The 144179-nt window shown below is 36.1% G+C and overlaps 5 protein-coding genes across 10 annotated transcripts; 3 read left to right on the forward strand and 2 right to left on the reverse strand.

Annotated features, from left to right (window-relative positions):
- Positions 1 to 5020: 5020 nt before the first annotated feature.
- LRRC72 (leucine rich repeat containing 72) lies at positions 5021 to 18587 on the forward strand. The gene is made up of 9 exons (XM_014076070.2): positions 5021 to 5214; positions 6479 to 6552; positions 9130 to 9199; positions 10256 to 10337; positions 11071 to 11184; positions 13298 to 13387; positions 15162 to 15320; positions 16282 to 16309; positions 17775 to 18587. The coding sequence occupies exons 1-9, from the start codon at positions 5107 to 5109 to the stop codon at positions 17938 to 17940; spliced, it is 891 nt and encodes a 296-aa protein (XP_013931545.1). The 5' UTR covers positions 5021 to 5106; the 3' UTR covers positions 17941 to 18587.
- Positions 18588 to 23058: 4471 nt separating this feature from the next.
- On the reverse strand, positions 23059 to 47397 carry ANKMY2 (ankyrin repeat and MYND domain containing 2). 2 transcript variants are annotated; one of them, XM_014076247.2, is made up of 10 exons: positions 47165 to 47397; positions 39156 to 39220; positions 37797 to 37935; positions 36920 to 37018; positions 36187 to 36347; positions 32454 to 32665; positions 31900 to 32035; positions 27030 to 27158; positions 25500 to 25620; positions 23059 to 23519 (listed from the first exon to the last, which is right to left on the reverse strand). In XM_014076247.2, the coding sequence occupies exons 1-10, from the start codon at positions 47229 to 47231 to the stop codon at positions 23302 to 23304; spliced, it is 1347 nt and encodes a 448-aa protein (XP_013931722.2). In that variant the 5' UTR covers positions 47232 to 47397; the 3' UTR covers positions 23059 to 23301. The 2 variants fall into 2 exon arrangements, with proteins under 2 accessions (XP_013931722.2, XP_013931732.1); XM_014076257.2 differs by lacking the exon at positions 23059 to 23519 and adding an exon at positions 23531 to 24646.
- A 243-nt stretch (positions 47398 to 47640) lies between these two features.
- Positions 47641 to 93965, forward strand: BZW2 (basic leucine zipper and W2 domains 2). 4 transcript variants are annotated; one of them, XR_001314090.2, is made up of 13 exons: positions 47641 to 47754; positions 63493 to 63557; positions 64448 to 64624; positions 65215 to 65318; positions 67068 to 67133; positions 68829 to 68964; positions 70740 to 70849; positions 74757 to 74927; positions 75988 to 76134; positions 77470 to 77608; positions 81833 to 81955; positions 85019 to 85122; positions 92931 to 93965. XR_001314090.2 is itself a non-coding variant. In XM_014076278.2 (13 exons), exons 3-13 carry the CDS (start codon positions 63500 to 63502, stop codon positions 85054 to 85056), a joined length of 1269 nt encoding a protein of 422 aa, XP_013931753.1. In that variant the 5' UTR covers positions 47675 to 47754; positions 47945 to 48075; positions 63493 to 63499; the 3' UTR covers positions 85057 to 85449. The 4 variants fall into 4 exon arrangements, 3 of the variants coding, with proteins under 3 accessions (XP_087568883.1, XP_013931753.1, XP_087568884.1); XM_014076278.2 differs by lacking the exon at positions 92931 to 93965 and adding an exon at positions 47945 to 48075 and having other exon boundaries at positions 47675 to 47754; positions 85019 to 85449; XM_087712757.1 differs by lacking the exon at positions 92931 to 93965 and having other exon boundaries at positions 85019 to 85449.
- Positions 93966 to 103216: 9251 nt separating this feature from the next.
- Positions 103217 to 123412, forward strand: TSPAN13 (tetraspanin 13). Of its 2 annotated transcripts, XM_014076318.2 has the most exons (6): positions 103220 to 103471; positions 108569 to 108736; positions 113807 to 113887; positions 116398 to 116511; positions 118581 to 118691; positions 119312 to 123412. In XM_014076318.2, the coding sequence occupies exons 1-6, from the start codon at positions 103409 to 103411 to the stop codon at positions 119384 to 119386; spliced, it is 612 nt and encodes a 203-aa protein (XP_013931793.1). In that variant the 5' UTR covers positions 103220 to 103408; the 3' UTR covers positions 119387 to 123412. The 2 variants fall into 2 exon arrangements, with proteins under 2 accessions (XP_087568886.1, XP_013931793.1); XM_087712760.1 differs by lacking the exon at positions 118581 to 118691 and having other exon boundaries at positions 103217 to 103471.
- Positions 123413 to 124083: 671 nt separating this feature from the next.
- Positions 124084 to 131452, reverse strand: AGR2 (anterior gradient 2, protein disulphide isomerase family member). The gene is made up of 8 exons (XM_014076307.2): positions 131330 to 131452; positions 129472 to 129624; positions 128469 to 128532; positions 127624 to 127676; positions 126855 to 126928; positions 125778 to 125841; positions 125366 to 125449; positions 124084 to 124395 (listed from the first exon to the last, which is right to left on the reverse strand). The coding sequence occupies exons 2-8, from the start codon at positions 129614 to 129616 to the stop codon at positions 124346 to 124348; spliced, it is 534 nt and encodes a 177-aa protein (XP_013931782.1). The 5' UTR covers positions 129617 to 129624; positions 131330 to 131452; the 3' UTR covers positions 124084 to 124345.
- Between the last annotated feature and the right edge of the window lie 12727 nt (positions 131453 to 144179).

Genomic DNA, 144179 nt, shown 5'->3' on the forward strand with positions numbered 1-144179 from the left:
TTTCTGTAGAATTTTTGTTTCAAACAATATTCATCAAGAGTCACATGGGCTAAGAACTAAATACTAAAGATGGATGCGTTTAACCAAGCTTTGTGACTTTCCCATAAAGTTATTCAGAGAAAATATAAATTATATTTGGTTCAAATGAATGGAATGTGTAATAACTCTTTAAACTGAGCTGCTGACAGAGAAGCAATGCTTCATGCCATTTTGCAATCATTAAGAAACAGAGTACCATTATTACTATTATTTTGGGTGGAGGAAGCAAAATTACTACATAGCCTTGGGGTACTGAGTTTCATGTAAAAAATGTGAAAATGGAAAATATCAATAACTTCTTTCTAAATCTACAGTGCCACCCATTTATTAGAGGCCAAATCTCATTGTGTCTAAGTTCACACATGCTAAGGCAGAATCAAACAAACTATATCGTGATCTTATACATTCAAATTAAATTATACAAATCCTCATGTATATAACAGAATCTAAACCATGTTTGAATATTATTTAATAAAAAGACAGGAAACTAATTTCCCCTTAGATTGGAGTATACTAAAAATAATATTTAATTTCTTCCACTTATGCAAACCTGATGAAAATTGAACTTTCTCAAATGCTTTGATTTATTATCTATCATAAAATTGGTGCTGATTACGATCTCATAAATACATTTTCCCCCAGAACAATCTGTTCCCAACCTGGCTCTCCCAGGTTTTTCCAAGATAGAACCTGTAAACTTTTTTTAATACACTAACAAATTTGAGGACTTTCAGTAAAAATGAAACAATTTCAATAATTTTATTCATTTTTATTTATTTATTTATTTATTTATTTTCATTTCACTTTGTTTCGATAGAGAAATTCATTTATAATCCACCATGTTTTACAACCTCCCAATTTTTACATTCATTCATTTATCAATGATCTCCTAAGAACAAAATCTCATCTGCACACCTGAACTGGAATAAACCTGACTTTCCAAATTCTGTCAATGTTACCTCTTGAATTTTCCAATCAGAAGTTTGCTAAATACATTCTCAGGCACACCTAATATCCAAATCACCCCTAGTATTCACTTTAAGAAAAAATAATCAAGGAACAATAATGATATTCTTCCAATTCTCAAACTGAGATTCAATTGACAAATGTACATACACATTAAACAAGTGAAAAACGTTTCTATAAGGAAACAGCATGCATGTTTTTATATTCACTTATCTTATTTTAGTCTTGCTATTTTTCAATATTCTTGCAGCATTCATTACTTTTTATCAGTTTTTTTTCCTTCTGGGACACTGAATTAATAATTTCAATTCTATTCTTTGATATATCACTATCATTTCCAAGCAAAATTTCCAGAATGATCTATCCAACATTCTCTCACTTTAGTTTCACCCCAATCATCTCTTTACTTTCATTTTGAAAACCATTTATGCTACTGGAGGCCCATTTATATTTTCACTTCCTTAAAATTTCAATCAATACTGCTTTGCATTTTTTCTCCATCTTTAATCTGAATTGTTCCTTGTTCTCTCTTTTTTTAACTATCACTTTTTCTCTATAAACAGTATAGCATATTGTCATTGTCATTTCATGTTGAAATCAGTGTCTTACATTTTTTCTCATCCCCGCATGCTATTTTATCTTTTCATGTTGAAATCATTGTCTTATGTACATTTTTTCTCATCCCCACAGGGCTTTTCACTAATATTATACTAGACATTGTATTTAATATTTAACATTAATGATATTTTATATACAGCCTACAAACAAATATACCTGGTGAAAAAATGCTATGAAAATGCATTTCTTTAATTTTTACCATTTACTCCTCTTTACATCTCAGTCACAGTCTTCCTTAGGCCATGTTCATCACTAGACAGTCACATGGATATTGATCTACATCAATTATGGGATGATATAAGGCTTTTTCATAAGATAAAGAAAGCATAGAACACTTTACCAGTTTTAGACACATCTGTTCTACATGCAGCATTCCCTTTTAACAATAAGGACAAATGCAGTCAGTGCAGAACCTTTTGGCCAGTATCTCACAAGAGAAATTAAACTGCTTACCATATTCTATGCAAGCTAGGATCAGTAACCTAAACTATAACTATAAACCTAAACTATAAAGCTTTGGCCAATATCCCATCAACTTGGAGATACATAAATATATTGACAACAATCAGCCAAATCCAGATAGCAAAAGTTGTGGTTAATAATTTGAGATGCTTGAATCCGATGGTGATTGGACAAGTAATTTCCCCTTTGGTAGGAATTCCTACCCTCTCTGTCAGTCCTAGAGTTCAGAAAAAAAACCTCAATGGAATCCTTATATACATTTCTTTAGATTAACCAAGTAACATAATCTTAAAAATATGGCTAATAAACCCTTCCCTTTTTAATATTAATGTAAATCAGAGGAGTGACTATTTAAGATACAGTGTCTGGATTTTAGCAGTTTTTCTCTTTTGCTTGCTTTAGTAATCAAATGTCCCTGTGTGCACCAAGGACATCCTATATATTTTCTACAACGTCTATGGTTATCTCTCATCCTCTCATGTTCCATTGTATTATTGCAGGACTTAATTGCTGTATTTTCTTTGTGTCTTAATAGAGCTTTCCTCACACTCAGTCTTCAAAAATTTTTTTTTTCCTGGCAATGTTTTATTTCTGTGATATAGATTTCATTTTGTCTCCAAGAAATGAGCTCCTTAACTATTCCAGTGTTGCAGCCCTTTAGCCTTACTCTAACTCCCATGTAAGATGAACTTTAAAAGCTGTATAAGATATTAGACTTTTTCATCCTTAACCTTAAAGGAAAATCAGATCTACATTAAAACCAGTTTAATAATTAATACTGCAGTTGCAAACATTATTGATGACATAAGGCCATGCCAAGATGTAAAATATGCCTCTAGAGTTGTATTGCCACAGCTTTAAACAAACTATAACCTTTAACATATAAAAGGTAATGCTTATATTACTGAATCGGTATTTGTTTTTTATTATAAATAGCCAGACAGCCCAAAGATAAACAAACAAGTTGACAATAATGTAATACGATATTAAAATTAAGTAATGATAGCAAAAACAATATAACTATAAATGACACTACTTTCCAACTCCTTCATTAAGATCGTAAATTATTTGCCATTATGCATCAATTATATATTCATATAATTTTTTTCAAGAGAAAAGAACCTTTTCTCAAGAACCTTTAATATGAATTCTTGCACTGAGCAGAGGATTGAACTGAATGCATGGAAGGCCCTTTCTCATACTATGATTTCATAAATGCATTGCTGGGATTGAATCTACTTTTCACAGTAGGATAAAATTAATTTTGCTGATTTATGGTTCAATGTATTATGCAAACACAGTTATGTTCTATGCATAAAGTAGGAAATTAATGAAGTAAAGGTTCCAGTTGCTATCTTTTGGGAATATTTTTTTATAACCTGTTATAATTACTCTTTTTTCTTACCAGGAAAAATCTTCTGAGAGGCCAGAAATATCTGGCCTCTCAGCTAATGTCACAAGGATCATGGAAACACTAATGTGGGAGCAGTATTTCAAAAGCAAACTTGCCACGCCATTTGGAGCTAAACAAATTGTTGTCCCTACTCAAATTATCCTCAAGATTGTCCCTACAGTGTCCCAAATTACCTGCATGGTATTTTGTCCCAGTAGAAGCAAAGCACCACTTTCAAACTGGAACAACTAGATTAGGGATTGGGTGGAGGACATTTATGTAAAGTATAGTGAATTATCTTTTGCCATGGCAATCAGGATATGAGAATGAGTCCAAGATGTATAGTCATTTGTGTTCAGTGGGGCTACTCTGTAATAACTCTTTGGGACTGTTGCAGTCATAAGCATGCTTATGAGAAACTGAATCTTCCAACAGAAAATAACAAACATGAATCCTGATAGTGCCTAGTAATAAATGTTATTAAAAGTATATGCTTTTATGTACAACACTTTATCAGATTAACAGTGAATGTTCATTTGAACATGTATCAATTGTGTGCCATAGGACTGCAATAACTTTATGCACACTGTATATTACAAAAATCTCAGTCATACTCATAGCAACATCATTTTACCAGGATTGTATTCATAATGAATAATAGAATTTCCACTTTCAAATAACAAAATTCTCTACTAGTTTACAGACAGACTTTTACTAACCCACAATCCAAAAGACATTCTTTCCTCCCAGAAGATTTTTCCTGGTAAGAAAAAAGAGTATAACAGGTTATAAAGAAATATTCTCAAAAGATAGCAACTGGGACTTTTTACTTCATTAATTTCTTACTTTATGCATAGAACATAACTGTGTTTGCATAATACATTGAACCATAAATCAGCAAAATTAATTTTATCCTACTGTGAAAAGTAGATTCAATCCCAGCAATGCATTTATGAAATCATAGTATGAGAAAGGGCCTTCCATGCATTCAGTTCAATCCTCTGCTCAGTGCAAGAATTCATATTAAAGGTTCCAGATGGATGACCATAAGGAGATCAATGGTCGTTTGAGTACTTGTTAACTATTTATACTATTAGGAAATCTAGTGCAATATGACTATTTTGAACACTGGTAAAACACCAGAGAATATGTAAGGTGAACCCATCCCAGTTCTTGCATTTTGATTTGTTTTTTATTCTACATGGGCCATGGGCTTTGTAAAAACCAGTGGTTTTATAAGCCAGACAGAAGCTATGTCTGTTATGAAAGATGCTCAAAAGACATTCCTGCATTGCTGCTCAGTAGGAGGAGCCGCCTACCTCTCCCTGATTTTCGATTAGACCATCGATTAGAGACGGTGACGTTTGGGTTCTCGGAATTTGTCCTTCCGCGGCTGCACCATCTGATCTAAGTGCTGAGTTCAGGGCGCCTCAGAATGACCGTCTTCAGCGCAGGCCGCTTGTCCGTCGCCATAGCGACCGTTCCAGGCACGCGGCGCGTTGGCCACTTTGTAGGACCTGCCAGCTCAGGACAGGTAGAGACCAGAGCAGCGTGACGCTGCCCGGCACGTCTGGCCTAGCCCTCTTTCACCGGGCTGGGAAGCGACGCGCCCCCTCTCCCAAATAAAAATGCCGAAAAGGTCCGTTAATGCCCGACAGACTTCAAAAGCTTTTCAGTGTGGTCCAGGAGGGGGTAAAGAAAGTATCAGTTTGGATGAACACCAAATTGCTAATGAGGTGAGTCTCTTCACCATCCTGCTTCTTCTCGGGCAGTTTGGCAAGGGGCCATTTCTCCTATAAACCCCCCCCCCCTTTCTTTAAAAAAAATAAGAAACCTGTGTTGGAGTTGGAGACAGACTTCTAAGTCAACATATATGCCTTGGAGGTTTTGAGGAAGGGGGTGTGCCTATCTTTTAGCCTATTCCTGTATTGGCGATTGGCACATAATGTGATACATTTGGTTTCAGTTTACATTATTATAGGAATTATGGTTTGTAAATCAAGGGTGATGAAATCCTGCAAGGTGTACACCAAGCCAATTGCAGTTTATTCAACAGTTATTAGAAAAGATGCCTTTGAGTTCATTCAAAATCCTTTGTGAAAGTGTGCTATCCATGTTCAGCCAACTGTGATGTAGGCAACAAATCAGGTAAAATAGAATTAAGGTGATACATGAACACCAAGAGGTTCTATTTCTTTATCAAGGGGCCAATGTAGGAAACAGTGTTTGCTGCGTGGCTTTGCTTCTTAAAGCAGAACTTTAACTTGGGGAGGGTGTGTGTTCTTTCCATTGTCCCACAGGAGAAAGTATATTAAAAACAATAGCAGCTGCAGAGCTTAAATTTGTCCTTGGAAAAGCATATTTGCCCCCCTCAAGATATCTATGGATATTCTCAGTCATCTAGATCAGTGTTTTTCAACTTTTTTTGTGCAAAGGCACACTTTTTTCATGAAAAAAATCATGAGGCACACCACCATTAGAAAATGTTAAAAAAATTTTAACTCTGTGCCTATATTGACTATAGGCGGGTGTTTTCCCACGGCACACCTTACACTATGTCACGGCACACTAGTGTGCCGCGGCACAGTGGTTGAAAAACACTGATCTAGATCATGACTGTCTCAAAGGTACTTTTTGCAAGAGACAACTGGACTTTCCTTGGTTTTCCTTGAAGATGTTTCGCTTCTTATAAGTGTAATCTTTATTGTCATTGTATTTAAATACAACGAAATTGTATACGAAACATCCAAGAAGCTTCCTCAGCTCTGAAGAAGCATTTTTTTGGATAGAGAAGTGCAATGTCTTCAAGGAAAAACTAATACAGTCCTATTCACTCAGGCTGTTTCAGCTCTGTTTCAGTACCTGCATGCTTTAACTATCTAGCTTGGAACAAAAGACAATGGATTCTCAAAAATGATTGTTCTGAACAGCATGGCCATTTAACTATCTCTTGTATAATTAGATTCTCATATTCTATTATTTTTCATAATTTATTTTCAGATTTTAGAAAAGCAACTAAAAATTTGTGGCTACAAGAATGATAAAGAAGTCATATATCTATACCTTGGTGAAAAGTAAGTTGTTTGTAGCTGTTACTGTAATTAAATTTTACCTTGTAAGATCAGTAACTATTTCAGCAGCAAATAGAATTTGTTGAAATCAAAGTATGGTATCAAATGGATTGTTTAGTCTTTATTTTATTGGAGTAGTATTTATTTTAGCATTGTCTAAATACCAGAATTTAGAAAATGTCCAAAATTGATGTGATATAAAGAATCATAAATAAGAAATCATTCTGCTTCCTCACCTCCTTCCCCTGTTCTGTCTATGACAGTGATGGCGAACCTATGGCATGCGTGCCATAGGTGGCATGCGGAGCCATTTGTTAAGGCACAAGAGGCATTGCCTTGGCAGGGGCGAGGACTATACAAGCATGGCTACCCCACCAAGAGGAGCAGTTACCTCCATTGCCTCCAAAGGTGGCAGGAAGTGGCATACACTGCTGTTGTGGGTGCAAATGGAAGGCGCTGGATCCATAGCCTCCAAACGGCTGTTATCCTCCTCCGTGGACTCCATCTCCCAGGCAGAAGGAGCGAGAGCCCAGAGCCAAGCCCATCAGCCACAGCCATCACTGTGAAGTGAAGTGGACAGTGAATAGCCTCTAGACTGCTTCGGGGGGGTAGGGGAGGCCATTTTCGCCCTCCCCAGGCTCCTAGAAAGCCTCTGGAGCCTGGGGAGGGTGAAAAATGGATCCATCGTGGCCCCAAAGTGGGGGAGGGTGGGGGTCGTGCATGCATGCGCACGGGGGTCATACGCATAGCATTATGACTGTAGGCATGCCCATGCACAACCCTCTGCGCTCCCCCTGCTTTTGGCACACGATGGTAAAAAGATTAGTCATCACTACTCTATGAGATGATCAGTTGTTTTTAAGATTTTATAAGATTCTTTTTATAAGTACTATAAAATTTAACCACAAGGAAACTGATAACCTTATCTCTACATCTGGATGCCCAAGGCTCAAGAAACTTAGTTGTATTAAAGCAAAGAATAGATTTGAACATGTGTGAAAATGAACATTAAAAAAACAAAGACTAAAATGAAATTCTACTAGAAAAAAAATAGATTCCTTTAGGGTCAGCTTCAGATGTGTTTCTTCAGATTTTTGCCACTGATTTGAGTGAAATGTCTCAAGAATAAATAGTTTTGAGATTTGCAACCTGATTACTTAAGGGATAAGAACAGCCTGGAAGATAAATAAATGAAAACATTTAGAAGTAAATTCATGGTTTTAGAGAACAAATAAAATGAAGAAATATTTGTATACTTCAGTGTATACTTCTGCATTCTGTAAATAAAATGACAACATGACATTTAAACTAAAGTGGTATTATCAATACAAAATTAGATATATTATAACCAAAATGCAGTATAAAAATTGTATCTCTTTTTGATTGGTTTGTCCAGAATTAAATCAAGCCCATAAAGCTTGTGAGCTGTGGTGGCACAGTGGTTAGAATGCAGTATTGCAGGTTGCTTCTGGTGGCTGACTGCTGTTCAGCAATTCAAGGTTGACTCAGCCTTCTGTACCTTCGAGGTCAGTAAAATGGGACCCAGATTGTTGGACACAATACGCTGACTCTGTACACTGCTTAGAGAGGGCTCTAGAGAGGGCTATAAGCTGTATTTAAATTTAAGTGTTACTGCTATTATTTGTCACTTTTATGGACAAAGTCTCATAATAATCTTAAGATTTAAGATTACATACCTTGCAAAATCATAACCTGTAGGCTAAACCATAATTGGTTAATCTTGCAATGCTCCAACCTATGGCTAGATTCATGAAAGCCAAAAATAAAGAAAACATTATTATTTGGGCCATTGTGATATCAATCTGTATGAAAGATGTACTTGTTATCATCTATTCTAGATACTATGTCAACTTGAGAAAGTTGTTTCCTTTTTTATCACAGAGTTGTTTTAGATTATGACAAAACAGTAGCAATATTTGAAACTGCAGTTTTTAGTTTCGGTTTCAACTGGTTTCATTTTAGAAAAATAAATCCAAAGTCATGTTTTTGTCTCTATTAAAAGAAATTAAAGGGAATCAAGGATGGAAGTGGAAAAGCTGGTACGAATCCAACTCATGCTGGTGATGAATTTTTTAGTGTCTTCTCTGTATTCTTTGCATCATATCTACTGTCTGCAATTGTTAATACAAGTGGTTCTCAGTTAACAAACATTCAAACATATGATAGAGTTGAATGACCAGTACTTACAAACGGTCCTCGAAGTTCTGGCTGCTGCAGCACTCCTACAATCACATGGTCATGGTTTGTGATCTACCCTGTTGACAAGCAAAGTTAAGAGGGATGCCAGCAGGAAGTTGTAGTTATGTGTTCAATGACACATAACTACAATAATTTAGGACTGTTGGAAATGCTGTGGTTAAATGGCAAAATCAGAAGATTTTGTGCTTTATGACCTCATTACTCAGCAGTGAAAATTCTAGTCCCAATTACTGTAATTAAGCTGTAATATGAAAAGGTATATTTCTGTATGTTTAATAATATTAAATCATGAGTATTATGTAACTGTAGAACAATATTTAACTGGTCATTTCATACTAAAGTTATGAATTTCTCTTTCAGTGGATTAAAAGATGTTCCTCATTTATCACGGTTCCGGAAATTAAGAAATTTGTGGCTAAACAACAATAAGGTATCAAATATAAGAATTTTCATAACCAGAGTTATTACTTATCTCCGATAAACCTTTTCAGATTATTCTTTCAAGGGGAGTGTCAAAGTTCCAAGTACCCCAATGAAAGAATGTAAAAAATGGCTTCCAGGTCTGACTATTGGCTGAATTTTAAAATAAGCCAAAATTTCAGAATCATAATGAAAATTATAAAAGATATAGTGATCTCCCTAAAACATAACTTTATGCATAGTGGACTATTAGTTTATCTTATTAAGTTAAATAAATATGTATATTTAAGAGTCTTCATAAAACTATAATATTTCATAGAATCTAGCTGTGTATAAATTTCATGTGCTATTTTCTGGGAATTCGCAACAATTTTCTGGGCTATCACAAAATATTTCCAGTTTGAAGATTACATTTTGGAAATGACCAGACTCTGCCAGAACAGCAACAGAAAACACCAATAGAATGTTCTGGATTTTTCCGAAAGGGTCCAATTCCAGAAATATAATTGTGAACATCTCTAATATCTTCTAATTTAGCACACTGATTAGAATAAATTTCCTAAAGTATCATAATATCATAGCTAATATTATGTAATAGAATAATTCATACATATATATATGTGTGTGTGTGTGTGTGTGTTTTATTGTTTGTGCTGATAAATAAATAAAGGGAGACTAGTATAGATCTATTTCAAGCTATTTAGCTCTCATCAGCTAGCCATACCCTTACTGGGATTCGAACCTGGGCTATATTACATATTAGTCTTAGCCATTAAGCCACAGGCTCTGATCTGTTATCAGCTGAGCCAGGGAGAAAGGTATATATTTAAAGTCACAACCCCTGGTATGCCCCAATTATGGGAGGAAGCTAACTGCTTCCATTCTCTCTCAATCGGCTCGTCACAAGAGTCCATCACGACAGAAACCCAATAACAAAGGCAACAGTAATAATATTGGATTTCTGTCGTGATGGACTATTGTGACGATAAATTATATATATATAATTTATATATGTTGGTGTGTGTACCAATAAAATAACAGTGTTATTCAAATTTTTATTTTTTAGATTCAGTATATAACTTTCGTGAAATATAACTGTTACTTGACAGAATTATATCTTCATAATAACGATATCAGAAATATAACAGGTACTGTATAAACATTTCATTTGATTTGATTTGTCTGAGTAAGAAATAAGTTCCAAACATATCCAAAAGATGTAAGTTATAATGTTCTCTTATGGACAGAGTGAGTCTGCAATATTGTGCTCTAACCACTGTGCCACATGGCTCTCAAAATAACTCAAAATAATAGTAGGCCAGCTGTTTTCCCAATTTCATTTGATGGTCAGTGAGAACAGGGTCTAGGCCAGAGTTCCCCAAGTGGTTAATAATGACCCCCAAATGTTGATGGGATTATACCAGAGGTAGATAAATGACTGGGAATAAAAAGTGGTTCAGTAAATGGCTGGAAATCAGTAGGTGGTAGACAAATGATAGAAAGTCATTTGGATCAATTAATTTTTTTTAGGTTTTTGTAGAGTGCTAGTTCTTCATCCTGAAGGTTAGGTGGCTAGCAGCTAGAATGTTACCCAGAATCTCATAGTCAGTCCCAGATGATTACACTATTTTCATGTAATAAATTTTTGAAAGTGAATGAGCAATCTGAAACTTCATAAAAAGGGTGATGAATTGAAGAGTTTGGATATCCCTTACTTAGTTAATGGGTCCATAAAGCTTTTACCATCCAGCCAAATGCCTTCAAGAATCTTGTAAAGTAAGCATGCATATTTTAACTGTTTTATTGCCTTTCCTGCAATAAAATAGGTATTAAAGTACAAGTTGTTTCTATAGTGCCTTATATTTTGGTTATCATTTTTAGGTGCTCTGAAAAATTTACATTCACTACAGATCTTACTGCTTCACAACAATCAGCTAAAAAATTTGAATTTGACTGTGAAAGAACTACAAGGACTGCGAACCTTACATACCTTAAGTAATAATGTGTGTGTGTGTGTGTGTGAGAAAGAGAGAGAGAGAGAGAGAGAGAGAGCGGGGGGGGGGGAGAATTTCTTATATAGAATAACAGTACCAACATAAATACATTCGTTTCGTAGAAGCAGCTTTGAGGAAGGAATGGGATACTATACTTCAATTTTTTAAAATAGATTCTTTTGTTGAGAAACGTTTTTTGTAATTCAGCACACCTGTGTATTTTTTAATTGATGTGTGTGTGTGTGTTCTTTTACTATATTGGGCAGAGCAAGGGACATATGAAAATGCCTGAGTCTGAAACTTCATTTTAAGATAAACAAGACAGTACTGGCGCCACTAAATTCTGCTGTATGAAATTGCCTGCAGGGAAGTAGGATTATAAACTGTTAACCTTGAAAGTGAGTGTGTAGGCAATCTTTCTCTCTCCCCCCCTCCACCCCAAGGAATGCACTCATGCATCCTGCTAGGCTTTCAGAATTCTAAAAACTAAGAACTTATTGCTTGGTAAAGTAATTATTCAAGGTGTTTAATTACTTCCAAATCACTAGCATACTGAACATTTCATAGAAACAAATACGAAGCATTCTAAAGTTGAAAAGATGATTAATGATTATTAGATTACCCCAGCTACTATGGAAGATATAGCCACCATATTTTGAAAATACCAGCTATTGAAAAGGGAAAAGGTTTAGGATGGGTATGGGCATTTCCAAAATAATTATCTTTAGATTGGTTTAGAAGAACAAACACTTTTCTTAGATAAGAATACCTATTTAAGATAATTTATGTTGATCAGTAAGAGCCAGCTCATTATAGTTGTAAAAGGCATCAGGCTAGAAACCAGAGAACTAAACATTTCTACTTCTGCAGGACACTAACTGAATAACTTTGGGCCATTTGCTCTCCTAGCCGTAAAAATGTGACAATGGCAACTTGCTTCTGAAAATCATATCAAGAAAGCTGTATAAAGTCAGGCAATAGCCATGAGTCAAGATTGACTTGAAGAAATCAGTATATAAAAAGTCATTATGCCATCTATTTTCTAAAAAAACACACCCCAGAATACTCCACAATATTAAAGACATTATTTATAATCTTCCAAATTGACAGTCCAGTAAACCAATGTAATTTCTCTAATGATTATAGACAAAGAATTATTTTTATTTTGCCAAAAAGTATTAATTAGTTCAGCAAAACTACTTATTTATTACATTAAATCTTGATATATTTGTGTATAATGTTTTTTAAACTTTCTTCCTATTAAAAGGCATAAACGATTACATACAACAGTAGCATACTGTACAATAATTAAAACGAAAATACATAGTATGATAGCAAAAATGATTTGGTTAAAATTGACATCATTTTTAAGTAAATTACAAAAATAGTATAAATAGGTGTTCTTTCCACTGCTGCCATCTAGTGGTTCTTTAAGTGCACTTAATTAAGTTTCCTTTTTATGAAAGAGAACACTGATAGAAATAGGCAAAAACAAATATAAACAAAGAGGTCTGAACCATGACTTAATTCTTGTGAAATAAGATTGTATTTACAAGACACACGTTTAGCTCCTGCCCAATACCCTAAAATATAAAAGGGAGGGTGGCAATACATAATTAGGATATAAAAATTCTGTTATTATAGCTTATTTCAATATGCAGTACATCAGTTTCTTGAGCTTGTGTACATCAACCTTTCAAGCCTGGATGTAATATTGAATACATATTATTTTACTGAAATCCCATGATGATCTTAGTAAGTTACATAGGAGTCAGTTCTATTGCAGTTGTAGTTTTGAAATGCATTAGCAAGTCTGTTTGCAAGGGTAAAAAAAAGAATGACATTATGCGAAACTTGTGGCTTACTTCCTTGCTTAAAGTAGAAATTTTTCTAGTTAATCATAAGATACAAAAGCATTTAAAAGATAATAATACAAAATATGCCAAAAAGCAAAGGTCATTTTTTTCACAATTCATTTCATAATGGGTCAGAAGGTCCAGGAAAGATACACTTTCTGAATTCTTGAATAGCATATTATGTTTGCACAGTGGAAATTAACATTAGATTGTCACATTTGTGCTCAATAATTTTCTTCTCTGTTTCAACTTCTGCAGACCTATTTAACAATCCTCTGTCGCAAGAGTGCAGATACCGCCTATATGTAATATATCACATTCCTTCAGTAACTTTGCTCGACAGAAAAGGTAGAATTCTCTTTTTTCAAGAGAAATGTTTTGCAAAGATAAGAATTATTTTTTATGGTTAAAGTAATTGTATAAGGTTCAATATGCAGGGATCTTGTAGTTGTATGTTTTGTTGATGGATCTAGTATTGGATGGTTGACGGATTAGTATGAGTTTTATTGGGGCGTCAGTACTGTTTGTTTATATCTTTTTGGTGTATTGTGTTTTAATCTTTTGCTTCCTGCAGTTCTTTTCTAATAGAGGGTTGTTTATATAGATTTGATAAAGAAATAACAATATAATCTGTACCCTGTTGCATCAACCTTTTGAGCGATCTGGTTTAGCAGTCTTTTCTCACAGTGCCCAGCCAACCACAGCAGGATGTCCACTACTCTCCCAGCAGATGGTCTTCGGATTACATGTAGTCCTTGATTTACAATAGTTGGGATCAGAATTTTCATTGCTAAATGATTCAGTTGTAACTACCATATTGCATAGCAACAGCAATCCCCACAGTCCTGGTTGCTGTTGTTAACCAAATCCCATGGTTTCTAGTTGAAGTGTATTCTTGCCAGGTTTCCAGAACCAAAATCACAAGCAGGTAAGTTGCTGCTTTTGGTTGAGGTTGTAGCAAGAAGTACCTGAGAAAGCATGAAGCGGTTGAGACAGGATCTGTGCTAGTGGTACACTGCAGATCAAGGAGCAGCAGTGAGGAGGTTCATGAGAGGAGCAAGCCTGGAAAGGTGCAAGGATATGCATGAGAGGTGTGGCATGCAAGAGGAGAGTGGAAAGTGCTGTGGAAGAGAGATCTGAAAATACGGATTGGGTATACTGTGCAAATGGGGAGGGTATATGCAAATGTATGTGAGAAGTGCATCCAGGCTTGGAGAGGGAGAGCATGCAAGGGTTTCATTTCATCGAAGGTGCTAGGAGGTGCATGAGAATTATAGCACAGGTTCTCAAGAGACATGGATCATGGAGGTTGTAAGACTGTTTAACGATCACATGAGTGTCAGGAAGAGTGCACTAGGGAAACTAGTGACCATTCCTGATGGATTCCCATTTTAATTTCTGAGGAGACCAGTAGAGAAGATTACCAATAGCAATCAAATTATTGCAGGATTCTGCAACTGGTCATAACTGAAAATCAATTGCCAAGCAACCAGATTGCAAACAAATACTAAGCATCTTAATGTTTAAGATTTTTGTAACTTTGAACAGTCACTGAACAAATGGTTCTAGGTTGCAAACTACATGTAGTCACTCTGTCATCAAGGCTAATAGCCATTCGTCCCCATGATTTCTATGAATTAGTCCAACCCTTTTTTGCAGCCAGTCAAGCTGACAGCCATCATCACATCACATCACAGCAAATTCTGAAGTTTAATTATGTGTTGTCTAAAAATTATTCTTTTTGTTTGTCCTGATTTTTCCAAGTTTCAATTTCATTGTTTTACATCTGACTATAATATTTTGAAAAGGAAAATAGTTACTACTCTTATTCACTTTATTCATACCATCAATTTTAAAACTTCTCAATTTTATGGATCAACCACTCCATTTAATAAAAATGCACTCTGGAAACAAGACTTCATAATGTCTCTGAAAGGGCAATAGGCACTGAAATTTTCAGGGAATATTCTAAAGAAGAATAGAAAGACATAAAGGAATCTCTGGAATATTTTATGGAATGTGATAAGTTTCTTAAAAATAAATAAAAAGCCAAAGAAACTTGAGCATTTAAGGAAAAGTACTAACATATTTTAATGCTCTAACAAAACTTTATATTTCCCAGAAATAACTAGAAAAGAAAGAGAATCAGCGTTGCATATCTACAATCATGAGAAGACTCTTGTCCTTCAGTCCATAGGATTTGGGAAAAGAGTCGATATACCTTTGTTGCCAAAGGCAGCATTAAGACTGTCACCCACAAAAGTGTTGCACTTGCCTCCAGGTATTTCAATAATAATTTACTAAAGTAACATATATTTTGACTCTTGTTGGATAGGTTGAAAGGATTTGCTGGTGACATCACTGTTGCCTGGGGTACACCGAGTTCGGGGTCCTTTAATATCTTCAGCAGGAGCAAAAAAAAAAGGAGCTGACCCAGCCCCATGGCAGCACTTGTGCCTCAAAAATGACTTTCCTGCTTATCAAGCCAGTGTCATAACCATGCTTCTTAATAATATAGATTACCAATCAACCTTCCTTCCCTAACATCCTTAATAATTTTTAACATTATCTAAACTTTTATAATTACCTCTCAACCTCAAAAGATCTTTACCTGAAATTATATTGTACATATGGTGCATATCAATAAAAATCTTTGTAAAAACAGTTGTATTGAATCATTTGATCTATTTTTAGCTTTTCTGGTTCAACTATTGGAGGTTTTGAACTTTGATAAATTAAAAAATTTATTTTACAACTTTTAATTTGTTCATTGTATGCATATTGCATGCATATTGCATGAATATGAAGCAGTTATTACAATTAATTGTTTTGCTTCTGGAAGTTAAGGAAAAAGATTGTTGAACAGAATAATGATTAAGTGATGAAAACTTTGGACTATATAAGTAGTTCTCCAAATGATATAAAAACTAGACCTTTAAATATGTATAATTAATATATTTTGAAAGGCATAGCATATAGAAGTTAATCTGAAGAAGAAAAATCAATCTTTCTAATTCAAGATGTACACATTGTAAATTTCTAAAGATTTACAAATTATAAGGGCCTATCCTTAATCATTCAAAATTAAAATTCAATGCATTTTATTAAATAAATATTTTAGAACTAATTGATAATTTTATGCATTTACTTTTTTAAATGAATGTAATTTTAATTGATTGTTTAATATATATTAATTGACAAAAGGAATATACAACATTCAATGTTTTTAATAATTATTTTAGGTTTCGAGTTTGGAAATCACTTAGTTAAGTAAGTAGCTCAAACAATTTCTCCATATTTTAAGATTATACTGTAAATAAAAAAGTTCTATACAAGTAAAAGGACAAGTAAAGCCATAGCTCTTTAAATTGAATAGATAATTGTGCTTGTATAAATATTAATATGCATTTTATAAACTTCATGAAGTTATGCTGCACTAGAGATTTAAATATCAATATCACTAGATATAAATATCACTAGATTCACCATCTTGAATTTTAAATGATTTGCAAAAGAACATTTCAATGGAAGATATACAGTAATTGGTAGGAATATATTGACTATACTATTTGACTTGTATATCATCGACACTTCCCTCTTTAATTTACATACCATTTGCACGAATGGCAAGAAAAACAAAATGCACAGGTACAGTATAGGTGGTACCTTGTTCAATAGTAGTAATTGTGAGCGGGATCTTGGAATCCTAGCGGACAACCATTTAAATATGAGCCAGCAGTGTGCAGCAGCTGCCAAAAAGCCAACACATTTCTAGGCTACATAAACAGAGGGATAGAATCAAAATCATGTTAAGTGTTAATACCACTTTATAATGCCTTGGTAAGGCCACACTTGGAATACTGCATTTAGTTTTGGTTGCCATGATGTAGAAAAGATGTGGACACTCTAGAAAGGGTGCAGAGAAGAGCAACAAAGATGATTAGGGGACTGGAGACTAAAACATGAAGAAGTGTTCCAATATCTCAGGGGTTGCCACAAAGAAGAGGGAGTCAAACTATTCTCCAGGGCACCTGAGGGCAGAACAAGAAGCAAAGGGTGGAAACTAATCAAGGAGAGAAGCAACTTAGAACTGAGGAAAAATTTCCTGACAGTTAGAACAATCAATCAGTGGAACAGCTTGCCTCCAGAAGTTGTGAATGCCCCAACACTGGAAGTCTTAAAGATGTTGGATAGCTATTTGTCTGAAACGGTATAGGGTCTCCTACCTAGGCAGAGGATTAGACTAGAAAACCTCCAAGGTCCCTTCCAACTCTGCTATTGTATTTATTGCACAATTACTGAGAACCAGTTTGGTCTAGTGGTTAACGCAATAACTGGAAATGGGGAAACCTGAGTTCTCATTCTCCCTAGATGAAGGACAAAAGCAATGGAAAACCACTTCTAAAAATATTGCCAAGAAAACTTCCTGGACAGTGGTTAGGGTTGGGTCAAAGTCAAAAAGAAACAAAATACATTGTTGGAAATTTTTTGGGGGGAAGAACAGAATTCAGTTTTGGGTTTGGAGTTGAGCAGAATTTGGTTGTGAGTTTGGAGCAGCAGTTTTTGAGATTACAGCAGAAAAACTTAAGGGGAGCCTTATTTTAGAAATGGTAGTATGTTTTTGTGGTTATTTTAAGAATATGTTTAAATTATAGTGCAAATGCCTATTTAATCATTGGTTGTATAAGAATATTGTCATTTACTAACTGTCTTGGGATGGGGGTTACTCTTAAAGAATCCCATTTGCAAATCCAGAAGATGCTGTCTTTTTGCGGGCAATGAAGCGTGGCATGATTGAATTTTCAACTATGGATTGGGGGAAAATGCCTACCTGTGAAGAAAAACGCCTTGGCAGCAGTCCAGAGAAAAGGCCAGAAAAACTGACCATTAGATTCAGATAAGAGCCTGTTTCTTACAGAAAACCTTCTCTCTTAACAGCTTTTTTGTATTGCATTCCTATTAAATGTTCCAAGTGTCAATTGAAGATATTTTAAAAGGGAAAATATTATTTAGTTGTTTTAGCATTGAATGTAGAACACTTTTTAAAATAAGTGATTCAAGAATTCAGAAATAAGTGATTCAATAATGTTACATACCTGATATAGATCAGTCTTGAGGTTTCAAAGTATTTTTGAAAAGAATTAGAATATTTTGAAGTAAGAGAGGTTTAAATATAGATTTTTGTCTCTCAACAATAGGACATAAGGGCTATATTACAATTGCTTGAAATATCTTCAAAGATATGAGATCCCTATTGAAGTCTCAGTCCTTAATTGCCTTCGATGTTAAAAAATACTGTGAACTGGTAGGAGAAATGGGAGGTATGAGATTAGTTATTTCATCCCATAAGCTTCATCATAGTATTTAAAATAAGTGTTAATATCTTTATTTAAAGGACCATTGAAATGAGTCTAAATATATATTCAAATTTCATTTGCATTCGGAAGTTGTAAATAATAATACAGTCAGCTAAAAAATTATCTGGAATTAATTTTTGAAAAGTCTTGTATGTATGGCTCTCATCATTACTGAACTTTAGGACCAGCTGTTCCAGCTAATATATCCACCAATGAGACAACTTAGCAACTTCTGGATGGCTCTAAATATCTGCCATAAATTAATCACATCCAGCCTAACCAATATCATATTGTTTTCTTTGTAGCGAACACTAAGTAAATTTTATGTTACATATTAGTTGAAGGCTGAACTATGATTTTCTGTTACAAAGATTTTAGATGCAATCTTTACCAGATACTTTTAATTTGCTAATTTAGAATGACATCTATTGGGCATTCTAATTGGGTAGCATGTAAGCAGTCTGACAAATTCTAACTGACTGAACTGTCTCCTGTTATGATATTAATTTTTGGAGGCAAATACTCAATCTGACAATGTTGTGCATGGAATAAAAAAATGGAAACCAGTCATAATATTGAACTGTCTAAGGGATTGCTCTACTTATTCCCTAAAAATAGCTAGTCCAGAACAATTCAGCTTGTCTTGTTTTTGGATTTGTTATAAAATATTCCTGTTTTGTGTACATTCCTAGTAGAGACTTCCTACGTTCAATATTTTGCATTTCATATAAGAAATGAGGGGAAAGTATTATATGCTAGTTTGGAAATTAACTGTAAATTAATATAATAAAAGTAGATGCAACAATGCTCTGAGTTTTCTAAAAAAAATTCCCCATAAGAAACTTTAAAGTTGTCTTACTATTTATTCTTTAAAATGTTTAGATGGGGAGGAAATAATTATTTTATACAGACAAATTTATAACACCCAAAGCCCCCTAAAATATTTTTTAGCAAAACTGAGATTTAATCTATCAGATTTTCAGCTTTATTACCTGGTTTTCATTTCAACATATATTCTTGTGAAATGATATTTTTTTCTGAGTATTGCCCTCTTTCAATTCAATTACATAGTTTGCCCCTTTTAAATCTCAGCAAATTTTAGAATGAAGATATAACAAGGATTTTCATTTTTAGCCTTAAAGATTGTTAAACATATTTTGTTACTAATAGGTAAAGGGTGAAAATTTGACCCAGAGCTATAAAGAAACTGACTTGAACAATCCAAATTTGAAGACAATAGGCAATATGTCTATATGGACCAGATGCCTTAGCAGCTTCAGATATGATCTTTAAAAGAAACTGTGTTTAAAGAAATTAATAATTTTATATGAAATTTTCAAAAATAAAATGAAGTAGAAATTAAATGATAACAAGTATTATATACTTGAAATGTGGAATAAAGAATTTAAATATATAATCTTGAAAATCATTAGCCAGATCCAAGAAATGTAAACACAGATATTGATTTAAGAAAAAAGCTAGTATATCAGAAAATATGTTTCATGTTTATGGAACCATCAATCTTTTTAAAAGACTGGATATCAAATTATTTTGTGTGTGTAATGTCACTATGAAAAATTTGAGTTGTTTAATTCATATGGTTTGTTCATGTCTTACCACAGCTCTTCTGAGGTTTTGACTTACAGTTTACATTAATAATTTTGGAAGAAAATATAAATTTAAAGATATGGACATAAATATTATATTCCTAATGCAAGGTCATTGACATTTTATGAAAAGCTTTGGTTTTATTAAAGAATAAAATTACAGAAATATAAAGATGTCTAAAAATAATAAGGGGCAGATTCAAGATATGTTTGTTATTTAGAGGTGTTTTTGTATTCCATAATTGAAAAGCTGGAACAATGTTTCTCTATGCCTCAATTTAGTGATAAACCAATCTCACCTTGATATTAAAATATCATGTGAATTTTAAAAAAATATTAGTTATAATGTTTTATAATCTATGTTGCTTTTAAAAAAAAGAACAGTGCAGTTAGCCCAGCACAAGCTTATTGTTCAAATAGAGAAAAATAATCTATCTATATATAAGCGAAATATCACTCACGCAGCATCACGAAATCTCCAGAACTGTAAAGCCTACAAACTTGAAATTTGGCATGTATGTTCTTCTTGATTTCTAGGTGCTCGTTAACAAAGGATTTTTCTAAATGACCATCAGATCATTAGTATTTCTTATATTATTATTAACATGCTCTGATGTTAAGGAGTTAGATGTTCTACTCCCTCTCCCCACCTGAAAAGAACTCTATTCCAAGTGCCACTTGGGTGTGGGCATGGCCAGCGCATGACTCATCTGGCCTGTGGGCTGGGAGTTTAGACATTCTACTCCCCATCTGAAAAACATTCTGATGCTACGGAGAAGATCAATGGGGCCAGCTTGAGGGAGAGAAGAGGATAAGATAGGAGAGATCTGTGGGGTAAGCCTGAAGGAGAGGAGGGGATAGGAGAGGCTTCTGTGGGGCAAGCCTGAGGGAGAGGAGAGGCTACTGAGGTAACTACTCAATAATTTTAAAGCTGTATGTGTCTATTTATCAAGCCTGATCACATAGTTTCGTAGCAGAGCTCAACTATCCTTGATTAATATGCAGATATGGATTTTCAGAAACTGTATACAGGTAGTCTTTGTTTAATCCACTTAACTTGGAGTGGAATTCATATTGCTAAACAATGCAGTCATTAGGTAAAATTTCACATGACTGTACTGTTTTATCAACAGCAGTTTCAGTAGCCCCAGTGGTGGCTGATCGGCAGATTCATATTTATCTTATCTTGCTATGCTTGCCTCCTGTTCAGCAATCCAAACCCATCTATCTACTCCCATTTCTGCCCTTTGATTTCCCTGCATTTTGCCTTGACCTCCGATGTCCCTGCTGACTTTTACTGTCTTTGTCCTACTGCTGCCAAGTTTGCATGGTCCAGCCCTTCCTGACGCCTTTTTCCTGAAACTGTATGCAGTCTTTCTGAAGCCTCAAAAAGCCTTCCCAAGGCTTTGGGAAGAAGGCTTCACTGGCCTATAGCCATCTTATGAAAGGTTGGGGTGGGCATGCCTTGCCAACAGCATCAGTAGGAAAAGACCAGTGAAGGTCAGTTGAGGACAGTGAAATGCAGGTGGCAGGGGCCATGGGGGTACAGGGTGACTAAAAGGGCAAAGATGGTAGGAGATAGGCAGGTGGAGTTAAAGGGCAATTACTCGAATTTTGCTAAAGTGTCTATGAGGGCATTGCAATGGCTACAAATATCATTTGTTCAGCATCATTGAAACTTTGAACGGTCATTAAGTGAGGATTACCTGTAGTTTATTGCACAGGTAAAAAAAACACCCTGGTGTTTTTTTGAGCCACAGTTATAATAAATGAATGATTCTTACCCACCATAAAGCCTGAATCTTATTGGAAGCATAAGCACTGCACAAACAGGTAAACTTTAGATAGCTAGTAGTATATTTAAATTTGCTTCTTTCTAAATAAAAAGCTGTCCTGCATAATTTGTACTTCCATTCCAATCGCAAAGAGAGAAATAGACAACACATTGACATTCTGAATACTTTTAGCACTACTGTCTGTGCTTCTACTTTTCCTAAAAGTACAATCTGAGTATTTGGAATATAATGAAAGTCAAGTATAATTCAAGAAAATTTGTGGAATTCAGCTCATTTACTTTTATCTCTCTCCCATTCTTCTCCCCCAGAAAATCTAGCTTCAAGGTGTTACATGCCTCTCTATTCCAGATTACGTATAACATATTGTTCAAATATTAATTTGATTATATTATTGAAGCATCACTAATACTTAAAATATAGTCAATTTGTAATTTTTCAGCGAACATTATGTTTTGAAAAAAGCTCTATAACTGAAAATGTATAATTAAAGTTAATTAAACCAATATTGATTAGCAATATTGTTTAACAGAAACAGGCAACTAGGAATTTTAATGTACAGGTAATCCTCGACATGACCATAATAGAAATTATCCATTATGGTTAGAGATGTTTTTTGTATATATTATATTTTGTTTAAGATAGTTAAAATAAAGGGGGGGGGGGTGTCAAAAAAAAGATAAAGTGCTTGAAGCCCTTGGGCTTGTTTCCATCCCAACAGAACCTATACCCTCCTCATCCATTGTGCATTTATTTTTCAAACTCTGGAGTTAGGATTAGGAAATGACAGGGGTCCTCGTTCCTGGACTATATATTGAAAGTGGATGCTGTTTTCTGAGTGGCCACAATTCAATAGGTTACATCCTCAAAATGGTGGCCAGTTATGGGATTGCAGCTATAACTGACCATGAGGTCCAGGAACAGAGTGACCTATCCTCCTTCCCTAATCAAACATCTTTTAAAGGTGAGGTTGTTGGGCCCTGTGGGTAGAAAGCGGGCCCAAGGCATGTGGAGCCTAGGTGCAGGGGAGATAGGCAGAAGTGTTGGTGCAGTGTCCCTATGATTGGTCATAAGAACAAATGACTGTGTAGGTCTTGCAGCAGGTGCAACTTTGAAACAGAAGTTTTAATAACTGGGGAAGGGTCCACCATAATTTCAAATAATCACTAAGCAACAAGTCATAAGTCGATGACTACCTGTTTATATTTCAGATATCACTATGGTAGTAACTTAATTAAAGAGGCTTGAATTAAGTAGAAAGCTTTTTTGTACTGCAACATGAATTTATTTTAAACTTTTGTAAAAAACATACCTAAGGAATACAGGAACAAAAACAGATGGGTTTCTGATTTTAACCAGCTATTTAAGTTCTTTATTACAATTTACAATTCTGTGAGTTATGCTCGATATAAAAATTAAAATGCAGTATATCATTGAGCACTTAGCATATTGTGAAAACCAATCTACAGACTGTGATCCAGATGACATTCTTTAAAAAGTTCTGTTTATTCTTCAGATTCTTGAGCCTTTTCACTAACAATGGTTTCTGAAGTAGTTTCCTCTTCAAGAAAGTTACAAACTGCTGGAGATGACACAGTCATTTTTATGCTGGGAATCATTTCACGTTGGTCTCCAATACTTTTTGTTTCCATGTCTTTATGAGTTTCAGGTTCAGATAACTGTTCTTCACTTGTTAAAATAGATTCTGCAGTTTGTGCTGCTTCTAAAGTGAAAACAACCATGTGTCAAGTAAAAACATAGAACCATGTACATTTTGGTAAGTAATATAGAAAACTGACACCCTCTTGCTTGAATTCCAACTAATACAGGAAACTACTTTTTCTGTTAATTTGAAAATAAATTAAAAGTAGAAACTTAACCAAAATGTGACACCATATGTGTAAATATTTTTAATAGTAAAAGTATCATTTCTGCACAAAATATCTAGCTTGTTCAGTCTAAGGAGCTTGTTTAAGGGAACCCCATATATGCCCTCCAAGGTTGTTTCATTTTTTTTCTAATGTGAATAGACTAACTAGCTTGGTCAGACTGAAGAAGCTACCTGATTAGTAGCAAAACATTTCAAACAAACAAAAAAGTCCTGTTGTCATGACTCAATTTCTCAACATTTTGATGGAAGAGGATCCACAAGAGAAAAAGGTTTTCCTGCTATCTGGGTGAGCATCACTAACCCAATATGGGTACCGAAAGGGGGAAGTGCTAAGAGATAGGGTGTCAACAAGGTTCCTTTTGCCTGAGTTGCCTGTGTGGAGAGCTGAGACAGTTCCCTTGTTCTCTGTTCCTGTTTGTTTTACCATATATGTGACTGGGTGTCTACCGTGGAAAGATCCATGATATCTCTTGTGTATCTACCACCCATTGTTCTTTGACTTGAAGCAACCCAAAGGAAAGCCTTCTTGGCTCCATTTGACATTCTGAGCTGTGCACTATGAAGTCTCTGCCCTGGAGTGCTTGCAAAGAAAAGGTGTCCATAGGCAGTTTGACTTGCTGGCTTAGATCACATCAACTTGGGACTTCAGCTGGCTTTTTCTGTTTTATTGGGGAAGGATCTGTGGGGGGAAATTAATTGGTCGTGGCAAAAAAAATGGTGCCTTGTGATGGCAGCTGCTTTGTTGTGAAGAAAAGTTTGATCAAGAGAAGAGGTCAGGACTTGGTGAGCAGACATGGAGCTGCTTCTCTGCCTGATTTGGCAGAACATGGGAAACGGCCAACAATCCCTCAACAGAGCACTGAGTTGCAAGGAAGCTTGGACAGCTGGCACAGGAAGGGGATCCCTGGCTGGAAGGCATTGCCTTACTTTTGTATCATCTCTCTAGAGAGTTTTCTGCTCTGTGAAATGGAGAGAAAAGAAGAAAACAGATTTTGGCAATGTTTCCTGTACCTGATATACCCCAATCACAAGAGAGGAAAAACTGGAGAACTTGGATATAACTTGATTACAAGGGAGTAAAAAGTCACACAGTCTGTTCATCATGCACCATTGCAATGCCAATGCTAGGGCGTTGCTTCAGATGTTTATCCTCCACTGTGTGTCTGCTTAGTCTCTTCTTGTAATCCCTTTAGCAAAAACATGAATCCTAGTCATATGATCGTGGGATACAGCAAATGGCCAAAAATGCAGGCTGGTTGTCAAGCACCCAAAATCTAATCATGTGAACATTGGGGGGGGGGGGGAGGAGAGCTATCAGGTCATAAGAATCTTTTGGTCTGCTATAATTTTGATCCATAATTTTGAATTGTATCTTAGTTATAAGTTTATTTTTCCAGTACTATTGAAACTGCATGGACACTAAACAAATTTGTTGTAACCTGAAGACTATTTGTACCAACAAATATTTACACTTGCCAAAAATCAAATTTTCAGGTGAAAATTAAATGCCAAGAAAAAGATTTTAAAATTGAGAAAGATTAGGTCTATCTGAAAACATTTCATCAAAAAACTGCTATCGCATAACCACAGTATAAAATGCTGTCTCAAAATAATCTGTTTGAATATAGTAGGGAAATGGATGAATTTTGACAAAGATAAAATATAATAGTAGTTCACTAGTGCAAAGATTGTCATGTCCTGTTATTTTGAAACATAACCAGCATCTGTTTTAGTTACTAATTTGTTTTGAAGATATTTCCCATTATAAAGGACATATTCCTAAATCCTCTTGAAATAACAAGGCATCTCAACCTTTATTTTTTTCTTTAGCTGCTTCTACCGTCTGCTTCTCATAAATCTTCTTTAGCATGCTGCATGATTTCTTGTGTGTAAACCAGTGCATTTTCTGGCAAGCCTGATCACAGTAAATAACCTGAAAATCAATAAAAATATATTAGCATTTTGATTTGATGTGGGTGTGTGTGGGATGTGAAAATGGGCCCGTTTTTCACAAAAATGGGGCATGCAGAAGGTTTTAGAGACCCTGCAGAGTGCTCTTGGGAAGTTTGAGAAGCCAAAAGGGACCCGTTTTTCAAAAAAACAGGATGTGCAAATGGTTTGGGAGGCCTACAGAGTGCTCCAGGGGGCTGGGGACAGCAAAAATGGCACTCCTGTGGGGTTTGGTAGACCAAAAATGGGATACACAGAGGGTTTGGGAGGCCTGCGCTCCTGAGGGCTGGGAAGGGCAAAAACGCCATTTTTGCGAAAAATGGGCCCATTTTTTGCTTTCCCCCCCCACGCATCACGTTTTTGCCCTCCCGAACCCCTAGAAGCACACTGCAGGCCTTCCAAACCCTCTACGCACCCCATTTTTGCAAAAAACAAACCTGTTTTTGGCAAAAACGGGATGCAGAGTGGGGTTTCTCAAGGCCAAAAATGGCTGTATTCGATGTATAAGATGCACCAATGTTTCCACTTCTTTCAGATTCCAGATTCCAGATTCTAAGAAGAGAATCTTATACTCAAAAAAGTACAGTACCTAAGTTCCAGAAGTATGCTTTTACAATAACACAAAAATGGAACTGAGATTTGCCTTTTGTTTGCACACACACTTGGAAATTCTAATATTGAGAAGATGTTTTGTTGTTTTCATTTTAAAAGTTAAAAATTAGTTTTGAAGATTGAGATACAGTACCATAAATGTATACAAATAGTTGTCACTCAGTTGTAATTAATTTTATTTGGTAAATAATTACAAAGGATGGGAAAATAAAAAAGAATGAACATACACGTGATGGTAGGAAGATAATGGGAAAAACCTTAGCTGAAAGAAGCAAAAATAATAATTTGTGAGAATAGGTTTTTGTCCATTGATATATGGAAGTGGGAACTGGATATGTCAAGAAAAACAAAAGCTGAATGCAATGTGGAAGATTATAAAGTGTGTGTGATAAATGAAAGAGGGCAAGAATGACCTGATGAGCTACCAGTATGAAATGTGTTAACATCGCACACAGATTGAATGATGCCTGAATTATAAAACATACATTAAGGAGAAGTGAACAGGTCAAGAAGAAAACTAAGTAATACAGTTGTGAAAATCTTGAAGAGAAATAGAAAGTGTGAAGGAAAAGTAGTATGAATTAGTGTATAGATATGGCAGAAACATGAATTGCTTCTAAGGATCACAAAGTACGGAGTGGTGAGCTCTTTTTATCATGTGATGTATGCTGTACATTTGTGATAGGCATGATGCTTAACCTAAGGGGGAATGGTGTGCCAGTTATTTATATACCGTAAGAAATGGAGGATAAGTTTATTAGTTTATCTGAATCCTCTTACCATTTTGCACGTGGAACATCTTTTGTTTGCTCCTTTTTCCCCACACGTTGTACAAAATTCAGCATCTATAAAGCCTATTTGGCCAGTAATAGCTTGTGTAAGTACAGAAAATGCTGTGGGATCAGAACCCTGGAAAGGCAAAGGGAGTGAAATAGCAGTTTTTCTTAACAACAATCTCAAGTCCAACTCCAAAGGGCTCTATGCTCTAATTTTTTTTAATATAAATTTTATTTTCTTTCTACAAACTTCACATCTTTGCAACACATTACATTTTTTACCTATCTGTTGTGTCTGTTTTATCTATAAATCTTTTTTAACTATGACTTCAAATATTTGTACATTTACATTTTTTCATACATTTTTTTCATTCTCTATAATATTCTATATGTTCTATGTATAGCAGTTTTTATTACATTTATATCATTTTGTAAAGTATATATTAAATCTTTTATAACTATGACTATATATTTGTGCATTTACATTATTTCATACATTTTTTTCATTCTATATGTAATATTCTATATATTTTATGTGTAGCAGTTTTTATTACATTTACATCATTTTGTGTAATATTTATTTGCTATAGTCTATCTCATATTTCAATCTTTTAATCCTTTTCCAGTTTTGTAGTTGTCTATTGTTTTGTTGATCTTTCTTCCTTTCTTTTTTGCTTTCCTGCTTTTCCCCACCTTTCCTCTAGCCAATTGTACAATAAATCCCATACGGAGCAGTATTCAGATTCGTCTTTCTCTTTTAGTTCTTTTGTGAGCCTATTCATCTTTGCACATTCCAATATTTTTTTAATTACATTTTCTTCTGTTGGTATATAATTATTTTTCCAGTTTGTCTGAATATAATTCTCGCTGCTGTAATGATATGTAAAATTAAGTATTTAATATTTTTTTCATTACTTCCTTTTATAATCCCTAACAAAAATAATTCGGGTTTTAGTGCAATTTGATGTGTAGTAATCTCCTCTAGCCAATCTTTTATTTTTTTCCAATACTTTTTTACAGCTGTGCACGTCCACCACATATGGTAGTATGTTCCATGTTGTTTGTTGCATTTCCAGCAGATAGGTGAACACTCCAGGAACATTTTTGCAATTCTCACTGGTGGAAGGTGCCGTCTGTAAAACATCTTGTACATGTTCTCTCTATAAGCCATTGCCATCGTTAATTTGTAGTTTATTTCCCATTTTTCCCCATTCCGCCAATTCTATACTATACCCAAAATTTATCGCCCATGTTATCATCATTTCTTTCAGTTTCTTCTTCCATTTTAATTTTAATAAGTAGTGATATTTTTTTAAATCAATTTTACTTTGGTTCCCTGTAAAATTTTATCCAGCTCTTGCGGCTCCTTATCGAATCCGTCTCTTTTCCTATAAAATTTTTTTATTGCCTGTATTTGTAAATAGGGCCACCAGCCTATATTATATATTCTCTCGTATTTCAGTTCTTGCCTTATTTTTAGCCTTTCTTGGTTGTCTAATATGTCTTTATATCTTATTATCTTGTTTATGTCCAATACATTCGGGTATATCAGAGCTTCCATGGTGGATAGCCAGACTGGGATTTTATTATAATGTTTTGTTTTGATTTTTAACCATGTTTGTAGTAGAGCTTTTCTAATTAAATATTTTTGGAAATAGCTATGAATCTTGTCTTTCCCATCCCAGATAAAGGCGTGCCAACCCAATTCCAAATTATAACCTTCTATTGTTAATAATCTTCTGTTTTTTAAATTGATCCAGTCCTTTATCCAGGTGACAGCTGCTGCTTGGTAATAAATCTCTCTCAATCGGGAAGTCCAAATCCTCCTCTTTCTCTACTGTCTTGTAACAATGTTAATTTAATTCGTGGTTTTTTCCCTGACCAAATAAACTGCAATTAATTTATTTAAATCTATGAAAAAAAAATTCCTAGGCTAATCAGCATCACTTGAAATAAAAATAAAATTGTTGGTAGTATATTCATTTTAATGATGGCAATTCTTCCCATTAAGGATATTTGTAGTTTCCTCCAATTTTCCAGATCTTTCTTAATTTTCTGAATCGTTTTAACATAATTATATTCTTTAATTGTTGAGCATTTCCCTGTCAGCCAAATTCTTAGATACTTTACTTTTTTTGCTATTTGCATTCCCATGTTTTCCTCTAATTCTTGACTTGTTTTTTAGTAAAATTCTTCATAATAATCTTTGTTTTGTTCTTATTAATTTTAAGTCCCACTATCTTACCAAATTCCTCTTTTTTTTAGATTAATTTAATTCCTGATTTTAATGGAGCCTCTAATATGAATACCATATTGTCCGCAAATGCCTGTGTTTTATATTCCTCTTTTTAAATTTTTTATTTATTTCTTGATTGTTTCTAATTTCTGTTAGTAGAACTTCCAGTGATAGTATAAATAAAGGTGATAATGGACAACCCTGCCTCACTCCTTTCCATATCTTAACTTCTTCTGTAGTGTCACTATTTATTATTATTTTTGCTGTCTGGGCTGAATAAATTGATTCTATCATTTTTATAAATTTTTCTCCAAATCTCATCATTTTTAACTGTGTGATTATGTTATCAAAGGCCTCTTGGGCATCTAAGAAGACCAGTGCAACTTGTTTTCCCGGATTCTCTTCATAATATTCTAGTGTATTTATAATTATCCTCATAGTTTTTTAATTGATGTTTTGGTAAGAAGCCATTTTGATCTGTGTGGATAATTTCATTTAATTTTTTTAAAATTCGCTCTGCCATTATTGATGTAAAGATTTTATAATTTACATCTAGTAAAGAAATTGGTCTGTAATTTTTTATTTGTTCATGGTCCGAATCGTCTTTGGGTATCAATGCTATATATGCTTCCCTCCATGATTTTGGTAACTTTGCTTCTATAAGTGCTTCATTAAATAAGTCTAAAATCACTGTTTCTGTCTGCTCTTGCATGGCTTTATAAAATTCTACAGGTATACCGCCCGGTGTTTTATTATTTTTTTGTCTCTTCAATGCTTCCTTTAATTCTATCACTGTGATTTTTTTTGTTTAGTATTTCTCTTCTCTCTATTTCAATTTCATGTAGATTCCTTGTATTTAAGTATTGTTTGATACTGTCTTGTAATATATTTTCTTTGCTGTACAAATTCTCGAAAAATTTCTGTACTATTTTTTTCCTCTTGTTTTTTTTTAAGTACCTGACCCGCATCAACGTTAACACCAGGTATCCTGAAGATATTGATATTATTTAGGGCAAAATTTATAAAATCTGATCTCACTGAAAGGACTAACACAGTTTTCATTTAAGAAATCTATACAATCTAACTAGATTGGGTAATTTTACTCTTGAGAAACTATTTAAAAAGAGAATGGAAAAGAAAAATTATATTTTCCCTACAGATCTTCAAATGTTATTTAAAATGGATGTCTGTTGCTTAATGGTATGCACTGATTCTCAGGCCTCTAATCCAACTAGCCAAAACAAAAGGCAGGAAAGTGAAGAATTTGTCTGATGAATTTTGATTTTCGTTGGCACATCAAGCCAAAACCTCTTTCAACTAATGTTATACGTAAATTAACAGAAGTGATTAATGGAAGATTTCTAAGACAAGGTTGTTCAGGAAAGCAGACCCACTGATGAATAACTTGCATTCTACTGTGAAGGTTTGGCTGAGACCATATAACCTGTCTATGAATCAGTACTCTTTCCTGTGTAGTGTTTGCCAAATCCATACTGCTTAATCTGGACAAACTGGAAACCAAGGGCAATCAGGTATCACCAGAATAACTATGAATTCTGATAGTCAGAATGTCTATCTTATTTGGAAATTATTTTAAGAAAAAGGTACACAGAAGACTCATCAGCCAATCAGTCCTAAAAGCATCCAGATGTATGTTTCTGGCAGTGAATATTGACATGATTTGGAACATTATGTGTTATCCTGCAGATGTCTAAATCAGGAAACAATCTGTTGGAAGGATTGAGGGTTTGGTATCCATGCTAATTCCTAGATTATGTCACTGCTGAACCAATCAGCTAAACTGCCAGAAATTTCCAAAAGGTGTTTGCCTTGTAAACATTTAGAGCAACTATATCTTTGATTAATTACTTGAAATTGGCTTCTTCCTGAATTGGGCTACCAACCAGCAAGTCAGTGCTCATCTTTTTTCTATTATGTTTTATTAAGAAAATATATTGTGCTAAGCCTGTTGTTCTTTCTGTAGAGTGCTGCTGCCATTCTTTTCTAGACTGCTGCTAGTCACTGCCTTATATCAGACCTGTAAGAATTTGTAAAACATGATTCCATATTTCCTCCCTATGTTAATTGGAAAGGAAAGAGAAGGACAAAGCAGAATAAGCTTGGAAGCACAGTTGCTGCTTCTGTCTTGTTGCCTGATTGTGTTCAAATCAGTTATCCTGGATTAGATAACTTTTAACTGATGCACTGAAGCATCTGCTTAGATAGCTTCCCCACCCCCCTGCAGTCAGTGTCAGATTGATTCATGTTTGTGCTAAGTGCTAGTTGTTTTGCCTCCAAATGTTTAGCTAATGACACTAAAAGAATCCATAATACCTGGTACCTTAGGTTTTCATGACTGCTATGCGAGTCTTAGAAACTTAAAAAATCAGCAAGAGCTGAGCTAAGGCAAAAGATAATTTCTGAAAAAAACATGAGGAAGCATGTACAGAACACTTTGAGATAACCACCCAAAGAACCAAATTTGCAGAAAGAAAGTTGTGTCCCCCCAGTTCCTCACATTAATTAAAATTTGGTTACAGTGAACATGTGTAAATAACGCACACTAAAATAGTATCTTATAGATTCTAAATGTTCAGTCTATACAGAACAGACATACTGTTCATCAAGATACACTCACAATTTCAACAGGAGAAATGTTTCTCACAAGCTGCTGCAGCAAGGTAGTTTCACAGTAAGGAAATTTTCGAATAGATTCCCTGATGATCTTCTCTTGATAAACTGGAAATCCATCTCTCTCTCTGCCTTTTAATAGGCTGAAATTAAAGGTGAATACAGCTGAAGTTACATATGTTGCCCATGTTTTTTTCTTCCTACGCATGCAAATGTTATGTGTGTAGCATAAGATCACAACATAAAGAAAACCTGCAATGCAAATATTTAATGTACAAGTTTTGTGAGAGCAGTATATTCTTTTACTTCAAAGATGATAGGATTGGATTTTAATTTCTAAAGAATATACTATGTATACCCATGTAATTTTTCCTTCAGCTGTAGCTAACATACAAAACTGAAACATAAGGCATGTTTACCTTATGTCTCAAATATGCATCCATCCCAATGACTTAATAAGAAGCTCCAGTTTCATAGTTTAACATTAAAACTACAAGAATCTGAACTTGTGCAGATAATACATTGTATTGAAAAGAACCATCTACTGAAAAAATAGCATACCTTTTGATTAATCCATCCAATTTGTCTTCCCGCTCGAGGAAAAGAATACATTTTTTGAAAATGCAGCTAATGTAGTGCATTTTAATTGCAAGGACTTCATTCATTTCTCTCTGCTTCATGCACTTCTCACAGATCAGATCCAATATTTTGTAACATTTCTGCATTGCTTCAACTTCTGTCAAAAGAGGATTTTCTTTCACCAGCAACACAACCTATAGAAAATATTTATATACCCCTTAAGTACTAATTCCCAAGACAGATCCAATACACAATTGGCGTTCTTCTGCACTAATGACTGTTCTTTGTGTGCTGTTCCTGGAACAGGAGGCTCTACATGCAGGTCACTCATGCCCTAGTCATCTTTCATATATAAATTATGCATTGATATGGGACTATCTTGAAGATTATTTGGAACTAATGTTGGTGCAAAATGCAATAGCATGATGCAGTTGTCCGTGAATCTACACATATAAGTTATCTTTCTGCTCCATGAGTTGTACTGATTACCAATTTGCTTCTAGGACCAATTGAAATTGCTGGTGATACCCTTTAAAGCCCTATTTGGTATGGGGTTAGCTTATTTGAGAGACACCCTCCCCTCCAGTGCCATGTACTCACATCATCAGATCTGGCAGAAGAGACTTGTTGCAGTCTGTCCACTTCAAAGTGTCACCTGCTAATACCCAGGAGGAGATTTTTTTTTTTTTTTTTTGCTGCTGCTGTTTGAGAAAGAGCCTTTCTCCAATATCAGTCTGATCCCAATTTTGATGGCCTGGAGATCAGGGTGATGTGGAGCCCATAAAATGGCTGTGCTGTTCATAAATTACTGTGTTTTCCAAGTGACCGTTATCTACAATTTGTAATTGTTTTTATTTGTGTGTGATATTGCTTTATCTTACATTTATGAATATTACAGGCTGCTGAATACATTGAATAAAAAGGAAAAATGAAATAAAGTTCTTTTCTGAATTAAGTGTTTATAGCAAGCATTCACAAATGCAGGTTAATAGAACTGCACATACACACACTGTGTGTATATGCATTGATATGTACATAAAAGGGTTAAATCTGAATTACCAAAAACTACTCTTTAAGACTATTCATACTAGTTTCTATTCATGTTGTACCTTTTAAGTCATAGATAAAAATAATATAAAATGTTGCCTTTATTAATCTCTTACTCACTGTTTCGCCCTGACTTTAGTCTGTTTTTGCCAGTGAAATGTTTTCTTTACTTATGTTTAGCCAATAAGCACAAAGCTATATTTTTTCCAGTTCAACTGAGGGGTACATGGAGGCCATGGCCAGAGGGGTCTATGCTCATGTATGGCGGTGCAAAATTGTGGCCATACCTGGGGCAAAATGACTTAGTTTCAGCAATGCCCGCATTATCACACATATTAAGTATTTCAATACATTTCAATTTCAAAACATTTGGGGCTGTTCTTACAGTCTACCTGGAAACTAGCACTTATTCTGGAAGATACAACATCAACCTTTCAGGCTGCAATGGCTACTAGTAAGTTTCCGAGTAGAATTTAAGATGCTAATGTTGACCTATATAAGGTTGGACATTTTTCAGAATGCCTGCTCTAACCAGTATCAATCCAATCAGAACTGTTATAGAGAAGTGTCATGTCTCACTTCTCAAAAATTTGACATGCTAAGGCTACTTGGCATTGTTTCTCTGAAAATTCCAGTAACAATAGCATTTATATACTGCTTCATAGTGCTTTATAGCACTTTCTGAATGGTTTATAATGTCAGCATATTGCCCCCAACAATCTGGGTCCTAATTTTACCAACTTCAGAAGGGTGGAGAACTGAGTCAACCTTCAGTTCTGTCAAGATCAAATTCCAGGCTCTGGGAATACTGCAGTTTAACTACTGTGCCACTAGGGCTCCTTTGTATTTTGGAGATCACACTGGCCTTGTCCATGTTGATTTTCTGGAATCTTTTAAAAATTGTGTTATTGTCACTGTGTCAATGGACAAACTGCTTTCCAGGTCTTGTTTATTTTCTGGTTATCATCATTTTTTATATCCTTAGTGTCGTGTGCCAGGGCTGATGTCCTAATCATTGTTGTAACTAGTTGGAAACTTACCCTGGGTCTTAACTTAAAGTGTATCATGTAATTCATCCTGATTGAAGCAAAGTAGAAATATAATAAACAATCCTATTAAAAGAATCATCTGGTACCTGTAAGCAATGTTCTAAAAAGTAAGCAGATGCCTCTTGCTGAAAATAAAGAATTTCAAAAGAACTGTTTCATGACTAAAATAAACTTTACCTTGACACGTATTTTCTTTTAATGTGATTTTTTTTAGCAGATGAACGCGAGTCTACCTAATCTAGAAACTTCCATATGCGTTCTGACCACAACTGTAAAAATTCCAAAACCATGTGGTTTTGAGAATTGCACCACTGAACTCCAACACAAAACTCAATACATCATAAAGCTGCGAAATTGAAAAACACTGGGCTATAAAATTTTAGGACACTATAGCAGAGAAAATGTGAGTTTCAAATGGAACATACTTTATATACATATAGTATCATGTGAAAATTAAGACACCAAAGACACTACAAAAAGGACTGGACCAGTGGTGGGTTTCAAAAATGTTTGGAACCTACTCTGTGGGTATGGCCTCCTTTATGGAAGTGGCTTGCTGGCCATGTGACTGGGTGGGAGTGGCTTGTCGGCCATGTGACCGGGTGGGAGTAGCCAACTTGGAAAATGTGATGAAACTCACTTAACAACACTCTTGCTTAGCAACCAAAATTTTGGGCTCAATTGTGGTCATAAGTTCTCTTTCTTTCTTCTCTCCCACTTTCTTTTTTTTCTTCCTTTCTTTTTCTCTCTGTCTTTCTTTGTCTCTCTGTGTGTGTGTGTGTGTCTGTCTGTCTCCCTCCCTCTGTGTGGATCTGTCTCTCTCCCCCTCCTTCTCTCTGTCTCTGTCATTTTCTCTCTGTGTCTGTCTGTCTCTATCTCGCTGTCTCTCTCTCCTCCCTCTCCCATCTGTCACTTGGTGTGTGTGTCTGTCTGTCTGTCTGTCTCTCCCTCACTCTGTGTGTGTCCCTCCCTCCCTCCCTCCCTATCTATCTTTCCCCTCCCTTCTTCTCTCTCTTTCTGTCACTGTGTGTGTGTGTGTGTTTTTCCCAAACAACCTCTTCGGAAAGAGTTCTCCAGCAGCCTCTGGCAAGGTGTCTTCCCCGCTCGGGCCGAAAGCAAAGCAAATAAAATATAAATGCTGGTTTACCTTTCTCTGCTGCTTCTCTCCCAGGCTGGATCCGAGAGGAGATCCCTGTCCTAGTCTTCCTCCTGCCCTCGTGGCACGGGGAAAACAGACGTTATTTTGTCTATTCTGTCTCCCCGTTGCTCAGAAACTCCAGGAAGGTCCTTTGGTGGCGGCAGGCGTCCTAGAACCTGCCTGCTAGCAAAGGACCTTCCCGAAGTTGCTTTTCTGAGCAACGGGGAGACAGAAGGGACAAAATACTGTCAGGCCGGGACGGGTGTACAGGACCAGGGGCGGGGCAGCTTACTTCCGGGTCCGGTCACCAACCAGTTCGCAAGAACCGCTGGGGACCGGCAGCAACCTACCCTTGGACTGGAGTATATAATAATAAAAATGCTTATATATGAAATCAGTCTTAAGATACAAATTAGGTAAGTCACATTTCATTTTTGCAGGTCCAATTAGCAGGCAACTAACAAATAAGAGCATATTGTACCTTAACAGGATGCAAATTAGTAGTTGTAATGATCTTATGTAGAGGTCCAGCTAGCTTAATTGGAAGCTTGGGTTCTTTATCCAGTCCTTGTGGTTTTGTGTAGTAGTTTAGCTTTTCACGTGGAAAGAAATTGTTGATAACTGTTACACAATCATGCTGACCTAGAGAGAGAAAATGATTTCCCTTTATGAAGTGAAAGTAAATGATTAATTCACAATTAAAACTGATGATTTGGTGATGAAGCATAGATTGCTGAAAAAAATACCAAGGAATACATTGAAAATAATTTTACTAATAACTATAGATTCTAATCAACTCTTCTGTACAGAAAATCTAGGATCTAAAATAGATTCATTTTTGAGATATAATTTTAAATCATTCCCATTTTTCAGGCCAGTGTATTTTTTTAGTAAAATGTGCTGTATCAATCCAATCTAAACAGTATAATCATACAAAGATTTAATATTTCTAGAAATATCTCATAACTATATATCAAAGTACCACAGATTCAGAAATAAAATGATGTATGGACATGTTAGGCTAAAACGAAGAATGCTTTTCCTACCAAAATATTTGATACTTTTTCAATGATTTAATTTAACACATGATGCAAACCAAGCTCCATTCTTTAACAGAAAATGCAGAAGATATCTTAAATATTTAGACAAGCAGAAGAGTAGATTATAAATCTAATAAATAAATGAAAAATAGATAAGACATTGTTTGTCCTTACCCACAAAAGCAGCCATCTGAGCTGCAGTTCTCCCCACAGAATTGACGACATCAATCTCTGCTCCAGCCTCTAACACCATCCGGGTTATTTCTTTGTTGCCTAAATGAAGAAACTTTATTTAGACTTTTTAAATATGTTTTCACAAACTGTCGATGAAATAGGTTTCCTCTGATAGATATTAAAACTAACCATTCTACTAACAAGGAAGAAATCAAACACTTGGTTTTCTAACATAATCAATTACACAGGTTCAAATTCTTTTATTTTCAAACTGTACCTTCAGTTGGAAGTATCTGCAGGGATAGAACATAGCCATTTTCTTTTCAAAGATGAAAAAAGTATCAACAAACAAGTATCTTCAACTCTTGCTTTCTAGAACTTTAATTGGCTGCTATTCACTCTCCCATCCACCATTATTTTTATTATGACGCCAAAGACTTGATTTTGCATGTTCTCCAATTAGGAGAAAAAGAAAAGGACGCTGCACCAAATAGCATCCTAATATATCGGTGAGAAAGCAGTCAGTTCTGTGGACATGATTAAGACCCATCACTCAGTTATTTATATTAAATCAAGCTACAAAGTCTTATACCAAATTAAAATGCCCCATCCCGTTGATTTCTTCAAATTCTGTTACCACCTAGTTTTTTCTATCACGACAACACAAATAAAAAGAAAATATAACTTTAAAAGTATATGCCTCATTAAGAGATTATGTCATCAGATAGAATTGAAGATGACCATTTTTACACATTTATGGAGAATAAAATCTTCCTAACAAAATCTTTTCTAAGGGACTCCTTTGTAGTCCCTCAGTAAAGAACAAGTTTTTTCTTCTTTACATAAATAAGAAATTTAAAAAGAAAACACTATTTACCTGAGAGCCCAGCAAACATTAAGGCAGTATATCCATATTCATGATTGTTGCAGTTTACATCAGCTCCATGTTGCATCAATAGTCTGCATATATCAGTTTTACCTTTATATGCTGCGTGCATTAGAGGAGTCATTCCATGCTAATGAGAGAAGGTATAATATAAGTTCCATTTGTTTTCTAGTTAATACGGTAGTACCATAGCAAGATTTATGTTAGGTGAACTAGCAAAAAAGTATTAATTGTTAGAATCCTAAAGGTAAAAATGTGGTGAAGCTCTGACCCAGTAAAAATGCAGGTGAACGGTATAACAATATAATATTTATCTTGCTATAGCTTAACAAAAATATTTTAGCTCCATTGCCTTAATATAACCAAGTTGTTAAAGAAAAGATTTTTTTCTTCTATTTTTAAAGTCATGATTGCTATTTTTATTCCCTTTTAGAAATTTATGTAACACTTAGTGTCTGTTTATGTCCACTTGATTTAGCATATAGTCTCATTATTTTAAATTTTATTGCAAATGTCTGAGATTTTTAATGGGAAGCACTAGTATGAATAAATAAATAGAACATAAGCTTAAGAGTGCCAACAAAGTTGACCCATCATCCCAGGAAAGAATGTGTAACTACGGGGTGGTAATACTTTCCTCAAACTTCAATAAATACTGATAATAAATGTGTACCTAAAATCAGATCCAAATTTGAATAAAAGGCAGGTGTGGTCTACTAGAATGACTTGCCTTTAGTAGAATATGGCTGCTGGATGAATTAAATCAAATTCTCTGGGCTCTGATGAGCACAGAAGCATTAAATATGGAAGAATATGATAATTTCATTTTCAAGTCATCTGAAAATATGAATTGAAAATAAATATACTTAGCTTTATTTAAGTATACATATTTGGAATTAAAACCAGGTTGAAGAGCCATTTGGACTTTATAGCTTGGAAAGATAGAAGCTTTAAAAATGGTTTCAGAAGATGATTAACATTAATAAAAGAAAAAATATCTTTAAAAGAATGAATGCATTTGGAAATTACATTGTAATCTTTTTATGGCTACAAATTGAGAGCTTATTTTGAATAAACATGTATAGGATCACATTTGAAAGATGATATGTTTTCAATAAAATATTAAAATATTAAAACCACACATTTCCACTTCATCTAACTACTTTACTATCATTGGAATTGCTTAATGCTGCTACTCATCTTAAAGTAATCATTCTTACTCAAGTTTAAATGCAATTCAGAGTTTGCTAATTCCTGGATCTTAAATTTGTGGCGAAAATTCTTGTTAGGTTTTATTTGGCTTAAGGAAACCTATCAGTTTCAGATCAAAAATGTAATTCTGCCAGTTACCTCATCTAAACAATTCACACGGACAGTCTTGCTGCCAAGGAGTCTTGAAGCTTCTTCGTTGTTTCCTAGAGGGAAAAAGTTTATGAGAAGGAATTATAAAAAAATGGGTATTATATTTGTATCCTGCATTCTTTCCAAATAGTTTAATGTATTTATATATATTTTTCCAAGTCCCCATAAATGTTATAAAGTATTTACATTCACAATTCATATATAATTCTTTGATCCATTTGGTATGCAAACAACTTATTAAGTGCTAGGTTTCTGTGCACAAAAGTATAAAGTGGCATTTGCTTATAAGAACCAGTTTGTCTGAAAATAATGATGCAAAAGAATCTAATAATGCTTACTAAGAAGAATCCCCTAGTGAAGGGAATTCTAATTCTGAATAAGAATTTAATTTCCATTCTGTTCCTATAGACAGAAAAATTAAAGCATATAATCTAAATATTGATAGTATTTAAAAATTTGTATCAGGCAATTTCACAGTACCATGAAAAGGGACGAAGGGGATTTTTTAATTTCACCAATATTTCTTAATTCTATATATTATACAAATAAAAATAATTGGCGAATTAGTACCACTTCTCAATTTTATGTATTACCGTTAATTTTATTTAGCCGAGCTATACCAAGAAAAACAGAATAGTTAAATACAGGTAGTCCTCGACTTACAATAGTTTATTTAGTGACCATCTGAAGTTACGACACTGGAAAAAGTGATTTATGACCATTTTCACACTTACATCTTTGCAGCATTCCCATGGTCATGTGATCAAAATTCAAATGCTTGGCAACTGATTCATATTTATGACAGTTGCAGTGTTCTAGGGTTATGTGATCACCTTTTGCGGCTTTCCGACAAGCAAAGGTAATGGGTAATCTAGATTCACTTCGCAGCCATGTTACTCACTTAACAACTGTAGTGATTCACTTAACAAATGTGACAAGAAAGTTCGTAAAATGTAGCAAAATGCACTTAACAACATATAGCAACAGAAACTTTGGGCTCAATTGTGGTTTATAAGTCAAAGACTTCCTGTAGTTGATAACTGAAATAGTTGAAAGCAAAGATATGAAGTCAAACATCTAACATGAATTCCCAAAGTTCACATTTGGAGCTAAAAATACCATAATTCTGGCAGCAAGCATTTTTTTCTTGGAAAGATATTCTATTTTTCATCATTGCTTAAAAAATCCTCCATTATATCAACTCCATTGCCATATTTGGAAAGGCCAATAAAAGAAGATCCTCAGATTATATTTTTTCAGTGTGAAGATGGCACAATATAATCATGCTTCCTAATATAAGAGAATGTTATGGCTGAAGATTCTGAACCATTTTTGAAGGGAGGCCCCTGCAGATTTCAATATTTCAAATGGGATGTTTCTATTTGAGAGCATAATTATTATAAGACTACTACCCCAGTAGAGTCATTGTTGGAAGCATCAATCTAACCTGATGGATGATACACCATTTTAAATTCTAAGATTAACAATGAATTTAGATAAAATATGAATCTAAACCTTAGGAGCATTAAGGAAAATACAGTTTTGTTTGTTTGTTTATTAGTATTTATAGGCCGCCCTTTTCCCTAAGGGGACTCAGGGCGGTTTACATAAAATAAGGAAGGGAGGGTACAGACAATAGACACAAACAATACATAGAAGTAAAATAGTAAGCAACATTCATTCATCATTCGGGTGGGGACAAATTATCTTTATCCCCAGGCCTGACGGGCTAGCCAGGTCTTAAGGGCTGTGCGGAAGGTCTGGACGGTGGTGAGGGTATGAATCTCCATGGGGAGATCGTTCCAAAGGGTCGGAGCTACTACTGAAAAGGCTCTCCTCCGTGTAGTTGCCAGTCGGCACTGACTGGCAGATGGAACTCGGAGGAGGCTTAATCTATGCGATCTAATTGGTCGCAGGGAGGTAATTGGCAGGAGGCGGTCTCTCAAGTATGCAGATCCACTACCATGGAGGACTTTATGAGTGACAAGTAGCACCTTGAAGCGCACCCGGAGATCAACAGGTAGCCAGTGCAGCTCACGGAGGATAGGTGTTATGTGGGCGAACCGAGGTGCACCCACAATCACTCGCGCGGCCGCGTTCTGGACTAGCTGAAGTCGCCGGATGCTCTTCAAGGGCAGCCCCATGTAGAGCACATTGCAGTATTCCAGCCTAGAGGTCACAAGGGCCCGAGTGACTGTTGTGAGGGCCTCCCGGTTCAGGTAGGGTCGCAACTGGTGCACCAGGCGAACCTGGGCAAATGCCCCCCTGGTCACAGCCGTCAAATGGTGGTCGAAAGCCAGCTGTGGATCCAGGAGGACTCCCAAGTTGCGAACCCTCTCTGAGGGGTATAAAATTTGACCCCCCAGCCTGAGCGATGGAACACTGATCGAATCATTGGGAGGAAAACACAACAGCCACTCGGTCTTCTCCGGGTTGAGTACAAGCTTGTTAGCCCTCATCCAGTCCATAACGGCCTCAAGACCCCGGCTCATCACGTCCACCGCTTCATTGAGTTGGCACGGGGCGGACAGATACAACTGAGTATCGTCCGCGTATTGATGGTATCTTATCCCGTGCCTCCGAATGATCTCGCCCAGCGGTTTTATGTAGATGTTGAATAGTAGGGGGGATAAGACCGAACCCTGCGGCACCCCATATGTTAGGGGCCTAGGGGTCGATCTCTGCCCCCCCCCACTAACACCGACTGCGACCTGTCCGAGAGGTAGGAGGAGAACCACTGTAAGACAGTGCCTCCCACCCCCACCTCCCACAGGCGTCGCAGAAGGATACCATGGTCGATGGTATCGAAAGCCGCCGAGAGGTCGAGGAGAACCAGGATGGAGGCATGGCCTCCGTCTCTGGCTCTCCAGAGATCATCGGTCAATGCGACCAAAGCGGTTTCTGTGCTGTAGCCGGGCCTGAAGCCCGACTGGAAGGGGTCGAGATAACTTGCTTCCTCCAAGGACCGTTGAAGCTGGAAGGCCACCACCTTCTCGACAACCTTCCCAACAAAAGGGAGGTTGGAGACTGGACGATAGTTGTTAAGGACAGCTGGATCCAAAGATGGCTTCTTCAGGAGGGGTCTCACCACCGCCGCTTTAAGTGCGGCGGGGAAGTGCCCCTCCCGAAGAGAGGCGGTAACAACCGCTTGGATCCAGCCTCGTGTCACCTCGCTGCTGTTGGCAACCAGCCATGAGGGACACGGGTCCAGTACACAGGTGGAGGCACTCACAGCTCTCATGGCCTTGTCCACATCCCCAGGGGCAACATCCTGAAACTCAACCCAGAGGTGGTCTACCAATTCATCCTCTTGTGCCTCGGCTGGAACTGCAGGGATGGAGTCCAAATCCAACCGAAACCGGGCAATTTTGTCCGCTAAGAATTGGGCATAATCCTCAGCTCTACCCTGCAAGGGTTCCCCCGTATCCCTCCTATTTAGGAGGGTGCGGGTTATCCTAAACAGGGCGGCTGGGCGGGACTCTGGACGCAACCAAGGTGGCAATATGAGATCTTTTTGCTGCCCTAAGTGCCCTGATGTACTCCTTGGTGCTAGTTGTTAGGATTGCTTGGTTCGGTTCGGATTTATCGGACCTCCATAGGTGCTCTAGGCGTCTCCTCCGGCGCTTCTTCTCCCGGAGCTCCTCGGTGAACCAAGGAGGCCTCCGGGATCCGCCGCCTCGGAGGGGCCGTAGTGGCGCAATCCGGTCAAGGGTCTCCGATGCTGCCGAGTGCCAGGCAGCAACCAGAGTCTCCACCGGACTGTGGGCGAGAGTATCAGGAATAACCCCATGTACTTGCAGTAAACCTGATTAGAAAGACTGAAGTAGACATACCATATTCTACAAAGCAGCCACCTGTTCAGCTTAATGCAATTTTGAGCATGCAGTTAGCAAGCACATTGTTTGAAACTCATCATGTGAATGAACTAAAGGTAGCATGAACTGGCTGTCACATAGTAATTATAAAAACAGAATATATTATTATAAAAAATATAGACGAAACACAATCTGTCACCACCAGTCCATCTGTTAATTGCAAGTGAGAATAATAAAGAGGGAAATTATGTTTTTCAGTCCTTTATCTGCCAATATCTTTTTTGTAGTGAGATTTTTGTGGTGACATTAACAAGACAACCAACTGGAGTTATAGGATGTGAGATGTGAAGACTGATTGTTGGGGAAGGCAAGCAATAAGGTGGGACATAGAAAGCCACTCTTAGGGAAAGCAGTCTTCATGTTTTATACCAATTTGGCCCTGGGGCAGACCTTCAATGATGGCAAATTCCTGTTGCCACTAGATAGATCAGCTTGGAATAAAGCTTGTTTCATCCAGGACTGAATAACAAGTAAGAATGATAGCTTGGGATGTATCACTGAAACCTGGATAGGTGTTGGGACCTGAGTAGTGAACATGGCCCTTAGGTTTAAAATGTGGTTGCTACTTTTGTACCAGCATGACTCCATTGTACAGTAGTTTCACCGTCTGAGCTGCTTAATGTTTTGGCCAAACTGCTAATGGACTTCTCAGATTTATTCTACACTCTGCTTTCCCTGGGTGAAGAATTGCAGACAGTTCAAGAATTCATGGCCCCGATCAGAATCCTGAAGGAACAATTTACTGCAAAAGTCACGTGTTACAACGAATCTGGATTTTTGTCTCAAGATAGTGGCAGTGACATCTGGAGGTAGGGAAGATAACTTTTTAACAGTTATTTGTAATAATTCCCATTGTATAAAGGAAAGATCAATTTGACTGGTCTGTTCCAGACACATGCTGGATTTTGATGAATTTCAGAGGGAATTTGAGATGTTCCTGAAATCTGTTGTCTAGTTTGACTAAGGTTTTACCCATACTTTGAATAGAGGAATGCCAGGAGATGAAATAGCAAAAGAGACACTTGGAAGCCACAAGGAGCTAATTCAACTAAGCATGATTAAAGGTAATTTATTTTTTCTCATAAGAGTGGCAATAACTATTTTTCTGTTCTTATTATACCTGCAAATAGGAAGCCAGTTGCCCTATTCAACGTATCCGACTCCTTCCTAGATAAAAATGGCCAGTGAAACAAATGTAAGGACTATTTAAGGTATCTTCTGGATACAACTGCTTGGATGCCCTTGAAAACCTATGGAGTTAACTGAGGCATATCTGGCTTAATTTTCTGAAAATTGTTTGAATCTTTTGGTCTTCAAGAATTGGAGAGTCCTAGAAGCTATGGATGTGGCTTCTTGTGTATTATACCTATATTTCTTCCAGTAGATCAAAGCTTTGTAAGAGACCAATACGAGATTGGGTCTAGGCAATGGTAATCCTATTGGCTTTAAAAAAGGCAGTGGTGCATCTCCATCTTAAGAAATATGTTGGATCCAATGGTGTGTTACAATTTTTGTTATATCTCTAAACTTTTCCTTTTTTAGGGAAGGCTATTGAGAAGGTGATCAAATGGTAGATTCAGAGGGCTCTGGAAGAAACAGACTACCTGGAACTTTTTCATTTGGGTTTCAGACAAGGATATAATACCAAAACAACACTGATCATACTTGATCATCTCTGGCAGAACTGGAATAAGTATAAGTATAATCTTTATTGTCATTGCGCTTAAATACAACGAAATTGGTTTTAACCTCACTGGGGCAAAATTATAACAGAAACGAAAAAAGAAAGAAAAAGAAAAAAAAAACTAGCATGTGCGTGGAGTGATTTTGTTTTGTCTCACAGTCCAAGGATAGAAACTATCTTTAAACCTGTTTGTTCGGCTGGCTATACTTTGATGTCTTCTGCCTGATGGAAGAAGTGCAAAGAGACACTGACCAGGGTGTGAATAATCTCTGAGTATCTTCCTTACTCTGCTAAAGCAACAAGATCTGGTGATGTCATCCAGTGGTGTCAGAGGGCAACCAATGGTTTCTTCTATTCAATGGAATAGAGTTGATGCAGTCATTCTGCATCAACTCTATCAATGGCCTTCAATGAAATCAATCATATATTTTTTTCAATCAACATAAGAGGATTGAGACTAGAGCAGTGTTTTTCAACCACTGTGCTGTGGCACACTAGTGTGCCGTGACATAGTGTAAGGTGTGCCGTGGGAAAAACACCTTATATATAGTCAATATAGGCACAGAGTTAATTCTTTTTAACATTTTCTAATGGTGGTGTGCCTCGTGATTTTTTTCATGAAAAAAGTGTGCCTTTGCACAAAAAAGGTTGAAAAACAATGGACTAGAGAATAAGATCTCATTGTAGTTCTCTTTATTTATTAGACTAATATACTTGCCTATCTCAGAAAGATGACTGAGGAGTGTTCACTGTTCAATAAAGACTCAAAATTAACCTTAAGGTAAGATGGGCAGCCTATAAATTTTGTATATAAATAAAATAAATAAATTAAAACAGTTAAAAACAGATACAAATAAATATTGTTATAAATAAATACAAAATAAAAACTTATGGGAGAACACACTAACAGCCCTACATAAAGTGTAATTGTCCTATGTGTTCCCAGAGATTTCCAAAATGTCAGTAGAATCGTGACTAATCTTACCTCAGTGGAATAATGTTCTAAGAGTGTGTGGCATGAAAGAAAAGGCCCAACTTCTGTGATCCATCAGATGAAACTGTTTAGCAGATGAAACTAACAACATACATGATGGAGAAATTTACATCTAGCCGTAGTTCCCAGAATTCCTCATGTCTCAATTCTCCCCCTGCTCATATATAATATCTACATGAAGCTATTAGGCAAGGTCATTTGTCGGTAGGCAGTTTGTCTATCTTTTTCTATGTTGTTAAGTTCCTTTCTCAGTTTCTGAAGCTGGGTGGAGAATAGGTTTTGACTTAATCCTAGAATGACTGAGTGGCTTTAGTTTTAGGACAGCCCACCATGTCATGGAATTTTCCATCAATAGTTCAGGATGGATTGGCACTTCCTGACATAGATCTTGCTTGCATCTTAGAAGTTCTCCTGGACTCTCTTGGACTTTCTCAAAAAAGCAGGTGGCAACTGTGGCTAGCAATATATTTGCACAAATCTATCTTGTGTGCTTACCATGTTTATACCTGGATTGCTCACAGTCCTTCATTCCTGGTTCACTTTCTGTTTGGACTATTGCAATGCATTGCACATGGACTCTCTTTGATGATGACTCAGAATCTACAACTGCTCCTTAATAAGATTTGACAAAGCAGACATTTCCAGACTTCTACTATGATATCAAATGGGATCCAGAAGGTGTACCTTCTCTTTTACAAGTCCAGCACTATGGAACAACATTATCCTCAAATTTAGGTGGCTCTGATGGCTTTTTGTAAAATGAAAAATCTGGAATTTATTTCCATTTAATATTGGGCAGTTCTGTAATGGTTAAGAGGGACTAGCTTTGAATGTATTGTTTTTTATTTATTTATTGTTCTTAGCTCAATGCTAACCCAATTTAATAATTTAAAAGTATATGTTATACTTTTATTTAGATCTCTATATTAATCAGATTGCTGTTTCTTTGCTTTGACCACAGCAGTTCAGCTTTCTTCTTCATAAATTACAGCAAAATATTCCCCTGAAAGCAAGCATTAGCTAGCCTGATTTAAAAAGTTTAGGAAAATTAAAATAAGAATGGACTCTCTTATTATAAGTAAATGTCCTTTAACACCAGGGAGACCACTAAAGGTCATACATGACCAGGCCTAGATTTAATGGCACCCGAGTAGCGAGCAAGCACTGCTCAATACACAGTACACAGACAGATCTGAACTAGAACCTCTCCATTCATCTGCTGTATTATTCTCATCATCTCGCATTTGAACAAACTGCACCTTGTGAAATCCTACGCTCACGATCGGAAAACAACAAGAGACACCGGGCCTAATCACGAGATTTGCCTATCGATTTTTCCCAGCCACCAAAAATAGCTGCCTCCAGCTATTTGCCGTCTGGGCCTGAACAAGGAAGCAACCCAGCGAATGCAAACTGAGATAGCAGAGTCTTGCAAACCACTCACCGCTGCTGATGACTTCAAGCAATGCTCTCTCCTCCTCATTCAAGTCACCTCTCTTTGGAAGCGCCATCGCCTATTTTATGTGTATTCTTCCTTTTCCTCCCCTCTTTCTCCTCCCTGCCAACAGTCATAAAATGGAGCACGTTCGCACTGGAAACCGCGGCCGATCAGCTGGGGCAACTCCGAAGCTTCCTCCGAGCGCTTTACGAGAGCCTTTCCGCGCGCGCTCCAACCTCATGGCTTGTACCACCTTGTCGCCGAGGAGAGGGGGAGGTTTAAACGCAGGCTGACATGCAGAGGGTAATAATGCATCTCTTTACATTACAACTGAGAGGCTTGCTCGGCAACGCATAGGTATGCGAGGAACGAAGTAAAAGTAGCGATTTAGAATATACTAAAATGACCAACCCGTCCTGACTGTGATCAATCACCCCCTCTATGGTTAAAATGGTGCTGCCTAGCCGTGAAGTAGGCGGTGCTCAGACTGCTTTTAGGTGTCAACGTGCTCGCCCTTCACTTCTCCATTGTGTGCGGGCGCGCTTGTCTTGTGTCTTGCTGCTTCTCCATAGACCAGAGCCTCTTCCCCGGCAGAGGTAAGCGAATGTTGGGTTGTGGGGAACCGACGCCTTGAGCAAGAAAAGGGCAGAAGGCGAAGAGGAGGGGAAACTGAACAAAAGGAGTTTGTGGCTGCTGCAAAGCACAAAGAGAGAGAGGGGGCAGGAGGCATAATTACTCTGGCTTTAAAGGGCATAGAAATAGAAAGACTCTTGTCTTTTCCGACAGGTTTGACTCCTTAGCTAATCAGTCAGCCAGGCTTTGGGCTGAAGGCTTTCGAGCAACAGCAGCGGCGGGAAATCTTCGGAGGCGAAAGCAACTTTGTGTTGGAAGAGGTGTACGTGCGTGACTTTAGCAAGGTGACACGGGACAAGAACATCACGCTGGGTTGGAAGCAGCAATGGGAGTTTTTAAGCGTTCATTTGTGCAGCTGCTTTTTGCAGGAGGGCGGGCCAGTAACTGTCTTTGCGTGGGGATTTAAAGGCCTCGTAATAGGGATTTGGAGGGAAGGGGGAAGCACAATTCGCGGTCCCAAGACTGCTTCCAGCTGCTTGCTAAAATACAACACGAAAAAACGTGTTGGGCACCGGAGTAGCACTGGAGGGAAATCAAAGACGTGCCATCTTTTTCTTATCTCTTTTGGGAGGACACCCTGCACTTAGTGAAACGCTTATAAACGAAGGAGGCGTTTTGATATTTTGTAATATCCCAAAAGCAGGTACGGGTTGCTTGAGGAAGTGACAGCTTTCTGATCTGCAGTGCTACGGATCCGATGGTTGGGAGTATTTAAAATCAATCCGTGTCTCTCAGCGGGGTATGCTGTTTTATTACAGAAGCACCTTTGGCATCCAAGAAACCTCAACCAGACAAGTATAAATTTCATTTGTGTGGCATTTTATGATAACCTCAAATATTAGATTATTTATCTGACAATGCATTCCATTTGGGCTCAATTCTAAGTTGTCATGAGGGTTACATACTCCTTCCAGAAAGAGCTCCTATGAAATTTGGAATGTAATTCATTAATGTACAGGTGTTTTTAACTATACGTCAAAATGATTGATTTGTGGTAAAGGGGTAAGTTGAGGGGGAATAACATGTCTTGAAAATTCCTTGTACCAAATAAACTTTTTATCTCTAACTTTGAATGCTTTTAAAAATAAATAAAGTTGCATCCTCTGTTTAGATTTCTGTAGGTTTGTTTGAGGGCATTCAAGTTTATTATGTGTTCTTATATCTTAACTGAGTAGGAGAACACATATGGCTTAAAAGTAACATTAAAATTATTCACAAGGTTTACTATTCCATTGAATGATACTGTAGCAATCAACCAGTAATGTAAAGTCAGGTATTTCAGATTTGAGGAGATTGAATAGACCCAGGGTGAATCCAGATAAATTAAGATTGATTTATAAAATTTGAGTTTCTTTTATTTTTTCTAAGAGTTAGCAGAAATTCCATTCTCCAGTTATGATTTATTTAGTTGAATACCTTCTGAATATGACTTTGAACTCTTTTTTAAAATTTAAAATGTCACAAATGCAATGTTAAAACTATATAATTTAACATTTGGTTTTATTAATATGGTAAAACATAGCTACTTTTTAATACATTTGTAATTGTAATATTCTTGCTTGGCTTTTAGAGATTTTTCTATACCTTGCAAATCTGAACAGCATTTTATACTATTGATTGTGTTAGGCTAATTACACAAGGTTAATAGTATTTTCAAGTAAATACACTTCTGCATCCAATATCCAGCATCATGTTTCAAGAATTCTCAGGGAGAGTTGCAAAAGTGGGTAGAGATGAGGGAAAGAACCATCACCCTTGCAAATAGATATGATTGGATGTAATTCTCTCCAAGAAAATCTGTGTAAAGCTTTCTGGATCAGGTAACATCCAGTTTGTGTAGTGGTTTAGTCACTAGGCTAGAGACCAGGAAACTTAATTCTGCTTTCAGAAATTAACACTAATTTAAATGGACACACATAGATGCAAGGATCTTCTACTTTGCTCTTTTTTATTCTTTGTTCATACTAGCAACCAGTTTTTAGCAATTATTATCAAAAGTGATTATCAGATCCAAAGGAAAAGAGCTAGAGCATCTTGCTGTTCTCATCTGAAAGTTACCAATCCCCTTTAATAAGGGATTATAGTCTTTTCCACTTTGTGGCTATGTTTATCTGCAAACTATAATTTAAGATCTGTAATCCACTATAACTAAGATTTATATTATTACAGATGAATTTGTCAGGTGATAATTTACTACATTTTGTACAGTATTTGGTACTTTATAATTCTTAGACCATTATTTAATAAAAAAAATACATCATAGTTGCATGAATACGTATAAACTAGGTTGCAGTGAAGTTAATATTATTCATAGGCCGATTGATAAACATGTTTGATTTGGAACAAATGGAAAGTTTAAAGTTGTCAACTATTGTTCCCCCCCCCCCTAATATTATGAAAAGGCAATCCATCATCCTGTCCTTAAATTCTATATTAAACTACACAATATAGTGTCTGCAGATAAATGCAATTTCTGCTATTGTTTTAATCTTTCTCCATTGTGTAACATTTGACAAACATAAGAGTATCTTTTTCAGTACTGCTTCCTTTTCATTGTCGTTCTTTTCAAAAGATACAAAATATTATGCCACTGAAGATTAAGGGATAAAATTGTACAAAGCAGTATAGGTATCTATTTTTGGCAAGCACTATTTAGTAAATACAGTAATTATAGCAAATATTGATTCAGCTATAATGAATTATATGTCTAGATTCAAATTAAATCATATTTGGAATAGGCCTACTGCAATAAATAGGACTTAAGCTACTCAGGACCTATTTAAAGTATATTAAATGTAAGTACAGTTTGCTTCTTAAGTCAAAAGTATAGATTTAATGCCTCTTTTTCCCTTTACAAAGTGTGCATGTTTTACATTAAAAAAGCACAAAATTAGTGGACTTGAAATAGACACATTAAAATAGCTATTCCTGTTCAGAATAAAGCCATAGAGAAATAACTGGTAAATGAAGAAATCTGTCAGTTAATTCCCCTCCTCAAATAATAGTCTTTTACACCAATAAAATATATTTGAAGTTAATGTACCATAAAATGCATTTAATTTATTGATTATCTTTCCTTGTAAAAAGATGTTTCAGTTGAGTGCCCATAGCATAAAAAATAAGTTAAATACTGGATAAAAATGTCAGTCCTGTTGCAAAAAAAAGGAATCAAAAGCTGTATTTTGTACAATAATGACTTTTTACCCTTCTGTATAAGATCTTTGTTTTCAGCTCTAGTTATTATATCATGTATATATTACATATACCCATATATAATAAATATTATATGTATGTTGAAGAAATGAAACAGATGCAGAAAAAAGTTTACAACTATTCTAATAAAATATAGAATTTTGGGTTTTGTTTTGTTTTTGAATTGAAGAAAGGAAATGATAATCTCTTACATCCTGAATAATCAGTGAAACTTAATTATGAGTTCGGCACAGATCAAAATGTTTTGAAATAATTATTCATGCCATGCCTAATGAGGCTGTGGAATATACTTTCACAGACTTTTTTGATAACTTTGAATTGGCATTGTGTAGAGCAGGAAAAGCAAATTCATGTAGAATGAGGTTATTGTTATTTTTAAGAGCAATATCCTGGGTGAAGAAGTAGACAATTTGTTTTACATAGTGATACTTCCTTTCTTTGGAATATACTTCCAAGCAAGGTTTTCAGTTCTGGAATGCTACATAGTAAAATAAAATGTCCCTATAAACTTCTTTCCTTTGCTTAAAATTTAGGCTTAGGCTTATGTTTACAGCTGAATTAGATAGAGCAAAATTAAAATTTGTGTATTGCTTTTAAAAAATAAATTGCAGGGACTGGTCCCCTCTATAATTATCAGGAGCCCTGGATTTTAAATTTATGGTATATTGTTTATATTGGGGAAATTGTTGTAAGAGATACTACTCTAAACATTTCAAAAAGGCAAAAATCAAGATCCAAGAAGACTAAGCAGTTATTTTCATTATGCAATTTTATTAATTTAAGGATTTTAAGCATGTTATTACTATAATTTTTTTCAGAACACAAGAAATCCAGCTTAAAATCTAAAATTTAACTCAGATCTGCCCATGTTGAAATAAATAATGGTTGTATCCTTAAATATATTTAAATAGTAATTCTGTAGCACTTGAGGATTATTAAAATTGTATAATGAAAAATAAAATCCAAACATGCAACTAGTATTAGAATGTAGAAAGTCTATTGTGCCATCAAATGTTATGAATTGAAATAATTCCAATAATTTACATGGATGGAAGGTTTCCAGTCATACTTTGTCTTCTTCAGGACCTCCCAGAATTATTGAAAACTTTATGAGCCATGTGGAAACTGGACAAAGAAGCAGATATAAATTTCATGACTATTGTTATGTTAATTTGTCTTTGAATAGAATCCAGACGATTTTGAATAGCTAAAAATCCATGCCACTTAAGTGCTGTTCCCTAGAAAGTTTCATGGTTCTATATATATAGTCATAGATCTCTTGTAGAACTACATATAGTTCTCTTAATAAAAATTCAATAAAATATATATGCATTGTAATTATTATGGATCCAAAATTGTTATTAAGTAAGAATCCAGTTCAATTCCTTGTTTTGTCAATATCAGTTTAATAAGGAATGTATCCTAGTAGGCTTCTTCAAATTCATCATGAATGTTTGCCTCTAGGTTTTTCATAGACTTTCATCCTTCAGATGTTTGCATTAAGCATGCAAATCCAACAAGGAAGCCAAGTATCTTCTGAGAGATTCCAGTAGTGAAATGGGGTATATCAAGAGAACTTTGATATCAAAAGCATTTTGAGAGAATATTTAGATATTCTCTAACCAGAGCTTATTGTCCCAAAAATAGTACTTAAGGAAAAAGTTTTTTCAGACTGAAGGACAGGGGTGGGTTCCTGCCAGTTCTAACCTCTTCTATAGAAGAGGTTCCACAAATCAACAGTGCCATTTAGAACTGGTTCCAGCTCCATCCCCGCCTGTCTGCACATCATCAAGATGAAGAGTGAGAGGAGGAATTCTGGGAATTGAAGTCCACAAGTCTTAAAGCTGTAAAGTTTGATCACCCCCGGGTTTTTTTTTCTAAAGGGTTAGGGGTGCAAGGGTCTTGTAACTTGACAGCTTTAAGACTTGCACACTTCAGTGCCAGAGTTCCTGAGCCAACATGACTGGAGGAGGAATTCTGGGATTTGAAGTCCACAAGTCTTAAAGCTGTCAAGTTTGAACACCCCTGGGGGTTTTTTCCCCTAAAGTGTTAGGGGTGCAAGGGTCTTGTAACTTCACAGCTTTAAGACTTGTGTGGTTCAAATGCCAGAGTTTCTGAGTTTCTTTAGTTGCTAAGCAAGAGCGTTGTTAAGTGAGTTTCACCACATTTTACAAATTGGCCATGCCCACCCAGTTCCATGGCTGGCAAGCCACTTCCATCCGGTCACATGGCCAGCAAGCCACTCCCACAAAGCAGGCCACACCTACAGAAGAGGTTCTAAACATTTTTGAAACCCACCACTGCTGAAGGAGATCTCTTTTTCCTAATAAAGAAGACATAGAGCATTCAACATCTTCTAACCCAATTTATTACTGTAATTTGGAGAGTGGACTTTGGCTAAAACTGAAAATAGACATGCATATGAAGTTTGCTGAATGCATAGACATCAGGAATCCAGTATATTAGGACATATATCTCAATGTCATAGAATTTCTGAGGTGAAATTTGTGTATTTGAGCCTTGGTGGTTCAGTGGTTAGAGTACTGTACTACAGGCTACTTCTGCTGATTGCCAGCTGCCTGCAATTTGGCAGTTCAAATCCTACCAGGCTCAAGGATGACTCAGCCTTCCATCCTTCCAAGGTGGGTAAAATGAGGACCCAGATTGTTGGGGCCAATATGCTGACTCTGTAAACTGCTTTAAGAAGGCTGGAAAGCACTGGAAAACGGTATATACCAGTGATGGCAACCTTTTTGGCGTGGTGTGTCAAAAATCGGCAAAAAATCGAGCATAACTCGCGTTGTGTGTCACTTCGACACTGGAGTAGACTCTCTGTGCCGGCCTGACTGGAGAGAGGCGCGCACTGTTCTAATCACTGTTCCCGCGCTCCTCTCCTGCGGGTCCTCCCTCGCCGCGCTGATGACGTGTGTGCGCACGGCACGCACGCCTTACCAGCAGCCCCTGCGCTCAGAAAGGGGCGGCGGCGATACAGTAAGTGAGTGTGGGTGGGGGAGATCCATTCCTCCAGCACAGATTCTTTCATCCTCGGCGGCCGTGCAGGAGCCGAGGATGAATCGCATGAAATCCTGTGCGTGTCACCCCAAATGGCTACGCGTGTCAGCACTGACACGCGTGTCATAGGTTCGCCATCACTGGTATATACCATATTTTTCAGAGTATAAGACTTTCCCTCAAAAAGAGGCTGAAAATCTGGGTAAAACTTATACACTGAATACAGCAGTTTTGTCTCATGAAACCCCAACCCCTTCACCAAAATGGTCATGCATAGCCTTTAGGAGGCTTTCAGAGTGCTCCTGGGGGCTGGGGAGGGCAGAAATGAGTGAAAAATGAGCCCTTTTTTTATTCCTTTTTGGCCCCACCCTCCAGAAGCACTCTATTCATGCCCTTTTTTTGGAAAAAACAGGCTGTTTTTAGGAAGTCTGCAGACTGCAAAACTTTTTTTTTTTAATTTGCCTCTTCAAAATCTTGGTGTGTCTTATACTCTGAAAATACAGCAAGTTTTAAATGCTAAATTCTATTGCTATTAAATTGGTGCTCAAACAAACTACTTAGTGTAGGGCATTTTATATATATAACATTTAAAATGTTGAAACAAGATTTACCTTTGGAAATAGTTTTTTAATAGTAAATGGTGCATTTCCTCTACCAAAGTGACCCAACTTTGTCTGTTTAGACAAATGCATTTACTGTTACAATTTGTACAATTATTATGAATTTCAGATTGAAATGTAAAAAGCATTCAACTTCAAAAGACTAAGGAAATGTCAACCTGATTTCATCCTATCAGATTTCAGTACTTTTTCTTAAACCATGTGATGTGCCTCTTAGTTTTTTCACATTCTTTAGTTATTGGAAATTTATTTTTATGTGCAGGCAGACAAAAATCTTTTATATTCCATCCTTTTCCCTCAATACCTTGCAAATAAAGTTCCTGCTTTGGGTTCCTTCCTCCCTTAGGTTGTGCCTTATAAAAGCTAAACTTTTAAGAAAGTAAGTGCTGCATGTCAAAAATAGAGAAGAAACTAAATGAGGCTTTTCCTTTTCTTGTTTCCATCTTTTTTCTCCTTCCTTTTTATGAAAAAAGTACTTTTCCCATCCCTTTTCAATAAAATTAATTCACTGTGGTTAGCAGTGACTGAGTATGCTTATCTTTGCCAAATGTCTGACATACCAAGTCAGCTATAGTTATTGCATTTGATCACTGTTATGTTAATTTGTGATCTAAGCTGGTAAGCATTGTTGCTTTGGGGTCATCTCCTTAGCTTCTTGGGTTGCAAAGCAGAAGTCAGCTTTTCTGTCCTCATGTTGTCCAGGCTTAGTCATCTCTCATTCATATGTAATTTTTGTCATGTTTGTCAACTTTCCAATTTCTTACTGCTTTTTCTACAGTCTGGTGGTTGTCATGGAATAGTATGTGTGAGCTTTGCTACTTTGGCACAATCAAATATCCTGTTCTTTCATGACCTCTATGCAACTCTATTGTGTGATTGTAACTGGTCTTTAGTGCAGTGTATTAACAGCTTCCTTTGTCCTGAGAATTTAAATTGTCCCTTTAAGAATTACACATGCTGCTGATTTTAAAGTTTCTATAAAAAGACCAGATGATTAGCATGTTTGGAAGCAAAGAATAGCAGAACTAGGGACTAGCTAATTTGTCTTTATAAATAGAAAATACTGCAGTTGTGCCCAATATTAGTTGTAAGCTAGGTGCAATATTTTATCTGAATGCATTGACATGGATTTTTTGTTCTGTTCTATTTTTTTACTTTCTATTCAAGTTAGTCTTAACTTCTGACAATTGCCTGACTGAGTCCCTGCAGTTTTCTTGGCAAGAATTTCAGAACTGATTTGCCACTGCCTTTTTCGTAGGACTGACAGAAAGTGATAGTCAAAGTCACCTAGCTGGCTTTCATACCTAGAACAAGACTACAAGTAGGCCTTGACTTAGGACTATAATTGAGCCCAAAATTTCTATTGCTAAGTGAGTTTTTGCCCTATTTTACGAACTTTCTGGCCACAGTTGTTAAGTTAGTAACATTAAATAATGTTAACTGAATCTGTGGCTTGCCCATTGACATTGCTTGTCGAAAGGTTTCAAAATACATTCCCATGACTGGTGAAACTCTAACCATCATAAATTTGAATCTGTGACTACACATTCAGATTTTGATCACATAACAATGGGAATGCTACACTGGTCATAGGTGTGAAAAACATAAGTCACTTTTTTCACTGTTATCCTAACTTCAAAGAGTTGCTAAATGAACTTTGTAAGTCAAGGATTACCTGTACTCAGAAAGCTGGTTTTGTGTAATAGTTCAGCTGCTAGACTACAAACTGGGAGAACATGAGTTCTAATCTTTTCGTAGGCATAAAAGCTAGCTTGGTGATTCTGGGCTAGTCATTTTTTTCTCAGCACAACCCAAAGGGTTATTATGGGGAAACTACAAGACAGGATCATCATGTACAACATTTGGAGTTATATAATAATAGAGCATGGATGATATAAACAGATATACAAGCAAACAAACAAATAAGGGATGTTATATTCTGGATACAATGAACTACAGACCAATGAAGTACTGTGTGCTGTGAAAATAAGTGAAAATATTATTTACAAAACCAGTATTTTTATGAATATACAGAATAGGATAAGTAAAATACCATGTTTGAACCTGCTTAATTTTCTTACCTCTCTTCTCCTTATTTTCTGCTTTCAATTCATCAAATATTCTTTTCCTCCTCATTTTCTAATACAATCTTTAATTCACAATATTCCACTGTTCAGTATCTGAATCTCTATGCCCATACTTTATCTCCTAGTCTTTCTACTCTCAGACACGCCAATCCAGGTTTTTTGTGCCACTACTGGAAACTCTGGGCAAGGCAATCTGGCTCATTTTTCTATTCCATTTTATGTTAACCATGTGATATCCTGTCCACCAGCGTATGCAGTATCTGAAATATATACAACCTCTATATTTCATTTCTCTCTTTATATATCCTACATCCAAAACATGTTTCTTTGTCTTCCCCTAAAATAAATAAATGACCTTGATATGAAACTAATAACTTTCTCTAGCTGGGTACTGTACTTTGTCATGTACAAAATAAAAACAATGTTTTATAAGTTACAAAACAGGTTGGGTGATAATAAATATATAAATGTAATAAATATAAATAGTCTTCAACTTATAATAGTGTCAACATCTAAAGCGTTTCCATGACTACTATCAACTTGAGGGGGGGGGAATGCCATGCATACTTTTGGCCAGAGTAAAAGTCTCATATTTCTGTACTGGGATGTGAATGCGCATGTCCAGAACCCTGCCATAACATCCTGTTGGAGAATGTGATTAATGACCTCAATCAGAGGGGAGGGGTAAAGTTCAGACGCCATTAAGTGGGATTTAGTTTTGGCTCCATAGAAGTCCGTGCCAAGATGTTAGTCCTAATAAATGAATGGTTTTTTTTTAACCTTGTCTCAAGGCTCATAAATTAATTAGGCCAACTCTTGGAAACTTCACAAACAAACAAACTTCCAGTTTGTTTAGTGACTGATGTTACAAAGGCACTGAAAAAAGTGAGTTATGATCATTTTTCACACATGACTATTGCCACATCTCTTTGGTCATGTGATTTACATTTGGATCTTTGACAACTGGTTCATATTTATGATGGTTGCAATGTCCCGTGGTTATGCCGTCCTCTTTTGCAATCTTGTGACAAATAAAGTCAATGGAAAGCCAGGTTTACTTAAACAACTGTGCTATTAACTTAACAGCTGAAGTTATTAACTTAAGAAATGTGACAAGAAAACTTATAAAATGGGCAAAAGTCACAACGAATTTCTCACTTAGCAACATAAATTTTGGGCTCAATTGTCATAAGTTGAGGACTACCTATCAAGATTAAAACTCAGGTTTCCCACTCCTGTACCATCATTATAACTACTTACTAACTGGATCAAATTATTTTGAAAATGAGTATGAAGGAACAAGGGAGCCTTGACTGTAAAATGGGGAAAATAAATTATGCATTGTCATTTTTAAAAATGAAGGTACACTAAATGTAAATACATTTAATCCCTTCACCAGTGATGCTCCCTTTAATTCTTACAAGCTGAGCTATAGTTTGTTTGTTTGGTTTGCTGCCCATCTCACTGATAATAGCAACCCTGGGCAGCATATAATGTAACAAAAAAATAAAAAGGTACTACAAAATGATTTAAATAGGAAACTTAAATAGCTAAAAACCAAGAGGATGGGTGTGGATGTTCTCTACCCCATCTGCCACTCACAATGTATCACAGCTCTATCAGGGACCCAAGCCAACTTGCAGGGCCAAATAGAATGCAAGAAGGCTTTGAAAGTCTGGTTAGACAGAGAATGTTGCCAAAATATGATATTTCATTTATTTATCATAAGAACAAACTTTAAATTACGATATAAGCCAGTGTTTCTTAACCTTGGCGACTTTAAATACTGTGGACTTCAATTCCCAGAATTCCCCAGTCAGCTGGCGGGGGGATTCTGGGAGTTGAAGTCCACAGGACTTAAAGTTGCCAAGGTTGAGAAATACTGATATAAGTGATCATATTGTGTTAAATTTAAATTTACCGACAAAGCAGAAGCAGTATGCTCCATCCTATATTTGGGTAGACCAGGTTGCCCTGATAGACCAGAGTTAAGTGATCAAATAGTATTGAACATGTTTATATTAAAATACTGCTCCCATAATTCTTCATGACATTGTTTACCATTTTGAGACATTTAAAAATGCAATTCAGAATCATTCAGCTTAGTTCTTCCTATTGCCTTTGCTTTAATCACTTCTCATTCAGGTGTCTCTGATTAAATCACATTTCAACATATGAATAGAAACATTTTTCTGTTTCTTTTCTTCCACATGCACTGTTTTTCTGTTCAACTTTGAACATTTATTGCCATTTCTGCAATATATTGGGTGCTTTACTTTGAACTTTTTACATTTTTCATATCAACCGGACTGCTGCTGTTATTTGTTATTTCACATTTTCAGCAGTGTGCTAACAAAGTTTGTATTATGCATTGTAATAAAAATTAAATTATTAAATGCCAGCGTCTGTTCATTCTGAATTCACAGGGTAATCCTAAACGTGTTTTCTAAAAACTCTCAGCCCTAATGTGCTTTTGTTTGATTTGGTTTGGCTTAGCATATTATATGAAGCCAGACATATAACGTGTTTTATTCAATAAACTACTGTATGGTTAAATCATATCTTAGGCAAAGTACAAATCCAATCTATGAGACTATGTATTTAAGGTAACAATCAAAGTGTATAATTCCATACTTCATTCTTTCCAAGTTTTATATCAGTGGCTTTTAAATGTGAGTTCCAGAAGATTTTGTATATTTCACCAATTAAAAGATTTACAAATGAAGATAACCTTTTTGAAAAATTTACCTCTTCTGTGTAAATTAAAGACACCATCCATTCACCTGAAGTAAGAACCAGGTACTCAGTTCCTCATCTGAAGTACTGTTGTACCTTCAAATGATGAGTGTGATGATATGCAATGTGTTGACAACTCTCAGCAGATATTTAAAATGTTATGACTAATCAATTGTAGAGAGTAATCCCAGAAAAAAGAAAATCAAGCTAAATTTTCTAAAGTCTAAAGGCAATTCTGCCTTCTACAGGAGACCTGAACATTGCATGTGACAGAAGGCGGGGGGGCTTGAGAAGATATCTGCAGACCACACACATCCTGGACATAAACTGCTTCAATTGCTTGCCTAGGGATGGTACTATATGCCATGCAGGTCAAAACAACTAGATACAGGGACAGGTTTTTTTCCCTGGACCACCACTCCACTGAAGACCTAATTCTCATGTGTTGTCTAATGTATATTTGTGTGTATATGTAAATGTGTATTTACACATGTAGTATGGCTATAGTATTATGTATTTATTATATTTCTTATTCCGCCCTCTTATTGGTCTCATGATTATGATTATCATCATTCTGTTGCTTTGCATGTACACGAAGAGCCTCCTACTGAGGCTCGACTTTCGGAGACCAATTCCCCGCTGTAGGGAGGAGGAACCGATTAGGTGGTTCCACCCCAGGCGTCTTATGGATCCCCAGGGTTTCCAGACGGCGCTTGGAGTTATGCCTGATACTCTCGCCCGCAGCTCGGTGGAGACCTTAGTTGCTACTTGGAATTCGGTGGTGGCTGAGGCTCTCCACCGGATTGCGCCTTTACAGCCGATCTGCGGCAGTGGATCCAGGAGGGCCCCTTGGTTTACTGAGGGACCTCCGGGAAATGAAGCGCCAAAAGAGACGCCTAGAGCGCTGCTGGAGGTCCAGTAAATCCGAGTCAGACTGAGCACTATTAAAAGCTTGCATCGGAGCATACCTCTCGGCAATATGGACAACCAAGAACAACTGTATTGCCGCTCTGATAGCGTCCGCCGAGTCCCGCCCTGCCCCCTTGTTTAGGGTGACCTGCTCCTAAACACGAGGGTTGCGGATAACCCCTTACAGGGTAGAGCAGAGGAATATGTCCAGTTCCTCGCGGACAAAGTTGCTTGGCTTCAGATGGACCGGGACTCCAATTGCGCAGAGCCAGCCGGGGTACCGGGGGAAGGCCTTGAACGACATCTCTGGACTGACTTTCAACCTGTTGCCCCTGATGAAGTGGACAAGGTCATGGGAGTGGTGAGTGCTGCCACATGTATACTGGACCCGTGCCCCTCCTGGCTGGTCGCGAACAGCAAAGAGGTGACACAGAGCTGGATCCAGGCGATGGTGAATGCCTCTCTTCGGGAGGGCTTCTTCCCACCGGCATTGAAGATAGCAGTGGTGAGACCCCTCCTGAAAAAGCCATCGCTGGATCCAGCCATTTTGAACAACTACCGTCCAGTCTCCAACCTCCCCTTTATTGGGAAGGTTGTTGAGAAAGTGGTGGCCTCTCAACTCCAATGGTCCTTGGATGAAGCCGATTATCTGGACTCCTTTCAGTCCGGATTCAGGCCTGGCTGCAGCACGGAAACCGCTTTGGTCGCCCTGACCGATGATCTCTGGAGAGCCAGGGATGGAGGTCATCCCTCCATCCTAGTGCTTCTTGACCTCTCAGCGGCCTTCGATACCATCGACCATGGTATCCTTCTGCGACGGTTGCGAGAGGTGGGGGTGGGAGGCACTGTTTTTCGGTGGTTCTCCTCCTACCTCTCGGACAGGTCGCAGTCGGTGTTGGTCGGGGGGCAGAGGTTGACCCCTAGGCCCCTGAAATATGGGGTTCCTCAGGGTTCGGTCCTGTCCCCCCTCCTGTTTAACATCTACATGAAGCCACTGGGTGAGATCATTCAACGGCACAGGATAAAATACCATCAATACGCGGACGATACTCAGTTGTATCTGTCCGCCCCGTGCCAACTCAGTGAAGCGGTCGACGTGATGTGCCAGTGCCTGGAGGCTGTCAGGGTCTGGATGGGGGTTAACAAGCTTGTACTCAACCCGGACAAGACCGAGTGGCTGTTGTGTTTCCCTCCCAAAAATTTGGTTAGTATTCCATCGCTCAGGCTGGGGGGTGAAATTCTACGCCCCTCAGACAGGGCTCGCAACTTGGGAGCAACTTGGACCCACAGCTGACTTTAGAACATCATTTGTCGGCTGTGACCAGGGGGGCATTTGCCCAGGTTCGCCTGGTGCACCAGTTGCGTCCCTACCTGGACCGGGAGGCACAATCACTCACACCCTCGTGACCTTAAGACTGGACTACTGCAATGCGCTCTACATGGGGCAGCCTTTGTAGAACATTCGGAGACTTCAACTTGTCCAGAATGCAGCCGCACGAGCGATTGTGGGTGTACCTCGATACACCCACGTTACACCTATCCTCCGCGAGCTGCACTGGCTTCCAGTCGGTCTCCGGATACGCTTCAAGGTGCTAGTTATCACTTATAAAGCCCTTCATGGTATTGGACCTGGGTACTTGAGAGACCGCCTACTGCCAATTACCTCCCAAAGACCCATTAGATCGCACAGGGTCGGCCTCCTCCGGGTTCCGTCTACTAGCCAATGCCATCTGGCTACGACCCGCGGGAGGGCCTTCTCTGTTGCAGCTCCGGCCCTTTGGAACGAACTCCCCGCAGAGATTCTCTCCAGGCTTTCCGAAAAGCCATTAAAACCTGGCTGTGTCGGCAGGCCTGGGGTTGATGAGCTCCCTTCCCCTCTCGACAGGGGTGGTTGTTGGCTATCTTAACTGCTTGTCTTGTATTTATGTGTTCCCTTTCCCGTTTGAGTTGTTCGCCGTCCTGAGTCCCTGTAAGGAATAGGGCGGCATATAAATAAAACAAATCTCAAGCTCAATCTCGCTTGTGCACCAGAGTCAAAATTCCATTTGTGTCTAATCACACTTGGACAAATAAAGTATTCAATTCAGTTCAGTTTTGAGTCCCTTTTCTTTTTCCTATTTGTCTGGGAACTGCTTTAGTACACCAATAATGGTTACAAAATGCACATACCTTCATCCTGTTTTGACTTTCCAAACCCTTCAGATTGACAAATGTGACTTATTAATACTCTTCATTTTATCCCTGCAATGAAGTGAATGTGTCTTTTTTATAATGTGATCTTCACAGCTAAGTGAGACTCTGTCAGTTCAGCAATGCCTTCCCCACTAGTGTTGTACAATTCCTTTGATCTCTAGCTATAATCAAATGCATTTGGCTGTTCTGGCTGCTCTCTCAGCGGGATTGGTGACTAGCGTTTAGTGACTACCTTATAAAGCCTGGTTTAAAGCAGATTATAGTGTGATGCATTTTACAGCTAAATATAGATGTTAAATAAAAATAATCTCTGGAATTACACTTCTGCTATGTAATGAAACAGTTTGTTAAGTCCATTACAGGTGATAAATTTGGGTTCCTCTCTCTGTTATTTTCAAGGTTTTCGTTTCCATTTCACTTTTAAACTGTATTTCTATGGATTATTTTTAGTGCTTCCTTTTACCCTGACTAGTTACTTGGGAAGTGTGACATGTATTAAGACATGAGAATGATGTCTTAATGAAAAAGACAGCATATGTTTATGAAATGCAAAAACCTAAGCTGGATTTAGGATGATCCCCATTGAACTGCATGTAGAATCAATGTGGCTATCTACAAACAATGTGAAAGCATTACATGGAAGTAATTTAACCTCTCTACTGCAACAAATAAAGATCCTTTGTTTGTCTTTTTTTCTAAATCAAGGTTCATTTATTTTAGTTGTTTGTTTGTATCCCACTTTTATTATTTTTACAAACAACCCCAAAGGGGAACACGTTCAATACATCATCTTCCTATTTACAACCCTGTGAGGTGGATTGAACTGAGAGATGTAGTGATGTAATCTTTTGTTCTTGCAGTTTAGCATTATTTAATAGTCTTTTGATTTAAAATATTTCTTTTAAAATAATATTTAAAATTTGTATTCCAGAAATTTTATGAATAAGCACCAGAAGCCGATTCTAACAGGCCAGCGGTTCAAAACAAGGAAGAGGGGTAGGCATAACAATTTGTTGTAGTACTTTAGTACTTTATATAGTATTGTATGCTTTATTTCTTCTCTCAAACAAAACACAAAATAATGAAGTAATAATTTGCTTTAATGGTATATATTGGAAACTACTGCTGTGATCACACAGCACTGACTGAGTTGTAAACCATATAAGTTTGCTTATTTGGTTAAAGCAAAGTGCATTATGATTTACTGTAGCACATTTATTGATTTATTTAAAACATGTAACTGCCCATCATATGCCAGGCTATATCAATTATCACACATTAAAATAAGCTAATTTCAAATTTTAGTAATATTGTCCTGTTTCAATAAACTGTTAATGTTAAATAATAATTCCTTTTAAACAGAAGAGACTATATGTCTCTTACATAGAAACAGAAGGGTATGTTCCTAATGTCTTATGTGCTTGATATGAAGAAAGAAAAGTGCAGATATAAAATTGGCATGACTTGACCATCTGAGAGGTTTTATGATAATTGCTGAATTTATTTATTGCTGCTATTAGCATATAAAGTACACTTGCACAGAAAGAAGAATGCTGTCATCTGAAATGTCAATTGCCCTTCCAGTCAATCTTAAGAAATTGATTCATTTTTTTTTAAATCACACAGTTTCTGTTTGTTATTATTTTGAAAGTATGGGAAATCAATATTAAAAATATTGCTTTGGAATTCTATAACGATAAATTTAAAAACATATCAGTTAAAACTGATTATAACAGAGACAAATAGCAGAAAAATGGAACACAATGCGTGCAGCATTTTCAGTAGTATAGGGCATTAATAAGCATATGTTTAGAATGGTAAATAGCTGAAAAATATAGGTAAGTAATAAATTAGGTAAACTTATTAGTACTATTTTTCTATTACAGATGAAAAGGAGAAATTTGAACCCACTATCTTCCGGGATGCAATTGTCCAAGGACTTAATGAAGCTGGTGATGACTTGGAAGCGGTAGCCAAATTTCTGGATACTACAGGGTCAAGGCTAGATTACCGGCGCTATGCTGACACTCTATTTGACATTTTGATAGCTGGCAGCATGCTAGGTATGTATGTCACATAGAAAACTTCAACACTTCCATCAAATCTAGCTCTAGCAACATGTCTCCTTGATTCTGTTAGCCATACTGTTAAAGAACTGTTCCTATCTTGATTCTCCTTTTTGTATGTGGTGTTTATCTTACATTTGTTTCAGAAGCTTGGGATATCTGTGATTACTGTAAATATATGTAGTAGTATGGAGTATAGAAGCTAAACTAGAGTCTGCAATACAGGCAGTGTCATTATAAGCTTTGATACTCATATCACATTTTATTTCCATGATTGAAAATGTTTTGTAATAAACCTTACTTCATTTGGCAGATGAATATATATATATATATATATATATATATATATATATATATATATATATATATATATATATATATATATATATATATATATATATATATATATATATATATATATACACACACACACATATATATATACTTAGTCATATATATATATATATATATATATATATATATATATATATATATATATATATATATATATATTGAACACTATCTCTTTTTCCCATGTGGATAATATAAGATTTAGTTATGTAATTATTTTGAATGTGCCTTCTCAGCTCCAGGTGGGACGAGAATAGATGATAATGATAAGACCAAGACAACAAACCAGTGTGTATTTTGTGCAGTTGAAGATCATGATACTCTCCGACACCATGCTCAGGTTCAGTCAAACATTGAGACAGATGACAAATAGATCATAGTTGTTTTTATTTTTAAATTATTCTGAAGCTTTATGTTTTAATAAATGTATGCATGCATACTCAGCAAAAATACTATTGATGCAATCAAACTATTTATTTAATTATTTATTTATTAGGATTTATGTCATTTCAGTCCATATGTCATCACTATCACCACAGCTAAAAGTCTATTAGTATTACAACTGAAATTAAATATGATTTCAGCATCTGTGAAGCACTCAGATATCAAAGCACAATCCATAAAGGGAGTTTTAGCTTTCATGAATATGAGCAAGCTAGAAGCTAGTCTGATTATGCAGCTTTCAAGAAGCCTGGATTCTGTGATCCCTATAAATGAAAATTCCTAAGAGAAGAGACCAAAGTCAAGCTTGAGTTGAATCTATCCTTTCCAATCTTGTTTGTTGAATAGAAGCCATTGGGAATAGAGGGTTCCATAGATAACAATATCCTAAATTACCAAAGGCTATAACGATAGCAAAGTACCTTGAATTAAATCCAAAAGCAAGCTGGCAATGTAATTGATGCTTCTGGATGGTATTCAGAGAAAGATACAAATACAAAGGGTTGCAGTAATCAAGCAAGAGGTGACTAAGATGTCATTAATTAAAAGAGGCTTACTATCTTAAGCAACTCTAGCTATCCTACAACAAGCAGGTTCTCCTAGTCCAGAAAAAGTCGTAACTGGTAAATCAGATATAATTCTCCAAAAGCCTCCTGGCCATAAGTTTCAAACTGAAACCAAGTGAATTTGCTAGATTAAATTAGATTAGATTAGGATTAAATTAGATTAGATTGACAGAACAGACAGATATAGCAAGGGCAATGAACAGCTATATAAATTTCATAGCCAGAGTCCAACTTGGGAATATGCCAATGTCTGGAGGAACTCTGTGGAATGGATGGAAGAGGTGGAGGGTGTGGCAATTTCCATGAGATCTGTCTTAGGATAAACTATCGCAAGGTCACTGCAGTGACCTTAACTTTTGTAATAAGAACTTTGGGGGGGCCGGGGGGTTCATAACTTTGAATAGTGTCTAAGTGAATGATTAGGATACCCTGTAATACCATTAAGATAGGTCTCAACATATTATATTTTTATTAATAAAAGAAGTTGGATCATTTTCAAAAGTAGTCCTACATTCAGTGTGAAATTATTTAATTCAAGATGCTAAGACCAAATGGTTTAGTCTATATGGCTAGATTACCTTACATGATAAGGCAGCTAATGCTGGTAATCTGAGTTAGCCCTTCCTTTGAAACTCTAACCTTGTTTTAACAGTAAATTGACTAACAGGATTCTATTTGAATCCTTGCTCAAGATTCAGTTTGAATTAATAAATGACTTCAACTACTGTAATGGTTTATTTTTGATAATATCTGATAGAGTATATTTTTTTAGGATAAATCTTAATCAGTAGAGAAATAAATTGCTTAATATTTAACAATGGAAAATATTGATTTATGTTCCTGCTTACTACTTTAACCACTGCATTAAATATACCCACAATTATGTTAGTGATGAATTGGAGAACAGTAAGGATAGCATTATACATCTGCCTAGGTGTTTAGATGATTTATTAAATAAGTAAATTAATGAATTATATTTAATCTACACTTTAGTTTTATCATTTATTATTTGTAAGGATTTTTACAAATGACATTTGTATAATTGGTTTGTACTTGTTAACTGTTTATTTTTTTATGTTTAGGTCTTCAATAAGCTGATCAGAAGATATAAATATTTGGAAAAAGCATTTGAAGATGAAATAAAAAAGGTAGTTTTATTCTAACATGTAGGAACTTTTAATGTGCTTCAAATAGAATAAGAAACTATTTTGGCTGCTGAAATATCAGTTATTACAATAGCTTCTTATTTGCATAGATTTTTCAGGGTTTTGTAGTAAAGATAACTAAAAGATCTTTTGCTTACATCTTGAGCTTGTCTGGAGGTTCTAGCAGGGGAGCGCAGCTATCGTATACCCTTGGCCGAAGATCGGTACACTCCTATCTGGGATGGTCGTCCTCTTCCACCAAGCGTGCAGCTTCGGAAGGGTCGCACATGGAGCGGTGAGGGAGGAAGGGGACACCCGCCTAGCCAGCCAGATCAGCCGAATCAACCCTGGCGATCAATGGGGTGACAGATGTCGCAGCCAGATCGCCCTCACTTACATCTATAAACTGAACTTCCCTAAATTTATTCCCTCAGTGAGTTGGGCATCAAGTCCAATAATTTCTATTCAGAGGTTACGCTAAAAAACATAGCTGGCAAGCACTAGGATTTGAGGGTGCATTTAAGCTTATATTAGGCAATAATACAGATACAAGAATACACATTCTTGATGAATGTGGTTAATAAATCCCACAAAATAGTCTCATTTTTCAAATTTCTTTATAACCATGTTTATTATTTTTATAAATAATTCAAGATGCAAACATACTTAATACTTTTTTCCTCTTCCTATTTTCCCCAAAACAGTAACCCTGGGCTGAGAGAGAGTGACTATCCCAAAGTCACCCAGACATCTTTCATGCCTAAGGCAGGACTAGAACTCTCAGTCTCCTAGATTCTACCTTGGTGTCTTAACCATTAGAACAAATTAGCTCTTATTTGCACCATTTGAAGTGATGCTGTTATGGAAAATAGTTTAATTGGTTTCAGCTCATATGAAAATAGGTAACCAATAGGTAATAAATACAATAAATATGGCTAATAAAACATAATCTTTATATGTATATTTATAAAATATTACAGTAAAGGATAAAAAAGAATATAGATAAATTTTAAATTCTGAAATAAGCTTTATATTTAAAGGAAAACATAAAGATCTTTTCAGATATGTGCAAAAAGCTTACACAACTTTACCTTTAATGTTTTACAAGCACAGCCAATGATTATTAAAAGGTATATGTGTGCCATAGCTCTTTGATAAAAAGCAAATATTTTGAATCATAGAATCTACATATTGATTTGTCAAAAGATCAGTATTGCATTAGAGAGCTGTTAAATAAGTTTTCCAGGAATTAAGACAAATTATCATTCATCTTCTCTATTCCCCATTATGTCCATGTGTTGCATTTTGTTGTCAGCAATGTATGATTATGCAATTTTGAACTTTGATTCAAAGCTGTGGATCAAAGTGTAACTAATACTCTACTTTGTACCCTGTGTTCTCCCTGTTCTGAAACAAAACAAATATATCTACCCTGCTTATTCATTACAGTATACTGACTTACTTTTACAACAGAGATTAATTGGATTGACTTTAAATTACATTGTTAATTTAATGTAAATGCAGTTCTTTCTCATAAACTGATAAACACTTTAACTTTTAAGGTAGTTTTTGGTAATTCCAAATTTGGATTTATTGCATTGCTATTACTATTTTGGGCAGCCCTGAGCACTTCAGGTTGTTTTCTGTGTTTATATGCTTCCAAAAACATGTGCCTCTTTTTTTTTTTTTGACTTACAGCTCCTATTATTTCTTAAAGCATTTTCTGAAACTGAACAAGCAAAATTGGCAATCCTCACTGGAATCTTACTAGCTAATGGAACACTACCCGCTACCATTTTAACAAGCCTTTTCACTGACAGCATTGTCAAAGAAGGTAATTAGAGATTCTCTCTTCCCCAAAGAATGTACATTATCTTCTCCCACAGGATAACTTTGTTATCTTTATTTTGAAAAGGCAGGATCTTTGATGTTGTGGCTTTAGAATTAGGGATCACTCTCTTGAGATCTTATGTATTTTCCATTCCCTCCTCTTAGACATTAATAAATTGTAAAGCTTATGTGCTGTGCATGTATAAATTGTTTATTGACAATTTTGTTATTTTAACATATTAATATGACTAAGATTTGATTTGAGAATCCTGAATGTCATCTTGTGAATGTAATGGGTTTTGTTTTGTTTAATGGGCAATATCTTTGCAGGGCTTAGTACATTAAAAGGAAATAATTGCCTTCCCAGAAAAAGGCTGAAGAAGTTAGAGGAAATCAGGATTTCCAAGAAGTGACCTTGAAGCTAATGGCGAAGTAACATGTTAGGGCAATTGTATTTGTAAAACTGAGTGTGCTTAAGAGCCACTGGTACTTCTCTCTTATCAAAAACAAATAAACCCAGCAGCTGGAACTTATTAGAAGAAAAGAGATAATCATGTTCTCTCCTGCTGTTTTCCTTTAAGGATTGCTCTTTTTCGAAATATATTTAGGGTAGGGATAATATTTTAAACAAGGAAATTGTGATATTAAAATCCACTATCTTATGCATTGATTAAAGATTTTGAGGCTTCTTTTTATTAACAGGATATTATTTATATGTACTCCAACTTTCAAGTTACTTATATGTACTCTAGCTTTCAAGTATAATTAATCTTCGAGAGAAGGCTAAGTACAGGTTTTAACAGTACATGATGCAATGCCAGAGGTTTGCTCCCTCAAGAGTGGATTCTCTTCATTGTGGGATTCAGAAAACCTAAATGATTCCTCAATAAATTTCTGAAAATTTATTTATTTTTATAACACAAGTGAAAGCCTGGATTGAGGGAGAGATAGCAAGGGAGAGATTACTGTTCTCTTCCACCTGGTTACATTTTTGGGATGCCTGCAATAATTTCATCTTAAGTGTTTCAAGATACCACAACTTGTATCAGGGACAAAGGGGAGGATTTTACTATGCATGTTGATTGATGAAATTCCCCTATGGCAGTGTTTCACAATGTAAGCAAATTCAGGATGTATGGAATTCAACTCCCAGAATTCTCTCAGCTCTCATGCTGGCTGGGGAAATACTGGAAGTTGAAGTCCATATATCGTAAAGCTGCTAAATGTCAGAAACACTGCTCCATGAACAGGCACAGTTGAATGACCTACTTTGAATTCAGATGAGTTTTTCTTCTGTTCAAAAATATTAGAAACATAGTATGGCTAGGTACATTTCTAGTAGTTTTCAACAGATGATAACTATAATAACTCAACTTCTTAGATTCTGGGTTTGCCCAGATAACACATGCTATTCATTTTTGTTTCCTGCCAGCCATACACTCTTTTCTGACTGACCAATGTTGAATCCTAGAGATCAAATCAGACCTCACCAATTTGTTATCCTACAGAGATTTTGGATTACAGTTCCTCTCAGAGCCAGAGATAGTTGTGCCAGCAAAATCTGAGAACAGTAGTTTAATACAGAGGTTTTTAACCTCTGCAACTTTAAAATGTATGGACTTCAATTCCTAAAGTTCCCCAGCCAGTCTATATATCTTAACATTGATGAGGTTAAGAAACATTGATCTAAACAAGTCTAGGTATTGGATTAGATAAAAAACTGAATTAATTAAATAAACACCACAGCTTCTTTGCTCATGATGTTTTTATTTGCTGTAGGTATAGCAGCCTCTTTTGCTGTCAAGCTTTTTAAAGCATGGATGCTTGAGAAAGATGCCAACTCTGTTACTTCTTCTTTAAGAAAGGCTAACTTAGACAAGAGACTGCTTGTAAGTATTCCTATTCTTATAATCTATGTGACCAATAAGCAAGTTTCTCCAGGAATCCTGAAGTAAAAATTTAAAACTGTAGATAAATAAAATATAAATATGAATTTTAAAATTCCAAAAGCATAACATCTGAAGAAAAGTATCAATGAGGAGCTAACATCAATACTGTTAAAAAAAATTAAAAAGTCCCAGAAAGGAATAATAGAAAGTAGGGCATTTAAATCCTGAAGAAAATAACACAGCATTTTGTTTTTCATCCCTAAATGTAGACCCTTACTTTTTTCACCATTGAATTTCATTTTGTTAGATAGCACCCAATGTTCAAGTCTGTCAAGTTCCTTGTGTATCTTAAGTCTGTCGTCCGGAGTGTTGGCTATTCCTGCTAGCTTGGTATTGTCTGCAAATTTGATGAGTTCCCCATCTATCCTCTCATCCATGTTGAAGAGTACTGGGCCTAAAACAGAACTCTGGCGTAATGCACTGCTTATCTTCCTCCATGTAGATGCAGTTCCATTGAGGATTACACATTGAGTGTGGTTGGTCAGCCAGCCACAATCCATCTGGTGGAATCCATCTCGTGGTGATGCTGCCTAACCCACATTTTTCTATTTTATCAAGTAGTAGGTTATGGTCTACTTTGTCAAATGCCTTAATGAAATCCAAGTAAATTATATCAGTAACATTCTTCTGGTCCAGGGATGGGTTGCTGTGGCATTACTGCTGCTTCAATGTGTATGTGATTTGGGCGTGAGCGCCCGTGCACGTGCATGAGCAGTTGCCTATAAATAGATCTGCGCATACACAGAATATTAAAAAAAAACCAAAAAACCATGCAGCAACTGGGGAACCGGTTCGAGCCTGCCATCCCTACCAGTTTGGTAATTCAGTCGCAATTTCCACTACCGGTTCAGCCAAACAGTGCAAATCGGTAGTAACCCACCTCTGCTCTGGTCCACTAGTTTTGTCACTTTGTCAAAGAATGCAATAAGATTAGTCTGATAAGATCTGTTTTTGACAAACCCATATTGGCTTTTGGTTATTACTTTATTTGCTTCTAGGTGTTTCCAGAATCTTCCCTGATATTGATATCAGGCTAATGGGTCTGTAGTTTCCTGTCCTCTGGCAGTTCCCCAGTGCTCCAGGATCTTTGAAAGATATAGTTCAGTGGTTCTGAGATCACATCTGTCAGTTCCTTCAGAACGTTGGAGTGTAATCCATCTGATTCTGGTGATTTGAACTCATCTAGAGTAGACAGGTGCTCATGTACCATTTTCTTCCCTATTTTAACTTGTGTTCCTAATCTGTTTTTGTGATGCTGTTTTTGATAGGTTGGATTGCTTTTTACTTTTGTGTAAAGACAGATACAAAAAAATGAGTTAAGTAGTTCTGCTTTCTCCCTGTTGCTTGTCACCTTCTTGCCACTTTCTCCCTGCAATTGACCAATTGTTTCCTTGACTTTTTTCTTGTTTTTAACATATTGGAAGAACCTTTCTTTGTTATTTTTTACTTTCGTTACAAGCCTTTTGTTTTTTTTTACTTTTGTCACAACTAGTCTCAACCATTAACTATTAGCCAACTTAATACATTGTCTATCCTTCTGTCCAATCACAATATATACAGTTTGTTCCAGTCTTGTTACCTTGTCCTATACCAATCATAAAATCTGTTCCAGACTTCAAAATATTCTGATTCCCCTTTATTTTTAAGTTCAAGAGTGAGCCTATCTGCTTCTGCACAGGCCAACACTTTTCTAATTATATCTAGCTCTGATGGCGTATTTTCTTTTTTCCAATATTGTGCATAAGTTATGCACACTGCAGTTAATTAGTACATATATAATTAGATAGAGTGTATCTTTCTTAAATCCTTCCGGTATTATACCTAGGAGAAAAATTTCTGGTTTAAACAGAATTTGGTCTTCCACCATTTGTTCTAACCATGATTGAATCATCTTCCAATATTTTTTTGCCTCATTGCATGTCTACCACATAGGATAAAAAGTGCCTGGTGTTTTTTTACACTTCCAACAATTTGGGGCCAGATTTTTAAACATTTTGGAGAGCCGTGCTGGGGGGGAGACGCCATCTGTAGGACATCTTATAAAGATTTTCTTTATACACTGTAGCCATTGTTAGTTTCTGATTAAGTATCCAAAGTTTTTCCTACTTAGCCAATTCCACATTATAATTGAAATTTTTCACCTAGGCGACCATAGTTTCTTTGACATGTTCCTCCTCTAGCTTATGTTCCAACAAAAATCTATACAACACTTCGATCAACCTGTTTTCCGTCTGTATCAAAAGTTTATCTAATATTGTGTAATCTTTGGCAATACCTTCCTTCTTCCCTATCCTGTGCAAACCTTGATTGTATCTGTAAATAAGACCACCATTCTACTTGTCACAAGCCTTCCTTCATTGTGAGTCTTAGTTTTCCTCCATCTTCACAGGCTCAGACTATTTGCTGATATTCTGCCTTAGTTATGTGGCCCTCTTTCCACTTTTTATACTTATCCTTTTTGTCTTTCAATTTGTTAGAGAGTTCTTTATGCAGCCATGCTGGTTTCTTTTGAGAGCTGTTATTTTTCTTCTTCACTGGTATTGTGCTTGACTGGGGATTTATAATCTCAGTTTTCAAAATTTCCCAAGCTTCTTGAGTTGTTTTCCTCTTGAGGATTGTCATCCATGGAATCCTTCCCAACCTCTCTTTAAGTTTATTGAAATTAGCTGTCTTAAAGTCCAAGACTCTAGTTTGAATTTGTTCTATTGCTAGTATGAAAAGGTTCTTTATTCTGTTAATCAGTCACTATATTTCCTATTTAAGAAGTTAATTAATTAATTGCCACTTAAGATTAATCATACAACGAAATACAATAATTTCTTTATGAAAAAAATCTGGATTGGATTCTGGTCAGGGAATTTTCAGCTTTCAGGAGAAGAATGACAAGTTAAATAGATCATTCTGAAATATAAGAAAAGAAATATAAGAAAAGATTCACATAGACAGTAATGCAAACTAATCTGATTAATACTTCAAAATAAATAGTTTCTTGGATTTATTCTAAAATAAGCATGCAGGTAGTTCTTGATTTCTGACCAGTTACTTAGTGAGCTCTCAAAGTTATAATGGACCTCCCAAGTGTACTTCAGTCTGGTTGTGATGTTGTCATGCTCTTCCCACAGTCATATGACCACATGATGGGTGATCAGCAAATGGGACTATATTTATGGCCATTTGCAGCATTCCATGGTCACATGACCATGTTTTGTTTTTTGCAGAAAACTGACATTTAGTTCCAATTTTTGGCAAAATCAGTTCCTAGGGAACCATTGGTTTGCTTAATGACTGAGGCATTCACTTAATGGTGATTGCTTTACAACTGTGCCATTTGCTTATTGACCAACCACAAAAGATTGGCTACATGCGTAACCCATCATATGGCTAATACGCATATACTTTGAGAACCATTAGGGAAGGCTGTCTTCACCTCTTTCTCTCACTGTTTGACTGAGCTTTCTACATTCACACCTACTACATTCCATCGTAGTAATCTGGGAAATAGTTTGGATTATTCAAATGGTTTCTGGCCAGAAGTGGTTGCTGGCCCATATGTCAATTTCCTTTCTTTAATCCCTTCTGCTGTTCAAAGTGCTTTAATCCTCCAGATAAACTGTTGAGAGTTACCCAAATAGCTATCAGTTACGCTCAGTGATTCTCCATGTGCTGTTTTTGAATTGTGGCAATTTGTCTCTTTCTGCAACTTAATGATTTTTTATGCAAGTGTGTAAGGATGTATACGGCATGCAATCTTCCCCCATCTCTCAGATTATTTATGATTCTGAACAGGATTTAAAATTACATTACAAAAATAAATAATATTCTTTTTATTATTATTACTCTATTCTAGGAACTGTTTCCAGCCAACCGGCAGAATGTGGACCATTTTGCCAAATATTTCACAGATGCTGGCCTAAAAGAGCTTTCAGATTTCCTTAGAGTCCAGCAATCATTGGGGACCCGAAAAGAACTACAAAGAGAACTCCAGGAACGTCTTTCTCAAGAATGTCCAATTAAAGAGGTGGAAAAATAGTTTTTCTCTTATTTAAGCCACATAAAGACAACGCCACGATAGAAAAATAAAATGTTTCGCTTAAGAACAGAATAGCTTCATGTAATGCTTGTTCCATGGACAGTTGATATTATTGCTCTGATTTTCATAAGGGTTTGCATGCATAAAAGTTAATCATGTAAACCTAGGCATAAGTAATTGTAGGCTCAATTTTAGTTAAATTTTAACTAAATACCAAGCTAGCAGGAATAGCCAACACTCCGGACGACAGACTTAAGATATACAAGGAACTGACAAACTTGAAGATTGGGTGCTATCTAACAAAAATAAATTTTAACATTTTAAATTTTAGTCTCCTGTGGAAAAAAAATACTCAAATGCATATCTGTGGAGAGGCAACTGAGCATATCTCAGAATAGTCTGTGTTGCTCCGTACTTAGCTCTCCCTCCCAGTTTTGGACTTGGAGTAGAGCTCTTGTAAGATATTGCTGATGCTATCTATTGTTGCAGTTGTTGACTTGTGACTTTAACAAAACTGAGTCACTGCTTACAGTGCAAGAGAACAGTTGTAGTTAAATGAGAATGGGTGAAAAAGTGACATTCCTGGACTTGGACTGACTGGATAATCTTTATCAAAGAGATGGAATAGTTTAGCATATCATATGAAGAAAATTCCTTTAGTGAGGAATTCCTTTATCAAGGAAATAAAGCTGACTCCCCCTATGAGGTTTAACAGCTGTAGGTATTCTCACTCACTATGTGAGAATAAAAATGCAGTGAATTTTCTTTTAGTTTATGCAGTTGAACATTTCCTGTGGAGTGAATCTGGTGTATGAACACAATCATACAAAACCAAATCAAAGACATACAGGAATATGATATGCTTCCTTCTTCTTTATGTATTTTTCTTGGTTTCTCTATTTTCTCCATATACCACTGAGAATGGGATCAAAAGAAAAATGCAAAAATACCCTTATTGAAAGGCATTGGTGGCAGATAGGGCAGTGTTATTTAAGGTAATGGCTTGAAAAATGATGGTTTTTTTATGTTTTTAAACTTCCCATTCCAGATGGTGCTTTATGTAAAAGAAGAAATGAAAAGAAATGATCTGCCAGAACCAGCAGTGATTGGACTCCTGTGGAGTTGTGTAATGAATGCTGTTGAATGGAACAAGAAAGAAGAACTGGTTGCAGAACAAGCACTTAAGCATCTGAAGGTGAGCATGCGGAAAATGTTAGTACATTGAGAACACTTGTTTGAATCCTAAAGCTAGCTGTGTAAGCAGCTGTTTGAATAGAAGTATGATTGCTAAGAAAGAGGCACAGTGGCCTAGCAGTTAAAATTTTGGGCTTGTCAACTGGAAGATTGGCATCTAGGTAGTGCATGGTGAAGTGAGCTCCTGTTCTCCTACCGACCTACCAGTTTGAAAGGATGCAAATGCAAGCAGATAAATAGGTGTTACTTCAGTGGGAATGTAACAGCATTTTGTGTGCCTTTGCTGTATAGTCATGCCAATCACTTGTTCACGGAAGGGTCATGAGACAACACTAGCTTTTTCAGCTGGGAAACAGCGAACTCACCACTCTTAGAGTCAGGCATGACTGGACAAGGGAAACCTTTACCTGTTTATTTATTATTGCTAATTGTGAGAGGTATGGGATATACTCTATATCCCAATAAAATACCTTCTTCACAGGCCAGCATTATGTGTTTGATGATAAATTGCACCCACCTCTTTCAAAATTCATCAAGCTTTTCAAACAATGCTTATAACATGATAATTTTGCAGTTCTGTTGCCTGGAGGTTTTGGGGATGATTTGTACACCGTTCAAGCTAACTAGTTGATAGAAGCTTAATTTTACTATACTATACTATTTCAATTTCAGTGGAATTCTTATGCTGTACTGAAAATAAAGAAATGTGAATAAAGAAAATACGTTTGTGAATATCTATGTGTGCCTACAGCCACTTATTACCCACCTTCTGAGTTTATATTTTGTAAGAGTATCTAAAAGCCACTTAAGCCAACATAAAATGCACTAAAAAAAATTAAACCCTGCAATAGAGGTATTCCTTAACTTATGACCACTATTGAGTCCAACATTTCTGTTGTTAAATGAGATATTCATTAAGTGAATTTTCCCCTATTTAGAAACTCTATTGCCACAGTTGTTAAGTGAATCGCTGCAGTTGATAAGTTAATAATACAGTTGTTAAGTGAATCTATCTTCCCTATTGATTTTGCTTGTCAGAAGATCGCAAACGGTGATCACATGACCTTGTGACACAGCAACCATCATAAGTATGAGCTAGTTGCCAGGCATCTGAATTTTGATCACATGATCATGGGACTGCTACAAGGGTTGTAAATGTGAAAAATGGTCATGTCACTTTTTTCATTGTAACTTTCAACAATTGAGTTGCAAGTCAAGGACTACCTGTATTGAAAATATTGCAAAATAAACTTCTGTAGCCTTTGAAACATTTGGATAATATTCTCCTTGGTATTTATCTGTAATAACTAACCCAATTTCTCCTTTATTGTTTTAGCAATATGCACCTTTACTGGCAGTGTTCAGTACCCAAGGCCAGTCAGAGTTGATCCTTCTTCAGAAAGTTCAGGAATATTGTTATGATAACATCCACTTTATGAAAGCCTTTCAGAAGATCGTGGTGCTCTTTTATAAAGGTACTTTCTTTTATCTATATTTTTTATTTCAAAGTTATTTTTATTGCTTAGATTTTTTTATCCCATCTTTATTATATTTATAAATAATTCAAAGCAGTCAACGTATCTAATACTCCTTTCTTTTCCTATTTGTCTTGATACAATCTTCATTTCAGTATATAAAAAGTAATAAAATGTGACACCTATGTATATATTTTTACACTCCAATCATATTTTTTATTTTTCACATTTTTGAAAAATGTGTCCAATAAAGTGTAAAAATATAGTATCATTTAAGAATTTTTTTTTTTAAAAAAAATGAATTTAAAAGGAGATGAGAAAACATGACCCCAGTTAAAAATCAGCTAAAAAGGTAAAGGAAGGGCTCTCAGTGCCCCAATACTCCATGGGAGGGTAGAGCGGTATGTTTTAATTCTTTCTCAGAAGAGTGATGACCTGGGGGGAGTATAAATATTTTCCACAGGAAAATTCATATTCATCATCCTTAGTGTCTATTTCTATGGATTTTGATATTATGCAATGTTTGCAGTTTTACCAGTGTTAACATAAGAGTAAAAGCTTCAAGCATTTATCAGAGCAGCTTCCAAAAGTCCAGCATGTTGCTCAGGACATGTCTTGCCAGAATATCAATATGGAAAAACTTTTTTCTAAGCTAGAATGAAACTTTACTTTTAGCTACAGACTATGTTTAGCAAAAGGTGTATGAATTCCCTAGCAATTTTACTTGTTGGTACATATACATCATATAATAACACCCATGAGACTAAAGTTCTCCCGCTTCCTGTAATCACTAGTATGGCTATTATTACCCCTCTGGGTCTAAATGCATTACAGAAAAATTAGGTTTCAAATAAAAATCAAAACATTACCTGATGTTTCTATTTTGATTTAATTACAATTGACTAGTGACTTGATCATGTAATCAACTGAATTACTTATCAGCTAATTCAAGTAACTCTCACTATGTAGGTGTAAAATATATTCTAGCATAAAACTGAATGACAAAAAGAATGATAAATGAAACGAGAATGAAAAGATGAATTTGAAAAGATTTCATTGTCTTGATTAGTATGCCAAAGAATCTGCTAGAAGATGACAAACTCTTTGTTTCTAGCTTGTTTATTAAAAGGATTTCCACAGGTGAGCCAATAATATTCATCATGAGAGGATAAAGTTAGTTCTTATTTTATTTTTCATATAGTTCCTGTTTTATTTTTCATATAGCTGTAAACATATTTATCTGTAAATTCATGTAGCATACACTAATCTGATACACAAGGAATGAAGTCCTTTGGGCTCTGCACAAACCATCAATACTTCAAGATTGCACTGCTGAATTTTGGCAGCACAAAGACATAGTGCAATTTTGGATAATTTGAAAGGGGGAAAAGTGACATCAAAGAAACTTTTCAGTTCCAACCTACTTTTAAAAAACGTCAAAATGCAATGGAAACCATAACTACAACTCTTCTTGTGGTGTCACAGCAGATAGTGTTCTGCTACCCTCTCCAGAAAGATATGGGGCAGAATTTTAGCTGCCATCATAGACTCATGCATTTGTTGCTTGTAGGTACACTGATAACTTATGCACTGGAAACAAATTCTTTGTGTGTTTAATCACACTTGGCCAACAAAGGATATTCCTATTCCTGTTCCTATATTATAGTCCTTTGGATTTGTTCTGACTACTCTGTAGATAAGGTCAACAACTGTAAGTCCTCTTTAAGAAGTTAAAATTTCCCAGACCAAGCTAACAAAGAATCATGGTTATAACATAAGCGTATTGTCTAAGCATATTGCTAGTGTTTGCAATTTTCTTGGGCATAGGTCATATCAGGCTTTTAAATGGTTCTGGATCATTCATCAAATTAAAAAATAAAAGGGACTGCAGTTGACATATTTTTAGGCCTCAAGTAATGTAATAAAATTTAATGAACTGAAGTACCCAGAACATGGTAATCTTCCACAAGATGGTATCCCTATTAATTTGATTAAAAGTAGATGTAGGCATGCTTTCTATCATTTGTTTCTGGCAATAAAAAACGCAGAACTGAAATCAAGGCAGGGTTTTTTTGTTGTTGTTGCTTCTCTGCTGCTGATCTGAACTTGCATTCAGGCACAGCTAAAAGGATCTGAAAATTGAACATGGGTATTAGAAATATTAAACAGCCTATAATTCATGGGAAGAGTTTTCCAAAAGGAACAAGCAGTTTATTTTTCGTTCAAAAAGCTTACATGAAAGCAGTCAATTCTTTGGCTAAATTATTGGATTTCTTCCTTTTCCCATTTTCAGTTTTATTTAAGAATTGTGTTCGCATTGGTCTTGGATTAGTTGTCTTGGAAACCAAAATTCTTTGGTTGGATTTCACTAGGATTGCTGCTATAAATACTTGAAGGGGAAAATAGTTTCTGTAGAACAATTTCAGAATAGTTTTGTTTGTATTATTTTGAATAATGACTACTTTAAATTGAATGATTTTTTTTGTTTGTTTGTTGTCAATAAGTCTATTCTTCCTTTACTGGAAAAAATATTTTATTAAGCCACTATCTTATTCTTTAACTCAATGTGAAACCCATATTCCTTCCCCCTTTTTCACCTGAATCTCTTAAGAATGAAAGAAGTTCAGAATATAACAATAGCTCTTATGGGCCACATCAAGATCCATGTTATTCTGCCATTTTGTGTTCATAGTGGCCAACTGGATACTTCTGAGGTGCTTATTAGCAGGAAATGAAGAGATTTCTTTCTTTTCCCTTTTTCCCTTGTAATTCATATTTGAAATGTGAGCTGGTAAACTTTCACAGACCTTCATATAATAGATTCAATGTTATTAAGTTAATAGCTCTTAACATGTACTAATGAATTCTACAGATAAATTATGGTGTTATGTGAAGATGTGATTTCTAAATCTCTTTCCAATTAGCTTAATTGGAAACATTTATTTTGTGGAATGTATTATTTTTAAAATTATTAAATTAAACATTTTTATTGATTCCCATTATTCATAAATCAAATCGTCTGACTTCAATAATTTCATCAAATCTCTAATTTCTGTAAATTATAGTTTGGCTAGAATATATTCTGTACTACTCTTCATTTACAACTATTGAATATTCAGCTTTAAAGGATAAACCCTGCCAACTAATTTGGTATTCTTGGCTCTTATCCTCCAGCCATATAGAAGCAAACATAATTTATGTTGACTTACACTTTAGTTTTGCAAATCAGAAAGCATGCCAATTTTTCACAGCTTATTTTGCTAGATGTCTTTTCTTCCATGTCTATTGCTCTTCCTTGGAAATGTAGTAGATGGCAATCTCTAAAATGTTATTCTCTCAGTTTGCATGCTTTGTTCCAAGTGCTGATTCTCTAAGAGTTACTGGGGGATTACCATATCCTGTAAAAGTTCATCAAAAATTTAGAAGCATTTAAAATAGCCGTGCAATCATCTTTAACTTACTATTCCAAAATGTAAGCTTGAAAGATGTTCAAAGATAATTGCTTAATTGAGGCAAAATCTTTATTTTGCAAAAGGTTATATGTAAAAAGCATACAAAAGTTACAATCAGACTTTTTTCAAATAAAGAGGGAAATCAATTGGCCTCTGAATTCCTCTAGGTGGCATGTTTCACTTTTGTGCTCCTTTATAATCTAAGATCTCTTCATTTCTAAGCAAATGATGCACAATATACTGTAAACAGATCTTTCTACAGCTCTTTTAATTAGACTTGTTTCCCTCTAGTTCATTTTCCTCCTCTAGAGTACTGTACATCAGAATCTTTGTTTCCTTCATATCTTAAAGTCCAGCTGAAGCCTTGTTATTTGTCTCTGTCCACAGTAGTAAAATTATTTCATTTGTTTAGTAAACATTTGATATTACAAAGCACAAAAAAGTTACTTACAACTGTTTTACACATTATGATTGTTGCATCATCTCCATGGTCACATGATCAAAATTTGGGTGCATATTTAGGAGTTGCAGTGTCTCATTTGTAAGTTTCCCAGCCAGATTCACTTAACAAATTCATTTAGCCACAGTGTTTGTTTTAAGAACTATGGCAAAAATAGGTTATAAAATGGGGCACATTTCACTTAACCACTGTCTTGCTTAGCAATAGAAAGTTTGAGTTCAATTTTCATAGTTAGCAGAAGATTACTTGTATAGTTCAACCCTTTACCCAGAAATATTTACTAATGGTTATTTTTCTGAATTTGAATTTCAGCTGATGTCCTAAGTGAAGAAGCCATTTTAAAATGGTACAAAGAGGCACATCTTTCTAAAGGCAAAAGTGTGTTTCTTGATCAGATGAAGAAGTTTGTGGAATGGCTGCAAAATGCTGAAGAAGGTAATTTTTAAATTAAAAAATTAAATTAAATTTTGAATTACATGCTTATCTGGAGCTCTGAGATTCTTTGGTCCACAGAACAAAATATTTTGGATTATCCATTGGCCAAACTGAATAAGCTTAAATAGGTTATTCATTGGCTAGTCAGGTTACACATTGGCTAATCCCTGGGTGACACTTGAATCAAGAGGAGAATCTTGCTCGCACATAGGAAGTTTTGGGTTCAGTGTCTATCACTGCTGGGTACGGTTATAAAGTTTTGTCTATTAATATCAGCAAGTCAGGTTAATAATTTAATTCAAAAGAGTTGAGCTTCCTATGATATTTTTGGTCTAGTCTCTGCACCAAAATGTTTAAATAACTGCTGTCACTTTATATATATAATACATTTGCAAATATTTAGTTGGTGTTTAATTTAAGTGAGATGTTTGACATTGTTATTATAGATGAGCTGCATGCTATTGTTATCCCTTCAAATGATCAGCACATAGATAGATTACTTATCTCCTCTGTTGATGAATTTAGTTCTTTCTATGAATTCTAAAGGAGGTTTTTTACTCTCTTTTCTTTCTTCCCATTCTCATCTTGCCTTGCCTTGCCTTGCCTTGTCTTGTCTTGTCTGAATAGCTTCTTTCCACTTTCCTCATTTCCATACCTTATTTTTTCTTTTCTGGTTTCTGGAGGCAGGGAGAGGAAAGTGTGTAAACCTGTATGTGACCATTGTGAATGTGAAAATGACAGCTGCTCTCTGAGGTTCACAGAACCAATGTCTACCTTATTTTATAGATGTTTAATATTGTTTATCTTTCTTTGTCTCTCAATATCTTACTCTCTTTTTCATATACTCACCTATAAATACACACTATCCATGCTCTTTATTGGAATTTCTAAAGTATATATTAGAATTCTGCAAATTTTTCACAAAAAGTGCTTTGAAATGCATAGCACGCAACAATGTCTTTTTATAGGTTCATACTTGATTTTCCAAAGGTGTTCCTGTTTATCTTTATATGATGTACAGCCATGCCCAGCCATGTCATTTTACAGGGTGAAATGTACCCATATGGAGATAGTTTGGATTAGTTTCTGAAGCAGCCCCATAAGCCGGGGGGGGGGGGGGATTGGCTGCTTAACCTTTTTTTTAAAAGAGGTGTTTCGTATGTGCATATCCACTTAAACAATACAGTATATTTGTGTGTGTGTGTGTGTACACATACACTGGAGGATGGCACTTCAAATTAACAAAGTGGAAAAGCATAACATAGCATTTTATCTGTGTTTATTCTTTTGAGGAAGTGGCAGCTTAAATTCAGCATCATCCTTCTTTCACTATTGCTTCACTGAAACTGAGTGTTTATCACCTTATTCATTGGATATCATTTGAGTTGAAATGCTGAATATTTTGTAGTAAAAATTGCAAGGTTGCCTACTTCTGCTTTTAAATAAAAAACTATGGCTAGTTCCATTGTGCATACAGTCATAAATGAAAGAACAGATGTTTGATGCCTCAGCTGTCCCGTATATTTACCAATAGTTAATAAGACATTTTTTTATTGTGGTTGATTTCATTTTTCAACTTCATATAGTAGCTTCTCATGGAGAAGGTTTTTTTTGTATCCTGTTGAAAAATCATAAAACAAATCCCCTTGAAGTCTAATTCAATATAACCAACACATGGGTGACAGGTTGTAAACATGAATTCGTATTTTGCCTTCAGAATTAAAATATTTGCTTAATCAATTCCTATAAATTTTTAGTAATTTTTCCATCTTGTTTTTTTTAAATAGTTGACTGAAGTAACATCCCGAAAAAGAGACTGAATCATGTAATTTTTTAAAAAAACAGATATACTCACATATAATATAATAATTGGATAAGCAGTAAGCGAGCCACGGCAAGAAATATTAAAGTAAAACCCATCTAAACTTCACATGTTGGGCTTTTCACAAATAAATGAACAGCAGCATTCCTGCTTTTTGTTGTTGCCTTGTTTGTATGTCTTTAATTGCACCATCTTAGGTAGTATTTTATTTGAAAATCAAGGAAAATGATCTTGCAAAGTAAGAATAAATACAATGAAAAGGAGGAAGGCACTGTTTCATGACAGTTTTGTTTCTTTACAACAACACAGGGAAGCAGCAGTCTTTGTCCTTCCTTTCCAAGGAAAAAGCAGAGGCAGGCAGGGAGATAGGATTGGCTTAGTGATGGGGGAATAGGTTTCAATGCTGAGTCCTAAAGATAGTTGGAATCTGCGCATGTCATTCACATTGGGGAAACCTTGCCTTAGCCTGTTGCAATTTTATGGAAAGACAAATAGGGCTCACAGCCATTTCTTTCAAGAAATGTTGATAAAACAGCCAGACATTGGCACTGTAGGGTTGATGGTATGAGATATAGTCTTGTTAGTTTTGTTTTTCATGGGCCAGGGAGATTTTTGTGGCCTTCAAAACCTGAAAGATATTAGTAAGAATAGTGGCAAAGTAATGCCATGTCCAGGTTTATTACTATTTTTATTTTGGGAGATGATTGTCAGCACTGATAATTGTAACTTTTACATTTCTGATAAAATTATAAAACATTTCAATAGGAAAAATTGGGAAGGAGAGAGTACAACTGCTACACTTTGTGTATCATGAGATGTAGCAGTTATAGTCTCTCCTTCCCAATTTTTCCTATTTCCCCTTAAGAAGGTCCCTATAATGAGGTTTACTTTTAATCTTTGTTAATGATTAATTTATAGTCCAGACTCCATCAGTGTATTCGTAGGTCTATTTTGCCCTGCCGGATGCTCACCACCTGTATTGGATGTTAAATTCAACATGGCCATTAGCACAACTTAATGAGAAACATACGAAATATCCAGCGTGAAGAAGCTTATTCTTGACAATAGAGACCATTTATGCCACTGATTAAAATAAATGCTTCTCACTTTCAACCTCCTTCTTTTGGCTTGTGGTTAATTTATTTATGGAAAAGTGTGTGTGTGTGTGTGTGTGTGTGTGTGTGTGTGTGTAGTGTTTTTAAAGCTATAAGAAACTTATTATTTTTCTCTCTGTTTTATAGAATCTGAATCTGAAGGGGATGAAAATCAAGATGGCTAAACAAAGCACAAACCAGACAAGATTACAGCTGGCTGCTCTTTCATAATTTTGTACTATTCAAGCAAGGTTGTTCCTTCAGTGTCATATTGAAACTTTAGGCTAGATTTTTTTTCCTTCATTCGTTTGTTTAGAAAAATAAAATAAATAAATAAAAAGCATTATTGTTGCTATACATGAGCCTCTTTTGGCAAGCCATATGCCATGTAGACAATGGCATTCAGCAAAAGAGACAATTAGGGAAATTGTGATTAAAAGCTTAAGAACTTTTTCAGGTACTTCATTTTCTGCCCATAAAGGTGTTTTTTTTTAAATATCTATACTTAGTTCAGTATTTGCTTGTGTATGTGAGTCAACATCACTAAGATTTTTTTTTAATTAAATGGATTTTGTATATTCATGTTTCCAGACATTTTGTTTAGAAGTGGTTAGTGTGGAAATAAACTACTGCTGAACTTTTACAGCAGAATTATTCAAAGAATAATTCTTATCCATCAACCTTATCCATATGGCAAGCTTCTTCTTAGTATAACCCACTCTGTACACTACCAATGTGGAATGTTTCCAGATTTGAGGTTGATGCCTCCAGGAATATTTGATGCTGGGGCAGAAACCTCCTGGGTTAATGAGATATTCCACATAAAAAAGCTGCAATAAACCAAAGGAGAGCCAGCGTGCCGTGTGTGTATAGGTAACACCTATCCAGCCCTAAGATATCTACATTAAACTGGATCCTGTTTTCTTTTTTTTTTAAACAGTTATGTGACTGTTCTTACACAAAACAGTGATAAATCACAAAAAAGGGGTTTAAGACCTGTTTAATTGACTCAGTGGTTATATTAACCAATTAAAATAATTTTCAATCAATTGAAGAGGTCCTGTGTTTAATAACCGGGTAGATTTTAAAAATATCTTGAATGCAAATTATCGACTTACAATCATTTGTTTAGTGACTGTTCGAAGTTACAGTAGCAGTGAAAAAAGTTACTTATGACCAATTTTCATATAAGCTCCATGGTCACGTGATCAAAATTCGGACACTGGGCAACTGGCATGTATTTATGACAATTGCAGTGCTCCTGGATTATGTAACCATCTTTTGTGAGCTTCTGCAAGCAAAGTCAATGGGGAAGCCAGATTCACTTAGCAACCATGTTAACAGTTTGACAACTGCAGTGATTGGTTTAATATCTGTGGCAAGAAACTTTAACTGTCTGGGCTAGCAATGGACATTTTGCACTCAAGTAGAGGAAATTATCTGTATTTGAATGCTGTTTTTTTTAAAGTTCCTTTTTTCTTTTTTGTAGGAAGAATTATTTCTTTCTAAAATAGAAATGCAAAAGTTGATTCTCCAGATATTGTTGGATTCTAATCCTATCATCCCTGTTTGTTAATCATGCTACCTAGTTTGACATAAATTGAACAAAGATTGGAGGACACACATTTGTTATCCTAACCATTTTAGCATTATGCTGTTACTTACCCATATAAAAGCAGATTTGTGTAACTAGATAGCGAACTAAATTTTATACCTCAAAGTAAGGAGGATAGAGATCAGTTTTATATTTGCTCCTGAACTATGAAGTCTAAATTAGCAAGGTAATTGCAAATATGTATGATAAATAGATATTTGTCAGAGGCCAAACCCCCACTGTAGGGAGGAGGAACTGACCAGGTGGTTCCGCCCCAGGCGACTTATGGACCCTTTAAGGTTCCAGACGGAGCTTGGGGTTATTCCTGACACTCTCGCCCACAGTTCGGCGGAGACTCTGGTTGCTGCCTGGCACTCGGCGACATCGGAGTCCCTCGACCGGATTGCGCCACTACGGCCCCTCCGGGTCGGTGGATCCCGAAGGCCTCCTTGGTTCACCGAGGAGCTCCGGGAGAAGAAGCGCCGGAGGAGACGCCTAGAGCACCTGTGGAGGTCCGATAAGTCCGAATCGAACTGAGCACTTTTGACAACATGCACCAAGGAATATATCAGGGCATTGAGGACAGCAAAAAGAACATATATTGCCACCTTGGTTGCGTCTGCTGAGTCCCGCCCAGCCGCCCTGTTTAGGATAACCCGCTCCCTCCTAAATAGGAGGGATGCGGGGGAACCCCTACAGGGTAAGGCTGAGGAGTATGTCCAGTTCTTGGCAGACAAAGTTGCTCGGTTTCGGTCGGACTTGGACTCCACCTCTGCAGATCCAGCCGAGACACAAGGGGATAGCTTGGCAGACCATCTCTGGGTTGAGTTTCAGGATGTTGCCTCTGGGGATGTGGACAAGGCCATACGAGCTGTGAGTGCCTCCACCTGTATACTGGACCCGTGTCCCTCCTGGCTGGTTGCCAACAGCAGTGAGGTGACACGAGGCTGGATCCAGGCGGTCGTAACCGCCTCCCTTCGGGAGGGGCACTTCCCAGCCGCACTTAAAGCGGCGGTGGTGAGACCCCTCCTGAAGAAACCATCCTTGGATCCAGCCGTTTTTAACAATTACCATCCAGTCTCCAACCTTCCCTTTGTTGGGAAGGTTGTTGAGAAGGTGGTGGCCTTCCAGCTTCAACGGTCCTTGGAGGAAGCTAATTATCTTGACCCCTTCCAGTCCGGCTTCAGACCTGGTTACAGCACAGAAACCGCTTTGGTCGCATTGACCGATGATCTCTGGAGAGCCAGGGATGGAGGCCACGCGTCCATCCTGGTTCTCCTTGACCTCTCAGCGGTTTTCGATACCATCGACCATGGTATCCTTCTGCGACGACTGCGGGAGGTGGGAGTGGGAGACACCGTATTACGGTGGTTCTCCTCCTACCTCTCGGACAGGTCACAGTCGGTGTTGATTGGGGGACAGAGATCGTCCCCGAGGCCCCTAACTTATGGGGTGCCGCAGGGCTCGGTCTTATCCCCCCTACTATTTAACATATACATGAAACCGCTGGGCGAGATCATTCGGAGGCACGGGATAAAATACCATCAATACGCGGACGACACGCAGTTGTATCTGTCCGCCCCGTGCCAACTCAATGAAGCGGTGGACGTGATGAGCCAGGGTCTTGAGGCCGTTAAGAACTGGATGAGAGCTAACAAACTGGTACTCAACCCGGACAAGACCGAGTGGCTGTTGTGTTTCCCTCCCAATAATTTGGCCAGTGTTCCACCGCTCAGGCTGGGGGGTCAAATTCTATACCCCTCAGATAGGGTTCGCAACTTGGGAGTCCTCCTGGACACACAGCTGACTTTTGACCATCATCTGTCGGCTGTGACCAGGGGGACATTTGCCCAGGTTTGCCTGGTGCGCCAGTTGCGACCCTACCTGAATCGGGAGGCCCTCACAACAGTCACTCGAGCCCTTGTGATCTCTAGGCTGGAATACTGCAATGTGCTCTACATGGGGCTGCCCTTGAAGAGCATCCGGCGACTTCAGCTAGTCCAGAATGCGGCCGCGCGAGTGATAGTGGGTGCACCTCGGTTCGCCCACATAACACCTATCCTCCGCGAGCTGCGCTGGCTACCTGTTGATCTCCGGGTGTGCTTCAAGGTGCTACTCACCATCCATAAAGCCCTCCATGGTAGTGGGTCTGAGTACTTGAGAGACCGCCTTCTGCCGATTACCTCCCTTCGACCCATCAGATCGCACAGATTGGGCCTCCTCCGAGTTCCATCCGCCTGTCAGTGCCAACTGGCGACTACGCAGAGGAGAGCCTTCTCAGTAGCAGCTCCGACCCTTTGGAACGATCTCCCCGTAGAGATTCGCACCCTCACCACCGTCCAGACCCTCCGCGCAGCCCTTAAGATCTGGCTATCCCGTCAGGCCTGGGGATAAGATTTTCATCCGCCCCACCCGAATGTTGAATGAATGTTGTGTTTTATTGTTTTATTTTATTCACATATTATTTCATGTTTTGTCTTGCACTCCTTTCCCACGAATTGTAAGCCGCCCTGAGTCCCCTCAGGGAAAAGGGCGGCCTATAAATGACAATAAAATCTCTCCAAAAAAAAATGATTAAAAAAAAAAATCCACTTGATATATATATATATAGAAAAATCCTCAAGGATATTTATAAAATTGCTTGAAAGCCTTACTGATGAAAAAAATCTATTCTGGGACACAACAAATATGTATCAATAACCCATTGGTGTGAGGTAAATGGAGATCTATCCCTCATATTTATATTAAATAGAGATTGCAGAGCTTCTGTAGCTATCTAAGATGAAGAATAGGCATTTAGGAATATCGAGAACTAACCCAGATAAACAGGTTCAAATAAGATGGGAAACGAATGCAGTTTCTAGATTTAATATATTAAGATGCATAGATATAAATCAGATCAAAGGATTGGTTTGTATGATTTTGTCTTGAGTTCCTTGGTCCACTAATGATCTGAATCGACTACCAACATAGTTCTAATGCTGAGAGAATAAGTGAGTTAATTTGCAAAATGCCTAGCAAAGAAGTAGCAGTAATCTATAGGAAATTCTGTGACCCGTCAAATGCGTGCCCGACAAAACCGCGCTGACAAAACTGCACGAGAAAACCGTGAGATCAAAAGCGTTCCCACAAAAGAGCACCGACAAAACCGCGCCCACAAAAGTGTGATTAGGGTTAAGGTAAGAGTTAGGGTTGTTATTACGTTGTTTTCACGTTGTTTCTTGATGGCGCGCTTTCATCGGCATGCATTTGTCGGCGCGCTTCTGTGGGCGCGATTTCAACCTCGTGGTTTTCTCGCCACGGTTTTGTCAGCGTGCTTTTGTCAGGCGCGCATTTGTCGGTGAACCAGGAAATTCATCTTGCTCATCACATTCCAAGCAGGTTGTGTTTTGCCTTAAACTGTACTGGATAAATTTGAATGCTTTGCCATATTTCCTGATAGGCCTTAATGTTGGCTTGTACCATGTCTAATATGCTCTTTGCTTTATGTCTCTTGCTATCACATTAGTGTCCCTTTTGCCTCTTCATTTCTTGAAACCCTTAATCTTACCCCAGTATTTCCATCAAGATGAGATCTTTTAGGGCCTTCATTTCCTGAAACTCTTAGTCTTACCTCAGTATCTCCATCAAGATGAGAGCTTTCAGGGCCCATCGCATCCAGTCACCTCTGATTCCAAATTAGTACCAATCAACAAAAGAAGCAATGTCAGTTTTGCGATCACTTCTATATTAGGTTGAATTAATTTCTATTTCCAATTATGCACTTGAACATTTACAAACCTGCAAAACTGTTTTATATGAAGAAAATATGGTAGTTAAGAAACTCTCCAGTTTGCCAAAGTTTTCAACAAATAAAACTTGTGAAAGCCTTTAATCTAAATTTTGGGTTTAGTGCCCTCTAGTGTGGATTAATAGAAATTAGTATGTTTCTATTTTAATTTATTTCAGTTCCCGGAGTCTTTAAAACACATCATGATTATCAGGCAGGTTTTATTTTTGCTGTCACATTTACATGAAATCCTTTACTATCCTTGCAATACCTAAACGTATACTTCTGTCTCCCAGAAAAAGCTTCTTTCATTTTATTCTTCCCCCACTTCACTAGCCCATTTCCATTATCTCTGAAATATGTCCCCTTCCTTTTCCTTCCTATCTCCATCTAAGAATGTTCTTTTTGTTTCTTCTAAAATACATAAGACATTTATGTGTGAGTAAATGAGTGTGTGTGTGTATGTGTGTGTGTGTGTGTGCGCGCACACACACACGTGTGAATTCCCTAGATTTTAGTATGGCAAAGCAGTGCATCCTAAACCATTACAAAACTTGACGTCATTCTAGTAGTCTAGAATAGATGGAATTCATCTTTTAATTCCTCAAAGAAACTCTTTCTATGTAATCCCACTTCTTCACCATAATTGGCAGAGACCCGTCATTATAATTTCAGAGCAGATTGTTAGTTTAGTTTAGTTTTTATTAGTTTATTAGGCAGGAATTGTGAAGTTGGTGGGTGCAAGCCAAAATGCATGGCAGTCAAAAAAGCAGGGATTGGGCAGGAATGGGGGGGGGGGCCGGAAATGCACTTGGTAACGATATAGTTACCACGGAAGCTGCAGAGCTCTCAGATTTGGATCATGTGACCACAGCGATGCTGTAATGACTAATTTTGTGTAAGTACCATTTGTAAGCAACATTGTAATTTCAAGTGGAAGGTGAGCAAATGGACATTAAGTGAGGACTATCTTGCTGTCTATACTTTTCGGCAGTGCTATATGTAATCATTTAAAATGTTTGTTCATTTGATCATCTCAACCTTTTTTCCTATTACCAGACATGGTTTTTAGTTCACCCTGTAAGCAGTTAGGCTACATTAAGAAGCCTTTTCTGACAGGCGGCATCATCTGACTGTTTTTGCCTGACCTCTGAAGATAATCAGGATTAGATCCAGGGTAGGGGTGGGTTCCGTAGGTCACTACTGCCGGTTCTCTCATGGGCGCTTCACATGAACACGCTTTATGTGTGCTGCGTGCGCATGCACAGTGCAATAAAAATTGTTCCTATGGTGCCACCCAGAGAACCAATTCGGGGGCGTGGCAGGCCTGGGTCGCTGCCGATTCCAGCGACCCAGGCTGCCAAACCACTACCGGTTTGGCCAAACCGGTTTGAACCGGTAGGAACCCACCACTGGTCCAGGGTGTGCTCAGATCTCCAGGGGATTATAAGGATTACAAGTTTATAGACCACAGTGAGAACTAAAAAAACAAAATCCTGAAGTGGTGGCAAACCATTTCTATATTGCTGACTAGAAAATTACAATGGTATCTCCGAGAAAGTCAGCATTAATTGAACTTGATTTGAAGGAAACTTTCTTTAACTATGCAATGAGACTTACTGAATGTCCTGAAATACTGCCTTGCCAGCACTACTACTCACAATCACAAATATGCACAGTTCCTTGCAAAACAATGAACAAGCTTCTTTAGTCACCATTCACAATTATGCCAGCAATGAAAAAGTAACTTCTTGTGTTTTTAACTTTCACAGATTTACAATGCAAAGGAAAGCTGAAATAAAATCATAAGCACAATCATGATTTCACCCTAGCAATCTCTTCATTTAATGGCCACATTGCTAGGCCCAATTATGTTGAAAAAACAAGGATTACCTTAATTAGAAATTCAGGAAAATAAATAATTTGACCAGACGTTCTAAATCTTTGTATGCAACAATAATTCTACACTCCCCTAGCACTTACACGTAATAGAATTTTTTTCTTGAGTTGGCAGAGACACTGAGTTTTTCTAAAACATGATGGAAGAGCAGGTGGCTGGTTGGGCTGTTAAGCAGCTTGTCAGTTTATTTAACAGACCTTTGTTTTCAATTTGTGATGTTTCATTTAACACTGGGCGTGTTTCATTTTCTCTCATCTGTTGCTACATTTATAGATAATGTCAGCCTGTTACCACTCAAAGAGGCCCAACTTGTGAATTATGATTGCAGCTATCATAATCAATTAGTCAGCGCAATTGGCTATGATAGTGAGATTTGGTACCTACAAAATAAGTAGTAATGATGAATTTAATGGGCCATTTATGACTGCCAAAATAACAGTGGAGCCAATGGTGAAATAATGAAGAAAAGGAAAAACAATATTCGAAGCATTGCCACAATAAACTCTGTGTTCAAAATAAGGGGGGGGGGGGTGTTGTTGATTCTATAAAAGCCTTCATCTTCTAATTTAACATATGTGGCTGTATTTCTTGTCACTTAGTTATAGAATATGTTGCCATTTTGATTTGATGTTCTAATGTTATGTCTTTCCAAACTCTTTTATAGTCCATTTTAGTTTAATGTAATAAGAAGTGGGTCAGGAAAGCTAATAAAAAGCTTCAATGTTTAAATCTGGGAGAAAAGGAAAAAGTACTGGCTGCTATTATCTACAAATTTAATTCAGCATTTTCTCTTTAGTAATCACTATGTCACCCTTCCCAGCCAAGTATCCTGCAGATGGGCATGACCAAAGAAAATTCTGCAGATCAAACATATCTTAAGGACACCAGCAATAGCAGAAACCAGCTGAAGAGTGTTTGGCTCCCTTACAAGGTTCCCCCAACTGATTTTGTATTTTGCTAATCAAAATTATCAAAAATCTGAAATACGCTAGTTCAAGATGCTGTCCAATTAATTGGGACTATGCTGTGCATAAATGATGCCTACTGAAATAGCAAAGCCTGGAGTGGTTACAGAATGGACAAATCCCTTTTCACCATTTCATTTATTATGCAATTTATTCAACGATATGTAGAGAAACCCCAGAGTGGAAAAAGAAAAGTTCCTGCCCTTTCCCATGGAAGAAACAATCCATGGTCTTTAGACACTAGCCACTTACTAGTAATGCTATTGAAAGAGAATAAAATAGTCTGAAAGAAACAATGGATACACAGGAGTGAAGCCTATAACAAAACAAGCAGCAGAAGTACCACAGATGCTGCAAGGCCCTAGTTGTAACAACAATATTACACTGGTATAATAGATGTATGCCAGTTTTAACACTGTTAAACTCAGATAACAGATGGTAAGCAATGGATCGTCTCTGGTGCACAACATCCTCTGATTGAAAACAGCACTTTTGTCTAAAAAATGTTGAAACTATTGCAGTCTGCATCTCTAAAATTCTGTATATAACTGCAAAATGACTTGGAATGACCAGAGACTTCAGAGCCATTCTGTATTTTTTTGTAACTGCAACTTAATGAAAAAAAACAAACAATGAATTTTGTATAGTTGCTGTCATTGTAATTAGAAGCAAAATTCTAACAGTCTAAGTTTGACTTGGCCTTCTCCAGCAGATTGCCACCAGATACTGAATGTTGGGGGTGACAATTTTTTAGAGTTTTTCAGCATCTTATCAGTAGTGATGCTGACTAGGAATTGTAGTTTCAGTGTCTTAAGGGGATCAGAAAGAATTCCTACACTTTGAGGCTACTTTTCTTCCAATATACTATTTTTAGCAATAGCAATAGCAGTAGACTTATATACCGCTTCATAGGGCTTTCAGCCCTCTCTAAGCGGTTTACAGAGAGTCAGCATATTGCCCCCAACAATCTGGGTCCTCATTTTACCCACCTCGGAAGGATGGAAGGCTGAGTCAACCCTGAGCCGGTGAGATTTGAACCGCTGAACTGCTGATCTAGCAGTAGCCTGCAGTGCTGCATTTAACCACTGCGCCACCTCGGCTCTTTTCACAGCCTTCCCTTCAGACTTTCCCGATAGATAAATAATTGACAATTCTAGAAGTGCCCATCAAAATTATTTATAACATTGGTTACTTACACTTTATCATAATCATAATTGTGGGCATACAAATCTGAAGATCATTAATTTGGAGGGAATGTGTCCCAGGCAAAACTACTCAAGCCTGTTTCTCTTGCCCATTTTTATGATAAATAATTTTCATTTTTGCTAGCAATTGTCTCTATTCTTGTTCCTACAATGCATGTAGTGGAAGGATAACATCTCCAATTAAAGCTGGAGAGATATCCAGGTTAATAATGGATTTAAATTAATAAATGGATAAATGGATTTTTTTGCATTTGTTTTCTCTCAGTAGCTTCTATCCTTCATTTGATCTTTATGGGATTTACAGTGTTTAAAACTATTGTGTTAGTTTGTTTTGTCCTCCATAGGGGACAGAGAAAAATGTTGCTATTCATTGGTGGAAAAAAAAGTCCTCTAAATAATGCATGATGAAAAAGGATCAGACAACTAACCGCAAATGCTGAAAAATTCAGGGCAGTGACAAAGATAACATCTCTCAGTTATTTGACCTTTTCTTTGGCGTTGGCTCCACCGACACATAAAAGTTTTGAGAAAGGAATTACAAATTGTGCTACTATGTTTAGGCAAAATTCTTTCTATTAAGCGATGAAGCAGTTTCTCCTATATTTGAACAGCCTTGCTGAGGGCCACTGAGCATGGAATTTGTAATACTTGAAACCTAGTTTTTGTAGTTTCTGTTGAATTGGCTAACTAACGTGGGGTTTTGTGTGTTTTAAATTTGCTTTTTCAATTGTATTGTTAATAATTTCCTGTAGCCTTAACTTTAAAGAAAAGCTTCTCTTTCTAAAACCAGGATTGGCAGGAGAACGTTCAAGACATTGTATACAATAGTTTCCTTTTTAGCTCTTCTCAAGCCTCTAAGAACAAAGAAAATAGTCAAGCTCAACCTTGGGAAGGGCTCATATTGTAGCTTACCCATACTTATTTTTATGTTTTTCCTTTGCAAATGTTTCTTTTACTTTTACATAAAATACAAAAAAAAAATTTCCTATGGCTATGCTCACATGAAATTGGTGATGTAATTTAATTCTGGTGATGTAAGTGAGCAGATGAGTATTTCTAAACCAATCAACTTTTGCTTCGAATTTCTTCGTTGTACAACTATAAAAGTAAATGTAATTCATTTTCCATGGTTTCCTCTTTTTCATAGGAAGACACCACTTTATCAGAGCACTCTACTAAATTACTCTGAAATGGTCTTCCAACTCAGTTTCTTATTGGAAAAGGTAAACCAAGACAGAACCTACAGTCAGATTTGGGCAACACTGCAGACAAAGAGTAGTCCCACTTGATAAATTGCATGCAAAAGTGTGTTTTGCACATACAAAATAGATGTTCTGTCAGTGGACTCTTATATTAGATTATACTTCGCTCTAAACAAAGAACTCATCCAATACTCAATGTTGTACAATATCCAAAATGTCATATCATATATGTAGTGGAAAATTCATGTCAATCAGAGACCTAAATTAAGCAACTGCTTTTGGAGTCATACAAAAACTAAAATCCTTACATACCAGGAATCTGACAGGCATGTTTAGTTGGCAAAAGACTCCAGTCTGTAGAAAACTAGAATGCCTGAAGTAACTCCTTTGATGACAAGCAAGAGGAAATAAAAATAAAAAAGGGACCCAATATGATCTTTCTAAACTAAGACTGGGCAAATATTCAATTTTTTTAATGTGATCACTGAGTCCTAGTTAGAACTGTGGCGGAAATAGCAAAGGAAAGCTACACAAGGTAATATTTCCAGAAGCATAAAACTCTTCCTGAGTCATTCCGTCCATTAGTCAGAATAATAGGCATCTATTCTGGGAAACTTTGAAGGCAAAGCTTTTTCAAAGTCCTTTGGGGACCTGATATCAAATATTGCTTTGGGGAAGGAATGGTAACAATTGTATTAAGGTGATCATCATAAATTTGTTAAATAAATATTTTACTAACTCGTTGGTTTTTTAAAAAAAATAAAAGAACGGCTCTGGAAATCTTTTTTCAGGTCTACTAGCCTTTTGGAAATTCTGTTGATCAGGTGAAGAGGGAAGTCACTAATTCAACTAGACTGCCGGCTCAGTCATTATTGCCCATATTCTCTCCCATATGTTAGTTTTGACATTCATGCCCCCATTTTTTTTTCAGATAGACTACCTTCCTCATAAAATAAGAAAGATTATCTCTATTTGAGTTTTTTATATCAGTAGCTGACCTCACTTAGGTGAGAAGGACTGTATACTGACAAGAGTATATAGCAACAAGAGTATATTTGAATCTATCTGCTGAGAGTGAAACACAGTGGAGAAGTGCTATTGGAACTGGACTGTGACGACTGCGTGCATGCCTAGGTTCACCATTACAGCCCTAGATCACAATAAGTGTACATTTTCCCTACACTTATAATTAATATAGCTAATAAATATATTGCAATAATGTTTAATCAAATCTATCAAGTGAAATCAAAACTGGAGTAGACCTATTAAAAAATTAGATATATGTACACAACACTACATTGACTAAAGTAAAGAAGACTGAACTCATCTGGAAAGTAAAAATGAGAAGTCAAATATCTATGTTAATGGTAAATATTAAGAAAACTAATTTTTACATGAATGAGCATTACAGATTTGGAAATTGTAACTAACAATAAAGGTAGCCCTCAAGTTACAATCACAATTGAGCTCACAAAATATTAGGAGCACAGAATGCTGGTAAAATATCAATGAACAGACACCAACTCCAGAATGAACAAAACCCTTTGGAGCTCTAACCAAGAAAAAATAATAATTCGGCGAGTTTATAGTAGGCTCATGGACATTCATTATAATATAATCTGATTGGCATTGTTTGGTGTAATTCAATCTAGGAGTTTAACCACTGGAGTTAGTGTTTTTATCTCTTAAGGTTATATATGTCAAACAAAATCACTATGGCTTTCCCAACAAACCAAATCAATCGTACACATTTATAAGAAGTTTAGGGATATAGCATCAAATTTCCAATACAAATACATATTCTTTCCTTGCAGTTCAGTCCCAACTATGCCAAATTCAAACTCTGAGCAATTGCCAATGGCATTTATTTCCACATTAAGCAGAAATCATAATCAAAGTCAGACATATCCATAAGGCTGTGGTTTTCATGCTTATATATTCTTAATGCTTAGATTTTCAGAATTAAAACTCCAGTCCTTCAGCAGCCAAGTGGATGAAACATTCAAGTATACCCACATTTTAAACTTCTTTTAAAAACAGTGGCATCGGAAAAATCTGCAAATTGTACAAGGACCTCTGCCATGTGTATTTGTGTTTAAGGTTACCTTTTTCGGAATTGTTTTTCCAGACTTCAAATGCACAGGGCATCTCAAAATGCAAGGATAAGAAACTGCACCTACATGATATATGACCTATGCTATAGTAGAACACCGAGAATGCTCACCCCTACCCCCCCCCCCACTGGATTCACACATTATATTACCACTGCAAAAATTTCTGGGTAATTTAAAAGCATTCCTTCCTTTGCATTTGATCGACCTATTTTTCATACCTACTGCATTTTTGTTTCTACATTTATATATAACACATGACTTGCGCCTGACATACATATCATTTGCAGCAGCTTGCTCTTTAAACTGTGAACTTGCTGCAGCAAATATTTATATTTGTCTTTATCTAGCAAACTGGACGTTTTAGTGCAAGAAAGCACCTTGAGTATGCAGATAATGAACATTGGCCATCTTATCGCAATCATTTATAGAAGGGTGTACAGAGTTCATAAGATTATTAAATGTAGTCAGTTGCAACTCTACACCAGCTAATACTCAAAAAATCTAGTAATGCTGCCTGCTAATGTTGTCTTTGACTTTATCCACATTAAATAATTTAGCCCCAGGTTACTAAACATCTCTCTCCTTATCTACATATTTTCCCAGTTTCTGGGGGAGGGCTTAAAACACCTGCAGAGCAGAAACAAAAGAATTAAAGATAATCAGGAGTAACAAATGTATCATCAAATAAGGTTTTGTGAACTAAACTTTAATTCAGTGTTAGGTAAAGCCACGGATAACAATCTAGTCCCAGAGGGCACATTTGGAATCTTGAAAATATATGGTAGTTACACCATAAAATGGCTGCCAAAGTATGATTCAATAAATCCAGTTCTATTAAAATATCCATCTTTAGATTATTGAACAGTGTACTTTGGAATAAGCAGACACATGCCAGGAATGGGGAGAGGACTAAAAATAGCAATTTATCTAATTTGCCCTTCATTCATTTTATTTAGATTTTGCCCTCCTTCCCTGGATGGTTGGTCCAGATATCAAGATATTTATGCTGTGTGTCTGTGACTGAAAACAGTATCAAATTCATACTATTGGCTGGAATCCATTTCACAAAAGGCTTCCAGTTCTGCTTTACACGTGTACTTCCTGTCATCTTTCCTTCACATGGATCAACAGTGATAAGGTCTGTACTTCACCTTGCAATATAATATAATACTTGCTATTGTTTCCACACTGAGGTTCTTATTGATAGTGCTGGCATTGAACCTGACCAAAAAGGTCACATCTTCATTGATGAGGAGAATGAGAGGAGGAGGGTGCCATATAAACGTCAGCACTTTTTCAGAGTATAACACTTAACACTTTTTCATATTTAGTGCCTGACACTTTCTTTCTTGTGTAAGGCTAAAATGTTGCAGTATTAAGAATTAAAAAATTAAAAAAACTGAAACTGAAAACATGGAGGCTTCATTCTATTATCATATTGATCAGATGCTCATAAGCAAGAAACAAATGCAGCCATTTCATTCTTCCAACACCATCTGATCTTTGAAACATAATGCTTTCTGTCATCCAAGAAACAATATAAAACCATTGTGACACAGTCATTGGAATCCCTTCACTTCTGAATTTGAACTAAGTCATCCAAGTTGATATTGATCATGCCATTTTGAATCAGTGCATAAATTACTTATGTGTGTGTGTGTGTGTGTGTATCTCAATTGTTTTCATTCTTTCTATACAGATAGTCCTCAACTTACAAACATAAATGGGTTTGAAACATCTATTATTAAGTGGTATGTTCATTAAGTGAGTTGCTTTTATTACCTGTTTGCTACAGTTGTTAAGCAAATCCAGCTTCCTTCATTGGCGGTACTTTTCAGAATCCCCTGGGAAGATCATAAATGGTGATCATTTAACCCTGGGGTAGTAGAAGCCCATGGCTATTCCAGTTGTCAGGCACCCAAATTTTGAGCACATAGATGCAGGGTCAGTTGTACCTGGAAGTTGTAACTGCAAGAACTGGTCCAAGTTGCTTTTTTTTTGCCATTGTAACAGGTGTCGAACAAGTAGCACTAAAACGAGGACTACTTGAATAACCCAACACTTTAATGTACTTGTTTCATACAGAAAATATTCAGTCAGTTGTTGTCTGAATTAGGTCTTCCTCTAACTCTTTCTGAATATCTCATCATTCACATTAAATTGACAAAGCCTGATTCTAGGATGACAGGAAGAAAAAAAAAACCTTTTCTTCCTATAAATGTCTGATTTTATATGCATGTCTTTTTCCCTTATCTACTTTCACATCACAGTCTTTTTGCTAAGAGACACAGATGTTGAGATATATTCTGTTATGTAATCCTTGATCATTCCAGATTTTTTTGATGCCCAGAATTTGTTGTTTAAACAGATAGATAGAATCACAGATGTTATTCCAATTGAAATCTTTATTATCTTTAAAGGAAATTCCACTAACATTTCCTATGTTATTTCTAAAAAAGCTCTCTATTTTTCTGTATACATTACCATGATGCTTTAAAAAAAAATAAGCATGTGGCTTTTCAGTTCAAGGCAAATATACAATAATCCAATAAAAATAAAATTCACTACATGGGTAAGGTAACCAGACATCCCGATTTTGGCGGGACAGTCACGATTTATAACAATTTGTCCTGTGTCCCGGGGCGTTTTTAAAAAGTCCCGATTTTCTGGTTTCGTGTTGAAAGCCCAGTGGATTTGCTTAAGAAATCCTAACTGGGGCAAGACAAAAGACACTCTGTCTAATCCCCCCCCTCTCTGTCTCAGTACTTTCATTGAAGATAAAATGTTAAAGCAAGAAAACGGACCCCCCCGGCACCCCTTTTACTTCATTTTATAAGAAAAGATGACCCAGTACCACAGAGTTCCAGGAAATACTTGGCTAGAGAAGTCACGAGTGTTCATTCCTAGATTTTCTGGAGGGGAGGGGCACGGAGGTTGGAGGTCGGCTCGTGTGGAAAGAATGGTAGCAAAATTTCTTTGAAAAATATTTCTCTGACTAATCTCACCATTTTAATTTGCTTAGTTCTTTGTATTAACATCTACATCATTCTGGATTGACTTGGAGTGCTCACTTGTGCCTGCTGGTAAGTGAGCTGGGTTTTTTTCTTTTATTTTTTTTAATGTATTTTAAAATAATATTTTATTTATTGTGCATAGGATTTTTTAAAATAGATTTATTCTGTGTGGATTCTTTTTTCAAATTGTCTTAGACTATTTAAAAAAAGATTCTATCCAAAATAAATTGAAGTGAAACCATTTTTAAAAATTCTATGCACAATACTTTGAAATATATTGTGCATAGAATTTTTAAAAATAGTTTTACTTCAATTTATTCTGTGTGGAATAGTTTGAAATGTTTTACTTCAATTTATTCTGTGTGGATTCTTTTTTAAAATTGTCTTAGACTATTTAAAAAAAGATTCTATCCAAAATACAAAATACCAGCTGCAGTTATTCACCTAAGAACTGTGGCAAGAAAGGTGGTATAGTGACCAAAGTTACAATTGCATTGAAAAAAGTGAATGATGACCATTTTTCACACTTAGCAACCATTTTCACACTTAGCGACCGTTGCAGCATCCTCATGATCACACGATCAAAATTTTGATGTTTGGCAACAGATTTGTATTTATGATGGTTTCAGTGTCCTGTGGTCATTTTAATTACCTTTTGGGACCTTTTGACAAAGTCAAATGGGGAAACCAGATTCACTTATGTTACTAACTTATCAGCTTCAGTTATTCACTTAAGAACTGTGGCAAGAAAGGTGGTATAGTGACCAAAGTTACAATGGCATTGAAAAAAGTGACTGATGACCATTTTCACACTTAGTGACCATTTTCACACTTAGCGACCATTGCAGCATCCTCATGGTCACGTGATCAAAATTTTGATATTTGCCAACAGTTACAATTTATATTTTTAAATTGTAGTTATGTTGAAATAAAAAAATATTACAATACTATTTTTGCGTTGTATGAAAATTTTTGTTGCGCCGTATAAACTTTTTAATCAAGCCTCCCCCCCCCCCGGTCAAAGGTGTCCCTCTTTACCAATCTGAAAATCTGGTTACCTTATACATGGGACACACACACAAATTAGATACCCACTGGGTTGCCTTATTGTTCATCCTAATGTCTCTGTCTTTTCAATATACACAAAACTTTCAATAAAATATTATTTTCTTTCTAATGGACTCCATAGATGATATCTAGTGAGGGTTGGATTTCCAACCAGTAAAAGTACAATGTACTAGAACAGTCTTTTAACCTACATGCTTTTGGTCTGGTCTTCCCACAATGACACTGTTAATCCATACGATTATAAATAGGATATTGAGGAAAGTGAGTATAAAATTATATCCCCAAATTAGAAATCTATCAAAGCATGAGGAAACATTGGACTTATCATGTGTAGATAACAGCTAGTATACTTCTCCTGAAACCTTAGATGAAAGATATGCTTATAGTGTATGAGCAGACTTTCTATTGACATGATCATGGGAATCTCCAGGGCCAGATTTTCCTATAGGCTAACTAGGCTTCAGCCTAGGGCCTCAAGATCAAGAGGGACCTACATTTACATTGTTAGCAAAATTAAAATTACACTATTCTAAAAACAGTGAACACTAAAACACTGAACCGAAAATAAGGAGAAATTCTACACATATGACTAATAAACAAACATAAAAATGTATTGGTTAAGATCGTTCCAGCGCCGCAGCAGTTGGGGAGCCTGCCCACGTTCCTGGCACCGGCGGTCAGGCGAGAGGCGCGGCAGCTCCCAGTAGCCGCCCCGTCGACGTGGAGCCCACCAGCGGCCAGGCAGGTGAGGGCGAGGGGGTCCAGTCAGTCAGCTGAGCACAGCATGGGAGGCGGCTGGCCTCGCTGCCTTTGCCGCAGAGCAGAGCCGCCCTCCGTCAGGAGGCCAGCTATATATATTGATATATATTGATATATATCACAGTAATAATGTATTTTATTGTCTCTCATGTAATTTACAATGTATTTGGTTGTTATTTAAGATCCCTTTTATAGGTTTTTTTTTTGCTTTTGTTTATATTCTTATGGCTTTCTTTTTATTACTTATTGTTGTTCTACATATATTATATACCGAATATAGGAACATATCTGTAGGCAATTCATTACAGTCTCCAACTATATGCATTGCATTAGAAGCCAGACTTTTCCAGACAAATACTTCAAAGACATATTGGTATACAATACCTATGAATCTTAGACTCAGACATAGGAAATAAATAATGAACAATAGTTTTCAACTCATGCCAAAGACAAAGAGCTGTTCTAAATTTACTTTAACTCAAAATCAACCAAATTTTAGGTGTGCATGGAACTACTTCAGTGAAAATTTTGCTTTCAGGGTAACCAATGTCTCCCCAGGAAGCAACAATACTGTAAAATGACAACGGGAAAGGGCTAACCGCGTCGCACTCTTCCACGACTTCGTTCAAAACCAGGTCGCCGGGCCGGGCGTATTTGCATATTTTTACCTTTGTCTCCGAAGACCAGCCAATGAGGGCCTTGGCTGCCTGCGGTCCTCCTCCTCCTCCCCCCCCCCCGGGAGGTTTCTGAGCTGCGCTGGCAGCTAACTGGGAAAGCGAGGTTTTGTGACTGGTGTTCCTGCAGTGCCGCCGTGGCCGCTCTGGTTCTACCTGTCCTTTTACACTTCTGGCAAAGGAGGCAAAGGTTTGTTTTCCCTCCCTTGAAGGAAGAGGGGAATTGTCCAGATCAGGGGACCCTGCGGCAGCGATCACAATCGCAGGGGCGCGATGGTTTGCGGAGGCTTCTCTTGTTCCAAAAATTGCCTCTGTGCGCTCAACCTGCTTTACACGGTAAGTCCAGCCGCCGCCCGCATTCTCGAACCAGGTGGCGATTGAATGGAAGCTTCCTGCGGTTGGGGGGTGGGTGGGCGTGGGAGATTTTGCCGCCGCCCCGAAGTGACTGGTTTTTCTTCCTGCGAGCGAAAAAGCATCACAGCAGGCCTGTGGGAACCCCATAGTCCACCGAGAGTGAGAAGCAGTAGTGACCACCAGATATTCCGGAGCAGTCGCCTTCGTTAAAAACGCTTCTCGCACGCTGCTGTAACGGTGCACCTGCCGCGGTGAGAAAGAGTCTCCACGAGGGACTGCGGGAACTCGAATCTGCTAGAAGCCCCTTTCTTGCAGGCTTTCTTCTGCGCCTAGGCAACCGGCTGCTCTGTTAAACCCCAGATTACGCGTTGGGAGTTCCAGCGGTGTGTACTTTGGGGTGACATATCACTCCGTCCAGCAGGATTGTCGGTCTCGAGCAACTGCCCAGAGGCCATTTAGCTTTTCTTCCTCTCCTGACAGAAAAATCCAACGGTGGGGAAATCTTCAAGCTGATTATTGCCTGTAGAAAAGCAAAGTTAGATAATTTGGCTAATAAGACTAATTAACTGAAATAATTATTAGTTTCATTTTTTTAAAAGTTTGAGCCTTTTGGTTTTTATTTTATATCCAAGCCCTTGCCTAACTATGCTAACTCTAATTGATACTTGTTTAAATTGTGGAGCAATAATCCATAAAATTTTATGCTGTTTTTATTTTAGCTTCTATAACTGCAAAACTCAGACTTCCATTTGTGCATTTGCACTTGGAAATAAATTTATTGTTGATTAGGCAGCCACAAGGCCCTACATCAGACTGAAACAGGTCAAATTACCAAATTGCCTAGTTGCATAGTTAAGCTATCTTGACTTTTTTGACTCCTTCTTCCACTAGAGGGGACATCATTTGCTTTGTTTGCTTGTTTATTATTAAATGTATTCTCCATCCACTTCACTATATGAAGCATCTGGTGATATGAGATTGCAATTCCTATTTTCCTGGTTACAGGCTGAGACTGGAATCCCACAATACTCAGAGGGATTTGGGGTTTCTAACTATGTTATGTTATAGGATAATATTCTTTGTTTTTGTGGATTTAAACTGCTCAAAAACGTCTTACACATTTTTAAGTAGGGGCGGAGGAACTGCTTCCCCCACTTTTTAATAGTTTACATTGGGAAGCTATTAGAATATTCACACAATCTGCTCAGCAAAGATTTGCTTAAGCACTTCCCTAAATAAATCACGTCATGTTAAGCCAAATGTACAAAACTGAAGTCCCTGAGCAACTGCATTCCAAAACCCTTGGTATGTTTCAAATTTCTTCAAAAGTTGTTTTCAAATTATTAAATACATAAGGAATTATATTAACTATATTTAATTGTAATTAATATTACATGGGGGAAATTTAATACCGGGAAGCAGAATTTCTGTATACTATGGTTAGACCACATGTTACTCTTAGCATGCACACCATCACATTAGTTTCTGAATCATGATTTACAAGCAAATGGATGAATTTACACTCCACATTTCGACTTAGTGCATTGAATGAACCCATTTAATACATATCTAAACATTGCTTACTACTAATTATTATTATTATTTGCTATTACTATTACTTTATCTTGTTATATCTGTAGTTTTTCTTGGAAGCAGCTGGATGACTATCACAAAAACCCAGATTGTAAAATAAACTTCTAGATAGATTTGTTCTAGCAACATTCATAATCTATTCTGGATGTGTGTGAAACTTTTTAAGAGCAGTAAATTCTGATGTCAGGAAATTCATTTCCAACCTCAGCCCCTTTCCATGGACAACTCCTTTGGTAAGGCTACAGTTAAGTTGTTTGACATTGGAGGAGTATAAAATGGAACAGGATTTTTCAGGCTCATGCTCTACATGATATCATTTTATGACTTTTGAACTACAGACTATCTCACAAAACAGCTATAGCAATCTTATTTTGTTTATTTTGTTTTTTGTCTTAAATTAACTTTAAAAAATTAGATTTCTCATTTTCAAACATTAGAAATGTGGTTACTATACTTTAACTTTGCATTAAATTATTAAGCTTTTAAAAATAGAAAGTTAAGTCATGTAACTTTGTATTAAATTATTAAGCTTTTAAAAATAGAAAGTTAAGTCAAGTCATTTCTGCAGTAAATCGGAAAGCATTGCAAAACCTCAGCACATAGATGAAAAACCATCACGTCTAGTTAAATCATATGATTCAGGTCCCAGATAAGGAAGTAATGGAGAAGTATGTTTCCTACCACATCATGTGTGAAGCATCCTGGATGCTGAATAATGTATGTTTAGTTGAGGGTTTAATTACTCAAAGCCTGTGTTCCAGAGTAGTTTCAATATAGGCCTTCAGATTCTTACATTTAAAAACCATGGAACCTGGGAAACAAAATGAAGCTGGCAAGACAACAAGGAATTACAGTGATGAAAGTTACTGGGGCTTACTAACAATTACTGGGGCTTGCAAACAATTACTGCATCCTGTTGAAATTAAACATTTACTTGGAATAAAATTCCAAAGTTTGAGAATGAGTGTTTTAATTTGCATAATGTATACCTTGCCTTTTATTATAATTGCAGTATTGTGCAGCAGTATTATCACATTTCTCTGTAATGGTCCAGCAAGTCAACTTTTAATATTTGTTATTGACATCTTGTGCTTGAGTTTTTACTGCATGTAGCTTGTTGTAAATGAGTTTAAACTGTTACTGAATTGCTTTCCTGCTTTTTACATCTTATCAAAGATTTTTTCCATGGTCTGGGTTTTGAATTCATTGAATACATTTCAACAGGTTGAACTGTACCCTAAATTAGACTAATAAAACTACAATAGAAAAATAAAAAATGGAAATAATACCATACTCGTACCACTATAATCTACTAAGGGGATTAAGGTGTAATTTGGAAAAAAATTTAAACATGGAGATTGCAACAATTTTTGGAACTGGGACTGCTAGAAAAGACATAGTGGTTCAGTTGATATATCAAATACATCCCATTTGGCTGTTTGTAAACATCATATAATCCTGGAATTTTTGAATGTGTATAGTCAAAAAGCCAGATATTTACGACAAAGTGTGCCCTTTTATTCTGGATCAGTCACAGTGAAGCATTACTGAATATTGCATAAACTTGGCAGCTGCTTATTTATGCAGTAGTTAATATCTGTATAATTGTTTAAACCATTTATGCACACAAGTGGATAAATTTAGCATTTATACCAAATAGGATGGAAGCATTGTTTTGGGAACCTTTGTGTCATGTGATGCCCTAGAGGTCAAAAAATTGGCCAATCTGGTAGTCTCCACATGTATTAGTATTGCAACTTTCCGAATTCCCTGAAAGTATAGCCAACAACTATGTTAATTTTCATTTTTGCTATTTTCTGAATGGCACTAGATTGTAGGCGCTATTCTGTATTACAATAACTCTGTTTTTCAGTACTTTTCTTTTTTACAGAAACAGGAAAGGTGGGGGCTTCCTGCATTTAAAAAATGATTTCCTCCATTTAAAACATAGCTTGTCAAATATTTCTTTGTGCCAAAGCTGTCAAGTTTGAAATGTGGTGCTAGGGAAGAAGCGTGCTACGCAGACTTTAACATAATTTTAATTAAACGCTGGGCAAAAGTAAAAACCTTTTAAGTAGTCCTGGTTTAGTGACTAAAATTTGGACCAGCAACTTGGTTGTTAAGCAAAACTAAATGAAATCACAACTGTCCTTGTGATCATACTTTAATTCTCCTTTGCTTTATGAATTATGACTTGCAAAGGTCATAAATGTGAGGATTTATGTTCAAGTTAAAATTAAGTTATTTTGTTGTAATTGCAGTCACTAAACCAGGATTACCTGTATTCCATTCAAAAATGTTAACGTGACATCATACAAATGACACAGATCAATCTCTATTGCAGGTGATACATACATACATACATACATACACACACACACACACACACACACACACACACACATACATACATACATACATTTATTGCCTGCCATCTGCCAAAAGAGTGTGAGATTTCTGATGTTCTTTGTGAAGCCAAATTGCCATTTAATTTCCAGTGGAGCTTTAGCATTGTGGATTAAAGCATTAACTTTCTGTTGTTCATAAATATCAGAATATCTTTTATTAAGGATACATTTTTTTGCATGATTTACAAAGATTGATTATGAATTGCTGTTACAAAGATTAATTCAAAATTATGAACTAGATGGCAGAATTTAGCTGACTTGGATGATCTTAAGAAAAAAAAAAGCAACTAATCAGGTCAAACCAGATGAGTACATGGGAGATTGCCAGAAAACTGCAAAACTCTAAGCTAGACAGGGCGATACAAATATTCTGGAAATATTTTAGAAAAGAAAATAATGACAAATCACCTCCATACTGTTATCCATAAAATGTGGAAAACAACTTAAGAGATTTTTTCCTTTGATTTTTTTTCTTGTGATTTTTTAAAAAAGCTATAAACTCATCAAACTTGTGAACATGAACTACAGTATATTGCAATGTTTTTTTAAATGGATAACGTACAATTAAAAGTAGCATTTTAAATTAATGAATGACAATTTCCTATCTGTATCTGCTGATTTCCTTTATGATTGTCTTTGGTTCCCAAAAGGAACTTTGCATAATTTTAAAACTGCGTAAGCACATCAAACAGGAGATTTTTAAGATCATGAAAATTAAGCTAGATTTAACTCTTTAAGTTATTGTGAATATATTTTATACCCAGGAGAAATGTTTGTGGCAGGGGTGAAATTCAGCAGGCTCTGACAGGTTCTAGAGAACCAGTAGTGGAGATTTTGAGTAGTTCGGGGAACCGCCAAAACCACCTCTGGCTGGCCTCAGAGTGGGGTGGGAACGGAGAATTTGCATCCTTTCCCTCCTATGCTTTCTCCCCTATGCCACACCCACAGAACCAGTAGTAAAAAAAAATTGAATTTCACCACTGGAATGTTTGGACCAAGATTATTGTACTGATTTGGATATGTTCACCTTTCACTTGGCTTGAGCAAAACTTTCTTCACTTTTTCTCTTTCTTAACAGTTGGTCAGCCTGTTGCTGATTGGAATTGCAGCTTGGGGCATTGGCTTTGGCCTCATCTCCAGTTTCAGGGTTGTTGGAGTCGCAGTGGCAGTTGGAATCTTTCTGTTCCTGATTGCTCTGGTGGGACTGATTGGAGCCATCAAACACCACCAGGTCCTGCTTTTCTTTGTATCCTTTGACTTGAAAGTAATCTTACACATTTCGCCTATGAAAGGCAGTATTTTGTTGAAATCCTCTAACGTGCAGGAAAATAAGCGTTAAAAAAAACAGCTCAACTTCTATCTTGTTACGACACTAAAAGTTAGATAGTAACATCTTTCCTTCAGTGGTATAACTGGATTCTTTCAAATGGCTGCAGATTCGAGTTTGTTTGTTTATTGAGCTCCCAGAGTTTCCAGAGAAAAAACTAATTTCATAGCCAAATAATAAGAGTTCTTTGGAATTGAATGGCTAATACATAACTAAATAAGATACTGGTCAATTTAATGAGAAAAAAGCTTTGACTTTTTTGAATCTTTTTTTAAAGATAAAAATGGAAAAAGTGCTCACTGCTTACTGTAACATTATTGTATTATTAGGTTGCACAATTGTGAGTTGTTTTAAATACATCTCTTGGAGTCAAACTAGCTTTTAAAGCACATATGGATGTTTTAAAACTCCAGCACAAGAAAGATCATGTGGATCTATGATCTTTTTAATTTAATATCTAACTTGTCCATGACTCCTTAAATAATAGATAGTATTTGACCACTATTGGAACCATAGTAATCCATAGTGGAGAAGAAAAGAAGCAAATTATTCAAAAATACTTTACAAACTATACACGCAAGATAGTATGGAGGAAACTAAGAGAAAACAATATTTAAACCCAGAAAAAATAATTCCAATCTCAAAAGAACAAAGGGAGGCGATAAACAGGCCAATAATGATAGCCGAAGTAGAATTAGTCCTGAAAAATCAGAAAAATAATAAAACCCCAGGACCAGACAGAATTCTGGTGGAGCTATACAAATATAATCAAATAATATTGGAAGAATTAGGAGTGGAAATGCTTAATGAAGTTTTAGGAAAAGCCAAGATCCCTGAATCATGGACGGAAGCAATAATATCGCTAATCCCAAAAGAAGAAGCCAATTTACAAGAAATTAAAAACTACAGACCAGTTTCACGATTGAATTCCAATTATAAAATATTGGCAGCGATTATGGCAGGAAGAATTAAACAAGTACTAAATGAAGTACTACATCCAGACCAAAACAGATTTTTATCTCATAAACACATTAAAAATAATACGAGAGTCATCCTAAATATAATAGAATATTATGAGGCACATCCAGAAAAACAATTGGTACCTGTTTTCCTTGACACATAAAAAGCATTTGACAACGTAATTTGGAAATTTATAACAACACAATTAGATAGCATGAAATTCGGAGAAAAATTTACAAAAATGGTAGAAAAACTATATAACACCCAGACAAAGTTCTGATGAACGGAGAACAGAGAAAATCAAAATAAAAAAGGGAGTTAGACAGGGATGCCCCCTCCCTCCTTTGCTGTTTGTACTAACTCTGGAAATATTGTTAAATGAAATTAGAAGGACCAGGAAATAAAAGGTTTAAGACTTAAAAATGAAGAATATAAGACTCAAGCCTATGCTGATGATTTTGTATTTGTTTTATAAGATTCACTAGAATCCAGTCCGAAATTAATTCAAAAATTGGGAGAATATGGGGAAGTGGCAGGGTTAAAAATTAATAAAAACAAAACAAAAATGATAACTAAGAATATGACAAAAAAGCATAACGAGGAATTGGAATTAGTGACTAAAATACAAATAACTAAGAAAGTGAAATGCTTGGGGATCTGGGTGTCGGAAAAGTGTTCTACAATTAAAGACGATAATTATAATAAACTAGTGACACAAATAAAGAAAGATTTAGAAAGTTGGAAAAATATTCAGCTATCACTAATCGGATGTATAGCCACAGTTAAAATGAATATTTTACCAAGAATTTTATTTTTGTTGCAAGCTGCACCTATAAATCCTGGTAAAACTTTCTTTTGGGAATTAAACAAACAAACTGCTAGGTTCACCTGGCAAGGATGAAAAGTGAGAATTAAACTAAAGTCAAGATAGCAAGGAGAGAGGAGACTTAGCATTACCAAACTGGGAGTTATATGCACTAGCAGTAGCAATAACATGGGTGAAGGACTGGATAGAGTTAAAGAATAAAAGAATCTTGACTTAAGAAGGCCATGATCTGCAAGCAGGTTGGTATACATTCCTATGGGGTGATAAAAATAAAATGCACAAATGCTTTCAAAAACATCTAATTAGAAATGCATTATTGCAAAACTGGCTCAAAATTTTAAAAAACCACTATGTGAAAATCCCGAATTAGTTATCCCCGACAGAAAGGACGACACACCCAAATTTTGCAGATATGAATAAAGTATTAAGATACAGAGACTTAATTAAAGGACAGGGAAATTTAAAAACAATCGAAGAATTGGCAGAACAAAACATGAAAGTTGACTGGCTAACCTACTTGCAAATCAAAACTAAACACAATAACGATACTAAATTATATGGCATCCAAATGGAATCACACGAATTAGATAAAATAATCCAGTGTTCAGAAAGGAGGATGATAGGGAGAATATATAAATTTCTTCTGAAGTATAAAATGGAAGACGAAATTGTGAAAGAACAAATGGTAAAATGGGCACAGAACTTTGGCTACAATATTGAATTAGATAAATGGGAAAAATTTGAGGGGAACAAATTTAAAAATGACACTATTGGTTGCATACAAGGAAAACAAGTACAAAATGTTTTACAGAGGGCACCTAGCACCAGCAAGGTTAGCAAAAATCTCAGTAAATATTTAACCAAAATGTTGGAAATGTGAATTAACACACAAAACATATTATCATGTATGGTGGACGAGTGAGGAGGCTAAAAAGTATTGGAAAAGGATTAAAAATTGACTAGAATCAATAACAGGAGTCAAAATTGATTGGAAACCAGAAGTTTTTTGACTAGGAATAATGACAGCGAAATATAAAAAAGAAATCCAGTATTTAATTTTACACATAATTACGGTGGCGAGAATTGCCTTCGCTCAGAAATGGAAAAATAAATTGATACCAAGCAAAGATGAAATAATAAGAAAGGTTATGGACTGTGCTGAATTGGACAAATTAACAAAAGAAATCCAGGGAAAAGAAAAAACAGAATATTATCAGATATGGGAAAAATGGTATAGATGGATGGAGGAAAGAAACAAGGATCAATGAAAGAAGTCAATAAACTCCAAAAATAGAAGTTAAAGATAATTAACATTATATATATATATATATATATATATATATATATATATATATGTATGTATGTATGTATGTATGTATGTATGTATGTATGTATGTATATATATATATATATATATATATATATATATATATATATATATATATATATATATATATATATATATATATATATATATATATGAATTTACATTTATTAGAGATAATCACCTAATTAGCAGATAGATGAGTAAAATAAGAAGGTTAAATATGGTGAAACGCAAATGAATTGTATTAGAAGAAGAAATAACATGAGAATTGTATCAATTTGAAATTGCTATTAGAAAGAACAGGAAGTTCCTGTTTGTACTGTATTGTGTAAATGTAGTGTACATCTAAGTTCTGTGTTTGTTTGTAAATAAAAATAAAAATATATATAAAAAAATAAATAAAACTCCAGCATAAGAAAGATCATGTGGACCTATGATCTTTTAAATTTAATATTAACTTATCCATGACTCCTTAAATAACAGATAGTATTTGACCACAATTGGAATCATAGTAATCCATAGTGAGTTGGGGTATAAACATGATTTTCTCCAATTGACATTTATTGTTGGAAACTGATTGGAAAAGTTGCAGATTGCAATCATGTGACCTCAAGAAGAAGCAGCCGGTCATAAATGTGAGCCAGCTGCCAAATTCCCAAATTGCAACCATGAGACTGTAGGTGTGTTTGTGTACAACAGTCATAAGTACAGGGGCTGGTTGTAAATGACTTTTTTCAAGGTTATTGTAAATTGGTACCATCATTAACAAATTCTTGTATAGTGAGGAAAAGGAAAGGAAAAGAGTATAGCTCAGTGTGTAAATATTCACTTATGTGAATATAAGCTTATGTTATTATTTGACTGCAGAATATTTTATGAAAATTAAATTACATATTAAATTCAGAAAGAGGTGCAATGATTCAGTGGTTAAAGACACTGCACTTGTCAGTTGGAGAGCAGACAGCCAGGTATGAGACCCAAGATTTGTGCAATGGGGTGAACTCCTATTACTTGTCCCAGTTCCTGCCCATCTAGCAGTTCAAAAGCATACAAATTTAAATAATTTAAATGACCACTTATTGGGAAGGTGGGAAGTTAACAGCATATCATGGACCTTTGGCATATAGCTGTGCTAGCCACATGACCATGGAAATTGTCTTTGGACAATGCTGGCTCCCTCAGGCAAGAAATGGAGATGAGCATCGTCCCCTAGAGTTGGACACGACAGGGAAACCTTTACCAGAAGTTCAGAAGGAAAGCTTGTACAAAAGGTACCAGATGTTTACTACATGGAAGGTAAATTGCTTCACATTCTAGAAACATCTCCTCTTACTATGTGTGAGTATAGCATGCCTCACTTTTATTTTACATGCAAATTCAAGTATTTCAATTGTTACATTAGGAAATTATCTAATTAGGATTATTCGAGGAAGTGTAAGGCAAAGAAGGAAATGATGATTCAAAAAGGAGGCCCAGAGTCAGGTTGAAAAATGGCAACTACAACAAAGCTGGAATATTTTGGAGACCACATATAGAATGCTGCAGGGTTGCATGTAGCTGACATGACAACCAATATTCCTAAATTGGTTGATGGGACAGGTGGAAATTTTGGCATAATCATAATCCAAAATGTGCTCCATTGTGTCATTTCTCCATTCAACTGGGCTTCCTTTGAATCAGATCAAAATATCTTAGTCTTTTAAATTTGTATCTACATTTTATCCATGTGTATTTGTGTCATGCCACCCAGAGTCACTTGGTTGAGTTGAGTGGCATACAAGTCAAACAAACAAATAAAATGAATGAACAAACAAACAAATACATGTGTATCATTTCTGCAAAAGTGGTTTTGATGGCTTTAACTAAACTATTTCAGTATATGATTATACTCTTGCTAGTGTTTGTTATACAGTTCTCTGTCTCATGTGCTTGTCTGACATTGAATAAAGAACAGCAGGTAAGATATTTCTTATGATATCTTTATTTAAAATATATTATTATTATTATGCAGGTAATCTACAAATTAGATCCACAATAAAAGATTAGTGAAAATTTAATAATTCATGTCCTAACATAGGACCTAAAATTATTAAAGTATGTATACAAGCAATCCGAAAATGGATTTTATTTATTTATTTGTAAAATTAGGGTATAAAATGACAAAGAGTTGCAGCATTATTATTATTATTATTACCAAACAGCCATTATGTTTATCAGAAGGATCATAAAGAAGATATTCATAGTCAAAGTTGTGGTGGGCCCACTGAAGAGCATTTGTTTGTTAATTAGAACAGGTAACAATTACAAAATGTAGTATTCTCCCAGTAGATGGAGAAAAGAGAACAGCTAAGCCTCAGTTGAAAAGAAGGTAGAGGATAGGGTTAGGGTTAGGGTTATATAGGTCTATATTTCATTAGGTTAAGATAATTGTTCGTGAACACTTATCCAGCAATCTTAACTCCAGTTCCTTGTTCAAGATACTCAGGTCCCAAAGCATTTCAAATTAAACAAGAGTAGGAAGAATTTACTCTAAAAAAAGGCCAAAGACTTTAAAAACTCTGTGTGTGTGTAGATAGATAGATAGATAGATAGATACATACATACATACATACATACATACATACATACATACATACATACATACATACATACCGTATTTTCACAACTATAAGCCACACTGAAAATCCTAAAATTTGATCCAAAACCGGCAGTGCGGCTTATAACCCGGTGCGCTTTCTATGTGGAAAAAGATCTCCCAGCTGCTTTCGGGGCTTCCTGGAGCGCCAAGAACCTTTGCGCTCTTCTCCGCTCCTCGCGACTGCAATAGATGTCCAGAAGCGGCTTTTGGGGCTAATGGGGATTGGATTTCCAGCTCGATAGCCCCTGCCGCTTCTGGACGTCTATTGCAGTTGTGAGGAGCCGAGGAGAGTGTGGAGAAAGCGCGAAGGTTCTTGGCGCTCCAGGAAGCCCCGAAAGCAGCTGGGGGAGGCGTGCGGTTTGGTTTCTCCTCCCTGGATGTCGCAGTAGCAGCCCCAAACTCACCGATCTCAGTGTTTTTCGCATCGGGGTGTGCTGCAAGAGCATGCCCCGATGCGAAAAACACAGAGATCGGTGCACTTGGGGCTGCTGCTGCGACATCCAGGGAGGAGAAACCAAACCACGCGCCTCCCCCAGCTGCTTTCGGGGCTTCCTGGAGCGCCAAGAACCTTCGCGCTCTCCTCCGCTCCTCGCGACTGCAACAGATGTCCAGAAGCGTCGGGAAACGTGCGGCTTATAATCCGGTGCGCTTTATATGTGGAAAAAGTTTGAAAAATTAACGTTAATTGATACTGCGGCTTATAATCCGGTGCGGCTTTTGGTCGTGAAAATACGGTACATACATACATACATACATACATACATACATACATACATACATACATGACAGAACTTGTAACAACTCAAGACATTCTAGAATAGAATGGCTGGCTGGAAAAAATCTATAGCAATACTGCTATAAAAATTCATGATATTTATGGGTTGGATCCATTGAAGCTGGTTGTCGACAGTCATGGTTGGAATCTAGAATCTAGCAGTGTACTGCTGATCAAGTTGGTGTTAACACATTCTTTTCTTCTTAATTTTTTTCCTGATTAAAAAAAATATGAAGAAATGAGAAAGTTAGCTCTGGAATTGATCCCATCTTTTATAAATACTGTAACATTAAGTACTACTACTGTTAATCCATTTTGTGAAACCTTGGTTGTTCCAGTTAGCCAAAAATAAAACAAAAGGAAACGAACAAATGAACAAAATAGAGAAACCCAATTATCTGTTGCCTGAAGTCTTTCACCTTGATGTGATAGAAATATCAGTTACATAGATACTACAAATAACTTTAATTTAGCTGCAGGTTACACAGACTTTTGAATATCATCTTTTAACACATTTAAGGTAATCCCAGTCTCTTCACATCCATAGTTTATGGCTGGGTGTAAACTAGCATGCTGGCTAAGGAATTAAGAGGTCCATATTACCCCTTAAAGTTGCCAAATTTTAAAAACCCTGTTTTAAAATAAGGCTATGAGAAAACAGAAACCAAAATACAGACATTTCCCCTCATTTCCCCTTATATGGAAAGAAATGAAGCAGCAGCAATGTAAGCATTTCTTTTTGAGCAAGTAAAAATTGGAGAGAGAGAGATTGTAAAATGCATTTAAGATACAAAAAATATGAGCAAAAACTGAATTTTTTATATTAAAAAATACTGATACTATCCACTAATGGCAAACAAATCTAAGACAGTGAAAGCTTTAAAACTGAGCAAAATAAGGAAATGAAATGAATATTTAAAATACTGGGAAATAATTCTGTTTGCATTGGTGATTCATATATAATTAGCAAACCAGAGTCTTTATGCAGACATTTATATTAAACTAATAGCAAAGTTCGGTTTTTGACTATTACATAATTTCCTTGTGTTTATAGAGCAAACTTCTAGAGGTTGGGTGGAACAACACAAACAATGCAAGGCAGGATATTCAGCGGAATCTAAAATGTTGTGGCTTCCATAATGTCAGTGATGATACATCTTGTTCTGCGGTAAGTTGACCTTTCTTACGTTGTGTTTTAGGAAACCTTTGAAACCATATATTTTCTTTGCTTGTCTATGTAATGTTTTATCTTTGAAATTCATAATCCATTTCTTGCATTTGATTACTATATACAGTTATGGTAGAAGTTTTGGAGAAAGAACATTAATTTGAAAAGTTGCATCCAAATCTTCTTATTTCAAGATCTGTCCAAGAAACAGAATTCATGAGCACTGTGGCAGTCCTGGACTTGATATAGCTTATTGGTATAGCTCATTTCAGGTTCAGTTCAGTTCAGTTTATTAAATTTATATGCCGCCCTTTTCCCCCGAAGGGGACTCAGGGCGGCTCACAACTCGAACTGGGGAGGGGGATACAGACAAAAGATTTAAAACAACATAACAATATATAATTTAAAACTCATAACAGTCATACCATTCGAGATGGGGGCAATAGCTCTTTAGCCCCAGGCCTGTCGGAACAACCAGGTTTTGAGGGCTTTGCGGAAGGCGTGGAGGGTGGTGAGGGTTCGAATCTCCACGGGGAGTTTGTTCCAGAGGGTCGGAGCAGCCACAGAGAAGGCTCTCCTCTGGGTAGTCGCCAGTCGACACTGGCCGGTGGATGGGATTCGGAGGAGACCTAATCTGTGGGATCTAATCGGTCTAGTGGAGGTAATTGGCAGCAGGCGGTCTCTCAAGTACCCAGGTCCAATACCATGAAGGGTATTTGTACAGCAGAGATCACATCCCTAGATATGTTTTTCATGTTGGTACAGTGACAATGTGGTTGGATAATGTTAATTCATTCCTTGCCATGGTTCTGGAGTTGTAGTTTGAACTTTGCAGGGATCTGGCTTATCTCAGGCAATTTATAAAAGCAATGGATTTTCAGAGGGAGTGAAGTTATTCTTAAATCTCTGTGGCCAGTTCAATTAAGATCTTAGTGGATTCCACCAATGTGAACTTTGTGGTTGTGAATCTTGTGGAGCCTCCTGGTTCATACATGAGCTCTGGAAGATGAAACAACATAAAGAGATACCTAGAATGTTGCTAAGACAAAATGTTAATAAGACATAAAGCAAATCTGACAGATCACAAATGAAATTATGTATTAGACTTATTTTGTTACAATAAGATGTTGAAGTGAGGTACCTGGACAATGTTGGCATACAATTTGGAATTTGCACCTGTTTCTTAACTGGGAGGCCCTGCTGAACTTATTCCTGTCTTAGACACCCCTAATTCAACTACTGCTACATGGCCCTACCCTTGATGACTACTTAGACATTTCAACTGGTTCAGAATGCAGTCTGTTCATAACTCTGAATGCTCTGACATTTGCCTATGTTATAGGCATTGTGATGCTGCACTGACAGTTCCCTCTCAGGTGTAATTCAAAGGCTTAAAGCATTTCATGGCACAGGTCAGCTTATTTTCAAGACTGTCTTTTGACAAGGGTATCTACCAATCCACCCAATCTGATGGATAAATAGAAGACACCCCCCCTATCAACTATGTCTTTTTGCATGACCTTGGGGAAATTCTTTATCTGTTGAGATACCTGCTTTACAGAACAGGCTCTCCCTTGTGATCTAGATGGCTCCTTTTCTCTTGACTCTTCTAGACTATGAGCCAGGATGTAACATGATACCAAACTATTAGTACAAGGTTTTTTTTATGTCACCTGGTTAAGCTGTGATGGTCTTTAATTTTGTAGGGGGGAGTTTTAGTAATATGTTGGTTTCATTATTGTTAATTGCCCAGTGTTATATTATGTAGAGGAGGGCTACATTTATCTGAAATACTATACGTACGTACGTACGTACGTACATACATACATACATACATACATACATACATACATACATACATACATACATACGACATTATGATCGCCAGAACTTTTAAAATATATTGCTCACTGAGCTTTCATTAGCTAGTTCCAGATATCATAATGTCTGCTTCTTTTATAATTATACCTGGAACTCGCATTTTTAGGACAATTCACAATATATATCTATATCTGTATGTAGCTATAGATAACATCCTAATAATGAATTGAAATAACAATTGTTTGCAGGAATGTTTTGAAACACAGACCTGTAAACCCTGTGCACCTATAATTAAGGAATATTCTGAAATGGTCTTAAGATTTGTAGGAGGCATTGGTCTCTTCTTTAGTTTCACAGAGGTAAGTGCAAAATTAGCCTAAACATTTTTGAATGTTTCTGTAATTTGGAGAACTTTCCAATATTTTTTTCTATAAAGGTATTATAGTTAATATGGAGAAGCACTGTTCTCTTCTATAAAAGTAAAAATATTTTTATTTCTTAGCAACATAATATACACATTATCTCAGGTAAAGTAAAAATCCTATGCAGTTACTTAAAGGAGTGACTATCTTGAATTAACTATTATTTTTATACATGTCACATATACTGTAGCATTGTCAGTTATAGTTTATTCCTGGTAATTACATGAATAGTCCATGTATTGGTGAAATAAAATACATAGATATATGTACACATAGAAAGATATAGTATAATAAATATATAGTTTTATTCTATGTATAAAATGATATTCCAAGCTCAGGAATATCAGGAAAAGTAAACATTCAATTTCATAGGTTATTCTAAAGTTAAAAATTGGTATATTATTTATTCATAGATATCATTCCTTCGTATAGGAATATATAATCAGTCAGAAGAATTTGGTATAGAGAACATTTATAAACAAAGTGATGGAGTGCTGAAAGATATTGCAATATATTATGAAATTTTAGCATATGCTTTCTTTCTTTTATTCCTTCAGATCTTAGGAGTGTGGCTCACTTACAGATACCGGAATCAGAAAGATCCACGTGCAAATCCTAGTGCATTTCTTTGACCTGGAAATGTTTTCTGGGGCTAAACATTTTTTCGACTGTGGTTTTAAAAAGTTGAATTCTCCACTGATCTGTCTACTCTCCATGTTAATTGGGGACATCTGCTTTTGAGATAAGAATACAGACCTAGAACTGCTTTTCATCCTGTTTTCTAGTGTTCTTTGAAGGAACTAGTCTGAAGTGCTTGCTGTCAATTGTATAACTAAATAGAATATGAATTCTGTAGGAATGTAGTGACCCAGTAGAATTATTCATGTTATTCTTCTCTCAATGGGTTGGTGTTACTTTTAATTTAAAGAAGGATTTATTTGGTCTTATAATGTATTCCATTTGTCAGAATTTTTTTCATTGATCTATTTTTTCCTCTTTTTTTGAAAAACTAATTTATTGGCTTCAGTGCATTTCATTTGAAATATGTTAAAGAAATTGTGCTTTTGTTTCTGATACTGGTATTAGTTCAGAAGAAATCCCCTCAAATAATCACTGGACAATTGAAAACTCATCATTTTTAATGATTGGGGTTATACCTTATCAACTCCTCTCCATTTTTTGGATTTGTTTTAAGATATACATGCAAATTAATTTCAGTATTGGCTATATAAATAGTGATTCTGTTTCATCCCAAGAACAGATTACCAGTATGTCTAAATCTCTTGATTTACCTCAGCTCTAAAAGACATAAAATCATTTGACAGGCATGGTTGGATATTGTCCAACATTATGATTTTCAGAAGGTTAAATATCAGGGTTTTTTTGTGCCCAGTATATGATCATAGTAAGAAAGAAAGATAAATTTTCACAGTATACTAAAATTATGCAAGTTGTGTAACTTAAAATGATAAATGGGGAAGCATAGTGTGTAGTTGGCTTGTCATGGTAAGACATTTGATGCCAGGAGGTTTTTGGGAAGGGGCAATTTCTTCTTATCAGTGTAATACATTAAGTGTGGTACTGATATGGGTCTTACATTTAACTGTTTGTTCATTGATATCTAAAATGTCTGACCATAAATGTGTACTAGACTTATAAATGATATCTTTGTAGTTCTTCTCTTTTTTTAAATAAAACTTTTAAATAATTACATTTAAAATTCAGTTCTTATCATATAACTTAGCCCTTGTTGAACTGCCAAAGCATTTGTAGTTTTTTTAATTAACATTATATAGATGCAAATTGTTCAAGCATATTAAATATATTAATTTTAAAAGGATAATTGGAGAAAGCCTATAGAGAGCAGAAAGCTTAAAAGAAATGTAAGCAGTAATGACATGAATGACATGATGATGGGAAAAACAGATTGCCAAGAAGATGCAGTTCTGGAAATGAAGGATACTGTTGGAAAACAGTTACTGCTCTTCAAGAGGACTATTAGACTTGAATTTCAGAAATCCAGATGGCCATTAGAGAGCAGTCAAGTATTAAGTTTTGTCTTGTCCTTTTAGAACAATCTTTGAATTATCTGATTCTTGTAGCCATAATATGAAGTTTTTATTATCTCTGGGGAGTTGGAAATGAATGAAATGAATTGAAAATATCTGAAAGCCTACATATTGGAATAGAGTATCACAAGACTTCATTGAAAGATTAAACTTTCCATGAAGTAGTATGGACAAATCATTGGAACTCAGCTCTATGGATGCAGATCTTAAGCTACAGTTCAATACCCATTCATGAGCTGGGAGTAAGCTTTATTTCCATGGAGCTGATAGTTGAGGAGCATAAGAATATCAATCCACAATTTAGCTACTATGTACTATAAAGTACATATACTTTAAAATTCAGTAAGAAGACTTTGTTATGTTTCATGTTGTTGTTCTTCTGGAATTTCCTGAAGTCCTGAAGTCCTAAATACAGTTTGTCCTTGAATAAGGAATCACACAAAAATTAGTTATATTTAAAACATATCTCCTGTGATCCTGATTTTGATACAAGTTGCTCTTTTATTCTTCCTGTTCCTTGCCTTTTCTCTTTACAAGTGATGACATTCACATTCTTCTTGATTGCAGTTCTCTATCAAAGAGGACTATGAATAAGGATGTTTGTGATTATTCACTACATTGATATGATTTATATGGATACCCTTTTCAACATAGTGAGTGTGGGCAGCTGACAGTATATAAAATGTGCCAAGAATGTAACAAAAAAGCAAAACTTGTAATTTAAATATCTGTAGATAAGAAAAAACAAATACATTTTAATATAATAATTAAATGTACATAAACGGTACAATCCAACTGAGGCTTCTAAAAGACCATCTGGAAAAATAGAATAAAATACTTTATTTGGCCAAGAGTGATTAGACACACAAAGAATCTGTCTCTGATGAGAAACTCTCAGTGTACATGCAAAGTAACAGAATCATCATCATATCACCCTAATAAAGGAGTGGTAAATAAGATAATAGGGATAATAATAATACCACTACAGCCTCTGAAGAGATTTTCTCAGTCTTCCTGATCCTTGCAATATACAGATTGTCTATGGAAAGCAGACTAGTTGTAATTGTTGTTGAATAAGAGGTGGTAAAATAGAAAGGCTTCTCCTAAAATCCATTCCCATCTCTAAACATGTTGAGCTCCAGATTGTTCTGGTTGCAACATTATATGCAGATGCATCACTATCTCAAATGAGACCAATGGCTGTTGTATCTGTAAACTTCAGTACTTTAACAGATGCATTCCTAGAAATGCAGTCATTAGTATAGAGAGACGAGGGAAAGAAAAAGAAAAAAACAAAAAAAACCATACTAACTAAACACAACAGGCTCAACTAACAAATGCTTGAGGAAAAAAACATTTCAAAGATCCTACAGAAAACTAAACAGGTGGGCTATCTGAATCAGGGAGCAGCGAGCGATGTTGTTTCAGAGATACTAACATGCAAGAAAAGATAGGTGACCTGGATCCCACTAGATGGCTGCTTTTTCAGGGCTTTCACTGGTACACCATTGCCATATAATTGAACCATCTACCTTGTTGCTGTTTCCTATCACTTTCCACAGCATAATAGATTTCTCCAGAAAGCTAGACCTTATCATATGTCTAAAGTAGGACAATTTGAACCTGTCTCAAGTGAAAATTCTGGATTTATTTCTTCAGTGATCAATTTGCTTATTTAGCTATCATGTTACTTTAAAATCTTCTGCAATACCAAGATTCAAAAGTATCAGTACTATTTCTATTCCTATATTGTTGGACCTGATGAAATATTGCTTTCAAAGGTTGTGGGTGTTCCATCACTGGAAATTTTAAAAGAGATTGGACAACAATTTGAAATGGTATAGGTTTTCATGGTTGAGAGGGTGTTGGATTAGAAGATCTCCAAGATTCCCACCAACTCTGTTCTGTTCTATTCTGTTCTGTCCTGTCCCATCCTGTCCTGGTGAGACAAACAGAATAACTAGGAAAAGCTAATCGCACAAAATACCTGGGCCTATGTCATTTAGGACTTGAAAATGATAACCACTATTTGAATCACACCCAGACATCTATTGGGAGTCAATGTAGCTTGTGAAGCAATTGCGTTTTATTGCCATGTGAGGCAGGGTAAATAATAAACCACAAATATTCATGGGTTGGTTATCTTCTTTTGGAATGGCAGAAGCCTTAGTAACAATTGGCCTACTAGCATTTTCCATTTGTTTGGAAGCATAAAACCCTGATTTTGATTCAGAAGTGACATGAAAGCTGTCAAAGTGTGAGTCTCCTCACCTATTTGTGTTCCCAATTTTCTTTCAGGGAATGAAACAACAAAGGAGTAATAGAAATGGAACTGCAGGAGAGGTTCCATTTTGTATTATTTTCCTAGAGAACTAATGTTTTTTTATTCATTTTCAATATTCCAGAGCCAATATTTACTAATCATGATGAATAGTTATAATTGGGAGTCCTAGAAAGAGGCCTGGGAGCCTAAAGTGTTCTTCTTCTGTTTAGCATAATGTGCCACACAACTGTGAGCTACTGTCATATATTGTATTTCAGAATATGTTATAGTTTAGATTGTTAAATAAACTAGTATGTTTTATGTGATATTTATGTGTTATTCAGCATGCTGAGCTAAAATATATATAAACTTTTTATGTACATAAAAAGTTTTTTTTCTGTATTTCTGGCAAACTGACTTTGCCAGTAAACTGACCAATTTCATTTGTGCATTAATTGGAAGATTGCTATTCTGCCTGGATCCAATGATTGTGGAAAGGGAATTAACAGCATTAATACTTAAACACATTAGGCTAATATTTAATAGATGACCATGCTTCAGTTACAGGGTTTTTTGCTTATACATTTCAATGTGTAATATAAATAGCAAGTCAGCCATTAACTATTCAAAAGATTTTAGGTAAATTGAGACTGAAGCATTCAGGCAATGGCTTCACAGATGGATGGAAAATACCTGTTTCACTTCACTTAGTTATTTAAATTCATGTGTCTATTCCTCATAATAGAAATGGTTTGCAAAAGCCAGTCAAAGCACAATTTTTGGTACATTGCATTGATAGGTATTGAATTTCATATTTTCAGATAAAAACCTTTCTCACCCAGACTGAGGACACCTACAATGATTCAAGTACACTTTGGCATTTATAATTTTATACATTTTCTGATTTTCATACTCATGTCTTTCAGATATTTTATCTGTGCATTGCTTTTGTCTAAGAAACTGACAGGTGGATGTTTAAAAAATGACAGGAAGACTCTTTTTTGGTAAAGATGTAATGTCGATTTATTTTTAAATCATGATTTAGCATACATTAGTATTATTTTATAAAAGCAATCAATACAATGTCATAACATTACAAATTAATATTTATAGCATAGTTTTGATATTAAAAAGTAGCATGTTAGAAAACTATACCCTATGCAAATCCAAAGTCCAGGCTGCTTTCATTTGGGGGAGAAAACTAAGCATATTTGGACTGTCGGGTGCAGAAGATCTGAGATTAGGTCATTTTTCTTTCTTCACAATTCTGTCTTTAGCAGATTCAGAGCTTTCTGCATATTTGAATACACTAGGAATAAATAAACTTGGAGTCATTATTTTTTTAAGAAAACAATACATCATGTGCTGTTAAACAATTTTATATATACCAGTTTGAATTGTTTGAATTAAACAAGCTGCAAAAATAAAAACCACACATGACCATTCACAGCATGTTTATGGTAGAAAATCAGATTCATAACTTGCTTAAATTGGATTGTATTAATTCTGATGAGCTACTCTTAGTTTTTCTCAAATACAAATGCTTTATCTAGGAATGATTTGTGACTTTTTTAGTAATTTGTGCACTGTGTTGGTAAGATAAAAAAAAAGGTAGTTCAGAGATTCCCTAAAGTCCAGCACACTTCATGGGCAATTGGGCATCTTTATTTATTCTTCAGATTTATATCCCTCTTTTATTTTGTATAATTCAAGAGGGTATACACTCCTCTTCCTATATTGTCCACAATACATTAGATTGGGCTGAAAGAGTGAACTGGCCCAAAGTTACCTAACCACCTTCTGTGATTAATGGAAGAACAGAATGTCTCTTTTTCTAATCCAGTTCTTTAACCAGTAAACCAAACTGGCACTTGTTTCTGATATGATATGATGGCAGTTCAGAAACTTTATCCAACTCCCAAAATGGGAAATGGCTACAATTCCACAATGGTCAGTGTAACACTCAAGATCCACACAGGGTCTAATATGGACCATGATGCACAGATGTTGTCTATCACCAGTGCCAGTCAATCACCAGTGCCGGCCAATGTATAACATAGAGTCATAAAAAATATGAAACATGGCTAAACTCTCAGGACAAAATCTTTCAGCTGGCTTTCACTTACAACACATGAAAGGAAATGATATCAAATAAATGGATGTTTTTTGATGATAAATTATAATGGTGTATTCAAATATTTGCTCATATCTTAAGTTACTGGATTTTCGTTTTGTTAAATCTGCTGAAAGCTGTGAAATGATGATGACAGATTACTCACACAGTGGAGCATCTTGAGGCTCATAAGCATATAGACGGTTGGAATATCTTCCAGTAATATCTGCTCTAATAGTCAGCGAAGGATCTAGAGACAAGGAAAGATGGAAACAGTCTATAAAACTAGCCGTTCATATTTTTCATATCATCAACATCTGAAGTACAAATTCATAATTAGAGCTATATTATGAACTTGTGTATGCTGAAGAATATGGTGTCAAAACATTCAGATGATACCAGGTTGGAGAAATACTTTGCAAATGATAATCCCTGTCTCTGATTCTTCTTTCTAGTTTTTCTACATTCATACTAAATAGTGAACAAATTTTGTTTGCATAATAAATATTTGTTAAGACTATTTTTATTAGCTAGATACCAGTTTTTCAAGTAAATATTTTCAACTTCTAAAGACTCACCTACAAACACAATTCTGGGCACATATTGACCATCTGGTGCAAGATGTTTATCTGAAGTTTCATACTAGAATTAGGGGGAAAAAAGATGTTGATATTCCTCTCATTTAAGCTGAAATCCCTGTGTCTGTTTCTCATTCCAACAAAAAATACCTCTCTTCAATATAGTTAAAGATTTGGTAGAGAACGACAAGGTACAACTTTTGCAATGTTGCACAAAATTCACAGAATTATAATTTCAGGATATTCAAGATAGAACAGTTCAGATCAACTTGATGCTGTGGATAAATCTCCATATTCTTCAACCAACTTCAGCTACCAGGTTCCACCACAAAACCGCGTTCGACTAAAGCGCGCTTGACGAAACCGCGTAGCTGACGTCATCACAGCGCGACGAAAAAAGCATGCTGTGAACGCTAAAGCTAAAATTAACCCTTAAACCTAACCCCCCTAATCCTAAACCTAACCCTAAACCTAAACCTAATCCTTAACCTAACCCTAAACCTAACCCTTAACCTAACGCTAACCCTTAACCTAACCCTAAACCTAACCCTAACACTTAACCTAACCCTAAACTTAACCCTAAACCTAACCCTTACCTTAACGTGAATCGGCTTGCTTTCAAAGCGCTATTTAAAGCTCCCTTTTTTCTCCGCGGTCGCTGTTGTTGCCCTGCTGATGACGTCAGCGACGCGGTTTAATCGGGCACACTTTAGTGGAGCGCGGTTTTGTCGTGCCACGCAGCTACCATAATCCTCCAGCCAATATAACCAACAATAGCAATTGAAGAAAGTTGAGACTGTCACATCATGTGTTGATCATATTTTCCTATAAGTATTCATGTAAGCAACAATATTACTGAAAATGCATATTGTGAATTACTGTAAGACTGTCATTTATTAATATAATTTTTGAACTGAATTTTTAACTCAGAAAATCAAGGTAAATTATGTGCTTGCAAATTTTAATAAAATAATAGCTTCCATTTTCTCAAATTATTTGCAGCTCATTTTCATTTTGGTAAAATGCCTTGTGCAAAATTATATCCAGATATAATTCAAAAATCACCTGAAAACTTACAATAATATTAAGAAGAACAAAGCTTGATGCTAATTTCTGTATTTCTTTGTGTTCAGCAAATACCTTCTTCAGTGCTAAAACAGAGCAAGAATTATAAACGCTATTTTTAAATATATATATATAGAAAAAATGTTATATCAATTGATAGTACAAATCAGGCCAAACTTGTAAACTATATTAACATCTGGTGTATCTCAATATAAAATGAAAAAATAATACTACAGAGGAGAACCAATTTTGTAGTGGTTTAGACATCAGGTTATAAATTGGAAGACTATGAGTTCTAGATTTGCATTAGGCATAGCCTCTAGCTGGATCGCCCTGGGCCAGTCACTCATTCTCAGCCCTAGGAAGAAGGCAATGGCAAACCACTTCTGAAATATTACAAAGAAAACTGCAGGGACAAATTCAGTCAAAAACTGACTCAAAATCACACACTTATGATACTATAAAAATGAAGCATAAAAATGATTTAAAGAAAAATACTTTTCTATATCACAATAATTGTGTTTGTTTTAAAATTTGAATTTCTTTTCTTTTATATATACATATGAATAGGATTAACATTGTTCTTTATAAATCATAACACTTCATTTCTAATTACCATGGCTGCTACAAAACCTTTTATTCAAATTAGTTATGTTTTTCATCTTTTAATTACTAAGTTAAAACAGTTTGGTTTTTCAGGTGATTTACAAAAAACCTTCTGATGCAAGGAAGTAATTTTGCTAGATTGGATGCACTTTTCATTTGTTAGAAACTACAGTACCTTGACTATGAGGGCACTCTTCTAAGTGGTGGATGATCATTATTGGCTTGTTGCTGTAAAAGAAAAAGTGGTCCATGATACAACTTCAGTTAGCTAAATTCTCTAAATTAAGCATGTCCCATTGTATTGGCCTACAATTTCCATCAGTGTAGTTGGCATAGCCAATGAATTATGTTGATGGTGGAAATGAGAATTAGAATGTGTCTTTGAAGGGATCTGTGCTTTTTATCAAACAGTGCCGAAATATTTTTTTTCCTAAATTTATTCTCCTGCAAAAGATATTTCTGCATTTCTATCTCATTCCTATAGTGCTTTAGGACTTCTTTAGCATTTCTTTTGTGGTTTTGTGAGATGACTTTACTGTTTAAATAAAAAGCGGTAAGTTCTATAGTGCTGTTTAATCACTTTTGTCTCTTACTGTGAAGTCTATTTCCTGTTGCTTTGTGATCCATAGAAGCTCTACAAGAGGAATTTCCTCATGATGTAATTTTCTTGGATTTAACTGAAATATAGAAATCCAGGAAAGCTGAAAACTGCTGTAATGGTGATTATATTGTAAAATAAAGGAAGAAAGAAAGAAAGGTTAGGGCAAGATCATATGGCAACCTACCCATAAGAATTTCCCTAAATTGTTCTTATCTTTCCAGGTGGAATAAAATGAAATTAAATTCTTTTCCATAAGATTGAAAAAGAGTAAACAAGGAAAGAGACAGTGATATAATGGAAATGTGCAGTATCATTTGTTGAAATATGCTAAAATAAATTGAAATATTTTATCAATGTCTCAGAAGTCAAATTATTTTTCATAAATCAATGAGTAAGACTTGCAGAAGAGATTAATTTACCTTGTTCTGGATTTAAAAAGAGCTTCTTCATAAGTCTGAGTCCAGATTAATTGATCACCCCAGCCTGAAGATAAATGACAAATGGAATTTAGTTTAAGTATGTCATTGTTGAAGAAGTCATAAATATATAACTTCATTCAAATCAGAACAAACATTGTAGTAGATCTATTACACAATACACTTCTTAATCCAAGCATTTCCCCATGTTTTAGGGAACTATATTTTATGATATGGATTAACAGCAAGCATTTATTTGAATTCAGTTCTTAATGTGAATTCAAAAGCTCATAAGCATGGAGTGAATTATTAGCTTCTAATAATTATTATCTGTAAAGGCTGTTAATCCCCCTCTTCATACAGATTATATAATTAATACTTGAATTCATTTTTTAAAGGATACTGTTTGTGCAGTATCTACTTTTCTTTGGCATTCTGGGAATTGACACATCTTAAAGTTGTCAAGATTGGCAAACACTAACCTTGGATCACATGCTCCCGTTCCTACCAGTTCTAGCCAATAGCAAATTATTCAATTAATTCAATTAATTATTAAACTTAATGGAACTTACTTTCAAGTAGATATGTATAAATAGCTATATACTCCTCAGATCATATTCCATTAGTCATTAGATCCTTGGAATTGCTTTATTACTATTTTACATTGTCCATACTGAGACATAAGATTCTTTCCATGTTGTAGATCAGTGTTTCTCAACTTCAGCAACTTTAAGATATGTAGGCTAGGCAATTCTGGGAACTGAAGTCTACATATTTTAAAGTTGCCAAGGTTGAAAAACAATGTTGTAAGCTGTCTATCCCCTGGTCTAACATTTGTTAGGCATGTTGGATTTTTAAAAAAATGATTTTAAATTACATAATATTCTGTCTGTTGAAATCTATTTGAAGGAAAATAATTGTGATGAATAATTTTAGAAATCACTTCTTAAAAATAAGCAGGCATGATTAACAACTGAGATGATTGGTATAAAATATACAGCTTTACCTCTTGAAAGAGTCTGTGGAAGTTTAGGATGGGTCTCTTTGTGTTCTTTTGGGTCTTTTCTTCCATCTTTAGTAGTAGTTTCTTTAGCCAGGGTATTCAAGACAGCAAGAACCAAAATCAGGATGTTGACTATGTTTTTTTGCATTGTTAAAGCTAAGGAGCAAAACAAAACAAAAATACTAGTCTGGGTATACTTGAAAAGCAATGAGACAAAATGCTACAAGAAAAGAACAATAGTAATAAAACATAAGAAAGAAAACAACAATAGTAACAAAACATAAGAAAGAAAAGATTTAAATCTCATGCACTGGTATATAATTTCTCTATTTAGAGAGGAACTGACTACCCAGGCAAATTTACAACAGAAGTCTATGTGTATTTCCCTGGAGCTGAACACTGCTGAACTTAAATGAGCTTCCTTCCTTCCTTGTACCTATTGGGAAATAGAATTTGAAAGCTTCAAAAGAATACTCACAACTAGTGAGTTGTACACTTTAACTACAGATTTGATTCATGCATCACCCTAAACTGAGATTCATTCTAAGATTAAGTTTTCTTAACCATTTATTAAATGTTGAGTTCACTAGTTATACTAAGCTAACAGCAAAATGCATTGTGGCTTTGTATGATATATACTAAGAGTTGCAAAAATCCGAATAATCATTGGATAGTAGCCACAAAGTACAGAAAAAACTAGATATTTACAGTCTAGAGAATTGTATTTTGACATTACCACTTGAAATCTCTGTAGTAAAGCTTATATACACTTAAAACAAGAATGTAAAAGTCAGGATTTTTTTAAATTCAATGTATTTCTAGTGTAGAATCCACAATAATATTCATTACAAGCTTTACAGGAACAAGTCATGTACAGTGAATGAAAATCCTTTTGAAATCTAAGTATCTGAAATATTGCCTTAGATCTAGCCACGATCACATCTAGGTCCAATTCAGTAACTTGTAAGTAGATTTAATTAAAATACAGAACTGTCTCCAGATATGTTAGGATCGTTGTTATTTTTTTAGGAGACAACATTGCTACAAATAGTCGTATTTAACTTTGAATAAGCAAGTCTTGGACTAAACTCTTAATGACATAACTATAGTATAATAGCGCATATATCAGAAAAATCAAAATGGGGATGGTTGGAAGGAGGAATAAGGTAAATGTAGGATGCCAAGCTCTTGTATCTAATTTTTGAACCTATGGGAGAATTAAAAATAGACAGTGTATGTGAGTGTGTGTGCACACGTGTCTATCTATCTATGTCTACCTGAGTGTTTTTAGGGTATGCTACCATGACATTTTTATAAGGCAGTCCCATCATGAATAGCCAGCATGGTCTATGGTTAGGCTGAATGGATAGTGGGAGTTTGGAGAGTGAATGATTGATGGTAATAGTGAGAAAAGCACAAATAGAAAGAAAATGGGGGGAAATTGTATAGAGAAAAATCCTCTTTTTCTCCAAGCTTTCTAAGAAAGATAAAAAGATATAAAACTTCAATTTTGTGCAACACAGAAGTCATTCCCTTTCAAAAACAAGTTGAGCCTTAAAAGAAAGTAAATGGATTTGTCTTTGCCAAACAGGAAATCAAAACACAGTAAAGGAAGGACTTTGGCATATTACAAGGAGAAAGCAAATAACTGAAAATAATGTATCTTGGCTGTAGAAATATGTTGTGTACTTGCAAAGTTATTTAAAATGGATTTCCCCCCCTGTCAAAATGAATATCAGGATTATCTAAATATCATCATCTCTGCAGTACTTGTTACCATTGCTGATTAATAAGTAACTTGATTCACAAGAATAAATGAATTTTAATAGGCCCTTTGCTACGCAAGCAGCAATAACCTTACCTTTCCTGCTCTCTTGCTTCTTAGAGTAACAGCTGAAGAGCTTTCAATTTCAATGTGAACAAAAAAGGTGTGGAATGCCTATTTATGTACCTGGGTGCACCTGATCCCACCCACAAGGCTGGTATTTGAATCCTGCTTTTATAAGAAAAAGTTAAAAAGTAGAAAAGTATTAGCAAGGAATTTTTCAAACAATGTTGTGTCATTTTGTCCTTCGGTTTATTAAACAATTATTATAGAAAACTAGAATGTTGAGTTTATGTGAGTTGTTCAACAAACATACTTGGCCCCAGGCCAAATCTAGTACAGTAAGTGTAAATGGAGACTTCCAATTTGACCAAAGGCTGATTTGTCCATATCTGATTGGAGCAGCCTTTTTGCCAAGACAAAGGCCTATATATTTTTTGAAAATATGAAGCTGATTATTTGATTACCTTTCAGGTACAAACCAGAATGGATCTTAATATCTGTATGTTATTGCCTGGAATAAGGCTGTTCCATAACTAGAAAGCCAGTTTAGTGTAGTGATTAAGTCCTGGCCTAGTAACTAGGAAACTGTGAGGAAAAGCCTGCCTTAGGAATGAAAGCTAGCTGAGTGACCTTGAGCCAGCACATTTAAAAATTATTCTCTCTCAGCCTCATTTCACAGGGTTATTGCTTCTGGGAAAAGAGTAGGCCAGAGTATTAAGTATGTTCACTTTAAAAAGTAAGATAAAAAATTAATAATAATTATAACTAACATATACCAAACTAAATGTTCTAGGTTAAGAAAAATTGTGAAAAATCATTGCATTTTCGCTATTACAAGCATACAAACTATCTATGGAAAAGTTGCATATTCGCTCTGATATACGGTTTGCTTCCATATGTCTTTGTTCCTTTGTTCCTTTTGTACAATACCACTACAAAACAGTCACATTGGTATTTCATTATGGTAAACCTCTGCGGCGATTTTTTCCTAGCAAGCTTTTTTGATCATGTTAGGATCACCACTATTCTTTTGCCAGTCTATTTACTTTTCATTGCAACTAATTTGATTAGTGCTTAATCAGTTTTCCCTTTAGTTGTACATTTGCCATTGTGTGTTTTAGATCCATGTCCCTCCTAGTTGTACAAAGGCCTCCAGTGAGGGAGCATATGGTTGGATACATACAGTGGTGAACTTGAAAATGTATGAACTTCAATTCCCACAATTCTCCAGCCAGCTTTGTTCCACTACTGCTGGGAGGTTTGTTGAGAAAATGATCACCTTATAGTTCCAAAAGAAAATGATTATTTCAGCCCTTTTCAATTTGGACTAGGCCATGTCATAGCCCTGAGACAATATTGATCTCATTTGACATTCGCTAGGCTCTGTATGACTGTAGTACATCCATTCATACGCTCCTTAATTTTTTAGCAATACCTTCATGACCTCCTGAGCTGGCTCAGGGGTTTGGAAGTGGGAGACTTGTGATTCTTTCCCTTTTTCCTGTCCAGTTCCAGATGTTCTTAATAGAAATCAAGCCTAAGGCTTTGTGGGGTGCTACTTTACTCTTTACTTACTCCTGTTGTATATGATGAAGCTGCTATCATCTGTCAATATCAGCTAAAAAATCCCCCACTCCTGTATCTTTGTCCTGAGATGATCAAATTATGCCATTAAGTTTCCCCCTCCCTACATTTCCTGGAGACAAGAGGCAATACCATAACTTGATCCCTCACTATAAGGTGGTTTTATGAATGGCGCTAGTTGATAAAATATATAAAAACTAAACCAAAGGTAAATTGTCACCCAGTTTGATATAAAAAGCAGCCTCTCAGCTAAACTGTGTTAAATTGTTATACAACATGCTAAATTGTGCTGAACTTAAACATGGGGTACTGAACACAATATTCTGAAATGTCACAGCACAACCAATAAGCTAGCTAACCAACCAACCAACCAACCAACCAAGTTTGTGATTTTATTTATTTGTATATCACCTTTATTATTTTTATAAATAACTCAAGGCAACAAACATATCCAACAAATTTTCCTCTTTTTATTTTCTCCACAACAACAATACTGTGGGGTGGCGTGGGATGTGAGAAAATGACTGATCCAAAGTCGTCCAGCTGTCTGTGACAGGATTTTAAAGTATGGTATCTTGCTTTATAGCCTGGTGCCTTAATTACCAGATCATTGACTCTCATATTCAAATGTATAGAGTGGAATAGAATAAGTAAAGTGTTCTATATATGTACATCACTAGACCATTTTGGAATTTATTTTGCATATTTATATAGATTTTAAACTATGTATAACTATATAGACCTATATAAATATAGATTTTAAACTGTTAAAATAAGTTCCTGTTTATTGGATAGCTATGCCTCTTTTCAGGAAAAAAACACTGAGTTATAAGATATGTGGTATTCAAAATGCAGCATTAATTCATATGGTATGATTATATTTAGTTGTTCCTTTTTCAACAGAAACCAGTCCATGTAATACATTTCATTCTGGAAGAATAAATAGTTTTTGTAGATGCTCATGCTGTTCTGAATGCCAATTGTTTGGAATTAGCAGGAAAACAATGTAATAGATATTCATAATGAATGAATGATGGTTAAATATTAATAAAATCAAGATTATTTATTTGTGTGCATACTAATTTCAAAAAGATAAAAACACAAAGTCAAATAATTTGTATTAGAAATACGTTTGACATCAATATACTTCATTTTACTTGACAGTTTCATCTTCTTTTCCTCACAGTGTGGTATTAGCAGTATGCTAATGGCACTATATTCTGCACTGCTGACATAGCCATATACTATGAATGTGATGAAAGATGGAGTTGGAAATTACATTGGATAGTTGTGAGACAGTCTTTGTCCAATCATGCTGAAGAATAATACATACATACATACATACATACATACATACATACATACATTAAGAGAAAACCAAATTAGAAGTTTGGAGAGCCAAGGTTTTTCAGCTCCTTGTTGCATAGGGTATGTTTATGACCACAGAAGATTTGCACATAGGATCTATTAAGATGAAGCTACTCTCTACTGGAATCAAGAAGTCTGGAACTAGGACAATGGTTCTGATCCAAACTTTTCTTCTTTAGTCAATGAATGTAGATGTTCATGAATTCCATGTAGCAACCTGTTTTAGTCTTGAAATTCAGAACTGAGGCCATCTAAGGGCACAGCTGATATATTCCTTCTATTTAATATAACTTTAATAATTCTAGTTAAAGGTTAAGGTTAATTTGATCAATATTCCCAAACAATTAAACATTTGTCATATTTATTTTATCCACTCTAGAAATTTCACTTGATGATGTGTACGTAATTTCAATAGTAAATCCTGTTGTGTTTAGCTCTGACGATGCATTAGTTTTGCTGTACTATCACTGTATGACCTAGCCCTAAAAATAAATAATGACACATACATTATTTATTAAGCCTAGTCATCTTTCTGAGTTTTGCTAGATAGCTCTCATCTCCTGTGATATCTAAGATTGTCCTATATTGTATTTTAATATAGGCATGCATTTTCTTTCAAGATAAATGATTTTTGTAAGGTGGGAATTTAAACTTTCTCAAGATTTGGACCTAGTTGTGAGTTTGCCTTTTGTTCTGAAAATGTGGATTGCAGAATTTTAATATATTCCCTACAATTACAACATTTTCTGTTTTTCTTCAGTTATCAGCACAATTTGATTATTCTTCAAAGTTTCCATATCGTGAATTCTGTTATGGGCAGCAAGTTTTGATGTTCTGAGAGACCCTCTCCTGCCGATTACCTCTCTCAGACCAATTAGATGGCACAAGTTGGGTCTCCTCCGGATTCCATCTGCCAGCCAATGTCGGCTGGCGACTCCCCGGGGGAGGGCCTTCTTTGTTGCAGCTCTGGCCCTCTGGAACAAGCTCCCTGTTGAGATCCGGACCCTTACTACCCTCCCGGCCTTCTGCAAAGCCACCAAGTCCTGGCTGTTCCAGCAGGCTGGGGGGAGCTGAGAAGCATCTACCTCCACGGAAATTGTGAATGTTGGTTTTGTTTTTAATATGTTGTCTTTGTCTCGTTCCACCCTTTCCCTTGTCTTTTGTGAGCCGCCTGGAGTCCTCCGGGAGTGGGCGGCATACTAGATAGATAGATAGATAGATAGATAGATAGATAGATAGATAGATAGATAGATAGATAGATAGATAGATAGATAGATGATAGATAGATAAATAAATAAATAAATAAATTCTCCTTATTTTAATTGTTGAAATTATCTGCCTTTGTCCCATACCATATTTATATAGACAATGAAGTTTCAAGTGGCAGAGCTATGTGTAAATTACACATCATAAAAATAAATATAATTTGATAACATTTCCCTACAGAAAAAGGAATAAGAGATTACATCCCCCAAAGTTACAGTTTTGTCACCAGCTATATTAGTATCTATCAAAAATGTTGGAAAATGGTTATTTGTTTATGTGTTTTTGTTATGTGTTATGTGTTTTTGATTGATTTGATTCATACCCTGATTTTCTGCTCATATCCTACTAAACATACTCTACTGAGTTCTATTCAAGTAATTTCTCGAGACAGATAGCAATAACTATAATAATTACAAATGTAAGGTAAAATGGTGCAAACATTATTTCAATAACATAAGATCATCTGCTTATCTAAAAACTGTGAAAATAGGACTAAATACAATTCCAGAAACAGTGCATTGCATACTAGATGTGATACAGGAGAAAACCCTTTCTTGTGTGTCAGAAAAAAAAGGTTCTGCCAGGTGGGACATCTTCAAAGGGGTCTCTCCTATAGATCTGAACATCTCATCAGGTTTCCAAAGGGAGAGGAAGTCAGTCAGATAGGCCTGTATCTACATGGGACAGAAATTAATAAATGGAAGAAAGTACACCATAGAACAAATCTCTTCGGTTAACTACAGTTAAGAAGGAACCTAACTTTTGAATTAAAGAAGAGTTAATCCTAAAATGGATGACTTCCTCCAGAGGTTCTGGGTGCTCCAACACCGGAGATTTTTAATAAGAGATTGGAGAACTATTTGTCTGAAATGGGATATGATTTATTGCTTGATTACAGGGCTGAACTTGGAAGGGTTCCTTCCAACTCAGTCATTCTGCTATTCTTTCTTGCTTTTTTTCATCTTTATATTTTGGTTTGGAATATTTTCCTCTTCTTATCTAGGGCCTAGCTAGAATATGTACACACTGATTTGAATACAGACTTCAATATACTTTGAATAAACCTGTTGAAATAAAGAGGGCATTATCTTGTTTATAATAAATGTAACCTCTAATTATTTTAATGGAATTTGATGGCGTCCACACGGGAGAAGACAATGGTAAACCCCTCTCATATTTTGCCAAGAGAACTGATAGGAATATTATCTAACGGTTGGGTTGGCAATATATAAACCATGTAAAAATGTTATAATTGTTTCTTTAAATCATACTGTAAAATGTGATTGGTTGCTGTTTTCCTCAATCGGCTATAAGAGGGAGACAGAATATTAGCAAATAATTGAAATTTCTAAGAAGGGAAGAGAAAACAAATCCAATGAGAACAAATATCTCTCAGATAGAATCTCAACAAAGAATATCATAGAATATTAAATGAAAGAAGAAACAATATTATAACAACATTTATTATTTCAAAAATGGAAAAGATTTTAAAAGATACCCTAGGGCAGGGGTGTCAAACTTGCAACCCACAGGCTGAATGTGTCATGTGATGGTCACCCCACCCCCATTTTAGCGAAAGGAAGGAAAGTCACGATATGTCATGTGATGATATGACACCACGAGTTTGATACCCCTGCCCTAAAAGATATTCCTTACTTAAAGAATCTCTAATACTAGAATATGAAGCTATATGAGCATTCCAATCAAAATGTGAGACTATGGAACTGATGGAACACTAATTGAAATATAACAATAAACAGAAGAGTCAGTTAAGGTTCTAATCTAATTATGTCAACAAATCTGAAGAACAATATATTGGCCAACAGACTAGAACAGGAGTAGTCAACCTTTTTATACCACTTTTGTATCTCTGTTATTAGTAAAATTTTCTAACCGCTCACAGGTTCCACAGTAATAGTGATTTATAAAGTAGGGAAGTAACTTTGGGGTGGGGGGGCCTCCGGCTACCAGCTTTGCTTGTCTGTTACAGCTGGGTGGTAGTGGGGGAGATGCACTAGCTATTCTAGGACGAGGCTCTTTTGTTTGCGGTCGCACTATAGCGCCATTTAGTTTCACTTATGTAATGTGAACTAAACTTATGCACGGGCGATACAAATAGTATATTTTCAGAAATTTAAATTGTCACAGGGAATTTTATGAAAACCTAATGAAAATGTTTTTAAATAATGCTCTGAATTTTTTTTTTAAAGTCAATTAAATTTTAAAAAAAGGAAAATGCTTCTATCGGAGAAAACCCCTACTGCCCACCATGAAAGCTGGAACACCCACTAGTGGGCGATAGGGACCAGATTGATTACCACTGGACTAGAAGAAAGATCTGCCTATGTATCAATAGCAAAGAAAGGACACTTTGCAGACAGTACAATCTATTGTTCAATTTGTTAATTTCACATGCAACATGCAACAAAATAGTTCACAGGATCACCCTGTGGATAACAGTCCTATTGGCAAAGGAGACTTGTTAGAACAAACTGAGTCAAAAATATGGGATGGAGCAGTGGGAAATACTTGTTAATACATTCTAGTTTTTGAAATTAACTTGAGCTTCCTATTTGTCTTTTCCCTTAGGACAAAATAAATTATTAACTTAAAATATCTCACCTTCTGAAAGTGTCTTAGGCAACGAAGTGTGCATAGAAACAAGAAGTTGGCACGAATTTCCAGGATCAAAATTGTATTCAGTTCCTGCTCATTGGTTACTTACAAAACTGAAAAAAACCTATTTGGTATTTCAACTGTGCTGAAATTACTTATGTATCATTGTAATCTCTGTACAGTATTAGAAGTCGAAGTTAACTGCTTACTCTATCAGTTCAGTGTGAATATATTACATTAAGAGATAAGCCAATTCATAATTATAATGGCATAATTGCCATTATGAAATGGCAAATTCAATTTGCCATTTCATAATCTTCCACAAAACAGCTGCAAAGAAGTGACTACATTGTGAATATGGCCTTCAATATCCACATATTGCTGCTATATATAATAGGAACTTGATTCTCTAATATGAAGTTAGCAAGGGAGCTAACCTGTTTAAAAGAAAAGGCTGTTCCCTTGTTACAATCTCAAAAGTTACATGCATTGCTGCTGCTTTCACATTTTGTACATTATAACTGAAATTACCAACAGCACCAAGAGTAACAGTATTGTACTGGACTTAAAAAGATCCAAGTTCAAATCTTCAGCCATGGAAGTTGAATGAAATGACTTTGAGCCAGTCATTCTCAAGTCCAAACTACTTTACAGGGAAGTGTGTTAGGGGAGAGGAAGAGTTTAAAAACAACAGCAAGAAACCATTAAAGAAAACCACTTTTTAAAAAGTGTGTTTCATTTCCTGAGATCATGAAATAAGATGAACCACAATTAAACAAATGTCTGATAACCTTGAAAGGAATAAAAAGCAAGATCAAAACCAGGTATGTGCAAAATGAAGAATGCTCTACAGTATTTCTTTTCAGGATCATGTTGATCCAGCTATGCTGGCTGGTTTTGCAGCTTATTAGGTATTAATGCTCACTTCAAACTTGGACAAAGAACAAACAATTCACCTGAAATATTAGGATTAATGTGGTCCAGATAAGAAACAGAACATTATAGAGGTTTCTGGAATTTTTACTTCCTGGAATGGTAAATTTTGTACATATTTAATCAAAACTTACCAAATTTATGATGTTATATAAATGTGGCTACTAGGTTTGTAACTAGCATTTTAAATATGAACATAACCAAAAGCTCACTTTGCTATAACTAACCAAATGTATTTATTTCCAGTACTTTTATTTTGCTGTACATTTTCAGAGAGTAGAATTTACTACAAAATATAAAAACTTCAAATATAATAAAGGTATATTCAAATTCAAAGAAAAACAAGGTTGTATTCTGAATTAGAACACTGTTATTTCTATCACAGGACTGTTATCATTGACTATGATTTTCCAGGATACTAGCCAGAGGATTTTCCCATACCTGCAGGATGTAGGAATGGAATGGAAAAATGAATGAAGAAGCTGCCATATAGGTAGTCCTCAAATTGCAACTGTAAAATTGAGCCTAGAATTAAAGTCATAAATTCTTATGATTATTAAATCGGTCATCATATAACTAGATCTGACTTTATTATCTTTATTATCTTCTGGTGGTCATTAAACAAACATAGTAGTTGTTAAGTGAATCCATTTTACCTAATGAATGGTGTTATTTTTTTTTGCCAGAAATAAACATCAGAAACAGGCAAAAATGTTGAAAAATGCAGTAATGTGACTGCAGGATATTGCAAAATGGCTATAAATGTTAGCCAGTTAACAAGGGCGAGATCATTCAACGGCACAGGATAAAACACCACCAGTATGTGGACGATACTCAGTTGTATCTGTCCGCCCCGTGCCAACTCAATGAAGCGGTGGACGTGATGAACCAGAGCCTTGAAGCTGTTAGGGACTGGATGAGGGCCAACAAACTTGTGCTCAACCCGGATAAGACCGAGTGGCTGTTGTGTTTCCCTCCCATTAATTCGGCAAGTGTTCCATCTCTCAGGCTGGGGGGGTCAAACATTATACCCCTCAGACAGGGTCCACAACTTGGGAGTCCTCCTGGACCCACAGCTGACTTTTGAACACCATTTGTCAGCTGTGACCAGGGGGGCATTTGCCCAGGTTCGCCTGGTGCACCAATTGCGCCCCTACCTGAACCCGGAGGCTCTCACAACAGTCACTCGTGCTCTTGTGACCTCTAGGCTGGAATACTGCAATGTGCTTTACATGGGGCTGCCCTTGAAAAGTATTCGGCGACTTCAGCTAGTCCAGAATGCGGCCGCACGAGCGATTGTGGTTGCACCTCGCTTCATCCACATAACACCTATCCTCCGCGAGCTGCACTGGCTACCTGTCGATCTCCGGATACGCTTCAAGGTGCTACTTGTCACCCATAAAGCCCTTCATGGTAGTGGTTCTGGGTACTTGAGAGACCGCCTACTGCTAATTACCTCCACGCGACCGATTAGATCCCATAGACTAGGCCTCCTCCGAGTTCCATCTGCCTGTCAATGCCGACTGGCAACTACGCGGAGGAGAGCCTTCTCGGTGGCAGCTCCGATCCTATGGAACGATCTCCCCGTGGAGATTCGTACCCTCACCACCCTCCAGACTTTCTGCACAGCCCTTAAACTCTGGCTATCCCGTCAGGCCTGGGGCTAAAGACTGTAACCCACCCGAATGGTATGAATGTTGTGCTTTTAATTATGTATTGTTTTACGTGTCAAATGTTTGTTTCCCCCCCCCCCCTTCGAGTTGTAAGCCGCCCTGAGTCCCCCCAGGGAAAAGGGCGGCATATAAATAAACTTTTTTTTAAAAAGTGCCCCAAATGCAATCACATTACATTATTAAATTATAAAGTGAATAGTCAGTAAGTGACTTGTCATAAGTTGAGATTACTTGTATTGTTAGCTATTTTCCCTTAAACTTGTATCAAGAACCCTTCTTTCATAAACTAGTTGAAAGAAGTAATGAGAAAAAACTTATATGAAATGCCTCAGCAGGGCAAAAATGAAAATGACAGCAGCTTTTTACATTAGGATGATGTTCTGTAATTGTAGGGCAATGGCACAGTTCAAAAAGATGGAAGCTTCATATAAATGAATCCTCCTTCCTCCTCAGAATCTTCCTTTCCTTTCTTACCATTAGCTTGTCACTGAATATGATCTGAGTTTTTTGCATAGATTTTTTTGCCTGTTTCTTCCTTATGTGTATATAAGGAGGAAAAGACTTTCAAAAAAAATTCTGGATGAATGGTCTGAAAGTATAGGTTAATTGTCTTGCAGAACTGGTTTTACACATGAGATTGATCAGAGGGTAGGGCTTTGCACATTCCTTCCAAATACCAATTTGTGTCTTAAATTTAAAAATTAAAAAAAGGTTTCTGCAAGCTCAGAAAAGTTTACCACGATCACAGGTTATTTTCTTTGCTAAGCAAAGAAAATGCTGAATTGATTTCAGCATGTTACATTATGGTCAGATTTAAGCTTACCCACAATACTCACTGAGTGAGTATTGGGATTGAATAATGATTGAATCATTATTTTAAAAAATAATTTATCTCAACATTGCTGTTGTAGGCATATTTTAGGTAAAATTGAGGGGGATTCTCCAGTTCTGTCACTGGGGTCTCTATGACACCCTTGGGGTTGTATCCTTGTAACACTATACAATAAAGGAAAGCTGAAATAAAATCACAGTCACATGAGTTTCATTTAGCAATTGCTTTGCTTAATAATTGCTAGTCCCAGATGTTATCTGTATTAAATTTTAATGCATGTCAATAGAAAGCTTGCACCTTGCATTTTCAATCTTTATAGTTGGAGAAAGGCTTAGGCAAATGTTCTTAGATATCTGACTTCCACCACCAGAACAAAGGCAAAAAGAGGCGGGTGGATCGAGATAATGCTCTATCTACTACTCCTAATGCTCCTAGTGGTCAGTAAATTAACATTAAACCTGTAGCTATGGTTCCAACATGTGTGAAGATAAAATGAAATAGGGGATGCTGCCGAAAACTCCTTGCAGAAAAGATGAGATACAAATAAAACAAACAACATTCATTTTTCTCCTTCTTCACAGCTACCAGATAGCCAAATACAGCCAAACACCTGAAGAATTAAAGTTTTCCATTCCTATCATAGAGTGAAATGTTTGCAGTTTAGATATATTCTTCTTGCCTGTCACCTCACCCTGAAACTATCAGCTTTAATTCAAAGTTTGGTTAGTCTATCTTTTAGCTCAATTCCAAGGGTATTTGTAAGATGCAATTATCCTCAGTTTATTACATATAATTCCTTATTTCTTAAGAACCTTCTTAATGCCTTTATATTTTTATGCTTCAGTAGAGCACACTATGAGATTACATATATATACCATACATATTATTTCCTCAGTGAGCTATTCCTCTCCCTAGTAGAACTAGCAGCTTGGAGAGTTCCTACTTTTAAATTGGCTTTACAACATGTGTGTATCTTTTCTTTGTACTACAAAACAAAAAGACAAATATTGCTTAACAGGATAATAAAGAACAGCAGTAAAATACAGACATTTTTTTAGTTAGCACCCTATGCAGCGCATAAAAGTTTGCTAGAAAGGGATATGCAATTAAGAACAATATTCCTCTAAAATACATACCATTTTGAAATAATATGGAGATTAGCTATTGCATTTAAACTTTAAAAAAAGTACTATAGGAGTTGCCATACGAGGAACAGTCCGAATACATTCAGGCAAGCTAGTTTCAATGAATATAAATAATGGATTTATATATCATACTAAATCACAATATATTCAATGTATCTGTTGATTATAGGTATTTTGATTTGGTGGTTTTCATAACTCAGCTAAATGGGTAATCGTGACATGTGAACCATGTCACTATAGTGATGAATGGAAACGGTCACTTTAGTAAATGCTGTTACAACATTATGGCAATCATCCAGAAGATTATATTACTTGTCTTGGGGGAAATTGGTGTTTCTTGACAATTAATTATCCAATCTAGTTTTTAAAATTGAGGACTGTTCATTGTGATGTACTGTTGGAGAGTGGATAGGCCTAGTATTTCTGCAGCGAACCATAATGGCCCCAGAATAATGATGCCCATATTACGGTATCTGAAAGAAGTCTAGATTTGTTTGATAACATGGTCATTCTCCTCTCCCTAACCATCATTGCTCCTATCTGCACTGCCAGATTTGCCTCACATTCAAGAATAAGTCACAAAATCTACTGGACTATCTTTGAAAATGTCCAGTACCTCAGCTATCAATATGTGTGGGCCTCTCTGACTATTATTCCCAGTAAAATTGTATGTTAGTCAGAGTAATATCCACAAGATTTAGAAATATCCCAATATTATTTCAATACAAATTAACTAAATAGTTGGAATTAAGTAAAACAGATTTAAATTGGGGCCAGCTTTCAGGGTTTTTCTTTGAAAATTATCTACAAAATGCTATGCCCATTTTAAGAAGGCAATATAACCCATTAACCTGATCCCTTAGTTAGGACACATCACCATTGGAATTTTCCTCTCACAGCCCTTTTATAGGCTTACGTAGAGTTATAACCCTTAGAACAATGAAACATAAATCAAGAACACATTTATCCAATTTCATGTTCTTTCTGTGGCTTAACTGCTGAGGTGTTCCTAATTCTTTGTCTTTGTGGTAAATCTTTTTTTCCCTTTTAGTTACAGCTCACAAAACAAATATTTGTTCAGTGGGAAATATTCAGCTCTACACATTTGTACATTTGCCATCTGCTTAAGGAAGCCTCCACCCTCCTTGTTGAAGGCGGATATAGGCCAGAGACCAGTTCCGTCAGTTTCTGAAACTCAGATGCTTGAAGTTACATAGCTGAAGTCTGTTTGCTTCCTGTTCAGATTATCTCTGATAATGCTGGAGGGATACAATGTGCACACATTTGTTTGGGAAAGGAGGAAGCAGGATCCCTCTAACCTGGCACCTTTCAAATATGTTTTTTCCTGCAGTTGGGATGATAAGAATTGAAATCATGCATGGGGTGGGGGGATGGGGAGATGGAAACCTAAATTTATCCTTCCTCTTAATCCTTTTGAAATAAGCTCTTTTTGGTATTCTAGACTA

This window comes from Thamnophis sirtalis, unplaced genomic scaffold (genome assembly GCF_051295495.1).
Source record: "Thamnophis sirtalis isolate CommonGarterSnake01/CBP01778 unplaced genomic scaffold, rThaSir2_p1.2 scaffold_4, whole genome shotgun sequence".
Taxonomy (NCBI): domain Eukaryota; kingdom Metazoa; phylum Chordata; class Lepidosauria; order Squamata; family Natricidae; genus Thamnophis; species Thamnophis sirtalis.

Bases quoted from the DNA above. Each gene is read 5' to 3' on its own strand.
- LRRC72 (XM_014076070.2), top strand. From the start codon at position 5,107: ATGCCGAAAAGGTCCGTTAATGCCCGACAGACTTCAAAAGCTTTTCAG. The intron at 10,338-11,070 runs GTACTGTATAAA...TATCATTTTTAG, and splicing joins CGATATCAGAAATATAACAG to GTGCTCTGAAAAATTTACAT. The intron at 15,321-16,281 runs GTATTTCAATAA...TAATTATTTTAG, and splicing joins AGTGTTGCACTTGCCTCCAG to GTTTCGAGTTTGGAAATCAC.
- ANKMY2 (XM_014076247.2), bottom strand. From the start codon at position 47,231: ATGGCGCTTCCAAAGAGAGGTGACTTGAATGAGGAGGAGAGAGCATTG. The intron at 39,221-47,164 runs GTGAGTGGTTTG...TTTTCCCTCTAG, and splicing joins GCTTGAAGTCATCAGCAGCG to GAAACAACGAAGAAGCTTCA. The intron at 32,036-32,453 runs GTATGCTATTTT...CTTTAATTTCAG, and splicing joins TTGGATGGATTAATCAAAAG to CCTATTAAAAGGCAGAGAGA.
- BZW2 (XM_087712757.1), top strand. From the start codon at position 63,500: ATGAATAAGCACCAGAAGCCGATTCTAACAGGCCAGCGGTTCAAAACA. The intron at 76,135-77,469 runs GTGAGCATGCGG...TTATTGTTTTAG, and splicing joins AAGCACTTAAGCATCTGAAG to CAATATGCACCTTTACTGGC. The intron at 81,956-85,018 runs GTAATTTTTAAA...TCTGTTTTATAG, and splicing joins GCTGCAAAATGCTGAAGAAG to AATCTGAATCTGAAGGGGAT.
- TSPAN13 (XM_014076318.2), top strand. From the start codon at position 103,409: ATGGTTTGCGGAGGCTTCTCTTGTTCCAAAAATTGCCTCTGTGCGCTC. The intron at 103,472-108,568 runs GTAAGTCCAGCC...CTTTCTTAACAG, and splicing joins CGCTCAACCTGCTTTACACG to TTGGTCAGCCTGTTGCTGAT. The intron at 113,888-116,397 runs GTAAGATATTTC...TTGTGTTTATAG, and splicing joins CATTGAATAAAGAACAGCAG to AGCAAACTTCTAGAGGTTGG.
- AGR2 (XM_014076307.2), bottom strand. From the start codon at position 129,616: ATGCAAAAAAACATAGTCAACATCCTGATTTTGGTTCTTGCTGTCTTG. The intron at 128,533-129,471 runs GTAAAGCTGTAT...ATTTATCTTCAG, and splicing joins TCCACAGACTCTTTCAAGAG to GCTGGGGTGATCAATTAATC. The intron at 126,929-127,623 runs GTACTGTAGTTT...GCTCTGTTTTAG, and splicing joins AGAGTGCCCTCATAGTCAAG to CACTGAAGAAGGTATTTGCT.